The following is a 138395-nucleotide window of genomic DNA, read 5'->3' on the forward strand; positions in this document are numbered from 1 at the left end:
GATGCACGCAGGCGTACCCACACATGTACCCACACGTGTACACGCACGCACGCACAGGTATCCGCATGCACACACGCACACGTACATGCACGCACTCATGCACACGTACCCACATGCACACACGCACACGTGCATGCACATACGTATGCAGTTACCCACGTGCACACACGCACGCACACTTACCCACACGGTACCCATATGTGCACACGTACACACGTACATGTATACATACACATGCACACACACGTGCAGACACCCACCCATGCACATGCACCCCCACACACGTACATACACGCACACGCATGTGCAGGCATACACATGCACGCACATGTACACACACGTGCAGACACCCACCCATGTATGCTCACGTAATGCACTCACATGGACACACGCACACACATGCACACACACGTGTAAGGCACCCACCCATGTACGCACACATACATGCACACACACGTACGCATAGACACACGCATGCATGAACATGTACACACGTGTGCAGGCACCCACCCATGCACACACACATACATGCGTGGATGCACACACATACATATATAATGCACACGTGTGCACGTGGGCATCATACAAATTTGGGGGCCTCGAAGAAAAACGGGAAAATGCTGGTCGCTCACAATGGTTGAAGCTGGGTGAACAGAATATGGGGCCCCATTCTAGAATTCTCTTTCCTTTGAGCACACTTAAAAATATCTGTACAAAAAATGAGGTGTATTGGCAAATGTCACACAAAGACCTTGATTTCTGCCCAGTGTATCACTGAACCCTGGAAACCATGTCCGCTGGAATTGCATGCTATGGAAGAGACCAACGTTCCGACCCGGCTCTCTTTTTGTTTTTCTTTTCCTTCCCATTTCTTAAATCGCGATAAAATGAAACAGGCAACATAACATGTACCACCTGCACTGTGTTTAAGCATGTATCAAGGCATCATTGAGGCCATGGAATTAGCCCGGTGTTTAGTACGCATGCGCTAAAGGTGTCCCCAAACACGGCAGCGCAGCCACAGGACGTTTGCACGGCCCCAGATGCCCGATGCCCTTTGTTCCCCGTCCATCCCTACGGCCAGCTGGATACGCTTTCTGCCTCCGTGGACTTGTTTTTCTGCTATTGCCACATCAGTGGGGTCACGGGGCACGTGGGGGGCTGCAGTGCTGACTTTCTCACCACGGTGTTCTTGGGGGGCTCACGCGCGGGGGACTATCACTACTCTTCCCTCCTCGTTCCATGGACAGGGTGACCACCCCGTGCCCATCACGTGAGTCGTGGCAGATTTTGACCTCAAGCCCCAAGAAAGGTTCAGACTGGCTGTTCGCTGGAAAGCTTGAACGTTTGACCTCGGCTTTTATTTTATTATTATTGTTTTTTTTCTTTTCATGTCTGAGCTGTCTTTGGAAATCTGTGTGATTCCGTAAAGCCAGTGAGATTCATTTTTTCGTTTTTTTTTTTTTTAAGTTTATTTATTTTTGAGAGAGACAGAGAGTGAGCGGAGGAGAGGGAGAGGGAGAGGGAGAGGGAGAAGGAGAGGGAGAGGGAGAGGGAGAGAGAGAGAGAGAGAGACAGAGAGAGAGAGAATCCAAAGCAGGTTCCATGCTGTCAGCCCAGAGCCCAACACAGGGCTCGAACCCACAGCCGCGAGCTCATGACCTGAGCTGAGATCAAGGGTCAGATGCTTAACCGACTGAGCCACCCAGGCGTCCTCACTAAAGGTGGGACTGTTTAGTGCCCTGACCATACCGCCAGTGTGGGCGTAAACACCAGTGAAGACACAGGGAGAGGGGCCCCTGATGACGGTAGGCCGTGTAATGAGCACCCTAGTTTCTGGGGCTCACAGATAAGGCCCAAACAGCCAGGAACGGTCATAGGATAAACCCCACACCAGGGCATCCCCCGTCTGACCCCTGCATGAGTCCCTCATCTGACTACAACAAGGTAGGTGCCGCGCCCATTTTGCAGAGGACGACACTGAGGCCCAGAGACGTGGAGGGACTGGCCCCGGGTCCCAGCGCTGGTGAGTGGGAGACCCTGAGTCTGCAAGTGAACCTGCCCCCGGAGCCCGATCCCGCACTCGCTGGAGCCCAGCCGGGCCTGCGCACTGCGGCCTACAGCCCACGGCCCACCCCCTGACGTCACGTGTGGCCGGGCCCACCCAGCAGCGCACACTTCCGTCCACAGGTGCCTTTGCTGGCACTTGTGCGTAGAAATGACGGCGTGTTGAGCGGAACAGAAAGGTGAACCTATCAGGAGCTGACTTCCAAAGAACGTGACCGGCGGCCTGGGCGGTTCAGTCGGTTAAGCATCCAACTCCCGGCTTTGGCTCAGGTCATGATCTCACGGCTCGTGGGTTCAAGCCCCACGTCGGGCTCTGGGCTGACGGCACGGAGCCTGCTTGGGATTCTGTCTCCCTCTCTCTCTCTCTGCCCCTCCCCTGTGCTCTCTCTCTCTCTCTCTCCTAAAAATAAATCAACATTAAAAAAATTTTAAAAAGTGCTTGGGATGTTTGGGGTCGGCTGTCCCGGGCGAGGCTAGCAGGCAATCAGAATGGCCATCGAGGGTCTGGCTGGTGGGGGCCAGCCCTCTGGTGACCGTAACCAAGAGAGGCTCCGTGGGAGGGTCCGGGGTGGGCCTGGGATGGACAGGCACAGGGGGTCAGGGAGGACGGGACAGGGGGTATTGGCTTGGATGCACCTGGGCATATTCGTCTGGGGACACTTCTGAAGGTCACGACAGTGAGGGGGGCGCTCCTGGCGTGTGCGGGGTGGAGACCAGACACGCTGCTCCACACCCTACCGCGCACAGAACGCCCCACCCCACAGGGTCATCCAGCCCCACGTGTCAGTAGTGCTGAGGCGGAGAACCCCGGACCTCACAGGAGGGACTCTATCTGCCTATCGATCGGTCATCTATCGATCTTCGCCGTGGTCAGGATTCTCAACCAAGGGGCTATTCGGTGCCCGGGGAAACCCCGGCCACGTTCAGGGGAGAATTTGGGTTGTCACAACTCGGGAGGAAGGTCCCGCCATCTAGTGGCGGAAACTGGGGATGCTTCTGAGGATCGTGCAACGAATCACCCAACCCCAGAAGTCAGTACTGCTGCGGTTGGGAAGCCTCACCGCAGGAGAGACCTTGTCTGTCTGTCTGTCTGCCTGCCTGCCTACCTGCTTACCTGTGTATCTGTACGCGGCAGTGGTTCTCAACCGAGGGCTATTCTGCCCCCTCCAGGAGAACCCCTATCCCTGCCCCTCCACCGCCTCCCGGGACCCCGACTCCGCGCCCCTCTGCCACTTCCCAGGAAGCCCCCGTTTCCGCGCCCCAGGGGCGTTCGAGGGAGACCCCCCCATCTCCGCGCCCCTCCATCACCTCCCAGGGACTCCCATCTCCTCCTCCCCGGCCCCCAAATCCCCGGCTCCACAGGGGCCCCACGACTTCGCGCTCCCGGAGCCCGCCCGCCACCACATCCCCGCGGGCGCACCTGCTTGCGTGGGTTGGCGCGCAGGGCACACGCCGCCAGGGGACTGGACTTGGGAGGGAGGGGCGGGGCTCCGGCAGGCCTGGGCGGAAGGGGAGGGATCTGGGGGTGGGGCGGGGCTCCGGCTGGTCTGGGCGGATAGGGCGGGATCTGGGGGGCGGGGCGGGGCTCCGGCGGGTCTGGGCGGATGGGGCGGGATCTGGGTGGAAAGACGGGCTCCGGCGGGCCTGGGCGGACGGGGCGGGATCTGGGTGGAGGGGCGTGGCTCCGGCGGGCCTGGGCGGATGGGGCGGGATCTGGGGGGGGCGGCTCCGGCGGGCCTAGGCGGATGGGGCGGGATCTGGGGGGGCGGGGCGGGGCTCCGGAGGGCCTGGGCGGATAGGGCGGGATCTGGGGGGCGGGGCGGGGCTCCGGCGGGTCTGGGCGGATGGGGCGGGATCTGGGTGGAAAGACGGGCTCCGGCGGGCCTGGGCGGACGGGGCGGGATCTGGGGGGCGGGGCGGGGCTCCGGAGGGCCTGGGCGGATAGGGCGGGATCTGGGTGAAGGGGCGGGGATCCGGCGGGACTGGGCGGGGCCTTGGGGGGCGGGGTTCCATTAGTCCCGGAGCGTGCGGCTCGGGCATCCGGATCCGGATCTGCGCTCGCGGTCTGGGGCCGTGCGCGGGGGTGGCGGGGGTCGCGGTGCCATGGTTCTGAGCCCGGTGATCGGGAAGCTGCTGCACAAGCGCGTGGTGTTGGCCAGCGCCTCCCCGCGCCGCCGGGAGATCCTCAGCCAAGCGGTGAGCGGCCGCGCCGGGCCTGTGGCTGGGGTCTGCGCCGGGCAGGTGACCGGGCCTCCTGGGGCGGGGGGGCCTGGAGCGGGGGGCCTGGGGCCGGGGACCTAGTGACCTAGGGCATGCGGTCGGGGGACCTGGGGCAGGTGGGCCTGCGGCCGGAGGTCTAGAGACCTGGAGGCCTGGTGCCTGGGGTCCTGGTAACGGGGCCTGGCAATGGGGGCTGGGTATTGGGGGGGCCTGATAGGGGCCTGGGGCCGGGGTTCTGGTGACCTGGGGTGCCGGGGCCGGGGAGGGGGGTCTGGTGACCGGGGCTTCTGGTTCTGGTCCTGGGGGCCTGTGTGACCAGGGACCTAGTGACCTCAGGGTCTGGGATGGGGGCGGTCATGGTAGGGAGGGGCCTGGCACTGGGAACCTGGTTTTCCCAGGAGTCTGGTGACCGAGGGCCTGGTGCCAGGTGGTCTGGTGACCAGGGACCTGGTGACCTGAGGGTGTGGTTTGGTGACCCCGGGGGTGTCTGGTGACCAGGGCCTGGTGACCAAGGGCCAGGTAGTGAGGGGCCTGGTGACCCTGGAGCCCTAGTGACAGAGGCCCTGGTGCCCGGGGTGCAGTGACCAGTGACTCTGGGCTGGGAGCTGGGGTCTGCAGACTGGAGGTCTTTGGGCCACGGCGTAATGACTCAGGGTCCTAGTGACTCAGGATAGTGGGGGTCTGTGTGATCTGGGACCAGAGTCTTCAGGCCAGGTCTAGTGGCCTAGTGGCGTGCTGGCCAAGGGGGTACGGAGATAGGGGCAGGTACACAGCCCAGAGGCAGGCAGAGGCCTGGGTCGGGGAAGGTACAGAGTGAGGGGTGCTCACTGTACCTCCCGAGGAGGGTTGTGGGGGGTACAGACCAAAGGAAGGCTCACAGGGCAGTCCAGGGGACATGGGGGTGTAGGAGGTCAGCTGCAGGGGGGCCTTTAGAGAGTTAGGTCAGGATGAGGAGAGCCACTCTGGAGCTGTGCAGGAAGGTGCCTGTGGGGTTGGAAACACCCTCTGTGTTCCAGGCCCACATTCCTGTCCCCACACGACTCTGGGGGGGGTTACTGTCTACCCAAGTGGCTCCCCACTGGGGCCTGCCTTGCCCATGCACACGGGTTTGGGGACAACGGTAAAGCAGCCGTCTTCCCTCACAGGTCCGCCCTTTGTGGCCCTGTGCGCGGGCGGTATGTTTTCAGCTGTTGGTGCACCCGTGGGCGTGATGTCCTGGCCTCCGTGACACTCTGGGAGCCCTTTGACCCCTCAGAGCTGGAGACCCCACCCAACTATCCTGCTGGGTTCTGTGTGGTCGCCGCGGGTACCTGTGCCTTCAGGCCGGTCCGCCGGGGCCCCCGCCAGCCTCCGCTCCGGGCCTTGGCTGAGCTCATCAGCGGTCAGGGACGAGGTGTGAGGGAGACACAGGGCACGTGGGGGGAGGCCGTGTTTCCTGGGAAACCAGCTCATTCTGCTCAGAGGCCTTCCCTCTTCCCGCAAACCCTCCAGACCCCCTCTTCCTCCTGTTCCAGGGTCTCAGGTTCGAGGTGGTTCCGTCCAGGTTCAAAGAGAAGCTCGATAAAGCCGCCTTCGCCACCCCTTATGCTTACGCCATCGAAACAGCGAAGCAGAAGGCCTTGGAGGTGGCCTCCAGGATGCACCAGGCAAGGGGGCCCTGCTACTGCTTTCTTCCCTGTTCTCTTGGGAGGACGGGACTTTCCAGCTTTAAACGTACATGTCACGGATCGGTGCCGTCTACCGTATGCAACCCCAACAGCCTACCCATGGCTCAGGGTTACTGTGTCGCATGCTGTTACAATCACTGTGGCCGTGTCCTTGATATGAGCCTCCATAATTGTCGTTAACAGAGGAGCGTCATTGACGGTAAAGAATCAATACAGGTTGCTTATTACCATATGCTAGCATGTAGCCCAGAATTTCAATTAGTGTGGTGATATCATTTCCAACAAAGAATGAACACACTTTGTCTGTTTCTGTGTATTACTATGTAATATGCTATTTTAATGAATGTAACAGCATTTATGACACACTATTTAACAGAGCTTGTCTATGGAGCGTAGATTCTACGTTATATGCAGATACTGTTGTAATTAAAATAATAGCATCATTAACTCCTATTTTGCAACAGTATCACTTATGATACAGAACTGATGTAGATTATCCATTGCTTGGTATTAAAATAATATACTATTGCAACTAATGTCCTATAGGGAGTGCTTTGTGCCCAGTGCCGTATAACAACCATTGGTATAAATAAAGGAGTATTGACCGATTGATTTTCAGCAGTGGAAAGGTTAATATGTTAACTTTAACCTAAGTTCAACGTTCTATACAGACTTCAGATGTGTGCGTTCAGCCCCAAGCCTGAATTTTCCACCTGGACTTATTTTATTGTCTGGAGAACTTTTTTCTCAAATCACATTGAGCAGTTCGAAAAACCAGTTTTGTCCTTTTTTTTTTTTATATTTTATTTTTTTTAATGTTTATTTATTTTTGAGAAAGAGCACGAGCGGTAAGGGACAGAGAGAGAGGGAGACAAAGGATCCGAACGAGGCTCCAGGCTCTGAGCTGTCAGCACAGAGCCTGATGTGGGGCTTGAACTCACGTACTGTGAGATCATGACCTCAGCTGAAGTCAGATGCTTAACTGACTGAGCCATCCAGGTGCCCCCAAACCAGCTTTGTCTTTAATTCAGCATAGCTTGGGGAGGACTTGGGGCCCTAACCCACCTCTCCTGCAAGGGTCCCTTGCCCTGAGGGAGGCGGAGCCCATGGGACTGGACACTGAGGTTTGCAGTGCTGTCCCTCAGGTGTCAGGGAGGGAGCCGGCAGGTGCTGTCCCCATCATGTGACCACAGAGCACCTCCAGGCTACAGCCCCCCACACGTCCTGAGCCCTGCAGGGCAGGCCTCCTGGGGTCACCGTCGTGTCCTTGCTGGGGACACCGAGGACACCCACATCTTCCTTTCCGAAGTACCACCCGTCTCACCGCCAGCGCATTTGCATAAGACACACGGGTGTGATTTCCGAAGCTGAGTTTGCATTTCTTCCAGAAAGACCTCCGGGCCCCTGACGTCGTCATCGGAGCCGACACCATCGTGGTGAGTCCCCCTCGGGGCCCTTTTCTGGCCTCCAGTTTGGTTGGTGTGCCCTCGGTGACTGAAGTCAAGGTGTGGACATCGCGGCTTCCACAGATCCGGCTTAGGGACAGTGAGCGCCCCCCGCCCTGGTTCTCTTGCAGACGATCGGGGGGCTGATTCTGGAGAAGCCAGCGGACAAGCAAGACGCGTACAGGATGCTCTCCAGGTGGGTCCCGGACTGTCCTCCTCGGAAGCAGCCTTGCCTCAGATACAGCCTGGGGCGGGGTCAGGACCTTGGGCGGGGTCAAGGTCTGAGGTGGGGTCAGCTCCTCTGTTGTGGGTCCCAGGGCAGGGTTAGGGCCCAGGGTGGGGTCTGCCGTCTCCGCCTGGGGCAGGGTTACGTCCCAGCCAGGTACCTGGGTCGCGCCCTGGGTGGGGTCCGTGCTGGGCCTTCCCGGCCACTCTTTTGGGTGAGATCAGAGGACGCAGCCTCGCACTTAATGCGGTGCTCACGCCCCCTAGGGGGACAGGGTCTCGGGGCAGACGGGTAGGCGGACAGGCGCGCAGGGGGACAGGCGAGCAGGTTGATAGTCCGCGCAGGTGCGCAGGTGGGCAGGGGCACAGGCAGGGAGGCGCACAGACTGGAAGGCGGGCAGGCGGGCTGGTTGATAGTCGAGGCAGGTGGACAGGCGTGCGGGCGGGCAGGTGCGCAGGCGCACAGGCGGGGAGGCGGGCAGGTGCGCAGGCGCTCAGGCTGGGAGGCGCGCAGACAGGAAGGCGGGCGGGCGCGCAGGCGCACAGCGGGCCGGCAGGCAGCGTCCCTCCGTGCCGAGCACCGCCCCCCACGCATGTGAGCGTGTCTCCGCGCCTGGGCCCTGCCTTGTCCGTGGGCTGGCATCCCCGTGCCGCAGGGACGCGCACAGACCCTCCGAAGAGCGGGTGGCAGGGAACATGCTGTCCCACAGGCTCCCCGTGGACACACTGCATGTGGGTCGTCCGTTGCAGGCTGAACGGGAAGGAGCACAGCGTGTTCACGGGCGTCGCCATCATCCACTGCTGCAGCCAAGGTACCTGCTGCCTCCCCAGGCCCCGCGCCACCGCGGGAGGAGCCGGGCGTCCTGCCGCCCCCGGGCCCTCTATGTCCCGCCGTGAGGGCCCTCCCCTCCCTCCTGCCTGCCAAAGTCGGGGCTGCTTCAGGCCTCGGTTCGCTTCCCGCTGAGCACCTGTGGGAGGCGGGGCGCCCCGACCAGCACGAGCCACACAGGTGCCACCTTTAGTCCAGAAGGGGGAGGGCCTTGGCTGTGCAACCTGAAATCCTAGGAACACGGGGGCGCCTGGGGGGCTCAGTCGGTTCAGCGTCCGACTCCGGCTCAGGTCATGATCTTGCGGTCCGTGAGTTCGAGCCCCGCGTCGGGCTCTGTGCCGACAGCTCAGGGCCTGGATCCCGCTTCGGATTCTATGTCTCCCTCTCTCTGCCCCTCCCCCTGCTCGTGCTCTGTCTCTCTCTCGCGAATAAATAAACATCAGAACAAATCTGTTTTAAGCACCAAAATGCTGACGACCCGCTTGGCAGAAGGTGCCCGCTGGGCTGTGCCTGGCGCGTTTCTCACCTCCTACCGAGGCACGGAGGCCACCCCGAAGTTCAGTTCCCTACAGGGACACCTGAGCCCCCCACCGGCCTGGGTCTCCTTCCCTGATCTTGTAGCTTTCTTTTCCCCGCTGTTCACCGTTCCCGCCTCTCCACTAGCTGTTCCTGCCCGAGTTGTGTATCCCCAGGCCCGGGGCGGATTTCCCGCAGGCGCCCGGCCGTGTGCCCGCCCCGTGCCCTGACCTGCCCCGCCCTTCTGTGTTGCAGACGGCCAGCTGGACACGGACGTGTGCGAGTTCCACGAGGAGACCACGGTGAAGTTCTCGGAGCTGTCCGAGGACCTTCTGTGGGAGTACATCGACAGCGGGGAGCCCATGTGAGTGCACACGGGGTCTCACGGGACGCTGATCCCGGCACGGTGGCTGCAGCCTCGCGACCGGACCCCCTCCCGGAGGCCCCAGCTCGTCACAGCGTCCCCTTGGGGGTTAGAGCTCACCCTACGAATTCTGGGGGGACACAGACATCCAGTCCACGGTGGTGCGCTTGCCGTCCTGATGTACCGTGGGGGCTGGGCCCAGGAGTGCGAGCAGGGCTGGCTGAGGAGGCGACCTGCCCGGTTCCAGGGCAGTGGATGAGGAAACAACTCACAGTGGGAGAAACAGTCAGGCCCTTCGCCCTGTGCTGCTGCCACGGGACTGGGAGGCCACACAGGTTAACACGCCTGCTCCCCCGACACCCCGGAACGGGGCCGGGCCAGGGACAGGTGCATGCATGCAGGTGGGGGGGGCGGTCTCATCGCTGGGGGCGCCCAGAACCAAAACCTTGTGTCCTTTTGGGAGCCTGGGGTCCGGGAGGCAGAGGAGGGAGGGTCGGATGGAAACCACGACGTGCCAAGTTGGGGTCCAGGAAAGGGTCTTTGAAGGCCCGTCCTCTGTCCCTAAGGAGGGGTCCACAGAGGCTCCTGGGCCAGCGGTGCAGATGTGGACAAGAGCACGGCCGGGGTCGGGATACTCCCTGCGCTCCCCCCACCGGGACTACCGCGCAGCCCTCGCATTCTGACTTCTCCGTGTCTCCCTCCCGCCCCGGTCTGCCTCCTTCCGCCCCTCGCAGGGACAAGGCCGGCGGCTACGGGATCCAGGCCCTGGGCGGCATGCTGGTGGAGTACGTCCGTGGGGACTTCCTCAATGTCGTGGGCTTCCCGCTGAACCACTTCTGCAAGAAGCTGGTGGAGCTGTACTGCCCGCCCCACCGCGAGGACGTGCAGCGGGTCAAGCACGACTCCATTCCCGCCGTGGACACCTTCGAGATCGCGAGCGAGGCTGCTCAGGGGGACGAGGGCTGCGGCCCCAGCAGGGCAGGGGTGCACGGTCACACCGGACAGGCTCCTGCTGGCCCCCAGGGCCCAGACACGAATGGGCTGGTGGAGAACCCGCCCCCCTTCCCGTCCGACCTTCTAGACCTCATAGACGGCTTTAAAGCATCCAAGGTACTGGTCTGAGTGTCCTGGGCAGGCAGTGCTGAAGGACGCCACCCTGACTGCTTAAAACCCAGAGTGTGTCCTCTCCCAGCTCTGGAGACCACAGTCTGAGATCCAGGAGGGGCAGGGCCTCTGAGATCCGGGCAGGGCAGGGCCACTGAGATCCGGGCAGGGCAGGGCCGCTGAGATCCGGGCAGGGCAAGGCCTCTGAGATCCAGGCAGGGTGGGGCTACTGAGATCCAGGCAGGGAAGGGCCACTGAGATGCAGGTGGGACAGGACACTGAAATCCAGGAGGGGCAGGGCCGTTGAGATCCAGGCAGGGCAGGGCCCTTGAGATCCAGGCAGGGCAGGGCCCCTGAGATTGAGGCAGGGCAGGGCTGCTGAGATCCAGGCAGGGCAGGGCCACTGAGATCCAGGAGGGGCAGGGCCCCTGAGATCCAGGAGGGGCAGGGCCCCTGAGATCCAGGAAGGGCAGGACCACTGAGATCCAGGCAGGGCAGGGCCCCTGAGATACAGGCAGGGCAGGACCACTGAGATCCAGGCAGGGCAGGGCCACTGAGATCCAGGAGGGGCAGGGCCCCTGAGATCCAGGAAGGGCAGGACCACTGAGATCCAGGCAGGGTAGGGCCACTGAGACCCAGGCAGGGCAGGACCACTGAGATCCAGGAGGGGCAGGGCCACTGAGATCCAGGAGGGGCAGGGCCACTGAGATCCACAAGGGGCAGAGCCACTGAGATCCAGGAGGGGCAGGGCCACTGAGATCCAGGCAGGGCAGGGCCCCTGAGACCCAGGAGGGGCAGGGCCACTGAGGCCCAGCAGGGGCAGGGCCGCTGAGATCCAGGAAGGGCAGGACCACTGAGATCCAGGAGGGGCAGGGCCACTGAGATCCACGAGGGGCAGGGCCACTGAGGCCCAGCAGGGGCAGGGCCGCTGAGATCCAGGAAGGGCAGGACCACTGAGATCCAGGCAGGGCAGGGCCACTGAGATCCAGGCAGAGGAGGGCCACTGAGATCCAGGAGGGGCAGGGCCACTGAGATCCGGGCAGGGCAAGGCCACTGAGATCCACGAGGGGCAGGGCCACTGAGGCCCAGCAGGGGCAGGGCCGCTGAGATCCAGGAAGGGCAGGACCACTGAGATCCAGGAGGGGCAGGGCCACTGAGATCCAGGCAGGGGAGGGCCACTGAGATCCGGGCAGGGCAAGGCCTCTGAGATCCAGGAAGGGCAGGGCCACTGAGACCCAGGTGGGGCAGGACCGCTGAGATCCAGGAAGGGCAGGGCCGCTGAGATCCAGGAAGGGCAGGACCACTGAGATCCAGGCAGGGGAGGGCCACTGAGATCCAGGAGGGGCAGGGCCACTGAGATCCGGGCAGGGCAAGGCCTCTGAGATCCAGGAAGGGCAGGGCCACTGAGACCCAGGTGGGGCAGGACCGCTGAGATCCAGGCAGGGCAGGACCACTGAGATCCAGGTGGGACAGGACACTGAAATCCAGGAGGGGCAGGGCCGTTGAGATCCAGGCAGGGCAACGGCTCTGAGATCCAGGCAGGGCAGGGCTGCTGAGACTCCGGCAGGGCAAGAGCACTGAGACCCCGTTGGGTGGGACCCCTGAGGTCTAGGCAGGGCTGCTGAGACCCAGGCGGGGCAGTGCTGCCTCCAGAGGCTCCAGGGGACGGTCCTTCCTGACTTGCAGCTTCTGGGCTACTGATGTCCCTGGACCGCTGGTCACGTCCTTCCCGTCTCCGCCTCTGCCTTCCCGTGGCTCCTGTGTGTCTGTGTGTCCTCCTCTGTCTCTTTCCAGGACACCTGCCGTTTTCCTAGGGCCACCCTGATCCAGCATGGGCTCATCCCACATCCTTCACTTACTCACGTTTGCAGAGACCTTGTATCCAAATTAGGTCCCCTTCCCAGGTTCTAGGGTTCAGACTTCAGCATATCTGTTGGGGCCCCTATTCAGCCCATTGCAGTGTCCCCAGCTGGTTTTCTGCCTTCAGTCAATGGCTTGACACAGAGCTGGTGACTTCTGGGTCCAAGAGCCTGTGACCTGACCTGCCGGTCTGCTCGTCCTGCCTGGAATGTGGGACTTGTGCTCGGGGCTGTGAGGGCGGAGGCCTGTGTCCCTCTGGGACGCGGTGTCTGGGGTGTTGGAAGGTGAGCTTCACAGGACCCCACCTGGGGCCGGCGGTGCACCCCTGACCGACCTCCCCCAGCCCGGGAGACGAGCCCAGGTGCTGGGCCACCCCCCCGGCCGGGTGGGAGGTCACCCCCTGCCCGGAGGGATCTGTGGGTTCCTCCCGCTGTGGCCTTGGGATCCGAGGCAGCTGGCCCAGCCGGAGAGTGTCCCAGGCGGGGTGGGAACCCGCGGGCCGGCTGGGTGCGTAGCCGCGGCCTCCGTTTCCTTCCTGCGTGGGCGGTCACACGCCGCCCGAGAAACAGCCGGCTGCCCGTGCCCGCCGGGCCAGCGCAGGGGGCAGAAGCCTGCCCGGCCACCCTGCACCGTATCTGCCGAGGACGGGGCTGGCCACGGCCGTCCCTGCGCTCCCGTGGGCGCCCGCGCACACCCGCCCGGCTGTGCCCTTCGTCTCCGCACCCCCTCGCTGCCCCACGTGGCCGTGGCCGTGGCCGGCCCTTCCAGCGGCTCGGCTCCGAGGACAGCCCTGCATGGGCTGGGCGGGGCTCCACGTCGGCGGCTGGAGGAGAGGTGGGGATGTGGGTGTGGGACTGGGGACCGCCCCTCCCCGCTCCAGCCCCGGCCACGCCCCTGTGACGGCCTCGCCAGGAGAGAAGTTCTGGGGTCAGGAGGGAGAGGTGGTTCTGCTGTGCTGTGCACAAAATACCTAAGTACCCCGGGAATAACCATGCGCACGGTGTCCCCACGTGGTGCAGCTGTGCCGAGGTCCCGGCACCTACCTGTGTCCCTCTGGGGTCTGTCCACCCAGCCACCTACCTCCGCACGTAGCCTCGCAGCGTCGCTCACTGATTACATGTCCACCTGTGTAGCTGTCTTCAGAGTGTCTGCCAACTATTTATGCGTCTGCCTACCTCTCACGTATCTGCCTGATCTAACATCTACCCCTTTGTCCGTCTACCCACCTACCCGTGTTTCCTTCTGCGTACCTGTTCCATTGCTCTCGCGGAAAGGTCTCCCGGCAGTCAGCTGACCCAGCCACGGGGCCATAGGGACTCAGGGAGCACATGTCACGTTGCCAGTGCATCGTGAGGGTTCTAGAAACGAGCCAGCATCGTCGGGCCCTTCATGCGGTGGCATCACTTGTCGAAGAAGGTTTCTGCGTGGCCGGGTGGGGGTACAGGTGACGGGGGGTGAGACCCCTGTCTGTCAACACAAGGCCCCACACGCCTGATGGAGACGAAGAACGGCAGTGTTCTGACTTCTGAGGCAGTGCCTTGGCTTTCACACTTAAATGTTCTGAGTTCTGAGGCCTTTGGAAGAGCAGACACACCCCACACGCGAAGAAGGTTTTGGCGTTACCCACGTGAGCATGGGTCCTGAGCTGCGTAGGCCCTCTGCTCCCGAGGACAGGCATGTTTGTCTCCAAATCCAGCCACGTCCTGAGGTCCTGGGACGTAGGGCTTCAACAGATCGATCTTGGGGGGAACACAGTTCAGCCCCACATACGAACACGTTGGATTTTCTCCCATGGGACAGTTTTTTTCCTTGATATTCACTGATGTGCTTTTGTCTTGTGCGAGCCCTGTACCAGCTGGAGCCTGCATGCACTGTTCTCTGGAGAAGAAGCTTCCATATGCACAAGTTAAACAGTTTTGATAGCTGTGGCCTCCCACTTTTGGGTCTGTGGGAGCGAAGGGCACTGCACAAGTCACGTCGTAAGTCTCGCTGTTGTTGTTTTGAACGGACAGGCTCTGTTCACGGCTTGCAAACTGAAGGTGTTTGACGTCCTGAAAGAGGAAGGCCCCCTGAAGGCGGTGGATGTTGCACGCAAACTTAACGCCTCTGTGTGTGGAACTGGACGGCTCCTGGATGTCTGCGTGGCCCTGGGATTACTGGAGAAGACAGACACAGGTAAGGGGACATGCGAAGTGTCCTGATGAGAATCTTTGCAGCTGGAAGGAAGTCATCCAGTGAAGGTGGCTTCTGGACCAGGGCAGGGAAGGCCCGACCGTCTATCCTTCTGCCCTCAGAACGTGGCTTTTCAGCGACGGTAAGAAGTACAGGATGAGGGAAAGGAAACACACAACTGTGTGTGTGGGTATGTGTCTTTCAGAAGAGTGGTTTTTAAAAAAATCTGTATTTATCTGACAGAGAGAGAGAGAGCAGAAGCAGGGGAGGGACAGAGACAGAGGGAGCGAGAGAATCCCAAACAGGTTCCGCACTGTATCCACAGAGCCAACACAGGGTTCAATGTCATGACCCATGGGATCGTGACCTAAGCTGAAATCAAGAGTCGGGCTCTTGTTTGTGTTTTTTAATGTTTATTTATTTTTGAGACACAGAGAGACAGAGTGAGAGCAAGGCAGGGGCAGAGAGAGGGAGACACAGGATCTGAAGCAGGCTCCAGGCTCTGACCTGTCAGCACAGAGCCTGACACGGGGCTTGAACTCACAAACCCTGAGATCATGACCTGAGCCAAAGTCGGATGCTTAACTGAGTGAGCCACCCAGGCGTCCTCTTTTTTTTTTTTTTTTTTTTTATAATGTTTATTTTGAGGAAGAGAGAGAGTGAGAGCAGGAGAGGGACAGAGACAGAGGGGGACACACAATCAGAAGCAGGCTCCAGACTCTGAGCTGTCCGCACAGAGTCTGATGCGGGGCGCAAACCCACGGACCAAGAGATCATGAGATCGTGACTGAGCTGAAGTCAGACGCTTAAGCGACTGACCCACCCAGGTGCCCATAGGAGAGTGACATTTTCTTGGGCTCTGGTCTCAAAGAAGCTGTATCAGTCAGGGTTCAGCAGAGAAACAGAGCGAGTGGATTATATATGTGTACAGCATGGGTACATGTTTGTTTTTACTTGTTTAGACAAATACGTGGGTACATAGATACAGATTGGTAGTACATGTGATAACTAGCTAGGTAGACAGATGATAGGAGATTTGGATCGACAGACAGATGGATGGATGGATGGAAGGAAAAAAGGAAAAATGGATGGATACGTAAGTGAGTAGATGGATGCAAGACGATATGGAAGGATGGAAGGAAGGGATGGATGGATGCACAGATGGATGGTGGGTGTTGGGTGGATGGATGGGTATGTAGGTGGGTAGATGGAAAGATTGATGGATGGAAGCATAGATGAATGAAAAGGTGGATGGATGGATGGTATGTGGGTAGATGGATGGAAGGATGGATGGAAAGATTGATGGGTGAAGGTTGGATGAATGAAAAGGTGGGTAGGGGGGTGGGTGGATGGATCGATGGATGGATGGATGGATGGACAGATAGATAGGTGGATGGATGGATGGATGGATGGATGGATGGGTAGGTGGATGGATGGGTGGGTGGATGGATAGGTAGGTGGGTGGGTCGGTGGTTAGATGGATGGATGGATGAATATAGGGGAATGATGGATGGAGGGATAGATGATGGATGGATGGGTGGATGGATAGGGAGGTAGATGGATGGATGGATGGGTAGATAGGTGGATGGATGGATGGATGGATGATGGGTGGGTGGGTGGATGGATGGATGGATGGATAAGTAGGTAGGTAGGTGGATGGATGGATGGGTGGATGGATAGGTAGGTAGGTGGATGGATGGGTGGGTGGATGGATAGGTAGGTGGGTGGGTCGGTGGTTGGATGGATGGATGGATGAATATAGGGGAATGATGGATGGAGGGATAGATGATGGATGGATGGGTGGATGGATAGGGAGGTAGATGGATGGAAGGATGGATGGAAAGATTGATGGGTGAAGGTTGGATGAATGAAAAGGTGGGTAGGGGGGTGGGTGGATGGATCGATGGATGGATGGATGGATGGACAGATAGATAGGTGGATGGATGCATGGATGGATGGATGGATGGATGGATGGATGGATGGATGGATGGATAGGTAGGTAGGTGGATGGATGGGTGGGTGGATGGATAGGTAGGTGGGTGGGTCGGTGGTTGGATGGATGGATGGATGAATATAGGGGAATGATGGATGGAGGGATAGATGATGGATGGATGGGTGGATGGATAGGGAGGTAGATGGATGGATGGATGGGTAGATAGGTGGATGGATGGATGGATGGATGGTGGGTGGGTGGATGGATGGATGGATGGATAGGTAGGTAGGGATGGATGGATGGATGGATGGATGGATGGATGGATGGATAAGTAGGTAGGTAGGTGGATGGATGGATGGGTGGATGGATAGGTAGGTGGGTGGGTCGGTGGTTGGATGGATGGATGGATGGGTGGATGGATTGATGGATGGGTACATAGGTGGATGGATGGATGGATGGATGGATGGTAGGTGGGTGGGTGGATGGTTAGATGGATGGATGGATGGATGGATGAATATAGGGGAATGATGGATGGAGGGATGGATGATGGATGGATGGGTGGATGCATAGGGAGGTAGATGGATGGATGGATGGGTAGATGGATGGATGGATGAATGGATGGATGGATGGATGGATGGATGGATGGAGGGTGGGTGGATGGTTGGATGGATGGATGGATGGATGGATGGGTAAGTAGATAGATGGATGGATGATAGATGGATGGATGACAATGTGTTTCCTGAAACAGCGTTGTGGCACTTGGTCTCAGAGCAGAGGGTCCTATGGATGGTCCCTGAGCAGCTTGGGAGTGGCAGGGGGTGAAGGACCCCAGGGCAGGAGAGGCCGCTTTGCTTCTGTGACCAGGAGGAAAGTGGGGTGCTGGCCCAGGCCCCAGAAGCTGCCCTCTGTACAAAAGGCGTAGAAATCTGTGGTTAAGATTTGGAGCCTGGGAAGCAGAAGTCTCCCCCAGCCAGACCACTGTAATGATCTTCTCGTCTGTGATGACCGAGCATCCAGAAAGCTCCAGCATCCAGACTTTTAATCACTTAGGAGCTTCTCCCACGTTTTGGCCCACGCCTCGCACGGTTCTTCGGGAGAACCCCGGGAACAGTTCTCCCGTGTGCGCGTGGGACGTGTGTCCTCTTCCAAAGGCGAAGAACTAAGAACGTTTAAGTGTTAAAGGGTGAGATGTGCCGTTATCTCGGAGGATCCCTGGGGTCTTCCGCTCACAGATGGGGGTCTCACCCACCATCAGCTGCCTGCACCCCCAGCCTGTGTTCTCTAGATGCAGGGTGGGGGGCCACGTCCTGCAGACAGATGGCTCAGGCGAGAGAGGAGGGGCCCCACACCAGTGCCGGCTCTCCAGAGAACTAGAACCCACGGGATCTACAGCTGGTGGTGTATGTCAAGGCAGTGGCTCATTCGGTGGCGGGGCTGTGGCACCTGAAATGTGTAGGGCAGGCCGGCCGGCCGCCTGGGAAATCAGTACATGCTGGTCCTCAAGTCTTGAGGCAGAATTGCTTCTTCCTCAGCGAAATCTCATCATTGCTTTTAACACCGTCCACTGATTAGATGGGGCCCACCCACATTGCTGAAGGTCACCTCCCTTACTTCAAGTCCGCTGCTTCTAGACATCAAACCACACCTTCGAAACCCCATCTCTTTGGGTTACCCGTGAGTCGGTATCGGCACCGGTCTGGGCTGTGTCCCCGCGGGGCCGCCCCCTGAGCGTGAGTCGTGCCCCGCTCAGGTGGGTGAGGTTGGCGCCAGCCCCAGGACGCCAGGCCGTGGCTGCCCATGTGGGAGGTGCGCTGGGGCGTCCGCTGGAGCCTGCATGACGCCCCTCTCGTGTCAGGTTACGGTAACACGCAGCTGGCAAGCCGGCACCTGGCGTCGGAGGGCGCGTGTTCTCTCCACGGCTTCGTCGCGTACAACGATGAGCACGCCTGGACCGTGTTCACAGACCTGGAGTCTGCGGTGCGACAGGGACCCCGCGCGGCTGCGGGGAGGCCGGCGGAGGACCCGTCTCAGGTAGCGAACATCAGGACGCGTGTGTGCACACTGCGCGTGCCCCACAGAAGCACCCACGGGCACGGATCTGCGCTCTGGCCGCCGGGTTGACCGGGCCGTCTTGCAAACCCGCTGACCGTTGGCCGTCGCGACAGCAGGATCACGTGGGGGTGGGGGTGGGGGCACGGGCAGCCGGCGTGGGTGGGAGGCCTGGCGGGGGCGTGGCGCGGGGGCCGGCCAGGTGCCGTGGGCCTGCGGGGTGCGGACGGGAATCTCGCAGGAAGGGCCCAGCAGGTGGCACGGAATGAAGGCACCGCGTTTCCCGTGTGGGGTTCCATCGCACGGACCCTGTCGCTCGAGCTCGGTCTGCAGAGTCTTCCTGCTGTCCCCCCCGTCCTTCCCCTTTCCCTTTGGGGAACCTTTGGGAGTTGACGTTAAAGCTGCGTGTGTCTGCAGGGCAGGGCCCGGTGGGTGCTTTGGGGTGGGCGCGGCCATCCGCCGCCTGCGTCCCTGGCAGCCTTTGCTGAGGGCAGAGCGCAGGTAGGGCTCCGGGTCGGGCTCCCCGCGCGATGCAGGAACGGGTCCGCCAGAGCACGGGGCCTGCATCAGGGCCGGGCGGCAGGGACCCAGACGGGCTGTCGCCGTCGCTTGGGCTCACAAGGCTGGAGGCTTACAAACAGCGCGCAGTTACTTCCCACGGTTGCGGAGGTGAAATCCATCCGAGTCAAGGCACCTGCAGATTCGGGGTCCGGACACCCCTGCTTCCCGCCTCCCATCCGGCTGTCGTCTCGGGGTGGGAGGGGCCGGGGGTCTCTGCAGCCTACTCTAGAAGGACACGAATCCCCCACGGGGGTCCACCGTCATGACCCGGTGACCCGCCCCACCCAGAGCCCCCCCCCCCCCCTCCTGAGACCATCCCCTTGGGGGTTGGGGTTTCACATAGGAAATTGGGGGCCAGTGGGGGGAGGACACAAACGTTGTGTCTCTGAAGAAGACTGAGACACGCAAAGACGGAGACCCAGAGAGACCCGCACTCCTGGAGACAGAGAGAGACTGGGCGGGAGGGACAGAGAAGCCACACGGGGCCCCACGGGGTGGGGGGTGGGGGGGGCTGGGGGAGGGGCCAGTGTCTTTGTAAACAGCCTGTCACCTGCGAGTGCGGCGACGGCTGCAGGGCCCAGCGGGGGACCCGACCCCTTCCCTTCTCCTGCTTCGTGTCCATCCAGACCTTGCGCGGGGCTGGTGGCGGCCTCCGGGGTGACTGTCCCCATTCACTGGCTTCAGACGGGGAGATGCAGGCGTCTGTTAGGTCCCGCACATCCCAGGGGAGCTGACAGCCTGAAGGACCAGCCTCTTCTCTGGGCTGTACTCAGCCCTGCCGCCCCGGGACCGCCCTACTCAGCTCGGCCCCGCCCCTCCCCTGCACCCCCTGCTCAGCTCTGCCCACCGGGCTCCGCCCCACTCTGGTTCTTTCTGCCCCACAAGATCCCCCCCCCCCCCCCCCCCCCCCGCAGCCCGGCCGGGCCTGGCCCCACCAAACCCCGCCCCGCCCTGCACCCCCCCCCCCCCACCAAACACCCTCCACGCCAGGCCCTGCCCATCCCCCCAGGCCCCTTCCTGGGTCAGCTCTGCCCCATGAGATCCCCTCCCCATCACTCCCCTCTGGCTTCGCCCCCAACCCCCTACCTGCCAGGCCCTGCACCCCCCCCCCCCATCAAACCCCCTCCCCGCCGGACTCTGTCCCCCAAACCCCCACCCAGCTGGGCCCTCCATCCCGAATGCCCTCCCCGCCCAGCTCTGCACCCTGAACCCCTGCCAGCCAGGCTCAGACCCCCTGTCCCCCGAAGGCCCTGCCCCCCCAAGCCCCTCCCACACAGGCCTTGTGCCCCAACCCCCCCCCCCCCCCAACAGCCGGGCCCTATACCCCGAATCCCCTCCCCACCCGGCTCTGACCCCCCAGACCCACCTCCTCCACAGGCTCTGACCCCCGAATACCCTCCATTGCAGGCTCTGACCCCTAAACCCCCTCTCCCGCAGGCCCTGCCGCCTGAACCCCCTCCCTTGCAGGTCTGATCCCCCCTCTCCCCCACAGGCCCTGCACCCCCAACCCCCGCCCGACAGGCTCTGACCCTCTCCCCCCTCCCCTGCAGGCCCTGCCCCCCTCCCCCCTCCCGCCCACCCCCCGCAGACTCTGACCCCCTCCCGCCCCCCCCTGCAGGCTCTGACCCCCTCCCCCCTTCCCTGCAGGCCCTCCCCCGCATGTCCTCCCTGCAGGCCCTGCCCCCCAACCCCCTCCCCCACAGGCTCTGACCCCTAAACCCCCTCTCCCGCAGGCCCTGCCGCCTGAACCCCCTCCCTTGCAGGTCTGATCCCCCCTCTCCCCCACAGGCCCTGCACCCCCAACCCCCTGCCCGACAGGCTCTGACCCTCTCCCCCCTCCCCTGCAGGCCCTGCCCCCCTCCCCCCTCCCGCCCACCCCCCGCAGACTCTGACCCCCTCCCGCCCCCCCTGCAGGCTCTGACCCCCTCCCCCCTTCCCTGCAGGCCCTCCCCCGCATGTCCTCCCTGCAGGCCCTGCCCCCCAACCCCCTCCCCCACAGGCTCTGACCCCTAAACCCCTTCTCCTGCAGGCCCTGCCGCCTGAACCCCCTCCCTTGCAGGCTCTGATCCCCCCTCTCCCCCCACAGGCCCTGCACCCCCAACCCCCTGCCCGACAGGCTCTGACCCTCTCCCCTCTCCTGTAGGCCCTGCCCCCCTCCCCCCGCAGGCTCTGACCCCCGGCCCCCTCCCCTGCAGGCCCTGCCCCCACAACCCCCTGCCCTGCAGGCTCTGACCTCCTCCCCCCCCCCCTGCAGCCCTGCAGGCCCTATCCACCCCCCCCCCCCCACGCCCTTCCCTGTGGAGCTCCCTACCCTCAGAACCCCCGGGTGGGACCACAGCCAGTGCGCAGGCTCCCCTGGGCCCCTGTGTGGGTCTCCTCAAACCCCGTTCTGTTTCAGAGCAGGGACCGGAGGCTGCGTTTCATGCGAGCCATGCACGGCCTCACCCAGCTGACAGCTCGCCAGGTGGCCACGGCCTTCGACCTGTCCCGATTCGCCTCTGCCTGTGACCTGGAGGTGAGTACCACGCCCCGCCCCCCGCCAGGCATCGGGCGCATTTCTTGCGTTAGGTCGTGGCCACCTCATCCGCTGAGAAGACGTCCAAAGCGGGTTTACGGCTTTACAAGCATAAGGCCAGGAGTTTGGCTGTGGCGGGTGCCGGGACTTGGATGGACATCCCCACGTCCAAGGAGGCCCTGGGGGTGGGTCCTAGAGGTTATGGGGCCCTTTCTGCTGGCTACCGATTTGGGGGAGAGGATCGCAGAGCCATCTGACCCTGTCTTGTTGGGTCTAACTACGCCCATATACCTGCCACCCTATTCCAACTCGCTCCTTATCCCAGGGCAGCAGACGTGAGCTGATGCCTGCCCAAGGGGTACAGTGGGAGTAGGGGTCCCAGGGGGAGCCCAGAGCTGCTTTCATTTCCCTGCCACCTGCACACCGTTCCTCCTGGTGGCCCACAGTGGCTGCTGTGGTGCCAGCCATGTCGTCCACATTCCGGCGGCGGAAAGGAGATGATAAGAGTGTGGCTTCCTCCTTCCCAGCTGGGCTCTGATGCTCCCTCTGTGCGTCTGTGCCCCCCCCCCACCCTGCCCCCACTGATGTGCGCTGGGCCAGCAAGGTCCCAAGGGCTGCGTGAGACCTCAGTGATCTCTGCCCGCCGCTGGCTTCCGTTCCCAGACCGGGCCTCCAGCCGTGTTCTCAGACCTCATTCTGGTTTTGCCAAGGGGCCATCTTGGAGACCCGCCAGGGGTGTGGTGCGCTGGGCGGGTCAGGTGACCCTGTGTGTGTGTGTGTGTTTGCTTCCCCGCAGGCTGCACAGGTGCCCTGGCCCGAGAGCTGGCCCGGGAGTACCCGCGTCTGAAGGTGACCGTGTTTGACCTCCCGGAGGTCATCGAGCACGTGTCGAGTTTTCACCCCGAGGGCCGGCAGCCAGAGCGCCTCCGCTTCGTGCCAGGTAAACGCAGCTTTCTCTGCGCTCTGGGTCGGCGTTGGGCCAACCGCGTTCGCCTCTGCGCAGCGTGGGTGTGCGTGCGGGCCTGCGCCTGTCTGTGCGTGTGTACCTGCGTTTGCACGTGTGTCTGAGTGTGTCGGGTCTGTGCGCGTGTATCTGTGTTTGCACGTGTATCTGCGTGTGATATCTGTGTGTGCGTGTAGACAGGTCTCTGTGTGCACACACGTGTTTGTCTGCACTCGTGAGAGCAGTGGGGCTGTGGCGCTGGAAGCAGTCAGGGTGCAGGCGCGGGGGCGCGAGGGCGCAAGTGGGGGGCGTGCAAGCGGGTAGGCGGGGGCGCAAGGGGGCAGGCGGGGAGTGCGAGGGGGGTGAGAGGGCACGGGCGGGGGCGTGCGAGGGGGCACGATCGGGGGGGCGTGCAAGGGGGCAGGGTGGCGCGAGGGCGCAAGTGGGGGGGCGTGAAAGGGGGCAGGAGGGGGGTTGCGACGGGGCAGGCGGGGGCGTGCGAGGGCGTAGGCGGGGGGGGGGGCGCGAGGGCGCAAGGGGCAGGAGGGAGTGCGAGGGGGCAGGCGGGGGGCACAAGGTGGGGGGGCGTGCAAGGGTGCAGGAGGGGGGGCGCAAGGGCGCAGGCGGGGTGCGTGCGAGGGTGCAGGTGGGGGGGCGCAGGAGTGTAGGCTGGGGGGCACGAGGGCACAGGCGGGGGCGTGCGAGAGAGCAGGCGCGGGGGGCGCGAGGGCACAGGAGGGGGGGACGCGAGGGCGCAGGCGGGGGCGTGCGAGGGCACGGTCAGGGGGGCTTACAAGGGGGCAGGCGGGGGGCGCAAGTGGGGGGGTGTGCAAGGGGGCAGGCGGGGGCGTGCGAGGGGGCAGGCGGGGGGCGCAAGGGCGCAGGCCGGGGGCGTGCGAGGGTGCAGGTGGGGGGGCGCAGGAGTGTAGGCTGGGGGGTGCGAGGGCACAGGTGGGGGCGTGCGAGGGGGCACGGTCGGGGGGGCGTGCGAGGGCGCAGGTGGGGGGGGTGCGAGGGGGCAGGCGGGGGCGTGCGAGGGGGCACGATGGGGGCGGGCGGGCAGGGGGGCGCGAGGGCGCAAGTAGGGGGGTGCGAGGGGGCAGGTGGGGCCGTGCGAGGGCGCAGGTGGGCGTCCACAGGTTCCACGACCAACCAAGGGCACGAAGGGAAGTCACCCAAGAGTTGGCGCGGAAAAGCCTGGAGTCAGACGTGGTGGAGAACTTCCAAGGGCAGCTGTGAAGGCGGGAGCCCACCCGGCACTCGCGACTGCCGTGGCCCGGCCCGGGGGGCCGACGCGCCATGGGACCCGGGGTTAGGACTGGAACGTGTTGGGGTTGGGGACACGGCATTTCTCGGAGCGGGGCGGGGAGCGGCGCGGCCCCGTGTCCCCGCCGTGGAGCGCCAGCCCTGGTGTCCCCGACTCCCGACGTCTCCCGTTCCAACCAGGTGACTTTTTCAAGGATGACCTCCCGGACGCACAGCTGTACATCCTTTCCAGAATTCTCCACGACTGGGCGGACGACAGAGTGCACGAGCTACTGAGCCGGGTGTCCTGCAGCTGCAAGCCAGGTGAGACCCCTCCCGCTGCGCGTCCTCCCTCCGCTTGCAGAGAGGGAAAGGGAGGGTTTTACCGACAGCCAGGAGCCCCTGCGCCCCCGCGCGCACTCTGCCGGCCCCCTGCGGACGTGCAGGAGGCGCCAGGAGGGCGGCCGCAGCTTTGGGACCTCCTCACCCGAGTCTCCCCGTCCTGGCCCCAGGAAGTGACGACATCTGTGTTCTCGGGCCGGAGGTTTGCCGGACGCCCCAGCCTGTGTCCCAGGGGGCCTGGAGCAGGGCATACCCACCCCCCCCCCCCCCGGGGGCCCTTCCCAGGCCTCCGAGGTCCCAGTGGCGCAAAGCGCAGCTCGTATTCCCGTGCCCCGAGTGCCTGGTGACTTGCGAGACACTTCTGTTACCTCCCGTGCGGTTAGGGAACACGAAACAGCAGTTCACTTTCCAGTTTGCCGGAAACAACCGTCATTTTCGGTCTCGTATTTTGCACAAAGGGTGAAGCAAGGGTCAAGTGTAATCGTGTAGGTTGGGACTCCCCAAATCTGCAGGCAGCCGGAGACCTGGGACTAGTCCCAACACTGGTTGGAGGTAGAATTCCCTCCTCCGGGGGGACGGCGGTGTGTTTTCTCTTGAGGCCTTCAACTGATTAGACGAGGCCCACCCACGCCGCGGAGGGCCAGGTGTTTTGCCCAGGTCGCACATTTAGATGATAATCTCATCCAAAAGGCAGCTTCACAGGACCACGCGGAATGATGCCCAACGATGATCTGGGCCCTGCAGCCCCGCCCCAACGACTTGTAACATGAGCCATGGCCCCACTGCTCCATACCCAGCCCCTCCCCTGGAGGGCGCTGATGCCCTGCACACCTGGGAAGCCCGTCTCTGCTTATGCTGGGGACCCAGGGACGAGCGTGTGTGGAGATGCAGTCACACGCCAGGAACTGGCACCAGAAGCACCCAGGGTCCCTCAAGAGCAGCGTGGCCGTGTGATAAATTCGCGGGAAACCTATTTGCACAGACGCCCACATTCCTGGGTCACATCTGTGCACGCGGAAAATCCCACAGACGTTTGTGGACTCGATGCGCCTGCCGCCCACCCCTGCCATTCCGAGGAGGCTCCTGGAGACGATCTGGGGGGAAGGAGAGACAGACGGCCCGGAATCGGTTACCAGAGCTGCTTGGGCGCGGGAGAAGGTGGGGGCCCCAGGTGACGGCCCGGGCGGGGACGGGGGAGGGGTGGGGACAGGCCCCGGGGGGCCGCACACTGAGAGACGGGGCCCCAGATGGGTTATGTCACGCGTCCCAGGGTTTGGAAACAGTATCGCAACGTGTTGGCGAATCTACCCGAGCGTTTGGGAACACATTAGGAGAGCTGCAGAGAAATGAAGCAACTTCTTATGAAATGAGGAAATGTCTGTGCCGAAGAAGACGACAGAGCGAAGGCATCCTTGTCAGTCCCTGTAGCAGCAGGATCGGAGTCCCTTCCCACCCCCCGAATTCACATCCACTGGAAACACGCGAACAGGAAGTCATTCGGAAACAGGGTGTCTGCAGATGGGAGTAAGGGAAGGATCTGGGATGAGCCCATCCTGGATGAGGGGGGCCCTGAATCCAATGGCAGGTGTCCTTGTAAGAGACGGAAGGGGACACACGGACACAGAGGAGAAGCCACGTGAAGGCAGAGGCAGAGACGGGAGGGACGCGGCCACGAGCCAGGGACGCCTGGAGCCCCAGAAGCTGGAAGGGACAGGAAGGACCCTCCCTGGAGCCTCTGGAGGGAGCACAGCCCTGCCTGGATTAAGGGGCCCTGCCCTGCCTGGATCTCAACAGCCCTGCCCTGCCTTGCCTGAACCTCAGTGGCCCTGCCCCCCCCCCCCCCCCCCCCCCCCGGGTCTCAGTGGCCCTGCCCTGTCTGGATCTAAGTGGTCCTGTCCCTCCTGGATCTCAGTGGTCCTGTCCCACCTGGGTTTCAGTGGTCCTGCCTGGATCTCCGCGGTCCTGCCTAGGTCTCAGTGGCCCTGCCCCCCTGGATGTCAGTGGCCCTTCCCTGCATGGATTTCAGCGGTCCTGACCTGCCTGGATTTCAGTGGTCCTGTGCCTCCTGGATCTCAGTGGTCCTGCCCGTCCTGGATGTCAGTGGCCCTGCCCTGCCTGGATCTCAGTGGTCCTGCCCCTCCTGGGTCTCAGAGTTGTGACTTGCATGGCTGAGGAGAGAGTAAATGACTGGTCTGTGGTCATTTACCGCAGCCTCAGGACAGGCTCACTGGCATGGAGAGGCAGAAATTTACAGGTCACACGGACAGTCAGGCTGCTTAGCAGGAGGATGTGTCCCTGGAGGGCGCGTCTGTGCCTGTTTAGTCCCCGCTGCATTCCCAGGGCCTGGAACAGAGCCCGCAGGGAATAAGCGCTCACAAAGCAGCAACACTGTATCATCCGCTGGAGAGGAGGCGGGGTTGGGGAATGAGCGCTGAGTCCTCAGCTCCCTCAGGAGACAGCGTGGAGGCAGTTAAGCTGCTCCTCGGTTTATTCTGTGCAGGGTTGGCGGGAGGGGGAGGTGGGGAGGGTGCAGGGTTCCTCCGACCCTCTCCCCTGCTGGCTGGAGGTGCTCCGTAAATATTCAGGTCCTTGCAACATAGGAGCTGCAGGAAAGAGCTCAAAGTGCCCGGTTGTGTGTGTGTGTGTGTGTGTGTGTGTGTGTGTTTTAATGTTTATTTACTTTTGAGACAGAGACAGAATGCGAGTGGGTTGGGGCAGCGAGAGAGGGGAGACGCAGAATCCAAAGCAGGCTCCGGGCTCCCAGCCTCAGCACAGAGCCCCACGCGGGGCTCAAACTCACGAGCCCGCGAGATCGTGACCTGAGCCCTCGAGATCGTGACCTGAGCCGAAGTGGGACGCTACACGGAGCCACCCAGGCGCCCCTCCCAGCGCCCAGTGCTAACATTCAGTCTTTCGGAGCCGGGCCATTGAACCGCATGCATATGTTACTTTGAAAAACCCAGATTGTTACGATACCGAGGGAGCAAACGCCCGGATCCCACGTCCGCCAAGTGCGTACAAACCAACAGCAGAAGACGCAGCGGAAGCCAGCCACGTGTGTCACTGCTGTGTCCCTGTCTCCTGTGTCCCTTTTCTGCAGATCCCCCTTTGACAAAATCGGCAGGGGCCTCTGGTGGCTCGGGCAGCTTAGCGTCCGACTCCTGGTTTCGGCTCAGGTTCATGAGATCGAGCCCCGGGTGGGGCCCTGTGCTGACTCTGAGGGGCCTGCTTGGGATTCCTCATCTCCCTCCGCCTCTGCCCCTCCCCCTAAAATAAATACACTTTTTAAAATTAAAAAAAAAACACACACACACACAGAGGAGGAGCAAACATGTACAAGTTTCCTCTCGGCCTCTTTTGATCGAGGGTGCTGTTTGCTTGGCCTGGTTTCTACGTCATGAACGCTTTTGAAAACAAGTAGACGCCCAGACAGACGCGTCCACGGGCGTGCACATGCGCGTACACACGCACCCACTTTGTGCTTGAAGCCCCGCTCTCGTGCGGCCATCACCCAAAGTTCCCGGAGCCAGGCAGCCCGCTTGGGGCATTCCCAGAGTGAATGCACGCTGCCTGATGGCATCCTGCGTGCTGCACCCCCAGCCCCGGACTGGGTTTCCCCCACGCGCTGAATCCGTGTCCCTGTGCACCGGGCACCCTCCCCCACACCCCCAGGCTGGGCCCTGAGACTGCCGGCTGCTCCCCTGTCCGTCTGCCTGTGTTCCCCTCTCTCCCTCCGTGTCTCTGTCTCTCTCTGCCCTTCTCTGCTTCCACGGTGCGCGCCGGCCTCGGCCTCCCCACGGGCCTGGCGCGCGCGCGCGCGCGGTCGCCTCGCCCTCCCCGCGGCCTGGCGCGCGCCGTCCTTGGCCTCCGCTGCCCTCGGCCTCCCCGAAAGTAGTTCCGAGCGCCCATCGTCGCTGAATCTTGCCCACGACTCCCTCTGGCTCTGTTGTCCGCAGGCGGTGGCCTCCTGGTGGTTGAAACGGCCCTGGACGAGCGGCGAGCGGCCCGGGCCAGCCTGCCGGCGGCCTTGAACGCGCTGGTGCGGGCCCAGGGCAGGGAGCGCAGCCTGGCCGAGTACCGCAGCCTGCTGGGGCAGCATGGGTTCCGGGACGTGCAGGTGGCGCAGGCAGGGGACAGGCTGGACGTGGTTCTGGGCACCAGAGCGTCGTCGGCGCCCTGAGGCTGCCAGCGCGTGACGCTCTCCCGGGAGGCTGATGGGGGGGGGGAGGGGGGGAGGCTGGAATTTGGGCGTCAGGTGCAACATTTACTCGGATCAGCTTGTGTAACCAGACGGATTAAACCAGCAAAACGCACTTGCTCTGAGCTCCTTTGTGGGTTCCGACCTGGGGCAGGTCACGTGGGCAGGAGGGCCGTGCCCTCAGGCGCTCATCTGAGGCCCGGCCACTTGGCTGGAGACTCCCTCCCCCCCCGCCCCCCCACTTCCTGGCCTCTGGAAAGGCCTGGAGTCCCCCAGGGGCGCGGTGGAAGGGCCCCTCCGGCTCCCGCTCCGGGACTGCGCGTGTTCCTCGTTCACGCCTGTTCTCCATGTGTTTCTGCGCGTGACTTACAGCAGGTCGACCCTGGGGCACCCCGTGTCCCACGCTCTCTGCCTGGATGTTGGTGGGGGGGAATCCTGGGGCGTCCTCTCTCCTACCCTCTCTGCCCGGATGCTGGGGGGATCCTGGGGCGCCCCGTGTCCCGCGCTCTCTGCTGGGATGCTGGGGGGGGGGGGGATCCTGGGGAGCCCCGTGTCCCACGCTCTCTGCGCCGATGCTGGGGGGGATCCTGGGGAGCCCCGTGTCCCGCGCTCTCTGTCGGGATGCGGGGGGGGGGGGGGGAATCCTGGGGCGTCCTGTCTCCTACCCTCTCTGCCCGGATGCTGGGGAGGATCCTGGGGCACCCCGTGTCCCGCGCTCTCTGCCCAGATGCTGGGCGGGGGAGGGGATCCTGGGGCGCCTCGTGTCCCACGCTCTCTGCCCGGATGCTGGGGGGATCCTGGGGCGCCCCGTGTCCCACGCTCTCTGCCGGGATGCTGGGGGGGATCTTGGGGCGTCCTCTCTCCTACCCTCTCTGCCCGGATGTTGGGGGGATCCTGGGGCGCCCCGTGTCCCGCGCTCTCTGCCCGGATGCTGGGGGGGATCCTGGGGAGCCCCGTGTCCCTCGCTCTCTGCCGGGATGCTGGGTGGGGGGGGGATCCTGGGGCGTCCTCTCTCCTACCCTCTCTGCCCAGATGCTGAGCCGCAGGGCCGCTTCCGTCCACAAAAAGCATCAGAAGTCGTGTCTAGGGAGCTGGTGGTTCACGCGGCGGTTTAACAGGTCGAGAGGCCTGCTGGCCACCTGTGTCCCCAAGCGACCTATTTCCCGCTCGAGTCTGCTGGGTATTTCGCTAATTTCTCTCGTCGTCAGGCCATCGTATGATGATTATAAAAACATACACGGACACCTTCATTGATTTATTTACTTATCTTGAATGTTTATTTTTGGGGGAGAGAGAGAGAGAGAGAGAGAGAGAGAGAGCGCGCGCCAGCCAGCAGGGGAGGGGCAGAGATAGAGAGCATCCCAAGCAGGCCCCGCAGTGAGCCCCACGCGGGACTCGAACTCACCAGCCTGAGACCATGACCTGAACCCAAGTCCGAGGCTGAAAGGACTGAGCCCCCCAGGCGCTGATGGGAGTCATTTCGCTCACACTTTCCGCCTACAAGCCACTGTATGTAACTCATAAAAATGCACAATTACACGCAAATTAGTTTCCCCTGTGTACAAATGTGTTTTATATAAATAAGATACATTTTGTGTGTTTTATAGAATTCTGTAGCTACGCATACTTATTATGTATATACTACATGTTGTGGATTATAATTCTAGATTTCCACACAGACATTAATTGTTTTTTCTCTAATTTTCTTAAATTTTGTATTTATTTTTGAGAGAGACACACACACACACAGAGTGTGATTGAGGGAGGAGGAGACACAGAATCTGAAGCGGGCTCCAGACTCTGAGCTGTCAGCGCGGAGCCTGATGCAAGGGTTGAACTCAGGAACCATGAGATCTTGACTTGAGCCGAAGTCGGATGCTGAACTGAGCCCCCCAGACTATCCCAATGTTTTTTTTTTTTTTTTTTTTAATCAGAAGTCGTGTGTCTGTGGGAGGCTGGGATGGAAAAAGGAATGAAAGGCTGATCCGAGGGGAGGGGCGGTGCCGTCCGGTGGGTCCCCCGTCTCCTGCCTCCTCCCCACCCTCCTCCATGTAAGAACACAGGTGAAGGGCTCCAGCCTCCTTCATGCCCCAGTGCCGCTGTCTGTGGGACGACCTGACCCGCAGTAAAACAGCACTGCTCCTGCCCTGGGTCCCTTCCCCCACCCCCCACCCCTGGCTGGTGCTCAGCAGCCTGGAGGGACACACCCGCCTCGTGCCAGCCCCAGCCGGGCAGAGCCGCGTGACGCTGACCCGGTCACCTTGGTCCGCCCGTCTGCCTCCCCGCCCCCCCCCCCCCATCCTGGAGGGGCCAGGCCCTGCGGGGGCGCGTTTTATGTGTCAGCCTGGCCGCACAGCCCTGGCAAGGACACCGCGTTTGTTCCCAGCGACCTCGACCAGCCACGTGCCTGGGCCGCCGCGCAGAGCTCAGCCCGCCCGGAGTTTGCACACCCACAAGTGTGCCCGTAAACCAAGGACCCGGGCGGAAAGCAACCGCTCACCCTCCCGCGTCTGCGGGAACTTCTTGAGGCAAAACATCCCCAAAATAGGAAGAGAACGTGTGACCTCCGTACTATACGTCCTGAGCTTTCTTTTACTAGGAATATTGTGACAAAACGGGCTGCCTGGGTGGTCCGGCAGTCACGCGTGTGACTCTTGACTTTGGCTCAGGTCACAATCTCACGGTCCGTGGGTTGGAGCCCCACACGGGGCTCTGAGCTGACATCATGGGGCCTGCTTGGGATGCTCTCTCTCCGTCTGTGTCTCTGCCCCTCCCCTGCTTGCACTCTGTCTCTCTCAAAACAAAATACATAACTTTAAAACGAGGAATTTTGGGCAAAAGGTATGTTTAGAGGAGTCAGACAAAGAACGGATAGTGTGTGGGCACAGAGTGCAAAGGAGTTTCAAGGATCTGTGGTCTTGACGAATGGAGGAGGTTGGAGTTCTGTGGCTGACCTGAGCCCCACCCTCCAGGTGAGATTCATTGACTCATTTTTGAGAGACAGACAGAGCACGAGCAGGGGAGGGGCAGACAGAGAGAGAGGGAGACAGAGAATCCGAAGCAGCCTCCAGGCTCCGAGCTGTCCACACAGAGCCGGACGTGGGGCTCGAACCCACGAACCGTGAGATCGTGACCTCAGCCAAAGTCAGACACATACTCCGTTGAGCCACCCAGGCACTCCACGCATGGTCTCTTAAAATGCATTTTCATTAAAATCTTTTTTTTTAATCAATAGGCCCATTTCTCAGATGCTCTGGGGAAGCAGATTTAAGCATCGACTACCCAGCAAAGGCTGGCCTCCAGCTCCTTCCAACCGCTGGCTTAATTCTTAGCCATGGGGACCTTTCTGAGCCTGCCCACAGGAGGCGGGAAACGTGAGCCTCTGCGGGACCCGGCCCACCCTGCGTCCCCCCACCAGCGCCTTTCGGGCATCCTCTCCCCCTTGCCCGTCTCAGGGGGGCAGTCTCCCCAGACCGGCTGTCCCCAGGTACACGGGGTTCTGGGCTTCTGGTGTTGGAGACGCCGCTGCCCTCTTGCGTGGCACCCACGCACACCCCCCCCCGCCCCCCCAACCACAGAGACACAAAGGGCACACAGTGGAGTGCCTGAGTCGACCCGCCGCGGAAAAACGTGTTCTGGACAGCGATTAGCGATGAGGGAAAGAGACTGTGTGTCTTCCTTCGTCCCAGAAGCATTCTCCAGGGACCATGGGGCTCCAGGGACCATGGGGCTCAGTGCGGCCCGCTGGGGTGGTCACTGGGAATCCAAGCGCAGCGCAGGAGCGGGGGGGGAAGGGGAGCGGACCGGAGGGTAACCGCCCCCACCTGCTTAGGACGCTGGCTGCACAGAAGCACTTCATGCCAGGTCCTGGGCCTGGAGTCCCAGTGTCATCCGGGGTGAGCAGCTGAGAGGCCCTGGAGGTCCCTCCCCCCACCCTCCCCTGCCGGGCGGTGATCATCACTGCCAGGGTCCCTTCCAGCCCAGACGGGCTGATGCTGTTCTCACCTGGGAGCGCCCAGCTCCAGCCCCCTGAGCTAACTGCCTGGTCCCCGGCGAGCATCCCCACCACCTCCCGCTGCAGAGCCCCTTGGCTGCTCCTGGTGGCCGTGGGGCCGTCCGGGGACATTCTCCACTTCCTGTCCCTGCGAAGCCTCGAGAATGTGCCAGAACCTCCAAGCCCCCCCCCCCTCCCCCCACAGCCATGCTCAGGGGCCCAGACCCTGTCACCGTTTAAGCTACTTCTGAGTGCCCCCCCCCACGCCCTCCCCTCCCCTCCCCCCCCCCCCCCCCCCCCCCCCGCAACAGGGTCAGCGTCTGCATTGCCGGCCAGCCTCAGGCGCCCTGAGCAGGACCGGCCTGTCCTGGAGGTCAGCACAGAGCAGAGGCGGGCGTTGGCAAGGACACGGCGCACTGGTGCCCGGGGCTTTCCCGGGCGCTTTGCGGGCACTGATCCATCCGGTGCCAGAGGTTTTCACCTGCTACTGGGGACACGGGAAACCACAGTGTGGCAAGCACAGAGAAAAGGGGAAGGAAGCAGAGGGCAGAAAGGAAAACAAACAGGAAGACAGTCCTGGGGTGAGGATTGCTCCCAGGATCTGTTCTCGAGCTTCCAGTTTACAGCACGTAAAACTGAGCCAATGTTGCGTTTCCTAGTCGGGACGTTTGCTTGCGAGTCAGTAAAAAGCTCACCACGTCTTAAGCCGTCTGGGCTGGTGAGCCTCCCCGCAGGGATGTGCTGCTGGGGGCGCAGGGGGGTGGCGGGTCACGCGGGCGCGTGTGTGCCACGTGTGCGGCTGGGGGAGCAAGGGCCCCCTGCGGGGAGGGCCACCAAGGGCACGGACGGGTCCTCCAGGGGGACTGGGCGCCCGCAGAGGCTGGACGGTCTGGGGTCTCGGGCAGGGGGGCGCGCCAGCCTGGGGGGTGTTCCGGTTAAGGACGGGCGGGGGCAGCCAGCGGTGCAGCCCGAAGAGCCTCAGGGTGAGCGTGGGGGTGGTGACCGGACCTCGGGCGTCGGCAGCGAGGGGTCGCGGCTCAGACAGGGCTTTGGGGGGGCAGCCTAAGGGCCGCGGCGGAGCACCGGTCAGCGGGACGAGGCAGGAGGTCGGGGTCAGGGCCCGAGGTCTTCGGGGCGAGCGCTGGGGTCGAGACCTGACCTCGGAGGTCAGCAGGGAGAGCCCAGGGTCGCGGCTGGCGCTCGGGCGTCTTCGGCACGAGCGTGCAGGTCACAGCCGGGCATCGGAGGTCGCCGGGACGAGCGCCTCGCAGCGTCTGGGAGGAGCCCGAGCGCGGGAACCCAGCGCCCCCCAGCCGTCTCCCTCCGCCGCGCGCTGCTGCCCCCGCGTGACCTTGACAAGGTCACGGGGCCGGCCGAGCCAACCCCCCGCCTCCACCCGGCCCGTACGGCGCATGGGCGGGGCCCGGCTCCCGCCAGGCCCCGGGGCGAGGCGCGCGGCCGGCAGCAGCGGCGCGACCAATGGGCGCGGCGCTCGGGGCCGCGGGGCGGGGCGCAGAGCGGCTCCCGGCAGGCCGCGGGGGCGCGGCGCGCGGGGAGGGGCGGGGCGCCGGCGCGCGGCGCAGCCAATGGTGGCGGCGGGCGGGGGCGCGGGGCGGGGCGTCGTCCCCTTAGCGGCTGCGCGCTGGCCGCCCCGTCTTTTCGGTCCCGGCGGCGGCAGGGCTGAGCCAGCGGCGCCCACCCTCCGGCTCTCCGCGCCCGCAGCCCGCACTCCTCCCGCCGTGCCGCCCGCCCCGCCACCATGACGGAACAGGCCATCTCTTTCGCCAAGGACTTCCTGGCCGGAGGCATCGCCGCCGCCATCTCCAAGACGGCGGTGGCCCCGATCGAGCGGGTTAAGCTGCTGCTGCAGGTGTGTGTGTGTGTGTGTGTGTGTGTGTGTGTGTGTGTGTGCGCGCGCGCGCGCGCGCGCGCGGGGACGGAGGCGGGCGGGGGGGGGGGGGGTCGGCGTGCGCCCGGTGGCGGGCCCGGGGTCCGGGAGCGGGGAGGCGGCATCAGGCCCGGCGGGCCGCGTGCAGCGGAGCCTGCAGTCGGGCGGGCGCCGGAAGTGCGAGGCCGCGCCGCTTTGTCCGCGCGCCGCCGGGTTCCGGGGCCGGGCCGGGCGCGCGGGGTCACGTGGGCGCTGCTGCAGGCGTGGGGGCGGGTCCGCGGGCGCGCAGGCGCGGTCCGCGCCGGGAGGGCAGTGGCGCGCGTGCGCCCGGGGGCTGGGGGTTGGGGGTTGGGGGCGGGTGACGGAAGAGTCGTTCCCGTGGAGCGGCTTCTGCCGCCGGGAGCGGGAGTGGGGGCGGCCCGGCGCCGCTCGGGGGCGCGCCTGTCCTGGGGCCCTGTTGCCAGCGCGCGCCCGCCCGCCCGCCCTGCAGGTGCAGCACGCCAGCAAGCAGATCGCCGCCGACAAGCAGTACAAGGGCATCGTGGACTGCATCGTGCGCATCCCCAAGGAGCAGGGCGTCCTGTCCTTCTGGAGGGGCAACCTGGCCAACGTCATCCGCTACTTCCCCACGCAAGCGCTCAACTTCGCCTTCAAGGATAAGTACAAGCAGATCTTCCTGGGGGGCGTGGACAAGCACACGCAGTTCTGGAGGTACTTCGCCGGCAACCTGGCGTCGGGCGGGGCGGCCGGAGCCACGTCGCTGTGCTTCGTGTACCCGCTGGATTTCGCCAGGACCCGTCTGGCCGCCGACGTGGGCAAGTCGGGCACCGAGCGGGAGTTCAAGGGCCTGGGAGACTGCCTGGTCAAGATCACCAAGTCTGACGGCATCCGCGGCCTGTACCAGGGCTTCAACGTGTCGGTGCAGGGCATCATCATCTACCGGGCGGCCTACTTCGGCGTGTATGACACGGCCAAGGGTAAGCGCGTGGGCCCGGCCGGCGAGGGATCGGGGTGGTTCAGACGCAGAGGTCCGCTGAGTGCCCAGTGTGCTTCAGATGGGGGGGGGGGGGGCGGGGGGAGGGGCGAGGGACCAGGGGGGTTTCACAGTTGTTGATGTTCCGCTGGCTTCTTGGGTGTGTAGAGGGTGGTTCTGCCCGTGTGTTCTTATGTGACCTTTCTGTGCGTTGAGATTTCACGTTTTTAAAAATTTTTTAAAGTTTACTTACTTATTTGGGGAGGGACAGACAGGATGTCAGGCAGGTTCCGCGCTGTGAGCACAGAGCCCAGCACCCTGGGTTCGAACCCCCAGACCCTGAGATCATGATCTGAGCCGAATTCAAGACACGTAATTGACTGAGCCAGCAAGGTCGTCCCTCACTTTTTTCTTACAAGGATGTCCGTCCTGCTGCTTAGGGCCCAGCCGGCTTTGATGGCCTTACTTTCACTTTTTAACTTTTTTTTTTTTTTTTTTTTTTTTTTTTTTTTTAAGACGCTCTGCCTCAGTACAGCTCGATTTCTACCTGCTAGGTATTGGGGCTCCTCTGTGAGTTTCAGGGGCTCACAGATCACACCCTGAAAGCAAGCTGAGAGCAGCTGTCATCAAGGTTTGGGGGTCTTTGCAACAGAGCAGCCTCGCGTTGGGGCGCCTGGAGGGCTCAGTCGGTTGAGCGTCTGACTTCAGCTCAGGTCGTGATGTCACGGTTTGTGGGTTCAGGGCCTGCGTCCCCACTCGGGTTGTCTCAAAAATAAAGGTCCAAAAAAAGGATAGCCTCGTGCTGTCTGGCATGATCACTTCCAAGGTTCGTCCGGCCCTTGCTGTAGAGGGAAGTCACTCTCAGGCACTAATCATGGGTCTCTGGCACACTGTACCGTGGCCTGCACGTGGCTTCAGCACGCCCACCCCCCTCCCCGTCCAGGCTCTGTGGCCGAGCCCGTCTGATACCTGGTCTCCGTGACCCGTTGCTGGGAACCCCTCGAGGGGGCAGGGTGGGCAGCACTAGGCCTAACGTCGGCTGCTGACCCCGCAGGCATGCTCCCGGACCCCAAGAACACCCACATCGTGGTGAGCTGGATGATCGCGCAGACGGTGACGGCCGTGGCGGGCGTGGTCTCCTACCCCTTCGACACCGTGCGGAGGCGCATGATGATGCAGTCGGGGCGCAAAGGAGGTATCGTGTGTCCGTTCTGGTGGCCGGACCACAAAGTCCGAGAAACCCTTCCTGGCGGGAAGGGCGTCCTGGTCGCAGCCTTTAAGGGGCTCGCGTTCCTCACGTGAGCCGCTTCCCGCACCGCTTGGGGCAGCGTCCGGTTCCAAAGTGTGCCGGCTTCGCGGGCACGGGAGGCCGTGCTGAAGGGCGCTACTCTTGTCCCGCCAGCCCTTGACCCCCCGGGTACCTGCTCGCTCCCTGGTCTCCCGAGTGGCCAAGGGCCTCGCATGGTTCCCGAGGTGGGGGTGGGGCCTGAGTTCCGCATTCCTCCTCGACCACGACAGTGGGCCGGCAGGGCTGTGAGCTGGGGCCACGGGTGTGCGCTGCCTCCCTTTTCTCCCTGACGAGGAACCACGTCTCCCGGGTCGCGGCAGCTGGTTTCGCTGCCTGCCACGTGCCTTTCGTGGTTCCCGTAACGTCGTCTTCACAGTAACCTCCCAGTAAGTGTCGTCTCTCTCTTACAGCCGACATCATGTACAAGGGGACCCTCGACTGCTGGCGGAAGATCTTCAAAGACGAAGGGGGCAAAGCCTTCTTCAAGGGTGCGTGGTCCAACGTCCTGCGGGGCATGGGGGGCGCCTTTGTGCTCGTGCTGTACGACGAGCTGAAGAAAGTCCTCTAGGCTCCCCTCCCCCGGACGCAGGCACCGAGGGAATTCTGTAGAATACTTGTAACTGTTACGGACCAGTGATCTTCGAGAAATTCCAGGGTCCCGGCCCCGGCCAGATCGCCTCTAGAGGCCTGGGGCAGGTTCTAAAGGGGCTCATTGTGATCGACCATTGGCACCAGATTCCATGTATTGGTTGGGGGGGAGGGGAAGGAGGACGTCTGTCTTCACGAGTCCGCAGGCAGGCAGGCAGGCAGGCAGCTCGGCCACAGACCTTAGAGTCCAGGTGCTTGTGGGACCTTAGTTGTGTTTAAGTATTTATTTAAAAAAGAATCATGTCTCCATTTGTACTTAAGCACTATTCTCTTTTGCACAGCCGAATATTTGCAATTATGTTTCGTGTCGGGCATTCTGCAAAACCATAAAAAACGGGACAGAGAGAGAGACTCTGGTGGTTTGTTTTCAGCTGAGCGTGCCGGGAGAGGGGGGGTTCCTCCGGCAGCCCAGGCAGCGGCAGGGGTTGAAAACAGTATCCCCCCTCCTCGCTCCCCCTCAAGTGCTGTGCTGTAGCAACTTGTGCTAAGAAAACCCCAGCCCAGAAAGGGCCTCCAGGAACCGCGTCCCATGGCCCACGTTAGCCCTGGCTCCTGCGGGGACCCACATGTCTCGGCACCAGACCTCGGGGGCAGGTCCTGTGCGCCTGTTGCCCCAGTGCACCGGTCAGTGTGGGAGACGCCCTGCAGGCTGAATGTTCGGTCCTGGCGTTGCGTCCGCCTGTCACGAGGGCCACCCGGGGTACGCAGGCCAACCTGATGTGAAGCACCGCTCCTGGGCTGTGGGGTCCTGGCCGTGGGAGGCGGGGCTCCTCAATTTGAAGACGTTGGTAAATGCAACCGTCCTTTCTGCCGCAATTACGGGTCCCGTTAGACACGAGGGAATTTGGGTCGCGAGGCAAGTTAAAAAGAGGCCGGGATCTGTGCGGCCTCCTTGGGGACCTCGCGCTCCTGACCTACTTGACCCGTGGTGCTCTGGCCGGGGGGACCTGGGTCTTGGGTGCGGGCTCCCGTCTGGATCCGTGTTCGGGATTCGGAACTGCCTGTTCGCTCTTTCGCTGAGACCAACCCTCCCTCTTGGCCGCGACACCTTTTTATGTTTAAGTGACACGTCGCCAAGTAGCCACCTGACAGGCCGGTGGCCTCGGGGCGTTCGGGAAACCGTGCTTTGGCTACGGGGTGGGGGTGTGGCGCTCCCGAGGGGCCCCTGACGCCGCCCTGCCCTGCGCGTCTCGGCGTGCGTGGCCACGCCCTCCATCCCTGCGTCTCCCCCACGCACCGGCCACACGGTAGTGACCCCCTTGTGCCCGGATGCCCTGTGCCTTGACTGGGGTGGTCGTGGAGCCTGGTTACAGAGAACCAGGAGCGTGGAGCCTGGTTACAGAGAAGCCGGCATGGCCGCTGAGCGGGGGCGGGGGTGTGGGCGAGGCCCGCTTCAGGAGGCCGGAGCGACCCGGAGCCACGGGGCTGGATCCCACTCCGGAGTCCAGGGGGTGGCCGGAAAAGGGCTTTATTTAGGAAACGACCCCCCACACCGCCTTTCTTCCCTCCTGGTGGCAGCTCCGTGAAGTTGCGCCAGGTGGTCGTGCCCTGGTCCCCCGGTCCAACACCAAGCAGGCCGTCCAGGCCCCCGCCGTGCCTAGGACGAGGTCTGCGCCCCAGCGTCACATTTCTCCCAGAACCTGCACCTCCGCCACCTGGCAGTCCTCCTGGCTTGCTCTGCTGGCCTCCCAGGCCACCTGCGCGGGTAATGGGGGTGGGGGGGGTCGTCAGGGTGAAACACAGAGCTGCGGACTCTGGGGTCCCTGCGGCTTCGGGGCCCGCACCTGGGGCAGCGCCCAGCTCCTCCCCTGAGCGTCACCCGGCAGCCTTCGGCAGTCTACAGCCCGGGCCCACGGACCAGCATCGCGTGCCCGTGCGCCGGGCTATGAGCACCTGTGCGCAGCACCCCCCCGCCCCACCCGCGCAGGAAGCGGGATGTACCAACTTGCTGCTGTGCAGGGTGTCACTGATGGGGTCCTTCAGGTGCGGGATCGGGGGGAAGAGTTTCTGCAGCACCGAGTACCTTGGAGGAGGGAGACAGACAGACAGAATCACGTCCTCTGAATCCGGAACGGAGGGGGCAGTGTGGGCCACAGGACGCCAGCCCGAGGGTGAGGGCCCAGGGCCAGTGGTGGGTGGGGGGCGGGGGCAGGGCTGTGATCTCTACGGGAGCGGGGGGCGGGGACCTGGGGTGCGTGGTCTCTACTTTCGGGCTGAGGAGGGGAGGCACTGGGGTCTAGACCACTGGGCTGGGGTGGGGGAGGGGGGTCTCTACCTGGGGGAGGGGTATGGTCTGCGGGGGTGGGGGGGCAGACGGTGCTCTTTCCCGCGGGGCGGCGACTAGGGGGTGTGGTGTCTACTGAGGGGTGGGAGGTGAGGGAGAAGGGAGGGGGAGGAGGGAGAAGAGAAGGAGGAGGGAGAGGAAGAGGGGAAGGAGGAGGACTACGAAGGGGGAGGGGAGGAGAAAAAGGAGGGAGGATGGAGAGGAGGGGAAGGGAGGGGGAAAAGGGAGATGAGAAGGAGGGAGAGGAGGAGGGGAGGAGGGAGATGAGAAGGAGGAGGGAGAGGACAAGGGGTCAGGGAGGAGGAGGGGAAGGGGGGAGGGGGAGGGGGAAGAGGGAGATGAGAAGGAGGACAGAGAGGAGGAAAAGGGGAGGGGGAGGAGGAGAAGGAGGACGGGTAAGAGGAGTGGGGGAGGAGGAGGAAGGGGAGGGGGGGAGGAGGAGGAAGGGGAGGGGGGAGGAGGGGGAGGACAGAGAGGCAGAGTGGAGGGGGAGGAGGGGGAGGAGTGAGATGAGAAGGAGGAGGGAGGGGAGGAGGAGGAGAGGGATGGGAAGGGCAAGGGGGCAGAGGGAGATGAGGTGGAGGGGGAGGAGGGGGAAGGGGAGGGGGGGAGGAGGAGGAAGGGGAGGAGGGGGAGGACAGAGAGGCAGAGTGGAGGGGGAGGAGGAGGGGGAGGAGTGAGATGAGAAGGAGGAGGGAGAGGAGAAGGAGAGGAAGGGGGAGGGGAGGAGGAGGAGGGATGGGGAGGGCGAGGGGGCGGAGGGAGATGAGAAGGAGGGGAAGTGGAGGGGGAGGAGGGGGAAGGGGGAGGGGAAGAAGGAGGAGGGGGAGGCAGAGCGGAGGGGGGAGAAGGAGGAGGCTTTCCGGACCCTCCCTCCCCCCCCCCCCCCCCCCGTCGTGCAAGGACATTGGGGGACCGGGAATGTGGGCCAGCGATGAGAGTCCCCCAGCGGGGACACGTGGGGACACGCAGGCCAGCCTGGTTTGCGCCTGCGGACTGGTAGTGACGGTCTGGGGACACAGGGGGGTCCTAAGGGCATCGCACCGGGACCGGCGTCGGCAGGGACCCCGGATGCACCACGGGGTCCAGGCTCACACAGGGCCGGACCAGGCGGCGGGGTCGCGCCGCCCAGCAGCCAGGACCCGCCTGCGGCGGGGGGGGGGGGGGGGTGCGGCTCAGGGGGCGGCGCGCTCACCTTTGGCACAGCGCGACCCCCAGCCCCAGGGCCAGCAGCGCGCCCAGCGGGATCAGAGCGGAGGTCAGCCAGTCTCGGAAGTGCGTGTCCTTCCCGAGGTCGCACTCTAGGGGAGGGGGAGGGGCGCGTCGGCGTGTGCCCGGGGTCGTGGTTCCCCCAGGAGCCAATGCTTCCCGCCTGCCGCCCCCCTCCCCCATGCGGCAGGCTCTCGGTGTGCTCAGGAGGGGACAACGTCCACCTGCCCCTGCGGGGGTCCCTCCCACGGGGCCGGCTGCACCAGCCCCAGCGCGAGCCCCAGCCCCCAACCCCAGGCCCCAGGTGCCAGCCGGACAGGCTCACACCCCAGCCCCCAGCCCTCTGCCCCTCTGCCCCCTGCCCCCCAGGGCCCAGCTGCAGCCCAGCCCAGTCCTTAGACGGCGAGCTTTCCCTGCAGCCTGGCCAGCACAGGGCCCACCGGGTACACTGTCTTCTAAGCCCTCGGGCTCCCCGTGACAGTGGGGGGGGTCCCTGTGGGGAGTGCCACCACCTAGTCCCACAGGCTGGGTGGCCTAGCAGCAGATATGTGTGCCTTGCAGAGCCCTGGAGGCCGGGGCTTTGAGAGCCAGGCGGGGCGAGGCTGGTTCGTCCCGACGCCCTTCTCCTTGGCTGGTAGAGGCCGTGCTGTCCCTGTGTCCGCACCTGGCCGTCCGTCCCTCTGTGCGTGTCTGTGTCCTCAACTTCTCTTCTTGAAAGGACCCCAGTCCTGTGGGGTCAGGGCCCACCCCACTGACCTCGTTTTACCTTAATCCTCTCCTCAAAGACCCCACCTCCACATACAACCACATTCTCAGGTCCTGGGGTGGGGTGGGGGTGAGGACTTCAACATATAAATTCGCGGGGACACATTTGAGTCCACAACAGAGAGTCTGCGGAAATGATCACGTCCAGATGAGGCCCCAGTGGAATACGATGGACCCTGATCCCATGACTACTGTCCTTATAGAGACAGGAAATTGGGACAGAGAGACACAGAGAAGCCACATGGAGACAGAGGCTGAGACACGAAGCACGTGGCCACAGGTCCAGGGACACCTGGAGCCCTAGAAGCTGGAAGAGGCAGGAGGGACCCTGCCCTGGAGCCTCTGGAGGGGAGCACAGCTCTGTCCCATCTGGACCTCAGTGGCCCGGCCCTGCCTGGATCTCAGTGGTCCTATCCCCCTCCCCCCCCTCCCCCGGGATCTCAGTAATCCTGCCCTACCTGGATCTCAGCAGCCCTGCCCTGCCTGGATCTGAGGGGTCCTGCCCCTCCGGGAACTCAGTGGCCCTCCCCTGCCTGGATCTCAGCGGCCCTGCCCTGCCTGGATCTCAGGGGTCCTGCCCTGCCTGGATCTCAGTGGCCCTGCCCTGCCTGGATCTCAGTGGCCCTGCCCCATCCCCCCGGATCTCAGTAGTCCTGCCCCTCCTGGATCTCAGCAGCCCTGCCTGGATCTCAGAGACCCTGCCCTGCCTGGATCTCAGGGGTCCTGCCCTGCCTGGATCTCAGGGGTCCTGCCCTGCCTGGATCTCAGTGGCCCTGCCCTGCCTGGATCTCAGAGACCCTGCCCTGCCTGGATCTCAGTGGTCCTATCCCCCTCCCCCCCACCCACCCCCCCCCCACCCCCACGCCCTGGGATCTCAGTAATCCTGCCCTGCCTGGATCTCAGTGGTCCTGCCCTGCCTGGATCTCAGTGGTCCTGCCCCTCCTGGATCTCAGGGGTCCTGCCCTGCCTGGATGTCAGTGGCCCTTCCCCTCCTGGATCTCAGTGGCCCTGACCTGCTTGGATCTCAGAGACCCTGCCCTGCCTGGATCTCAGAGGTCCTGCCCCTCCTGGGATCTCAGCAGCCATGTCCTGCCTGGATCTCAGCAGCCGTGTCCCTCCAGGATCTCAGTGGCCCTGCCCCTCCTGGATCTCAACGGCCCTGCCCCACCTGGGTCTCAGAGGCCCTGTCCCTCCTGGATCTCAGCAGCCCTGCTCTCCCTGGATCTCAGTGGCCCTGCCCTTCCTGGATATCAGTGGTCCTGCCCCTCCTGGATCTCAGTGGCCCTGCCCTGCCTGGATCTCAGTGGTCCTATCCCCCTCCCCCCACCCCCACCCCCCCCCCCCCCCACGCCCTGGGATCTCAGTAATCCTGCCCTGCCTGGATCTCAGCAGCCCTGCCCCTCCTGGATCTCAGTGGCCCTGCCCCGCCTGGATCTCAGCGGCCCTGCCCTGCCTGGATTTCAGTGGCTCTGCCTTTCCTGGATCTCAGTGGCCCCGCCCCTCCTGGATCTCAGTGGTCCTGCCCCTCCTGGATCTCAGTGGCCCTGCCCTGCCTGGATCTCAGAGGTCCTGCCCCTCCTGGATTTCAGTGGCCCCTGCCCTCCTGGATCTCAGCGGCCCTTCCCTGCCTGGATCTCAGGGGTCCTGTCCTGCCTGGATCTCAGTGGCCCTGTCCTGCCTGGATCTCAGTGGTCGTGCCCCTCCTGGATCTCAGGGGTCCTGCCCTGCCTGGATCTCAGTGGTCCTGCCCCTCCTGGATCTCAGGGGTCCTGCTCCTCCTGGATTTCAGTGACCCTGCCCTGCTTGGATCTCAGAGGCCCTGCCCTGCTTGGATCTCAGTGGCCCTGCCCTGCCTGCACCTCAGTGGTTCTGCCCCGCCTGAATCTCAGTGGTCCTGCCCCTCCTGGATCTCAGCGGCCCTGCCCTGCCTGGGTCTCAGTGGCCCTGCCCTGCCTGGATCTCAGCAGCCTTGCCCTGCCTGGATCTCAGAGGTCCTGCCCCTCCTGGATTTCAGTGGCCCTGCCCCTCCTGGATCTCAGCGGCCCTTCCCTGCCTGGATCTCAGTGGCCCTGCCTGGATCTCAGTGGTCCTGCCCTGCCTGGATCTCAGTGGTCGTGCCCCTCCTGGATCTCAGGGGTCCTGCCCTGCCTGGATGTCAGTGGCCCTTCCCCTCCTGGATCTCAGTGGCCCTGACCTGCTTGGATCTCAGAGACCCTGCCCTGCCTGGATCTCAGAGGTCCTGCCCCTCCTGGATCTCAGCAGCCATGTCCTGCCTGGATGTCAGCAGCCCTGCCCTGCCTGGATCTCAGACTTCCTCCCGTCTCCAGAGGTGGGAAAGCACAGATTTCTGTTGTTTCCAGCCCCTGCCACGCCACGTGCGGTCATTTATAGCAGGGAGCCCAGGACCCTAGTGACCGCGGTTCCCTACGTGTTACCACTGAAATGGGATGTTTTGGGGGCAGCCGGAGGGGAGGGTCTGTTTTCAAACGTGCTCAGGGAGAGGTGGCCGCTCTTACTGTGAGGACAGCCTTCTGCTCAGGCCCTGAGCCCTGCCCTGACGTGTGCGATAAAAGGGAAGGACCCCCCTGCCCTGCACGCCCCGCTCTCACCAGCCCCGGGGTGGGGGTGGGGGTCCGCCCGCCCTCCGCTTCCTCCCACCCTCCGCCTTCCCAGGCCGCCTCTTCAGGTCCCGCCAGCGTCGGTGCTTCCGTGACCCGGGGCGGCGCGCCCCGCGTCGAGCGCCCGCCAGGGAGTCGTGAGAGGGCGCCCCACTCACCAAAGCGCCGCACGGCGCTCCACTCGCTCCAGGTTTTGCGGAAGCGCGCGTGCGCCCTCAGCCTCACCGCGTAGTTTCCGGGGTTGGGGAGCACGAAGTAGCTGTCGGGCGCCTGCGGTTTCCGAGAAGGGAAGGCCAAGCCCGGTGGGCGGGGCGCTCCCCACGTTCGCGCGCCAGGACTCTCGCCCGAGCCGGCCGTCGTGGGGGGCGGGCGCGCGCAGGCGCGGCGGGGGGCGGGGGCCACGTGGATACCGGGGGGGGGGGGGGAGGGCCGCGGCCGCGCGCCAAGGAGCCCCCGGGAGCTGGGACAGAGGCCTGGGACGCGGTCCCTGCGGCCTCCGGAGGGAACGCAGCCCCGCCCCGCACGCCTCTCAGGCGACAGGTGTCCAGGACCCCGGGACCACAGCCCCCAGCTGTGGTACCTGTTGTAGCCCCCGCCCCCCAGAGAGAGAGAGAGGGTCCGGCCGCAAGGTACGGCCCCCCAGAACCCGTGGACGGGAGCTGAGTCGGAAACGACGTGTGTGCAGGTGTGAGTGAGGGGTGGGAGGGGGGTCAAGCTGCATGAGGGGGGCCCTGAAGCCAATGACAGGTGTCCTTGTGAGAGACAGAAGGGGGGACACAGGCACAGAGGAGAAGCCCCGGGAAGGCGGACTCCCAGCTCCGTGCGGTCCGCCCCCAGCACTGCGCAGGGGTGAGTGGGGCCCACACGCACAGCCCCCGCGCAGGGGAGCGGAGGGAGCGCACTAACACACGGCCTGCCCTTCGTGATGCCGAGTTGGGGGGTGGGGGGCTGGGGGACACTCACCTTCTCGGTGTAGGCGGCATCTGAGCCCTGCAAAACAAAACCAGAAGGCGGTGGGTGCCCGCTGCTGTCCCCTGAGAGGGACCCTTGTTCTGTGAGCCCTGTGGTTGGGTGGGAATCGCCAATATAATGTGCGAATCTATTGACCGTAAAGGAGAGATTGACTGAAAGCTATGTGGCCTTGGAGTCCCGGGGGTGGGGGGTGGGGGGTCAGTTGCTTAAGCGTCCGGCTTTGGATTTCGGCTCAGGCCATGATCTCACAGTTCGTGGGTTTGGGTCCTGTTTCAGACCCTTTTTTGGTTTTTGGTTTTTGGTTTTTTGAGAGAGAGAGAAAACGCACGGGAGCAGCAGAGAGGGAGGGAGAGAGCGAGAATCCCAAGCAGGTTCCCCACCGTCAGCACAGAGCCCCCTCGGGCCTCGAACCCACAAACGGTGACACCATGACCTGAGCCAAAATCCAGAGTCGGATGCTTGGCCGACTGAGCCACCCAGGCGCCCCTGTACCTGGTCTTATAAAACAAAAACAAAAAAACAAAAAAAGCGTAGAATTAATAACGTTTGTGTTTTTGACCACTTGTACGTTTGCAGAAACATGACGTATCATCACTAGTGAACTATAAACAATACATAGAATATACAAAAAAGTAAAGAAAAGTGATACCTTTAAGTCAATAATTGAGTATGAAATACTAAGTAGCTCCAAACGTTTGCTCATTGTCCTTCAATTTGCAGACTTAACATTTTTTACATTTATTGATTGATCATCTCTGTGCCCAACGTGGGGCGCGAACTCACGATCCCTCAGATCGAGAGTCACATGCTCCACGGACGGAACCAGCCAGGTGCGTCACTCACTAGCATCACTCTGCATTTTCCACGCCTCTGTGTATACACGGGATGCCCCAGGGTGGCCCTTGTGTCCGGCTGTCATTCGTGGGGGGTCGGATTCCACATCGCGGATATATTTTGTTCGTCCCTTCTCTTGGGTCATTCCCAAACACAGCTGCTGTGACCACTCAGGGCCCCACTCTGCTGGGATTATGTTTACACTTCTCTGGGAGCCACACCTCGCAGGGGATCTGCTGCCTTGGCAAGCTGGAACCGAAGGCTCTTCCAAAGCGACTGCGCCATTTTTTACGTAAAGGATACGGTTTTATCCTGGCTCTTGCAATGCAGAGAATGTTCACCCATGAGGAACATCTCATAGAAGAAGGAGCCACCTGCGGGTTTCCTGAAACGGGCCATACCGTTCGAAATGGCCACGAGTTAGTGGCACAAAAGTGTTCCAGTCAAGTGGGTGACAACCTGGCTGACACTGGGTTGGGCCAGACTTTGTCATTATCGCAGATCTAATGGGTGTGGACCGGCCTCTCCCTGCGGTTTCCATTTTCTCTGCTATCTTTTCATGTATTTACGGGTCATGAACACATCTTCTTTGGGGAAGTGGCTGTTTCAACTTTTTGCCCTTTGGGTTTTTTTATACAGTTGTTTATCTTCTTGGTATTGACTTGAAAGAATTCCTTATCTACCCTAGACGTGCGTCCTTTGACAGACAAATGCGGAACTGGTTTCTTCCACGTGTGACCTGCATTTTCAATTTTACCTCTGTCTTTTCAATAGCCAACACTGTTACTTTTGCTAAAGCTAAAAAAAAATTTTTATGCTTCATATATTTTTTTGATGATTTTTTAGACACACACACACAAAAACTTAAATGATCTTTACTTTTTTCCATTTTTGTTAGCTTTTTTCATTTTATGTAGAGTTTAGCTTCTATTTATTTTTAAATTTATTTTTGCTTATTTTTTATTTAATGTTTAGTTTTAAAAGATTAAACACAATTTTTTTTTGGTTCATATCTGTGTGTGTGTGTGTGTGTGTGTGTGTGTGTGTGTGTCTTTATCTGCTTCCAAACCCTCGGGGTATAGATTCCGGAGAATCTAGAATTTCCAGTGGGGGCAAGCATTTACCTTTTGTATTTCAAGTTCGTATGTAAATCTGTGATTAAAGTGGCTTGACATTTTCCACTCCATGACTGAATAGGATTTATTACACATTCCGGTGATGTTGGGCAGACTTAATCTCTCTAGGGAAGAAAAAAAAAATTTATGAGCAAAATCAATATTTTTCATCCCCTAGAAGATACTTAAATTTTTTAAAAAATATTTATTTATTTTTGAGAGAGAGAAAGGGAGAGAGAGACAGGGCATGAGCAGGGGAGGGGCAGAGAGAGAGGGAGACAAAGAATCTGAAGAGGGCTCCAGGCTGTGAGCCGTCAGCACAGAGCCGGACGTGGGGCTCGAACCCACAAACCATGAGGTCATGACCTGAGCCAAAGTCGGACCTTTAACCAACTGAGCCCTCCAGGCGCCCCTAGAAGATGCCTTTAAAACAGGCTTCTTACAAATTCGGATGCAGGGGAGGCAGAGAGAAGGTCATTTCAAGGTTGAAGACAGGGCAAAACACCAAGACAGATGCCTGACAGGATATCTGGTTGAATGAGGGTGCTCAGACACCAGCCTGCGAGAGACCCCCGCCCATCCCGAGATCCTTCTGGAATGCGCTCCTAGGTCTGGACTACACCTCACGTTTTCCCCTTGGCCACACGTCCACTGCTCTCCGGTCCGCCCTTGGGGCTGCTGGGACCCTCCCGTCCGTCTGTTCCCCCTTCGGGGTGCCGTTCCGGGGCTCTGCCCCCAGCTCTCCCTCCAGAGGGTCGGCCTCTCTGTCCCCAAGGCGTCAGTAGCTTCCTGTGTGACCGCGTCTGAGACGACACCACGGGTCCGACCTCCACGAGGAGCCCAGCCCTGCGTCCTTGCCCGACTGCCCTGCGGTCCGCCTGGACCCCTGGCAGAGAGCTCCCCGCAGGGTGGTCTCCAGCTCGGGGTCTCCTCGTCTTTTTCTCGCTCCTGCTCTCCCTCCTCGCCTTCGCCCTCCTCCTCTCCCTCCCCCCTCCTCCCCTCCTCTTGCTCTCCCCCTCCTCTCCCTTCTCTCCTCCTGCTCTCCATCCTCCTGCTTTCCCTCTCCCTCCTCCTCCTCCTCTCCCCCCACCTATGATGTCACCCTGCACCCAGCCTCCTTCGGTCCCTCTTTCTACCCCAGCAGCATCCACAGAACCCACTGCAATTCCGTCCTGGGAAACAGTCCCAAAAGCGGCTCCCCCCGCCCCTCCCTGCAGCCATCCAGGCTGTGCCCGTCTCCTGCTGCCTTGCACTGGGACCTTCGGGAATGGCCTTCCCCCCTCAGGACCAGGACGCCTGCGGCCAGCAGCCTGCTTGGGAGGACGCGCCCATGGCAGGGCCGGGAGGGAGGCCCGGGCGGCAGGGACTTCCCAAAGAGCGGCCGCTCAGTCCTGCTGGGGAACCACCCTGCGGACGAAGGAACGCACCTGGTAGGAGCCCCCCAGCCCAGGGCGAGGGAGCCGGGTTACTCACCAGCCCCTACAGCTTCCGGCCAAGCACTCGTGTGGCACCTGCTCAGGGGCTGAAAGGCTCGGTCAACACATAGCACCCACGTGCAAGGTCACGTGCAGGCCCGGGGCCCCGCGGGGCAGGAAGGGCCAGGGCGAAATGCCACTTAACTTCTAAGGAGCTCTGCAGGGGCGCCTGGGTGGCTCAGTGGGTTAAACATCCGACTTTGGCTCAGGTCATCATCTCCCGGTTCGGGGGTTCGAGCCCCGCGTCGGGCCGTGTGCTGACAGCTTGGAGCCTGGAGCCTGGTTCGGATTCTGTGTCTCCCTCTCTCTCTGTCCCTCCCCTGTTTGCTCTCTCTCTCTCTCTCTCTCTCTCCCAAATAAATAGTGTCTTTGCAGGTACAGTAAGTGAAGGTTCTGGGACGACCTCCTTCTGCATCAAGGTGGCCCTAAATCCGATGACGACTGTCCCTATAAAAGTCAGAACAGGAGACACAGACACAGAGGGGAAGCCCCAGGAAGACGGACGCAGACACGGGAGGGACGCGGCCACGAGCCCAGGGACGCCTGGAGCCCCAGAGGCTGGAAGAGGCAGGAAGGACCCTCCCCTGGAGCCTCAGGAGGGGGCACAGCCCTGTCCTGCCTGGATCTCAGACTCCGATGCTCCAAGCCTCGTGCTTTGGGATCGTTTGTTAAGGCAGCAGCTGGGAACCAACAGTCCCCCCGGACCCGATTCTCCGTGTCAGTGGGCGATGTCTCTGATACTCTGAGACAGCCGCACCTGCGGGCCCGGACCTGGCCAGTCCACGCCCAGAGACGTCGCTGTCCGTGGCCCCAGGCTTGGGTTCTTGGTCTCCTGGTGCCATCTGGAAATCGCTCATAATGGTATGGCACGAATTCCCCACGGCTGCCACAGCAAAGTCCCACAAACTGGTGGCTGGGGCCATAGAAATGTGTCCTCTCCCAGGTCTGGAGGCCAGAAATCTGAAGTCCACGTGTCCCCGGGGCTGGTTCCTGGTGGAGGCTCACAGGGAGACTCTGTTCGAGGCCCCTTTCCCACTGCGGGCGGCTGCTGGGGAGGCTGGGCGTCCCTGGGCTGGACACACGTCACCTGTCGCTGTGCCTTCCTCCTCGCCTGGCCTTCTCCTCCGTCCCGGCGTCGGCCTCCGCGTCTCCTCCCCTTTGTACGGGCAGCACCGAATTGGATTGGGTGGGGGCTGCCTTACTGCACGTGCAAAGACCCTGTTTCCACGTGAGGCGCCTTCGCAGGCGCCCGGGGGCGGCCAGATGTTTGCGCAGCACAACCGGCATCTTCGAAGTCGTGCAAGTGAGGTCCTGGTGCGCCCGCGGAGGCTGAGGCCAGGCGCGTTCCCAGCTGCGCGCGTCCCCGCCGGGCGCTCACACACGCCCGGAGCAGCCCAGCTCGCTCCCTGCCCGCCGGTGCCGGGAGCCGCGGGGTGGACACGGGGGGCGGGGGCAGCGTGCGCGGCGTCGCACGAGGCCTTGGACGCGGTCCGCAGGCACCCGCGAGGGAGCAGCGGACGCAACACAGCGTCTCGGCCCCAGGGGAGGGAGTCCGCGGGCGCAGGAAAAGCCCCCCCCCCCCCCCCCCGCTTTTCCAGTAGGAGGCCTGCCTTGTCCCCTCTGAACCCCCGTCTCAGCTCAAGCGGCGGCTCACTGCCCCCCGCCCCCACGTGACCCCGCGCTGCGCGGTGCGGGGCCCCGGCTTCTCGGGGCTGGCAGGGGCCACCGTGCGGAGAGGGGTCCGCTTTAAGGGAACGAGCCAGAGAGAGCTCTGCTAAGGTGGGGTCCGCGCGCCCCGAACCCGAAGGAGGGTGAACACAGGGCCTCGGCGGGCGCCGCGAGCACGATACTGAGCCCCCCAGACTCGTGGCGGGAACACGTGCCATCGCCTGCCCTGACCCCCCCCCCCCCAGAAGGTGACCCCCTGGGGAGGCGATTAGGCTTAGGTGACGTCATGAAGGTGGGGCCCCCCCGGGATGCTTTCCTGGCTTCCCACGAAGACCACACGGCTCCCTTTGTCTGTGCCCCGTGCGAGGTCCCGGCGAGGAGGGGTCCCCAAGCCAGGAGGACGGTGCCCCCCGGGACCCACATGCGCCCCCAGAACCGTGAGAACCCCCCCCCCCCCCAGGACTCACCGATTCTTGCTAGTTCCACAGTGAGGTCCGAGCACGGGATCCTCGCGCCCTTGCTGGTGCCCTTCACCAGGAACCGGACGTGTTCCCTGAGCCGGGACACGTCGTCGAAATGACACCGGATGTGTGTCCCCCGATCGTCCACCCCGTACCGGGGACACTCCTCCTCCTCGTAGGTCCTGCGGCCACCGGCGGGCACTCAGCAATGACCCAGCACCGCCCCCCCCCCCCCCCCCCCCCGCCCAGCACAGCAGGGGCCGCCAGCCGTGACCCAGCGCCCCCTCCCAAGCCTGGCGCGGCCGGGGACACCGCTGTCCCCCCAGGGGCCCCGGCGCCCGGTCGACCCAGCCTGCCGCGCCTGCGGCCGCGCCTACTTGAGGTCCTGCCAGTACAGGCGATACTGGACGTCCCCGGGGGCCGCGCGGCCCGCCTCCCAGCTGCACGTCAGGAAGTCGACGTCGTGCACCCAGCAGCCCAGACGCTGCGCCGCCGCCTCAGGGTGGCCCTCTGTGCTTGCAACGGGCGGGAGACAAAAGCACGTCCCCGTGAGCACGGGCGCCAGCGTGTCCAGGCCCCGGGCGAAACCACACACACTTGCAGCAACAAAAGCGGACGCGTCCTGCGCCGGCTGGCCTCAGTTTCCCCCCGCGGCTTGACTCGGTGTCCCCCGGGGCTTGCCTCAGTTTCCCCCGTGGCTTGCCTCAGTTTCCCCCCTGTGGCTTGACTCAGTTTCCCCCGTGGCTTGCCTCAGTTTCCCCCGTGGCTTGACTCAGTTTCCCCCGTGGCTTGCCTCACTTTCCCCCGTGGCATGCCTCACTTTCCCCCCTGTGGCTTGCCTCAGTTTCCCCCCGTGGCTTGACTCGGTGTCCCCCGGGGCTTGCCTCAGTTTACCCCCCGTGGCTTGCCTCAGTTTCCCCCCGTGGCTTGACTCACTTTCCCCCCCCGTGGCTTGCCTCAGTTTCCCCCGTGGCTTGACTCAGTTTCCCCCCTGTGGCTTGACTCAGTTTCCCCCGTGGCTTGACTCGGTTTCCCCCGGGGCTTGCCTCAGTTTACCCCCCGTGGCTTGAGTCAGTTTCCCCCCGTGGCTTGACTCACTTTCCCCCATGGCTTGCCTCAATTTCCCCCGTGGCTTGACTCAGTTTCCCCCCTGTGGCTTGACTCAGTTTCCCCCCGTGGCTTTCCTCAGTTTCCCCCATGACTTGGCTCACTTACCCCTATGGCTTGCCTCAGTTTCCCCCCGTGGCTTGCCTCAGTTTCCCCCATGACTTGGCTCACTTACCCCTATGGCTTGCCTCAGTTTCCCCCCGTGGCTTGCCTCAGTTTCCCCCTATGGCTTGAATCAGTTTCCCCCCATGGCTTGCCTCAGTTTCCCCTTACGATTGACTCAGTTTGCCCCTTGGCTTGCCTCAGTTTCCCCCCATGGCTTGACTCAGTTTCCCCCGTGGCTTGCCTCAGTTTCCCCCCGTGGCTTGACTCAGTTTCCCTCGTAGCTTGACTCAGTTTCCTCCGGGGCTTGCCTCAGTTTCCCCCGGGGCTTGCCTCAGTTTCCCCCCTGTGGCTTGACTCAGTTTACCCCCCTGTGGCTTGACTCAGTTTCCCCCCCGTGGCTTGACTCAGTTTCCCCCCCGTGGCTTGACTCAGTTTACCCCCCGTGGCTTGACTCAGTTTACCCCCTGTGGCTTGACTCAGTTTCCCCCCGTGGCTTGACTCACTTTCCCCTCGTGGCTTGACTCAGTTTCCCCCCCGTGGCTTGACTCAGTTTCCCCCCCGTGGCTTGACTCAGTTTCCCCCGTGGCTTGACTCAGTTCGCCCCGTGGCTTGACTCAGTTTACCCCCCGTGGTTTGACTCAGTTTTCCCTTGCTTGACTCAGTTTCCCCCCGTGGCTTGACTCACTTTCCCCTCGTGGCTTGACTCAGTTTACCCCCCGGGGCTTGACTCAGTTTCCCTCGTGGCTTGACTCAGTTTCCTCCGGGGCTTGCCTCAGTTTCCCCCGGGGCTTGCCTCAGTTTACCCCCTGTGGCTTGACTCAGTTTACCCCCCCGTGGATTGACTCAGTTTCCCCCCCGTGGCTTGACTCAGTTGCCCCCGTGGCTTGACTCAGTTTACCCCTGTGGCTTGACTCAGTTTCCCCCCGTGGCTTGACTCACTTTCCCCTCGTGGCTTGACTCAGTTTCCCCCCCGTGGCTTGACTCAGTTTCCCCCCCGTGGCTTGACTCAGTTTCCCCCGTGGCTTGACTCAGTTCGCCCCGTGGCTTGACTCAGTTTACCCCCCGTGGTTTGACTCAGTTTCCCCTTGCTTGACTCGGTTTCCCCCCGTGGCTTGACTCACTTTCCCCTCGTGGCTTGACTCAGTTTACCCCCCGGGGCTTGACTCAGTTTCTCCCCGTGGCTTGCCTCAGTTTCCCCCGGGGCTTGCCTCAGTTTACCCCCCGTGGCTTGACTCAGTTTACCCCCTGTGGCTTGACTCAGTTTACCCCTTGTGGCTTGACTCGGTTTCCCCCGTGGCTTGCCTCAGTTTCCCCCGTGGCTTGACTCAGTTTACCCCCTGTGGCTTGACTCAGTTTCCCCCGTGGCTTGACTCAGTTCTCCCCGTGGCTTGACTCAGTTTCTCCCGTGGCTTGACTCAGTTCCCCCCGTGGCTTGACTCAGTTTACCCCCTGTGGCTTGACTCAGTTTCCCCCCTGTGACTTGTCTGAGTTTCCCGCCGTGGCTTGGCTCAGTTTCCCCCCGCGGCTTGCCTCAGTTTCCCCCCATGGCTGGACTCCGTTTCCCCCCATCAAGCGCCTCTTAAAAACAGCCGAGCTCTCTCTGAAACGCAGGTCACCACGCATGCGCTCAGGACACGGGACCCTCGTCCCCGAGGCCCCGGGCCCACCTGGTCCCCCGATCGCCTCGTGCCCCTCCCCTCCCGGCCTCAGCCCTGCCCACCATCCCCGTGTCCTCATTTGCCCAGTTCGCTTCCAGAAGCCCCCGTGGACGACCTCCTTCCGCGTGCGTGGACCGTCCCCCCCACCCCCCACCCCCGCCCCGGGGTCGCGTCCTTTTGTCGCCACTCCCCGCGGAGACCCCGCGGCAGAAGTGGTGACGCCTGCGTCCGTGGCGCCAGCTGGCGAGGGGCGGCCCACGCCCTTCCGTGCCGAACCCCGCTGCCCTCACCTGGCCTGGGGTACAGGATCCCCGCGGAGAACGGCCGGTCTCCGGTGGAGGCGACCGTGAAATTCGTCACCTGACACGAGGAAAGTACGCGGAACTCGCAGTAACGCTTGTCGGTGGCCTACAGGGAGCGTGTCACGTTGGGCCCTGTCGCCCAGGGCGTCAGAACCCCGGACGCTTCCCGCCCTGAGCCATGCGCCCTCGGGCTCCCGCGCAACCTTCTCAGAAATCCCGGCCACGTGCACGGGCTTCTGCACGAGGCGGGACGGGACGGGCGGTGCCTGTCGTGGGGTCTCAGCACGGCCGAGTCGCAGACCCCCAGACGCGGGCCCCGGGGCCACGGTACCTGGCGGGGACCCCCCCCCACCCCATCCCCCAGCCCAGCCCGCAGGAGAACCCCCACGTCTGCGACACCAGGGCCGGACGGTGGCTCTCGGGTCCCCGGAGGACCCCCGGTGCCGAGGTCGGGGGACGAGCCTACCTTAGTGATGAACCTCGAGTTGATGAAACAGCCGATCTCAGACACGTTTCCGCTGAGGTCCCAGGTCAACCTTCTCGTCTCCGGCTGCATTCGCAGGTTCTTAATCGGCGACTCGGGATCTGAAACGAGGACACAGGGTCGCCTGAGGTCACAAGACGTCCCACCGCTGAGGACTCATGGTCCGTGGCTTCGAGCCCCGTGTGGGGCCCTGGGCTGACAGCTCGGAGCCTGGAGCCTGCTTCCGAGTCTGTGTCCCCGTCTCTCTCTGCCGCTGAGACCCAGACGCCCATCAGATACTTGGTGAGGTTTTCTCTGGGGTCCCTTTGAAGGTCCCACAGGTCCCACAGGACATGACTTTCATAAACGTCCACCTCGTTTACGGCCTGTGAGTATGATGATTGCTGATCAAGATCAACGACCTTCGTTTCATCAGCAAAACCAACCCACGCAAACACCTAGCTTTCCGCCTGGGGGTTCTCACGACACATAAGGATAATTTACCCCTTAACAATTAAAAACAAAAAACATAAAACCCCGAAGGGCGCCCGGGTGGCTCAGTCACTTCAGCGTCTGACTCTTGAACTCGGCTCAGGTCATGATCGCACCGTTCCTGACTTCGAGCCCCGTATCAGGTCTGTGCTTACAACGCGCAACCTGCTTGGGAATTTTCTCTCCTTCTCTCTGTCTCTCTCTCATCTCAGAAATAAATAAACAGTAAAAAAAATAATAAGAAAATGTACCAAGGGAAATTTTTTCTAAGTTGAAAATGTAATTTTTAAAAACTTTTTTAGGTTTATTTGTTTTCGGGACAGACACACGGGAAGAGCAGGGGAGGGGCAGACAGGGAGGGAGACACAGAATCCGAAGCGGCTCCAGGCTCCGAGCTGTCGGCACAGAGCCCGACGCGGGGCTCGAACCCACGAACCGTGAGATCATGACCTGAGCCGAAGTCGGACGCTGAACCGACCGAGCCACCCACGTGCCCCGGAAAACGTTAATTTTTAACAGATTCTTATGCCTCCAAATTTACGCTGAGTTCTGCCAGCTCAACATCGAACGTCATTAAAACGGGTATGAAAAATGAAGTAATGAATCTTAATTTTAGCAGATCTTTATCATATTTTACGTGCTGTTTATGAATAAAATCAATAGCTATAAAGGATCCGATATTTAAGGAAGAACTAGTATCCTGTGCACAGACTTTCAAAAAAGAAAGGAAAGGATGGGAAGTATTTTGCGACTTCGTGTTCGGAAGTCATCGTCATCCCAACATCAAAATCGGAGATATGAAGAGGAAACGCGAGGGGCGCCTGGGTGGCTCAGTCCGTGATGCGTCCTGTTTTCGGCTCGGGTCGTGATCTCGGGGTTCCCAAGTTCGAGCGCTGCGTCTGGCTCTGTGCCGAGCGTCGGAAGGCTGCTTGGGATTCTCTTTCTTCCCCTCCCCTGCTCGTCCTATCCCTCTCTCTCTAAATAAAGAAATAAACTTAAAAATTAAGAAATATAAGAAAATAATAAAAGCAAACTCAAGGCCAGCACCCTTTATAAATATAGAAATCCCTTAGTCAATAAAATCCAAAAATACATAAACCCGGTAATACTACACGACCCAAGAGACTTACTCCGGGAATACAAGGTTCTTTTAACCATGAATAGAATTCACCCCATTCACAGAAAACTAATAATCTCCATAAAAGCAGGAAACAAAAAAAAATGACTGAATTTAAAACCCATTTGGGATTAAGATATCTAAGCAAACCAGGAATGGAAGAAAATTTCCTTACCCTGATAAATCTATGAAAATGTTTCAGCTAATTCAGACTCACTGGTGAAAGACTAACCACTTCTACTTAAGGCTAGAACGGGGCAAGGCATGTGATTTCGACACTTCCTCAGTGGTGCTGCCTGGATCTTGGGGGTCCTGCCCCTCGTGGGTCTCAGGGGTCCTTCCCCTCCTGGGTCTCAGGGGTCGTGACCTGCCTGGATTCCAGTGATCCTGCCCTGCCTGGATCTCAGCGGCCCTGCCCCTCCTGGATCTGAGCCTCTGGTCCCCAGAACTCTTCAGAAATAGGTGCCTGTATTTAACGTCCCCAGGCCCTGGAATTTTGTCCTGGCCTCCGTCGCAGACCCTGACAGCCGCCTTCAGGGGACAAAGACCTTCGTCTCCGTCCCCACAAAGCATGTGAATCTCACTCGCGCTAGAGGAAGGAGTGAACGTCTAACGGGTTATGAAATCTTGTGGCTGTCCCCCCCCCCCACCCCCTGCTGCTCACAGCGCCCCGACTGATAAAACGGCCGAGGTGAGGCGGGGACACTGAGGTGCTCCTGCAGAAGTAAGACGCTTGGTGGCCCGGAGCCCCGCCCACCTCTGCGAGCGCTGGGAAAGGGGCGCCTGGGCCCTCTCTCGCGCCCCCTGCGTCCTGGGAACCTTCCAGATGGCGCCCGGTCTGCAGGCAGACGGCCCTGCGTTCCCTTGGGTCACTATTGAGTCTGCCTGTCCTTTCCTGAACCCTGGACCCCCCTCCTCCAACCCCCTCTCCCCTCCTGCCCCCTCTCCTCACCCCAGTCCCTCTCCTCCTCCTCCCCCTCCGACCCCCTCTCCCCGCCTCCTTCCCCCAGTCCCTCCTCCCCCCAGTCCCTCATCCCGTTCTGCCCCTCCCACCCCCTCTCCCCCCGTCTTGCCCCCTCCCCCCATCTCCCCCCCCTCCCCGCAAAGCCACGGAGCCGCAAACACCTGGACAGACGCGCACAGCGCTCGTGGGTTTCCTCCTCACCTTCGTCCTTGTGCAGCAGACAGCACGCGGGCGTGAGACACAAGGCCAGCCACAGGAAGGCCATGGCGCTCGGCTCCCGCGTCCCCGACGGCGCGCACTGGAAGAGAAGGGACCCTCAGCGCGCGCCGTGCGGGGCGGCGAGCCCGGGCCACCGCGGGCGCAGGGCGCACGGAGGGAGGGAAGGCTCCGGCGGGACTGCGTGGGCGCACCCCTGCGCGCGTCTCCTGCGTGTGCACGCGTGGGGCCAGCCCTGGGGGGCGGGGTGTGTGTGCGCGTCCGCCGGCCGGCAGAGACACCCCCCCCCCCCCCCCCCCCCCCGCCCCGAGCCCGGAGCCCGCTCCTGGCTCCCGCCTGGCCCCCCCGGGCCGGGAAACGCCGCGGGGCAGAGCGGGGGAAGGAAGTGCAATTAAGATACGAAGTCAACACAGACCCGGGGTCCTGGGCCGACAGGGTTACGGGAACTGGAGGCTGCCCGCCCCCGACGCCCCAGCCGGGACTGCTGGCCACGGTCGCCAGGGTCGCCGCAAAGCCCGCACGCCCACCTGGCCCTCCTGGGCCCGCACCTGCGTGGCCGGGGCCTCCCGCTCTCCCTACCAACCCCGCGCGCGCGCGCCCCACCTCGTCACGCGCGCCCTGGCGGCCGGCGCTCTGTGCCCCGCAGAGAGTCGCCCGCGAAACGTGCCACCCGGTCAACCCCGTCCGGAAAATCTCTGCCGGGATGGAAGAGCTGGGGCCGCCGACCCCGACACCTGTGCTGGGCATTCACAGCCCCCGTCACAGGACCCAACATGGACCCCACCCAGGGGTTTCAGCTCGTCTCCCGAGCCTCTCTCTCGCAGTTCTCCCGTCTCAACGCCCGAGAGACCCCCTCCCAGGAGAGGGGGATGGTAGGAGCCACGATTGCCTCTGGGTTAGTAATAGAGGGATTGTAGTGGGTTTGTAATACAGGGATTGTAGCAGGTTAGTGATACGGGGATTGTAGTGGGTCTTTAATACGGGGGATTACAGTTGGTTTGTAATACAGGGATTGTACCGGGTCTGTAATACAGGGATTGTAGCGGGTCTGTAATACAGGGATTGTAACGGGTTTGTAATACAGGGATTGTAGTGGATCTGTAATACAGGGATTATAGTTGGTCTGTAATGCAGGGATTGTAGCGGGTGTGTAATAGAGGGATTGTAGTGGGTTTGTAATACAGGGACTGTAGTGGGTCTGTAATACAGGGATTGTAGCGGGTCTGTAATACAGGGATTGTAGCGGGTGTGTAATAGAGGGATTGTAGTGGGTCTGTAATACAGGGATTGTAGTGGGTCTGTAATACAGGGATTGTAGCGGGTCTGTAATACAGGGATTGTAGCGGGTGTGTAATAGAGGGATTGTAGTGGGTCTGTAATACAGGGATTGTAGTGGGTCTGTAATACAGGGATTGTAGCAGGTGTGTAATAGAGGGATTGTAGCGGGTGTGTAATAGAGGGATTGTAGCAGGTTTGTAATACAAGGATTGTAATGGGTTTGTAATACAGGGATTGTAGCGGGTCTGTAATACAGGGATTGTAGCGGGTCTGTAATACAGGGATTGTAGCGGGTGTGTAATAGAGGGATTGTAGCGGGTGTGTAATACAGGGATTGTAGTGGGTCTGTAATACAGGGATTGTAGCGGGTGTGTAATAGAGGGATTGTAGCGGGTTTGTAATACAAGGATTGTAATGGGTTTGTAATACAGGGATTGTAGCGGGTCTGTAATACAGGGATTGTAGCGGGTCTGTAATACAGGGATTGTAACGGGTTTGTAATACAGGGATGGTAGTGGGTCTGTAATACAGGGATTGTAGCGGGTCTGTAATACAGGGATTGTAACGGGTTTGTAATACAGGGATTGTAGCGAGTTTGTAATACAGGGATTATAGTTGGTTTGTAATACAGGGATCGCAGTGGCTCTGTAATACAGGGATGTAGCCCGTTAGTGACACAGGGATTAGGGGGAGGAGAGGAAGGCATCAGGCTCCGTGTGTAGCAGGGGACCCCCAACCCCATTCACCGTGAGCCAGACTTCAACGCGACGTTCACAAAACGTCGGTGCGGAAACGCAGAGGACGAACCATGGCGCTTTCGAACCCGTGGGCGCAAGGGCGGCCTGGGGCTGAGGTTCCCGCGGACGCGGGGCGCTCCGGGCTGCGCCCAGCGGGACAGGCGGTGCCCGCGGGGACGTGACTGCGCGGGGGTCGCGGATGGCGCCCACGGGCCCCCCACAGGAGGGGCCAGCGCTGAGCGCCCCAGGGCGGGACCGGGGCCTCCCCAGACACAGCCCGGCGTCCCCATGTCGTGGCTCCGTGGCCCGCAGGACCTCAGTCACCACACGGGACCCGCGGGCGTCCGTGGTCTTTCAAGCGGATCCATTCATGAATAGTTTTCTGCAGGCGAATCCCCATCAAAATGCAAGCAGGGGGCCAAATGGCACAGTCACCACGTCTATGTGGCTCCGGAATGTTCCAGGCCCCCCCAAAGGAGACCCCGCCCCACGAGCTCTCACTCGGCTGCCCGTCCCCAGAACTGAGAGAGAGAGAGAGAGAGAGAGAGAGAGAGAGAGCAGGGGAGGCGCAGAGAGAGAGGGAGACACAGAATGGGAAGCAGGCTCCAGGCTCCGAGCTGTCCGAGCAGAGCCTGATGCAGGGGTTGAACCCACGAACTGGGAGATCATGACCTGAGCCCAAGTCGGACGCTCAACCGACTGAGCCCCCGGGGCGCCCCTGTTGTGCACAATTTTTATAAACGGGATTGCACACCGTAGGGTCTCGTGGGCCTGCTTCCGTCCCTGAGGATGGACTGCTCAGGTCTATGCAGCGGTCACAGCTTTGCTGCTTTTCGTGGACCAGTGGTGTTCCCCTGTGTGGACGGACCACACTCTGCACGCGTTGCCCCTCCGGGAGGGATTCGTGCGTAACAACCCCTCCAGGGCGCGTGGAGTCCTCCTCCCCGGGGGGCGGGGGGACGCCCAGGAACCTGGGATCCGAGCCCCCAGGCCCTCCCGGCTGGGCTGGGCTGCACGCGGGGACCAAGCCACCCCCAGGGGCGCAAGTGAATTCTAGCACATTCCCCAGTGGACGCGACAGCCGCTCGCGCCGTCTCCAGCACCCTTACCTGCGCTCGCAGACCCGCCGCCTGCCTGGGGTCCCTCGTGCAGCCTGCGCTCGGGATGTTCCCCGGGACGCGGAGAAGGTCCGCGTGCGTCGCAGCCTGCGCGCCGGTTGTTCCCCGGGACGCGGAGAAAGTGCGCGAGCGGGAGGCGGCAGCCGGCCTGGGGGGCCCCCCCCCCCCGGGACCGCGGGCTCCTCACTCGTCACTCCTTCCTCGCCTCGGAGGAAGTGTCCCCAAATAGAAACCAAAGCCCAAAGCTGGCTGTCGCTTGCCTCTCGGGGACTTTATAGTCCCCGCCAGGGGCCCCACCCCAGAGGCCTGACCCGGGCACGGTGGGCGTGGTCGGGGCCTGCCCGAGGACCCCCTCCCTCCGACGGCGCGTCCCTCTCCGTGCCTGTGTCTCTGCCTGAAAACCCGGGACAGCCGCTGTGTCAGGAATGTGTCAGCCGCTTTCCCAGGAATGACCCTCTTTCTTACAAAACTGCTGTTTTCCTGTTCTCCTTCCTCTTTGTGACAATCCTAATTGCTCCTAAGCGCCCAGGCCGGCGGGGGCAGCTTCCTGTCCGGCCTCTGGATGGCCGGGCGAGTGGCTTCTGGCCGGCTTCCCTGCAGGTCCCGCTGGAAACTCCCTCGTGCCCTCTGACACCGTCCCTGTTCGCGCGCCGGGTCCCCTGGTCAGGTCGCTGCCCGGGGCCTATGGGGTCAACTGCGCCCTCCAGACGGAAAACGGACCCCAGCTGCCTGTGCAGCTGAGATCGTGATGGCCCCGGGCCCAGCGGCGCCTGCACTGAGCCCGTCCAGCCCCTTCCCTTCACCCCGCTCACCGCCATGACTACATGCGGCCTTCCCCAGGCTCAGGACCCTGTGACACGGGAGGGGTCGCCAGAAGTCAGTCTGACCCACCTGCAGGGACCGTGCGTTGAAAAGGGGTCTTTTCAAAGCAAGTGAAGGATCTGGGAGGAGCCCATCTTGGATGAGGGTGAATCCAACGACAGGTATCTTTACAAGAGACAAAAGAGGGGACACAGAGACGCAGAGGAGAAGCCCCGCGAAGACAGAGGCAGAGACGGGAGGGAAGCAGCCACAGGCCCAGGGACGCCTGGAGCCCCGGAGGCTGGAAGAGGCAGGAAGGGCCCTCCCCCGGAGCCTCTGGAGGGAGCACGACCCTCCCCTGCCTGGACCTCAGCGGCCCTGCCCCTCCTGGATCTCAGGGGTCCTGCCCTGCCTGGGTCTCAGTGGCCCTGCCCTGCCTGGATCTCAGCAGCCCTGCCCCTCCTGGGTCTCAGTGGTCCTGCCCCTCCTGGATCTCAGTGGCCCTTCCCTGCCTGGATCTCAGTGGCCCTACCCTGCCTGGGTCTCAGTGGCCCTGCCCTCCTGGGTCTCAGCGGCCCTGCCCCTCCTGGATCTCAGTGGCCCTGCCCCTCCTGGGTCTCAGCGGTCCTGTCCCTCCTGAATGTCAGTGGCCCTGCCCTGCCTGGATCTCAGGGGCCCTGCCCCTCCTGGATCTCAGTGGCCCTGGGCTGCCTGGATCTCAGTGGTCCTGCCCCTCCTGGATCTCAGTGGCCCTGCCCTGCCTGGATTTCAGGGGTCCTGCCCCACCCAGGATCTCAGTGGCCCTGCCCCGCCTGGATCTCTGTGGTCCTGTCCCTCCTGGGTCTCAGCATCTCGGACCTGCCTGGATCTCAGCAGCCCCCTCCCCACTCCTGCATCTCAGTGGTCCCGCCTGGATCTTAGACTTCAGTCTCCAGAGCTGGGGGTGAATAGATCCCTGTGGTTTAACCCCCAGTTTGGGGTCTTTGGTTACAGCCGCCCCTGGAGACTCATAGACCATCCACCTGCCATGGACCAGCGTCCAGGGAGCGGAGCAGCCCCACTTGGAGATGAAGCCTGTTCTCCCAGGAAGGCAAGGACCCGAATTCCCTCCCTCATCCATCCTCTGGGACGGGGCGGGGGGCGGGGGTGGGGCACCTGTTGAGAATGCAGGTGGGTCCCACATGTATACGGCAGGAGTGTGATGCACTCAGCGAACAGGGCTCTGGGACCCACGGCAGACGGTGGGGGTGGGGCCCCGACTGGGTCAGGGTTCTCAGTGACTCCGGACCAGGCTTCCCCCACAGAACGGGCCCTGTCGTCCCGCTGAGCCCCGGGCTGGACCCCTTCCGGGGGCATCGTGCCCCGGGATGCTGTGGGCACAGAGGGCACAGAGCGTGGGTAGGGGACGGCCCAGGGCCGGGGGACAGAGAGTGGCCGGGGAAGGCCAGGGTGGGGACAGGGGAGCAGAGCGGTCCGAGGAAAGAGGGAGTGCCTGGGAGGAGGCAGGCTCCGTGGGCAGAAGTGGACGTGTGGAGGGCTCCGGGGGCAGGGCGGGTTCGGCAGGTCGTCCCCCTGCGACAATGCACAGCTCCTGGGGGCTCTGTGACGAGGAGGGTGTGGCCAGAACCAGGAAAGTGACTCACAACCACCTGCGGGGTGGCTCCCCTCCTGGAGATGAGCTTTCCGCCCGCTTCTCTCTTTTCTCCGGCACCCTCCCCCCTGCGCACGTGTCCCCTGTCACCCGGGAGAAAACCGGAGGGTCCGAGGACCGGGCACCGAGGCTGGGAGCGGCGGCCCCTCCAGAACACGGCCAGGAAGACATCTTTCCGTGCAAATGCCAGACCCTTTCGTGGCCGGTTCCAGAACGCCTGGACCTTCCCGCTGGAGCCCCGGCTGCTGACCCCGGCTGCTGGCTCACCTGTCCTGTCCCCCGGGGCTGGCACGTGCCCAGACAACCGGATTTCAGAAAGTGGAATGTCAAGGCAAGGCAAGCCCTGGGGAGGGGGGAGGGTCTCCAGTGGGAGGGCTTTTGTCCTGAGGGTGACGGGGGGCAGCCCCACCAGGACAGGGTGTGCACGTCTCGATGGTGGAGGAAAAGAGGACAGAAACGGGGAAGAGAAAGTGGGGAGACGGTGGGTGAGGCAGGAGGCACAGCTGGCAGTCGGGAGACCCACATAGACCTTCTCCGCCCAGCCGGGTCCCCTTGTGCACACGGCCCCTGAAACTCCAGCCCCAGAATAGACCTTCTCCATGAGCCCAGCCTGGTCCCCTGTGCACACGGCCCGTGCACACCTTGGCCCCAGAATAGACCTTCTCCATGAGCCCAGCTGGGTCCCTCTGTGCACATGGCCCGTGCACACCTTGGCCCCAGAATAGACCTTCTCCATGAGCCCAGCTGGGTCCCTCTGTGCACACGGCCCGTGCACACCTTGTCCCCAGAATAGACCTTCTCTGTGAGCCCAGCCTGGTCCCCTGTGCACACGGCCCCTGAACACCTTGGCCCCAGAATAGACCTTCTCCATGACCCCAGCCGGGTCCCCTGTGCTGTTTACTTAAGACTAACGTATCCGATGTATATCGATACTTTCGCTGTGCTTAGGTGACCAGCCTTTGTCTTTCCGTCTGGTGGTGCCATAACCGGGAATGTGTTAGTCCTTCGGATTCAGGTGTGCTGAGCGGTGAACCGGGGGCCTGCGTCCGGACCATCCTGCGAGTACCTGTTCCGTGCAGGGGGCGGAGGGGAGGTCCCCCCGGGGCGGCCCCAGGCCCTGTTGGCACGGACCCAGCCTCAGATGCGACAGTGGGCCTTGGTACAGAGGAGCATTTCTGGAGCCTGCTTCTTGGGGGCCCCGGAGAATTCTCTCCATTCTTCGCTGCCGATTCCTTGCCCACGGTGTCCCTGCGACCCCAGCCTCCAAAGTGAGAAGGCCCAATTCTGCGGGGGCGGAGCTCTGGTCTGAGCAGGACCATCGGGAAGGCGGGTCCAGGTTCGAGGGGGCACCGTGAGGGTCTCTTAGGGACGGAGGGCTCGCCCCGCCCCCCGTTGGACTCGTGACTGCCCCAGCCTTGCCCGGGATGCGGGGTGATGGGTGCAGCTCACGGAGAAGCGGGGGGGGGGGGGCTGCGGGTGCTGGTCCCTGAGCTCCTGCCCGGGGTCCCCGAGCCTCAGCAGAGGTGGGGGCCAGCGTGCAGCCGTCCTTCCTGTGCTTGGCACAGGGTGTGGGGAACAACCCGCTCCTCCCAGAGCCCAGGGCAAGAGCACAGGTGACGTGCGTCCCAGGTACCTGAGCTCAGTGCTGAGGTCGCCGCTGCGCCCCTGGGGGCCTTCGGGGTCTGGTGAGAGGCTGGCCTCGCGCTCCCATCACATGGGCCCGATGGCACGACCCCAACCCCTGTCGGTCGGATTCCCCCGAGACGAGGGGATTCCCTGCTGAACTTTCCCAGCTGAAAATACAGCCGCCCAACGCTCGCCCCCTGACCCCGAAGGGGAGGGCGCTCCCAGCTGGAACACGCCCAGCCGGCTGCCTGGGGACGACCGTGCCCCCATCCCTGGGGCTGGCGCCCGGTCTGTGCAGAAACTGGACCAGGGACACATTCTCCCGGAGACGCCTCGGGATGCTGCTTCCAGGGAAGCGGGCGTTCCCTCTGGGCCAGCACGCGGGGTCGCGGACGCCCACAGCCTTTCCGACGTGGGTCCCTCCCGGGGGGTTGAATGCTGCTGCCCAAAATTTATGTCCCTGGGAGCACGTGAAGGGGACCTTACTGGGAAACGGTCTTTGTAGATGTGAATCAGTGAAGGCTCTGAGATGAGCCCATCCTGGGTCGGGCGGCCCGGATTGCAATGACTAGTGTCCTTTTAAGAGACAGGAGGGGACACACAGGCACAGAGGAGAAGCCACGTGAAGACAGAGGCAGGGACGGAAGGGACCCAGACACAAGCCCAGGGGCGCCTGGAGCCCCGGAGGCTGGAAGAGGCAGGAGGGACCGTCCTCTGGAGCCTCTGGAGGGAGCACAGCTCTGCCCACTTGGACCTCAGTGGCCCTGCCTGGGTCTCAGCGGCCCTGCCCCTCCTGGGTCTCAGGGGTCTTGCCCTGCCTGGATCTCAGGGGCCCTGCCCCTCCTGGATCTCAGCGGCCCTTCCCTGCCTGGATCTCAGCGGCCCTTCCCTGCCTGGGTCTCAGTGGCCCTTCCCTGCCTGCATCTCAGCAGCCCTGCCCTGCCTCGATCTCAGCGGCCCTGCCCTGCCTGGATCTCAGTGGTCCTGCCCCTCCTGGATTTCAGCGGTCCTGACCTGCCTGGATCTCAGTGGTCCTGCCCCTGCTGGATCTCAGAGACCCTGCCCCTCCTGGATCTCAGTGGCCCTGCCCTGCCTGGTTCTCAGGGGCCCTGCCCTGCCTGGATCTCAGTGGCCCTGCCCTGCCTGGATCTCAGCGGCCCTGCCCCTCTTGGATCTCAGTGGCCCTGCCCTACCTGGATCTCAGTGATCCTGCCTCTCCTGGGTCTCAGCGGCCCTGCCCTGCCTCCATCTCAGGGGTCCTGCCCCTCCTGGATCTCAGTCGCCCTGCCCCTCGTGGATCTCAGTGGCCCTGCCCCTCCTGTATCTCCGCGGCCCTGCCCTGCCTCAACCTCTGTGACCCTGTTCCCCATGGTTCTCAGATGTCTGGTGTGCACAGCTGGGGGGAGGATGAACCTGTGGTTTGAGGCCCCCAGTGTGGTCGTTTGTCCCGGCCACCCCAGGATGCCCCTAAAATAACAACACTCTTCCTTATATCGTCCCTCCGACGGTTGTCCGTCACCCCTCCCTCACTCTGACCCGCGATCCCCGCCCCCAGTCGCAGCAAGCAGGGCCTGGCCATCCCGTGGGGCCCCAACCCACGGAGGCACGCGGGTGACCGTGCCTTCTGCAAGCTGCTGGCCAGGGGCCCAAGCTGGGGCTGGATTCCCAGGCTCCCGTTCTTCGGCCCAAGCCGCGTCCATGGAGCAGAGTCTCCCCCGCAAGAGAGTCTGCCTCCAGACTCCGCAGAGCGAGAACACGCGTTCCCAGCAGGGAGCTCTGTCTTGGGCTGCGAGGTCCTCCCCGCGGTCCTTGCAGGGTCCGTCCTGCAACCTCGCGGCCGTGGGTGCTTATCGGCCACGGCCCCTTGACCGGGCGGCTCCTGGGCGGTGCCGGACGGGGTCTGGGGGCCGCGGTGCCAGCTGCCCGCGGAGATAATGGGCGCGCACTTCCTGTGCGGGGAGCCCAAGTTCTCTCTCTCTGGGGCGTTTGGAAACCTTTCGAAAGAGGCTCACGCTTGCTTCCGTGCATCTTACCCGGGCCCGATCAAACCAGGGACGTTTTTCAAGAAAACCCTTGCTTATCAGGCCCGCGGCTCTTGTGAAACGCGGACTGACGCTGACGCGTCTGTGGCGTCGGTCTGCGTGGGTGCGGCCGGGACCCTGCTCACCTCGCCCTGAGCCCGGAGCCCTGGGCTGACGCGTGTGGGCGCACGTCCGCGTCCGGAGACCCGGGGGCCTGGCGTGGGCGACCCCGGGCCCGGCTGCTGGCGCGCATCCACGGCCCCCAATGACGCCCCCGCAGCTTCGCCGCGCACCGCGTGTGGACGGCAGGCCGGGCGCGTCTCGAAGGACGCGTGAGCAACCCCGGTTCGCCAGCACGAGGACCCGCGTTCAGGCCGGCACTTTGCAAAACCCGAGAAGCCGGGAGGCTCGTTTGCCATTGGACGCTCGGCGTTTCCCCACCTGCTATTCTCTTATTCTTACCTTTTGTCTTGTCATTTCATTTCTTTTTTTGCCCTGTATGATTTTATTTCACCCTATTACGTTTTCTCTTGTTATTTTCCTTCTCTTATGTTGTCTCGTTAGTTTATTTATCTGCTAGTTTGCGAACACCACACGGTGCCAGAAGTGGTCGCAAGAGGAACGCACCACCTCCCCTCGTCCCCGTGCCCGTCAGCACGTTGCCTCCAGCGTGACCACGTCCTCGGGGTCCTGGGGGCCCGGCGGGGGGTGGCCCTCGTCCCAGGCGACCTGAGAGAGAGAGAGAGAGAAGGCAAGGGTCGAGACCCCCGAACCCTCCCACGCCCCGAGGCCGGCAGGTGCAAACAGGACGGGGGGGGGGGGGGGGGACTATTGCTCGGCTGCGAAAAGGACACGATGCTCAGGGACAGAAGCGGGACACACAGGACCTCGGGGCGAGACCCCAAGGGAACAAAACCCCCGAAACAGGGAAATCCGGCCACACGAGGTGGACGTGAGCGCCCACAGGGTCGGGGGGACCTGGAATCCGATGGAGGTGATGCTTAATGCGGACAAGCTCTCCTTTGGGGGTCATGAGAATGCTCTGGAACCAGACGCAGCTGGTGGGGGGCACAACGCCCCTGCCTTGGGCCTTTGGAATAGGTGACAGGGGCGGTGGGGGGGGGGGGGGCGTGTGACTTAGGTTTCCACAAACCTGTCATAAATGGAAATAATGCGTCCCTGTGACGCTCACCCCAGCGGACACCCAGGAAGCCCTCCCTTTTGCCCGGCGACACCACGGGAGGCCCCCTAAAGTCCCCCCCTGCCTGCCCCGGGCGCCCCTCGGGGACCCCGCAGGCTGCCATGGCCCCGGCTGCCACCAGGTGACACAGTCCCCCTGTGAGATCAGGCTCCGTCCAGCCTGGACGCTGGGGGCCGCCGGGGGCCTCAGGGAGCCCCCCCCCCCCCCAATTTAAGGGACAGGGAGTGACCCTGCCCTGGAGCCTCTGGAGGGAGCACGCTGGAAACCTGAGCTGGAAACTTGAGCGCACTGCAAGCCCCGTAGCCTCGCCCCAAGTTTCTCCGTGGACCCTAAGCACCCCGCGAGGGCAGCCTGGGTCGTGGAAGCCGCGGGGTGGGGCGCCCCGGCAGGGCGTTGTGGGGGTGTCCGACCGCCTCCTCAGGGGGAGCGCTTGGGCTGACGCATGAGGACGCGAAGGCGGCTGGATCAGGAAGTAGGGTCTTTGCTCCTGTGACGGGAGGTGTGGTAATGGGGGGGGGGGGGCGGTTGCCGGCGCCCACAAGCTCCCCCCGAGGAGGGGAACCACCAGCACCGAAGGACCAGCCCCGGATCTGCGGCAGGGAAACGGGCCACACGCCTGCTCCCGGGGACTGGGGTGGCGGACGGCCGTGCGTCTCCAATGCCCAGCATTTCGGCTTTCGTGGTGAGCGCCCACGCGCACGGCCTCGGGTGCTGGAGGGTCGTGGCCCCTCCGCTGACCCCCCGCCCACCGACAGCGCACCCCCGGACTGCCCCCACCGCCAGAGACACCCCCGCCCCCACTCCCGGGACCTCACACGGCGCTGGCAGCCGGGAGGGGACGCGCCCACCTCCTGGGTGTAGACGGAGGGGTCACTCACCCCCGGTGTGGGCATGAGGGCCTTGGCGATTTCCTTCTTCACCTGCGGGATGGGAGGGAACATCTTGCGCCTCACGGAGAACCTGGCGGGGAGACGTACACCGTGAAGGGCCCCACGGCCTCTGCGCGTCCCTTCCTGGAGAAACGCAGCGCCCACGGACACCCGCCAGGCCTGGTGTGCACCTGCCGGACCAGCGAAGACGCGCGCAGGACTCCTCAGATCCTCTCCAAGTGCCCCCCCCCCCTCCTCCCCGGGTCTTCTAAAGCACCACAAAGTGTACAAGGACACCCGGAGTCTCCAGGTCCCCAAGAGGCCCCAGGGCTTTGATTTTGGTCCTTGAGTATCAGAGGGTCCTGGGGAGCACGCAGGGAGGCAGAACGACCCGCCCCCATCGACCCGCCCATAGCCCCGGGGTCTCCTGGAGACTCCCCTGCTCCTGGGCTTGTCCAGAGCTGCGCACGCGTCGTTACCCGCCTGCGGCACCCCCCCCCCCCCCCCCCCCCCCCGCCCCGGAGGCTCACTGCCCCTCCCCGCCGCGAGAGGACCGTCCTAATTGAGGCCCCAGGAAGGGTTCCCTAACCGGGGACCCTGTGAGCAAGTCCCCAGCCGTGGACACGGGGACGGGACGTCCCGAATGGTGCTTTGTCCCCTTGGCGACCGCGGAGCGCAGCGTCTGGACCCGGAGGACTCTGGCTGGGACCCCCTGGAAGCGCGCAGTCTAGCGGTTCGTGGGACGGGAGGGTCCTTCCGACATCCCAGTGTGGCTGTGGGGCCGCTGACAGCGGCGGAGAGAGCAGGAGACCCCCGCCCCTCCCCAGCCTTAAGCGACTTCGACTCCACTCCAGTATCTGGATTCGCGGTCTCTGGATTCGCGGTCTCTGGATTCGCGGTCCCTGGCCACTCCCCAGGCTCCCGGGCCAGCGCCGCGTGGCCTTCTGCAAAGTCCGGGGTGGGGGGGGGGGGCGCTTACCGTTTGCAGAGGAACATGAGGACGAGCGCGGACAAAGCCGCCGTCCCCACCACGGGCCCCACCAGGGCGCCGCTGAAATCCTGCTCCGGGAGGCCTGGCGGGGAAGAGAAGCAGGTGGTCAGCTTTGCACACAGCAGGCGCTTCCGGGGGGGGTGGGGGGGTGGCTGCCAGCCTGCAGAGCGCATGGGCATCCAGCTGGTGCATACTTTGGGCTCACGCCCCCAGAACAGTCCTGTGGGACCCCTGGAGGGGGCCATTTAGGCAGACCCTGGCCTCGTGGGGTTCCCCATGTCCCTCTGGGCAGGTTGGTTCGCTCAGGTGGCTGAGTCTAGGGGGACGGCCTCCTAGGGGGCCCCTAGGGACCCGGGAGAGGGTGCTGCGGGGTGTCCGGACCCCCAAAGAGGCCCACGTGGTGCCCCGGAGACCTGTGAACGGGACCTGATGGGAAGAGGGTCACAGGTGAGAGGGCAGTGACGGCTCGAGATGCGCTCAGGGGGGCCTGGGTCCCACGGCAGCGGTGCCGAGACGAGACGGCAGAGGACGCCAAGCCGGGGCCCCAACGAAGGGTCCCTGCGCGGCGCGGGGGGCCTGGGCCACTCACCGAACCGCCGCGTGGGGCTCCACTCGCTCCACAGGTGGTTGTACATGTAACGCACCCTCACCCGGAAGGCGCTCTTGGCTCTGGTGGCGGAACTGGGCATCAGGTACACGTTCGGGTCCTGTCCCCTCTGGAAAACCTTGGAGACGGGAGGGGACTGTGCGTGAGGGGCGTTGTTGAAGGGTCGTTGGGGAGCAGGCCGGGGGCGGGGGGGGGGGTCCCCTGGGCTCTGAGGTCTGGGGTCCGTGCAGGGACCAGGCCGCACACCCCGCGCGGGGACACCCGTGCGTCCGGGCGCAACTCCGCACGTCCGTCTGGTCAGTCTCGCTCCGCCAAAGCCGGGGAGGTAAGGCCCCGCCTCCTCCTGCCGGGGAGGTTGACTCCGCTTCACGCCTGGTGCCCACAGCTCTCTGAGCTGCACCCACACCTCGGGCAGAGACCTCGCGCCCTCGGGACGCGGCCCGCGGTGATTCCGCACCGACCTCGTGGAGCCCCGTCGGCCCGTTCGCTTTCTGGAGGCACAGCCGGGCTCTGAATCGGAGCCGCTGGCCGGGAGGCGTCCGCTGTCCCCACCTGCCTTTCCCTGGCGCCACAGGGACCTGAGAGTGCACAACCCTGAGCCCCAGGGCACCATCTGGACGGTCCTCTGCGCGGGGAACGCACTTGATCTCCCAGGCACGCGGCTGAAACACCCCGCTGTTCTTTCTGGGCTCTGCAGGCGCCCTGCTCCCGGCCGCCCACCCGCACGGCCCTGGGGCAGGAACGGGGGGCGGGGCAGACGAGGACCCAGGGAGCTGCCGGGCCAGCTCCTGCAGACGGACGCTGAGGGGGGCAGCAGGGATCTCCCCTCCCCCAAGGAGAGCCCCCCCCAGGCAGCGGGAGCCACACACACCGCCTGGCCAATGCCTGTGGTGCCCTGGATCTCAGCTGGCGTCTGAGCGGCGAGGGGTCCCAGACTGGACACCTGGCGCCGGAGGCTGGCCCCCAGGGGCGCCTTGAGACTGCACGGGACCCTCAGCCTGGTCCCGGGCACTGCAGGTGTGGTCCGTGGGGCAGCATCTGGCTAGCAGGGTGGGTGTCACCCGGGAGCCCGTGAGGCCCACGGGAAGCCAGGTGATGGATGGGAGACCATCTGCGGGATGGGGGTCGCTGCTGCCCTTGAGAGGATGGGGGGGGGGTGCTCACGTCAGCATCTGAGGGCAACACTGACCAATGACCACACACCCCGTGGCTGAAGACCACAGACGGCATCCTTCCCCAGCTCTGGACACCAGAAGTCTGACATCCCGGAGGGGCAGAGCCGCTGATTTCCAGAGATCCACGCAGGGAAGGGTCGCTGAGATCCAGGCAGGGCAGGGCCCCTGAGATCGAGGCAGGGAAGGGTCGGTGAGATCCAGGCAGGGGAGGGCCGCTGAGATCCAGGAGGGGCAGGACAACTGAGATCCAGGAGGGGCAGGGCCGCTGAGATCCAGGCAGGGAAGGGTCGCTGAGATCCAGGCAGGGCACGACCGCTGAGACCCAGGAGGGGAAGGGCCACTGAGATCCAAGCAGGGCAGGGACGTTGAGATCCAGGCAGGAAAGGACCTCTGAGATCCAGACAGGGCAGGGCCACTGAGATCCAGGCAGGGCAGGACCGCTGACATCCAGGGGGGGCAAGACCCCTGAGATCCAGGAGGGTCAGGGCCGCTGAGATCCAGGAGGGGCAGGGCCACTGAGATCCAGGAGGGTCAGGGCCGCTGAGATCCAGGCAGGGCAGGGCCGCTGAGATCCAGGGGGGCAGGGCCGCTGAGATCCAGGCAGGGCAGGGCTGCTGAGATCCAGGAGGGGCAGGACCACTGAGATCCAGGCAGGGCAGGGCCGCTGAGATCCAGGCAGGGCTGCTGAGATCCAGGGGGGCAGGGCCGCTGAGATCCAGGCAGGGCAGGGCCGCTGAGATCCGGGCAGGGCAGGGCCGCTGAGATCCGGGCAGGGCTGCTGAGATCCAGGGGGGCAGGACCACTGAGATCCAGGCAGGGCAGGGCCGCTGAGATCCAGGCAGGGCAGGACCACTGAGGTGCAGGCAGAGCAGGGCTGCTGAGATCCAGGAGGGGCAGGACCACTGAGATCCAGGCAGGGCAGGGCCGCTGAGATCCAGGCAGGGCTGCTGAGATCCAGGGGGGCAGGGCCGCTGAGATCCAGGCAGGGCAGGGCCGCTGAGATCCGGGCAGGGCAGGGCCGCTGAGATCCGGGCAGGGCTGCTGAGATCCAGGGGGGCAGGACCACTGAGATCCAGGCAGGGCAGGGCCGCTGAGATCCGGGCAGGGCAGGGCCGCTGAGATCCGGGCAGGGCTGCTGAGATCCAGGGGGGCAGGGCCACTGAGATCCAGGCAGGGCAGGACCACTGAGATCCATGTGGGGTATGAACATTGAGACCCAGGAGGGGCAGGACCCCTGAGATCCAGGCAGGGCTGCTGAGATCCAGGCAGGGAAGGGCCACTGAGATCCAGGAGGGGAGGGACCCCTGAGATCCAGGCAAAGGAGGGCCCCTGAGATCCAGGCAGGGCAGGGCCACTAAGACCCAGGCAGGGCAGGGATACTGAGATCCAGGAGAAGCAGGGCCACTGAGATCCAGGCAGGAAAGGGCTGCTGAGATCCAGGAAGGGCAGAGCCCCTGAGATCCAGGGGGAGCAGGACCACTGGGATCTAGGCACGGCTGGGCCAATGAGATCAAGGAGGGGCAGGACCACTGAGATCCAGGAGGGACAGGATCGCTGAGATCCAGGCAGGGCAGGGCCGCTGAGATTCAGGAGGGGCAGGACCCCTGAGATGCAGGCAAGGCAGGGCTGCTGAGATCCAGGCAGGGCTGTGCTCTCTCCTGAGGCTCCAAGGGAGGGTCCTTCTTGCCTCTTCCAGCTTCTGGGGCTCCAGGCGCCCCTGGGCTCGTGGCCGCGTCCCTCCTGTCTCTGCCTCCGGCTTCACGCAGCTTCTCCTCTGTGTATATGTCTCCTCTTTGTGTCGTAAGGACAGTGTCATTGCATTTCAGGCCCCCCTGACCCAGGATGGGCTCATCTCCGATCCTTCAGTTACTGACATCTGCAAAGACCCTGTTTCCAAATATGACCCCAGTGCAGGGTTCTGGGGGGACACAAGCTTTTCCGGCCGCTGTTACACTCACTACAACGTGTGAACTGCATCGGCCCCAAGGAGATCGTCTGGAAGGACGTTTCCCCGTCCGCGGGTGACCTGAGCTGAGTCAGGGGCAGTGGAGAAATACAGCGTCCCAACGCGAGAGTGAAACCGTGAGGGCCGCTACGGGGCTGGTTGGGACCCCACGGCCCAGGTGGTCAGTGAACATGGAACCAGGTCTCCCCCCGCTCCCCCCGCTTTCCGGGCCCGCGCACGTAAGTCACAGAGAAAGGACGAGATACTTACACGGTTTGTTTCTGGGGAGCTCGCCTGTAAGAAAGGAAAAATGGTCAGTGTCTGCGTTTTCTGCACCGTGTGCAAGTGTGGGAACCTGCCTGGACCTCCTGGACCGGGATGAGGCAGCCTTGTCAGAGCTTCCTTACCTGCTAAAGAGAAAAGACCGGGAATGAGGGTCCGTACGACCCCTCTGTGGGGACACCTCAGTTCCAGGAAGGACAGCGAACGTATCAGAAATTCCTTCTCCAGGAAAGCGAGGTGGGACGCTCAACCAACTGAGCCACCCGGACGCCCCTGCCTTTTGTTTAATTTGCAGGCCTCAGGGACAGCACTTAAGAGGGTAGAGAAACTTGAACACCGAGTTCCGTCACTGTGACTCTACCGCTGGCTGGTGAATTTGTCCTGGGGACGGTGTGAGGGACGAGAAGGCGGCTCCGACGGTCGCATCTTGTCCGAACGTTCAGATGTCCGGCGTGGACTAACCACGTCAGAGGCCCGCGGCCCACTCTGGGTGAGGTCCCCTGTCTACAGTCACCTGTGTTATCACCTGCCTGAGGTTACCCGTGAGGAACCAGTGCGAGGTCACCCGTGTGAGGTCACGCACAGGAGCCCTGGGGACCAGGATGCCAGCGGGCAGGGCGGAAGCTGCACACTCTTGGCGGCCACGTCCAGGGTACGAACCCGAATCCAAGACCCAAACCTGGCCTCTTGGGAGGGTTTTCAGGACAGAAGGGACACCGCCTAACTTCCGTTTGGAAAGGTGCCGACAGGTGAGGGGTCCACACCCGGCTGGGCCTGGGGACCCCTCCACGCCTTTGAGGAGAGCGCCGGACCGTGCCGTAAAGGGCGCTGCGGGCTGTGGGACGGGGCCAGCGGCTGGCGCCGGCCTCGGGAACGTGGACACGTGGACACCCGGGGACAGATCGCGGACAGCAGATCACACCTTGTGGCGGGTCCCGTGGGCAGGAGAGGCGCTCTTGTGGCTTGTGGGGGCCGTGCACGGATATTCCCAACATTCATTCATTCATTCATTCATTCAGTGTGGAGGCAGAGAAGGACCTCACGCTTGGGGACAGAGGCAGAGCCTGTGGGCACAGGCAGCGGTCTGTGCAAAGGTCCTGGGGTCTGGGGTGCTCAGGACCAAATCCTATGTTGTGCGTGGAGATTACTCGAAAAAAAAATTTCATAAACAATTTTCTTAAGTATGTCTGTTTTGAGAGAGAGACAGAGAGAGAGACAGCAGGGGAGGGGCAGAGACAGACGGAGAGAGAGCCCCCGGCAGGCTCCGTGCTGTCAGCGCAGAGCCTGATGCAGGGCTCGGACTCACAAACTATGAGATCCTCACCTGAGCCGAACGCAAGAGCCGAGGCTTAACCCGCTGAGCCACCCAGGTGCCTCCATAGAGGTTCCTTTTTAAGACCAAAAATGAACCTGCGCGCTTCACGCCCCAGGGGCAAACGGGACAGCACGCGCTGTGTGGGTCGTTCACGGACGCGTGGGTTCTTACCGGCGTTTGGATGGCCAGCTCGTAATACAGCATGTGACTCGAAAGGTCGAATCGGATCTCGGGATGTTCCCACCGGATGATGTGGTGCGACCGGTTGTAGGTGATGGTGATGTTCCTGGGTGGATCGTACTTCTCTACGGCAGCGAAACACGACAAAGTGTTTCGTGTTTAGCCCATTTGTTGTCTTTTGTTTTAAGTTTATTTATTTGGAGACAGAGGCAGACAGCAAGTGTGGGGGCTGGGGGTGCAGAGACAGATGGAGACAGAAGCCCAAGCAGGCTCTGCACTGTCAGCACAGAGCCTGACCCGGGGTTCGAACCCACGAACCGTGAGATCACGATCTGAGCCAAAACCAAGAGTCGGACACTTAACTCGCTGAGCCACCCAGGCGCCCTCGACCATTTCTTTTCTATGAAGGCCCCCCTCCAGGCATGTAAGAATTAAAATTAAATTAGTATGCTTTTCTCCCGCTAATAGAGTGCTTGTCAGTTTAATTTGCAATCCTCGCTACAGAACGTAAGAGTGTAGAGGAGAAGTTTTTTTTCTTGTTTTGTATTCCCACGCGCAAGAAGGCTGTGATGCGCCTCTTGGAAGAAATACACGTATTAGAGAAGCATCCCCCCCACCCCCGGGGGCAGCCAGACACCGGTCACCTTGGACGGCGAGCCGAACGCAGGGCGAGGGAGGCCGCGACTTACCGATTTGAACGGCCTTAAATGGAGTGAAATCCAAAAACGGGATCGCCGTTTCCCTGCTGGTTCCGTTCACCAAGAAGAAGTAATTGTCCGTCCTCTGGGGTTCGCCCAGTTGGTCGAAATGGCAGCCCACGCGGGTCCCCGTGGGGCCGAGGATGTAATGGACGCATTCCGCCTCGGCCTCATGCCTGTCACGAGCAAGGGGGGCGAGGGCAGGCCCGCCTGTGAGTCCTCGTGGGCAGCCATTGCCAGCCACCCCCCCCCTGCAACCCAGAGAACCCACTGATGACAGGGGACAGTCCCGTCCCCCGAATGAGCGTAAAACCAGAACGCGATGTGCGTCCCAGGCGACCGGCCGGCACGCGGCAGGCACGGGCAGGGGCCCGCCCTTTGCAGAGCGAGGGGGTTACAACCCCTTCCGCGAAGCATTCAGTGTCCAAATGGGGGATGTCCCCGTCCCCAGGTCGGGAAGGGGGGCTGCACGCTGGGGCCAGGAGGTGGCAAAGTTGCCCGGTTCTCCCCCCCTCCCCCCAGGGGCCTGGCCGATGGGCGCTTTGCTGGGTGACTTTGGGACCTTTTGGGGAGACGCCCCCCTCCACCCTGGGGCCCTGAACCAAAGGCTGAGCACTTGACGTGAGGACCGCCGCGCGGGTCCCCGGGCGCAGCGAGGGCTCCCGGTCACCTGGACGCCCAGGAGAACAGTCGATACTGGACGTCGGCCGGGGCGGCCGGGCCGGGCGCCCAGCTACAGTTCATGAAGCGCACGTTGTAAATGAGGCAGGAGAAGTTCACGGCTCCGGAACCTTCCCTGCCTGGGGAGACACGGCCCGAAATCCGTCGGTGCCCCGCGGGTGGGCCGGGAACCACGCGACCGCAGCTGACGGGGACCTCACCTGGGTTAGCAAAAGTCAGGAATTGGAGGAACACGTCCCCGTCGCAAGTGACCTTCACGGTCAGGTTGGCCCCCCTGTGCAGCACCGAGTTGGGGAAGGTGCAGACGTAGGTGTGGTCCTCCGTCACCTGCAAAGGCCGCATTGCCTTGTCTGCAGGCACCCCTGCCCCGGGGCTCCCGGCGGGAAGGGCCCAGGGCACCTGAACGCCGAGAGCACTCCCGACGCCCCGCCAGCGCCCGGATGACATCGAACCTACAGCACAGATGTCACGGGAACGACACCCAGCCTGCATTTCTCTCCCCAAAGAATTACCGTCAGCAGGGACAGAGCACACCCTGACCCACGACCTCCGGGAAACCCCGCCCTCGCCTATAAGAACCAGCTCAGAGGTCCCGCGAAATCAGTCGCATGGGGACACTGCCCTCTCTGCCATAATCCAAAGAGCTCACATCTGGCCCATAACGGCCAGGACCTGATTAACGCCAACGACGTCCCTACTTCCGTGCGTACTTTGCTTCAAACACGTATCTTCCCCCAGTGTGCTGCCCTTGGCCGCCTCAAACCTCTTTTCCCGTCTCTTGTCACATCTGCACGATTTACTGCTGTGTGTGAAGAAAATAGTATACAAACTCCCAAGTCTAACTGCTGCATTGGGTCCGTTTTCTTCTTTCTATGAAGCCCTCCCCACCTCATGGCACTGAGAATTTTAACACCATGTAAAACCTGCCTCGCTTAATCTGTCTTTTGTCAGTCTAATTTGCACAGCCCCGTGGACATCACTTAAGAGTGTAGAGGAAAAGTGTTTCTGCACATCGGCACCAATAGAAAGTGTTCCCACTTCTCAGCCTGACTTTGAGGCTCTGCACCCTCTGTCTGTCTGTAGACTTAGCATTTCCCAGACGCCTGATTTTGGGCCTGTTTGCTTTTCCTTAAATGAGGGGAGTCCCCCCACCCCCCACGCCAGGCCTGGGTGCAACTGGGATGAGGCACAATGTAGCCTTTTGTGTCCGGCGGCTTCCGTCACCCGGCAACATTTTTGCCAAGTTCATGCACATTGTTGCAGGTACCCCGCTGTGTTCTGCTTCATGGGCGAATGGCACTGTTCATTTCTCATCATCGTCTTTCCCCCCGGGACCGTGGCGTCTCTCCCGACGGCTCCTACGTGGACCGGGATGAAACGCGGAACTGGAAAAAGGGGCCAGGGCGGCGCGGGCCCGCGGGGAGGCCGACAGCAGCCAGCCCAAGGCGGCCTCAAGTGCCAAACACGGAGCGCACTGAGGACACGAGATTAAAAAAAGCTCGAGAGGAAAACCAGACCACGTGCGACGAGAAAAGTCAGCACGGGCCGCATCCTGTTTGTCAAACCCCGGATTCCAGGGGTGCAGGGCCGCCCAGCGGGTGGACTCTGCCCACGTGGCTGTGATCCGGTGGAGTGTGGCCAGGAGGGAAATCATTACACGCACGCACATTTCCTCCTCAAGTTCAAAACCTAGGAAACGCGGACCACCGTTAGCTCCCGCGTGTGCCGAACCGGGTGCAGGAAGTTCTCCTCTCCCGGGGGGAGCGGCTGGAGATCCCCAGGCTGCAGAGAACCCCAATCCGCCCTCCCATCCGGCTTGCAGGAGGGGGGCTGCCAAGGAAGGAATAAAACACACCCAAGTTCAGGAATGCCCTCCGATCGCTGCCTGCTGGGCCTCACGGAAAACCCCAAATCCCAGGGAGAAATTGTGCAATTCTGCGGCCGCGTTTTCTGAGTCTGCAGAAAAGCCCCCAGCTCCCAACTAAAAACAAAACATGACTATTAAAAAAAAAAACCAAAAAACGGAATGAGCTGTTTCCTACTAAAGCCTTGGGAGAGGACAGAACTGACACATGAGGCGGTTTAAGATAAAGGTGGCCCCAGGAGGCGGCTCAGCGAAGGTCTCCTTCTAGAACATTCCCTTTCAAACCAGCGGGAAGGAGGAAGCTGCCAGCTACTTGAAAGCATTGCAACCTCTTTCTGCAAAAGAACGAGGTGGTTTTTTTTTTTTTCTTTTTCCTGCAGGAGAAAACCCTCAGATTTGTGCAGACCACACGGAAGGCAATGAACCACAAAATACAGACTCGCACAAACGGGGGCTTTTAAGAAAACACAGCCAGACTCGACTTTCCGTTGCTGGCACAGCTCGGATCCAAGACCACCCACAGGATATTCCGAAAGGAACCAACTTCATCGAAAGAATTTTAAAAATGTGGGACGTCTGGCAGGCCCAGTCCGAAGAGGGTGCGACTCTTGATCTCAGGGTTGTGAGTTCAAGCCCCGCGTTGGGTGTAGAGATTTCCTTAAAAATAAAACCTTAAAAACTATAAAAAAGGATAAAACTCCAAACGCCAGGCTCATATACTGAATTCAACGTGGTGTCTTTTTTTTTTTTTTTTTTTTTTTACATTTATTTATTTTTGAGAGACAGAGAGAGCATGAGCAGGGGAGGGGCAGAGAGAGAGGGAGACACAGAATCCGAAGCAGCTCCAGGCTCCGAGCTGTCAGCACAGAACCCGATGTGGGGCTCGAACCCATGAACCATGAGATGGTGACCTGAGCCGAAGTCGGACGCTTAACCGACTGAGCCGCCCAGGTGCCCCGGAATTCAACTTTAAAAAAAAAAAAAAATTGTACTAAGCTCGGAGGCGCCTGGGTGGCAAAGTCAGTTTTCTCCCTCTCTCTGACCCTCCGCTGCTTGTACTCTCTCTCTCAAAATAAATAAATAAACTTAAAAAAAATTTAAAAATTGTACTAAGCTTGTGCACGGTGTGTATTAGTGAGGCCGACCAGGGGGATGGGGAGGGGAAAACCTGATCATCTCAGCTAAGGTCCCAAAACAAGTTTTCAAGAAGGTGCAAATTCTGTGGGTGAAAAAAGCTTACATCAGCAAGAATTTAAGGGAATCTCTTTGACCTGACAAGAGACCTTTGTCTCTTTTCTTGTTTCTTTTCTTTTTTCTCTTCTTTTCTCTTCTCTTTTCTTTTCTTTTCTTTTCTCTTTTCTTTCTTTTCATTTCTTTTCCTTTCCTTTCTTTTCTTCTTTTCTCTTTTCTTTCTTCTCATTTCTTTTCTTCTTTTCTCTTTTCTTTCTTTTCTTCTCATTTCTTTTCTTTTCTCTTTTCTTTCTTTTCATTTCTTTTCTTTTCTTCTTTTCTTTTTTCTTTTCTTTTCTTTCCTTTTCTTTTTTGCCCTTTTCTTTTCTTTTTTACATCAACGGCCACTACTGTAAGTACAGAAACACTGAATTTTTGAACTGTTTTCTTGAATTCACAACGAAAATTGAAACGGAAACAGAAAGTCCACACGGTTCTAGAGGAAAGAGCCACATTAGCATTCTTTCTAAACAGGACAAAATTCGGAGAACCGGATGCTTTCCCGAACACACTGAATTTATAAAAGAGGGTAAGGACCTGTGGACACAGAGCCCATAACCTCAGTGGCTTTTCTGCACCACAGCAAACAGTTAAAATTAAAAAAAAATTTTTTTCAAGCCATCAGAAGAATACTATGAAATGCACAGAAATGACCAACACAGTTTTTTATTTATCTATATTTTTCATAATCATGAATTTTTATATTTATTTAATAACCTTGACATTTATTTTATTACTTTTTTTCCAAGTTCATAACTTTTTAAAAAATGTTTATTTTTGAGAGAGAGAGAGAGCGTGCGTGCGGGCGAGTGGGGGAGGGGCAGAGAGAGAGATCATGACCTGAGCTGAAGTCTGATGCTTGACCGACTGAGCCCCACAGGCGCCCTTCTCTTCCCTTTTCCCTACCAGTTAGGTATACAAGGCCCTAACTTTACCTATTCATTGGGCTACTCTTTTTGTAAACTCCATATGCACAGAAATACATTTCCTCTCGCCTCTTCACCTCTTCACCTCTTCATCGTAATCCTTCAGCAGGTTAATTCACAGCCCTCAGAGACAGAACCTAAGAGTGTAATGGCTAATTTTCCTTGCCCAACCTCCTAAGAATGAAACTGAGGAAGCATGTCAAGTATACGATGAGTGAACGAACAGAGACCAAAGACAGGGACGGAATCCAGACGGGACTGTTCTAACGTGAAGGGGCTGGGAGGCACGTAAGGGACAAATCCCTGTCTTTTCCCCTCCCCCTCACGGAAGGGGAGAAATCAAAGCAAAGGCAGGTGCAGAAAAGACCACTATTATATTCTCCCTCATACGCGGGATTTAGTGTGTAAGTTTTATGTCCACTATACGAAGGCAGGGTGCAAATGTCCCCAAAGGTGTCAAAGGTGGCATGACCCGCCCCCACCTTCTCCTGGGCCAAGACGAGGGCAGTGACCCTTCCCGCCTGATGTGGAGAGCCAGCACCGAGAAGACACTGTATACACAGACCTCACTAAAATAACCCATATCTGCCATTAGGCTTGTGGCTTATTGCCCACTCCCGTCCCCACAACTTATTGGCCCCAGAAGCCAAAGTGCCCATTTCTCTGACAACCCACGTCTCACTCAGAATTCCTCACCCTCCTAAAAAACTGGTACCAAACCTCCCTGCTCCTTGGGGTTTCCCTTCTTTCCTCTGAACCTTCATGGATGTAAAAAGTTACCATAGGAACAAATCTGTACCTCTTTTCTCCCAAAAAATCTGGCGTGTGTCACTTTAATTTGCACATCCCTATGCCAGAGCCTAAGAGGATACAGGAAATGTTTTTTTTCTTCCCGGACAAAAGCAACAGGGGTGGAAATCGAGGCAGGCCAGGGGCACGAGAGTCGTCTCACAGGAAAATTCCGGATTCACAGGGCGCAAAGCCACAAGGCGTGAGCCCCGGACACTCACCTGTGGGCCCACCGTGGCGGAATAGGCAGTCGGCGTATCTATTGTGCATTCCTGGTTGCTCACGTTTCTTGTGTACGTCCAGGTTAACGTTTTTTTCCTTGAATCCAGCTGCATGTTTATAATAGGGGATATTTTGTCTTGCGCTGTGATTAAAAAAGCAAAAATGAAAACACAAACCCTTAGGAGGAGCCGGAACCCCCACCGGCCCCCCCCCCCCCCGCCCCCGGTCATGTTCTAGGAACAGGGGAGACGGTTTGCAAACGTCGGGCGCGGCAAATTCACACAACGTAACATTGACCATTTCAAAGTGAAAAACTCAGGGACCTGTACAAGGCCACAAAAAGACGCTCAGAATCCGTAGTCGTTGGGGCGGGGGGAGGGGGGAGGTTGCGAATCAAACCCACAAGGTCAGAGCGCGTGGGGGGCTCAGCGGGTTGAGCGTCTGGCTCTCGACTTCCGCAGTTTGTGAGTTCGACCCCTGCATCAGGCTCTGCGCTGACAGCACGGAGCCTGCTCGGGATTCTCTCTCTCTCCCTCTCTCTCCGCCCCTCCCCCACTCGCGCTCTGTCTCTCTCTCAGAAATAAACGCATAAACTTTTTCTTAAAGGAATGAGCTGAAAAAAAAAAAAAACTAAGAAAACGAACAAACCACAAGGATGTCACTTCTTGCCCGTGAACTTAGCTATACTAATAAAAATTCGGGAAATACAGAAAATAATCAGAAAAACAGACAAATTGGGCAGAGCAATAATTTGAAGACTACGGAAAATAATTTGAGAGACACGAGTTGGCTACAGTCATAATTTGAAAAATACGGAAAAATACAGAGGCACCCGGCTGGCTCCGTGGGTGGAGGGTACGACTATTGATCTCCGGGTTGTGAGTTCGAGCCCCGTGCAGGGGGTAGAGATTACTGAAAAATAAAATCCTTTAAAAAAATAAAAAGAAAAGAAAAACATAGAAAATAGTTTGAAAACTACAGCAGATCATTGGAAACATACAGACAAGTTAGCGATCGTGACGATAATTTGAAAATTTCAGAAAAATACAGAAAATAATTTATTATTAGCCACAGTGACAATAATTTGAAAAATGCACAAAATCATGTGAAAACTACAGAGAAGGGGCGCCCGGGGGGCTCAGTCGGTTGGGCGTCCGACTTTGACTCAGGTCCTGATCTTGCAGTTCGTGAGTTCGAGCCCCATGTCGGGCTCTGTGCGAACATCAACTCCAACCCAATCCCAGGATCTGCAGCATCTGTGAAATGGGATCAGGGGGGACCCGAGCTGAACTCCAGAGTCACACGCTTGATCGGCTGAGCCCCCCAGACGCCCCTGGGCACCCCGTTTTCCTGGGCCACCTGCGGGAACATGTCTACATGCTCTCTGGCACCTTCCGGTGGACGTGTTGTGGGATCGAATCTTCACCCTTGGGTCCCTGATTCTGCCCGCGAATAAATACCTGTAGTTCGATTTGCAAAAGGACCCCTCCCCCTAGCAGGGCGGTCTCGGGGCCGGGGGACGCTTTAGGTCTTGGGGGAGGGACTTCTGTCCCCTTTGGCATCACGGGGGTGGGGGGGAGTGACCATCCCACCCCGTCCCGGGGCGCCTGCCTCTACCTACCCGGCCGTGGTTGTGCACAGCATGCCGACTTCAGGACGACCAGGAAGGTCAGAAGATCCAGCACGGCCGCCATATCCCAGCCCCAAAGCTGCACCTTCACAGGAGACACCAGGTCAGAGGTCAGATCCCCAGCTGCCTCCCCCCCAGGGGTGTCACCGCTAATGAGCTCCTGGCCGCATCCCTGGCCCTTGCTGGTCACATCCACATTCCTGCTGCTGAGACGAAAAAAAATCTTTTCCCGGTAACCTCTTAGGTTCTGGACCCGACGCCCGCAAATTAAACAGATGAAAGTTTAGAAGACACACCAGTTTTAACTACATATATACACACGGGGTCTCAGAAAGAAACATGCGGCTCAGGGAGACGGACAGATGACCAGGGCTTAGAAGCCGTGTCAGATTCAGCCTGGGAAAAGGGATTCCGGACTTTCCGATGGGGACGTACAGCTCTGGGGAAACGCAAAACAGGAAACGCAGGAAATTCATGGCCATTAAGGTCTGTCTTGTTAATAAGAGTCTCTCATATGATGAGACGTCTCTGGGTGTAGTTCTCCCCGTACGGAAACATCTCCACCATTAGAACATCCATTTACGGGGTGCCTGGGTGGCTCAGTGGGTTAGGCGTCCGACTTCCTGCTTCTGCTGGTTCTCAGTGGCCTGTCCCTCCAAATCACCCCTGTGCCCAAGAGGGAAACTTTGGGGTGACGCGTTCTGGTGCCCTTCAAGGCACACCTGTCCTGGGTCAGCCCGAGGGGGGAGGGGGGCCTGTCTGTGCCTCATCCTGGGCCTCGCCTGCCTCTCGGTTCACGTCGTCCCACCTTCCGTTTGGGGGGTGGCCCTCCCATGCCACCGACGCCACTCGGGGCCTCCGGGGTCCTTTTAGGGTTCTGGGGGGTCAGGACCCAGAGGGCGTGCTGTCATCGTGGAAACGTTTACCAGCACGGAAGGAAGCGCAGTCACGCGTCCGGGCCACGAGGCGAAGTGAGCCCTCGGGGCGGGGCCTGTGCGGAGTCGGGCTCGCCATCAACACAGAACCCCAGGGGCGGCCCTTCGAGAAACCCAGAGCCGACAGAGACGGGAAGCCGGGCCCAGCGATAAAGTCCCAAAGCGCCGTTTGAGGCCCAAGGACGAGAAAAGGCTTTGAGGGGGAAGAGGTCATTTTCAGCCTCAGGGGGTCTGACAACACTGGGGTTGGACGTGTCCCTTCTCCAAGAAAGGGGGTTCGGGGGCTGGATAGCGTCCCCTAAAATTCACGAGTTCAAACCCTCAGCCCCAGGACCTCAGTGGGGCTGTATTGGGCGTTGGGCCTTAAAGAGGAGACGAAGGGAACATGAGGTCACTGGGTGGCCCTGGTCCCTCAGGACTGGGGTCCTTAGAGAAGAAGAGGTCAGCACACAGACAGACAGAGGGACGGCCACGTGAGGACTCAGGCACATGGTGTCTACGTGGTGAGGAGAGACGCCTCAGGAGGAACCAGCTTCAGCCCTGCCTGGACCTAAGACCCCCCCAGCCTCGGCCCTGCCTGGAGCTCAGACTCCCAGCCTCAGCCCTGCCTGGATCTCAGACCCCCAGCCTCAGCCCTGCCTGGATCTCAGCCTCCCAGCCCCAGCCCCTCCTGGATCTCAGATTCCCAACCTCATCCCTGCCTGGATTTAAGCCTCCCAGTTTCAGCACTGCCGGGGCCTCAGAATCCCAGTCTTTGCCTTGCCTGGAAGTCAGACCCTCAGTCTCAGCCCTGCCTGGATCTCAGACCCCCAGCCTCGGCCCTGCCTGGATCTCATACTCACAGCCTTAGCCCTGCCTGGATCTCAGACCTCCAGCCTTGGCCCTGTGTTGACCTCAGACACCCAGCCTGAGCCTTGCCTGGATCTCAGACCTCAACCTCGGCCCAGCCTGGATCTCAGACTCCCAGTCTCGGCCCTGCCTCGATCTCAGACACCCAGCCTCGGCCCTGCCTGGACCTCAGACTCCCAGCCTCAGACTCCCAGCCTCGGCCCTGCCTGGGTCTCATACCCCCAGCCTCAGCCCTGCCTGGATCTCAGACTCCCAGCCTCGGCCCTGCCTGGATCTCAGACACCCAGCCTCAGCCCTGTCTGAACCTCAAACCCCCAGACTCGGTCCTGCCTGGATCTCAGACTCCCAGCCTTGGACCTGCCTGGATCTCAGACCCCCAGCCTCGGCCCTGCCTGGAGCTCAGACTCAAGCCTCAGCCTCCCAGCCTCGGTCCTGCCTGGATCTCATACCCCCAGCCTCAGCCCTGCCTGGATCTCAGACTCACAGCCTCGGCCCTGCCTGGAGCTCAGACTCATAGCCTCGGCCCTGCCTGGACCTCAGACTCCCAGCCTCAGCCCTGCCTGGATCTCATACTCACAGCCTCAGCCCTGCCTGGATCTCAGCCGCCCAGCCTCAGCCCTGCCTGGATCTCAGACTCCCAGCCCCAGCCCCTCCTGCATCTCAGACTCCCAGCCTCAGCCCTGCCTGGATCTCAGCTTCCCAGCCTTAGCCTTGCCTGGATCAGTCTCCCAGCCCCAGCTCTGCCTGGATCTCAGCCCCTCAGCCTCAGCCCTGCCTGGATCTCAGACCCCCAGCCTCAGCCCTGCCTTGACCTCAGATGCCCAGCCTCAGCCCTGCCCGGAGCTCAGCCTCCCAGCTTCGGCCCTGCCTGGATCTCAGCCGCCCAGCCCCCAGGACCAGGAAGGAATAAATGTCTGTTCTGGATCCTGCTCCCTGAGGAGTATTTGTTCCGGCTGCCCGATCTGAGTCGTACAGCAGAGTCACCAGGAAAGCAAAGGGGGCCGATGGGGGGCCATGTGCGTGTTCACGGGCCTCCTCAGCATCACCTGGGTCTGCACTGTGAGTCCGAGGGTGGGGGCTCCTGTCAGGACCCTGGAGGGGGAGCCTGGTGGGCTTCCTGGTGCGTCCAGAGGTGGGTTCAGCAGGCAGAGGTGTGGCTCTGTGGGCCCCCACCTCGAGACGGACCAGCCTGCAGACGGACCCCGGGGATGGTCGGATGCACCCTGTGACCCCAGGGCATCCCACAGAGCAGACAGAATCTGAACTCGGCACCCGGGGGCCTCCTGGGAACACGGCTGAGCCGCGTGCCAACTCCTGATTTGTCCTTAAATGGCCGCGTTCACGTGCAGGCCGTGTCCCTGAGTCACGGAAGCTGGATGTGTTGCTGCCCCCTTTGCATGGCTTTGCCCCAAGGTCGTGCCCATCAACGCTCCCGGACACCCCGTTTCTTACACACGTCTCAGTGCAACAAACAGGATCCCCTTTCTTTCCGTTTGCACGCCCGCGCCTCGCGTCTGCAAGAAACCTCCCCCGCCCTCCCCGCCCGAATCTGATGCAGCTCCTGGGTATTTGCAGCTATGTTTTTCTTGTCCACCGTCGGGGGCTGTCTGGGGAGGTGAGACCGTGTCTTGCCCCCGACAAGCGAAAGGACACCCCCAGTCGGCTCCCTGCACATCCCTGCGCCCCTGTCCTCCCTCCCGTGTGATTTTGAGACAAAACCTCAGCTCGACTTTCCATGAAAAATCTCCGTGTGTGTACGTGAACTAACTTGGATGTAAACTTAAAAAATAACGATATAAAAAGGGCGCCTGGGGGGCCCCGCTGGTTGAGCGTCCGACTTCTGCTCAGGTCGTGATCTCACGGTTCGTGAGTTCAACCCCTGCATCAGGCTCTGCACTGACAGCTCGGTGCCTGGAGCTGCTTCGGAGTCTGTGTCTCCCTCTCTCTCTGCCCCTCCCCCACTTGCCCTGTGTCTCTCTGTCTGTCCAAAATACACATTAAAATATACAAAAACATATAACAATAAAAAATAAGAAAGGAAGAAAACAAGAGAAACGTCTGTGCATTTTTCAGCGACCAGGTGCTTCACCACGTGACCCCAGGACCCCAGGGTCGTTCTCACTCTGAGAGGATTAACCCGTCACGAAGGGGGGTTCCCTCTATCGACGCCTACATTTGCTACTGGCTTCCTGTCTTTCCTGTGGGCTCCAAGGACCCGTCCCCAGGCTTCGGCAAGGTAAGCCCGCTCTCCGGCCACCGGCCACTGATGACACCTGGCCCCTTCCCAGGCGATCGGCCCGTCTTCTGCGATGGGAACCAGGGTTGGCCTCAGGCCTCAGCCACCCTGTCTGCCCCTTGATCCAGAGCCTCCAGCCCCGAGGCAGGACGATCGCAGAGGTCACCGTGCACCTCGGGGACGACCCGAGGGCTCGCCCACAGCCGGTGGCTGTGAGTCACGGCCTGGGTGCACCTGCTCCGGACGTGGCCTCGGTGGTTGGCTTCCCCAGTCGCACCCTTCCCGGGTGTCACCTCGCCAACCCCCGCAGCCTGGGTCCCCACCTGCACCACGGTCTCAGACCCGTCTGTATCAGAGACCAGCGCTCGGTCAGGGATGCTCCCAGCCGTCTCCGCCCTTCCCTCCGGTCCTGAGCACCCCCTGCCCTGGAACAGCAGCCCCCCGCCCCCACCGACGGGACGACGTCCACTTACTGGCCCCTCAGCTCTCGGCTCCTCTCTTGGGCCGTCTCAGCACTTTTGGGGGACGCTGTCCTGCCTGGGGGACAGGCAGTGACGATGACAGCAGACGAGCAGGGTCCCCGAGGACAGACTCTGGGCACGGACAAAGAGACACGGCCTGGTCAGGAGCCTGTGCTGCCCGGAGACCCTCGCATGATTCATCTGGACGCACGTCAGCCGTGTCCTGCCCGTCAAGGAGCAGCAGCCTTGTTATCTCGGGACAGGAAGCGTCCCCGACGTGTCCAGTGTGAAGCCGGCCCTGTGCCGTTTATCAGCCACTCAGGGTTCCTGTTTCTACAGCCCCGGGTCTCTGGACACTTGCCCAACGGGGTCCGTCTGGGGAGCGCAGGGGAACCAGGGTCTCCGTGCTGGGCTTCCTGTTCTGGAACCTTCTGTGCCCCACCCCCCCCATGTCTGCTCCTCTCATTCAGGGGGAGGCGAGCCCATTGTCAGGATTCACGATCTCGTAGACGTTGGGGCGTGTGGGGTCTGTCTCGTCTACACCACAGGACAAAGTGGTGTTCGACACGAGCAAAGAAGGCCATCACTGGGTGTCATGGGAAGGGTTGTCCCCAGGCGGACGTGGTTGTAAATACGGGTCTTGGCACGTGCATGCCATTGAGTGGCTTACGTCATCCCCAGCCATCTGCACTGCTAAGGCTCCTGCTGTCTACTTCAGGAGCGGGGCTGGGGGGCGGTGATCTCTCCCTCCCAACCCCACAGCTAAGTGGGACGTTTCCAGAGGACCGTGAGTCCCGAGACGGTCGGCGGTCTCTGTCTGATTTGGAATCTGCTGAATCGGCAGGCGGGACCTACGTCGGGGTCAGGGCTCCTCAGCCGGCCCTCGGATCGACAAACGCCAAGGATATCGCCGTGTCTGGGGTCGTCCGAGGCACGGCACGTGGACGACACGAGGGACCGGAGTGCGAAAGGCCTTGCGACCATGGGGTTGACCCTCTAGGCCAACGGTGGGAGCGAGGAGGTCCTACGGAACAGTAGAGGCAGCTGTGCAATATTCGGGGACGCAGGAGGCACCTGGCGTAGGAGCCTTGGGGCAGGGATGCCCTCGGTGGGCAGTGCGGGTCTAGAAGGTTCTAGAACACAGAAACGGTCCACAGTGCCGAGCATTTTCTCTGCCAAGAGTCGACGCGGGGGATTTGGTGGTCGAGTCTCGGTGTGTTTGAAAGGGTGTTGGTGAAGGGATCCGTTCCCGTGTCAGAAGGGGAATCCCATCGTGAGGGAGAGAATCCTGGCTTCCTGTCCGCGTCTCGTTTACGTTCTAGAGGCGCTTGGATGGTCATCGGTAAAGCGTCCGACTTTGGCTCAGGCCAACATCTCACGGTTCGTGACTTCAACCCCTGCATCAGGCTCTGTGCTGACGGCTCGGAGCCTGGAACCTGCTTCGGATTCCGTGTCTCCCTCTCTCTCTGCCCCTCCCCCGTCACACTCTGTGTGTCCCAAAAATAAACATAAAAAAATTCTTTTGATAAAAAAAAAAAATCTGCCTCTGCCCCTAGACACGTATCACAGAATTCGAAAAGATCACCGTTGTGGGTTGAACGTGCATTGGGGTTTCCACAGCTCACACCCTGGCCGGAGGTCGCGAGGGGCCTCGGGAGATGCACCTGCCTGTGCGCTCGTGAACGCCCAGGAGACGCTGAATTAGGAGGCAGCTGTGTGCCTCTGGAACCACCTCCGCTGCTGGCACTTTGCTGACGGCTCTGGGACGCCCCGGGGCTCGCCAAGACGGTGACCGTCCCTTTCGGTTAGCGGCCTCCGCGTTGAGGAGTGCTGGGGGCCGTGCAGGGAGGGGGCCTGGGAGAGCGTGGCTCATTCTGGGTTATAACACGCGTTGTGCGAAGGGCGGGGCCCCGAGGCTGCGGGTGGGGACGGCCCGGCCGTCTTGGGCGTGACGGTGGGTCCTGTCCCAGAGAAGCATCGCGGGGGACCCTGGGGTCCTACAGGTCCCGCAGCACGTGGGGGCTCGGGCCAGCAGCCAGCCGTGTGCGGGAGCCTAGAACCTTCCACGCCTGCTGCTGACTCCACGGAGACGGAGACGAGTTACAAGCGTCAGAGGTCGACGAGGCTACAATGTTTCTAACTGAAGGCTGCAGACCCGGCAGAACGTTCCAAGCTGGGATGCAGTGCGGACGAATGCAGGAAACCGCGCACCCCCTCCCCCGCACAGCCCCTGACGGCCTCACAGACAAACGTTTCCCTGTCCACACCCGCTGGCGGTTAAACCAGTGGGTCCGACCTTGGAAAATATTTCATCCCAAGTCCCAGCGGATGAATCGGAAGGGATAGGACTCGTCCCCACGCCCCCCCCCCCCCACCACCCCCGCCCTGCTTCTCTGGCCTCCGATCTCCCCACCTTGGCGTCTATGAAAACGCTGAAGACGATGTGAAAATGACAGTTTCACCAAAACCAGGTGGGCTTTATACGAAGACATGGATGGCCAGGGGGTCCACGGGTGGCTGGAGACAGGCTGGGGCTTTGGGGACTCACCCACGGGGGAGGGAGTCCTCACGAGAAGGCTGGAGTTTGTGTCCCCAGAATATATGTCCCTGTTCTAGCTCCCAGTACCCGGGACGGGGACCTGATTTGGAAACAGGGTCTTTGCAGATGTGATGAGGGATGTAAACAGAGCCCATCCTGGATCAGGGTGGCCTTAAATCCAGTGACAGGGGACCTTACAAGAGAAGAGACACAGACACAGACAGAAGCCACGTTAAAACCAAGGCAGAGGGGCGCCTGGGTGGCGCAGTCGGTTAAGCGTCCGACTTCAGCCAGGTCACGATCTCGCGGTCCGTGAGTTCGAGCCCCGCGTCGGGCTCTGGGCTGATGGCTCGGAGCCTGGAGCCTGTTTCCGATTCTGTCTCCCTCTCTCTCTGCCCCTCCCCTGTTCATGCTCTGTCTCTCTCTGTCCCAAAAATAAATAAAAAAAAACGTTGAAAAAAAATTAAAAAAAAAAAAAAAAAAAAAAAAAAAAAAAAAAAAAACCAAGGCAGACACGGAAGGGACGTGGCCACAAGCCCAGGGATGCCGGGAGCCCCAGAAGCTGGAAGAGGCAGGAAGGACCCTTCCCTGGAGCCTCTGGAGGGACCACGGTCCTGCCCTGCCTGGATCTCAGTGGCGCTGCCCTGCTTGGATCTCAGGGGCCCTGCCCCCTCTGGATCTCAGTGGCCCTGTCCCTCCTGGATCTCAAGACAGCCTCCCACGAGTGCCACTGTGTCCCCAGGTCTCATTTCCTGGGGGTGAACTCCCCATGGGCTCAGATCCCTCCCCTGCCAGCCGCTCAGCCCCCCCGGGTGCCTTCGCCTGACGCTCTTAACCATGGGCGACCCTGGGGGCCGAGGTGGGCCCCAGACCATTATCTCAGGAGCACAGGCACAAGGGAGCCTTCCTCCCCACAAGTGGTGTGGCCCCACCTGTAAGAACAACGGGGCTGTGAGAACCACGGCTCCAAGGAAAACCCCAAGGTCTGGGCCTGGCCCCTGCCACCACTCTGGTCCTTCTGACCCCCAGCCTGCGGCTGGCCGGTCCCCACAGCCTATGGCCTTTGCAAGGTGTGGAGCATGAAAGTATTCCTCTGGGACTCGTCCTAGGGTTTTCTTCTCCGGGAAACCTCAGGATGTGCCCTTGAGGTCGTCACCTGATTAGACGAGGCCCACCCCCCCATGTGACGTCACCTCTCTTTAGTTAAAGTGAGCTGCTTGCGGATTTTTGGTCCCACCTACAAAACACCCCTCAGTGTTTGATTGAATAATGGAGTGGGGTAGAGGGCTGTCGCCCAGAACTCTTAGCTGGTTGGGGAATGGAAGAATCATGGCCAGCGACTTCTCCTGAGTTTAGATTCCCCACAACACCATCCACGCTTCCAGATGAGAACGAAATGCAGGGAGTCTGGGCCCGTGCTTCCAAATTCATACTAGCAGGATAATGACTGATATCACATCTGCTTGCGAATCCAGGAAGTGACTCTAAAACATGCTCAGGGTCAGAGGAGAGGGAGGCTTGGGAGGCAGAATGGAGAAGCACCTGTGGGAACCCGTGAGGTGGGGTGAGTCGGAGACTCGGCCATGAACTCCTCCAAGAGTGTTGGGAGCTGCTGTGGAACAAAGAGCCGGGACTAGGAGGTCTGCACCAGCCCCTCCCCCCGGGGCCGGCCCGCCTGAGCCCAGAGGAGCCCGTGGGAAGGCACAGGTTGGGCGTGGGGACTACCGTCGGGAGCGTGTGCCCACTGCCCTGGCGGGATCACCTAGGACTGGCACAGGGGACCCACTGGACGGCACATCATGATGAGTTCACCCTTTAAATAGTTCCGTGACGGTCATTTCATGTGGATGGGCATCACATGGATGGGCAACAGTGCCCCCCTCCGTCCCTGGTATTCAGTCAAATACTCACTCGGGGTGTTTTGTAGGTGGGACAAAAAATCCACAAGCAGCTGACTTGAAGAGATGCTAGTTCACATGGGGGGTGGGCCTCGTCTAATCAGGCAAAGACCTCAAGGGCACACCCTGAGGTTTCCCAGAGAAGGAATTCTGCCTCAAGTCTGGAGTGTCCCCTGCTACATGCCCACCTGCCCCGCAGGTTTCACCCTCAGCAGCCCCGCCATCGACATCACATGAGCCAATTCCTGGATAACCATCTGTGTATCGTCTTCGTGTGTATCTTTTTGTATATATGTGCGGGTGTGTTTCTGCAAACATGTATCTCTTCGTGCATACATATCCACACGTATTTCTGCAGACATGTATCTCTTTGTGCATACGTATCCACACGTATTTCTGCAAATATATATCTTCGTGCATACATATACACACATATTTCTGCCAACATGTATCTCTTCGTGCATATGTATCCACACATATTTCTGCAAATATGTATCTCTTTGTGCATACGTATCCACATGTATTTCTGCAAACATCTATCTCTTCATGCATACGTATCCACAGGTATTCCTGCAAATATGTATCTCTTCGTGCATACGTATCCACAGGTATTCCTGCAAATATGTATCTCTTCGTGCATACGTATCCACACATATTTCTGCAAATAGATATCTCTTTGTGCACGCGTATCCACACGTATTTCTGCAAATATATATCTTTGTGCACACGTATCAACACGTATTTCTGCAAATATGTATCTCTTTGTGCATATGTATCCACGTATATATTTTCCTGTCTCTTCTGGGTATATATTCCGATATGGATCTACCTGTATCTGTGTCTGTATCTGTATCTCTCTGTATATACATTTTCCACATACATCTTGCTCTCCCGTTAGCTTTGTCCTCATGAACAAATCCAGCCCGGAGGTAAGCCGTGGTTTCCACGGGACACTCCTGCTGGCTTTGGAGACCTTCTGCGGGCACCCCGGGTACGTGCAGCTGACATCCTTCCCAGCCACGTTCACTTCCGGTCCTGGATGTGCCCTGTCGTCTCACGAAGGCCCGCATTAGACGCTCTCCTGGCGCATACCCTCACGTGCGCAGGGCGGCCTGCAGGTCGTAGGATTTGCCCTCTCAGAAGTCACGATGCAGAGGTGCGGCCAGGATCTTTGAGGGAAGTCCCCCCCCTCCCTCCCAAGCCCGCACACGAAGGTGTCCAAGTCCTGACCCCCATGTTGTGGACTAATGTCCCCAAGGACGTCCACGACCCGATTCCCAAAGCCTGTGAACATGTGACCTTCTGTGACCAACGGGCCCTTACAGGTGATTACGCTCGGGACCCTGAGATGGTAACTGTACAGGGAGGCCACTGTTCGCACGGGACAAGTGTGTCAGAGGCCATGCCCCAGCCCCACCGGCTGCTGGCAGGTGGACACCTGAGCCACGGGAGGGAAAGGCTCATTGCTCCCCGGGGGTCAAGGAAGGTGCGTCATGGGGTCAGGACCCAACGGCATTCAACTCCGACTACAGGCATCCTTGCAAAAGACCACGTTGTTTTAAAGTAAAAAAATAGAGCGCCGTATAAATAAGTGTTCAAACAATGAAAAGACAAAACGGCTTCCAGAACCTTCCGGGGCTGGAAGCAACTTTGTGGTTCACACGCTCTCCGGGGCGACGGTGACTTCCTCCACGGTTAGGATCTCTTCATGGTCGATCTTTCCTGTATCCGGGGTGGATTTCTCCCAGATGATCTGGGGGGCACAGGGAGGACGGGGGTGTCGGGTTTTCGGGAACCCAGCGAGCAGGGCTCGGGTGGCCGAGGGCTGTGGATGGGAACTGGGGGCCCGGTGGGCGGGGCCGCCCTGTGACTGAGGCATAAAAGGACCGCCTGATGGGACGGCTTGGGACAGGGGCCTCCAGGCATACGGTCCGGCACGTGCAAAGGTCCTGGGGCAGGACCGAGCCTGGGGACCAAGGGAGGGGAAGGAGGCTCACTGCCCACCCCCCGTGCTGGTTCGCTGCCCCCCCCCCCCCCCCACCTACCTGGTGGTCAGTGTGAACGTTCTCACTCCATTTATCCTTGATGTGCGGAATCCGTGGGAATAAGGTCTCTGACGCAAACAACCTGGGGACACAAGGAGCGTGTGAACGACAGACCGGCATGTAACCTCACCCGTCTGTGACGTGGGACACGTCCTCCTGCCGTGTGAGAAGCCACAGCCACGTTCCGGGGAACGATTTCACTGAAGGCTCGAATCTCAGAGAAATGAGCAAACACGAGACTGAGTCCCTGGGGTACGGGGATGGACTGGAGGATGTGGCCCATCGCGGGCATCCTGGGGTAGCCCGGGGTCCCCGGACATGTCCCCCTGTCCCTCCAACCTTGGAGAGCACGCTTTCCGAGCCGGCAGGTTCCTGTCCACGAGCTGGGTTTATGGTCGGCACTATTTCCAGCGGCCTGACCTCATTTGTGCATCTGAGCCTGAACAGCTGAGTGCTGTCCCCCCAAAATATATACTCAGGTCCTGAGTCCAGGCACCTGGAAACAGGACCTTGTTGGGAATTTTATCTTTGCAGATGTAATCAAGTTAATGTGAGCTCATCCTGCGTGAGGGAACCTAAATCCAATGACGGGTGTCCCTGCCCTGCCTGGATCTGAGTGGTCCTGTCCCCCCTAGATCTCAGGGGCCCTGCCCTGCCTGGATCTCAGTGTTTCTGCCTTTCCTGGATCTCAGTGGTCCTGTGCCTCCTGGATCTCAGTGGCCCTGCCCCTCTTGGATTCAATGGTCTTGCCCCTCCTGAATCTCAGTGGTCCTGCCCCTCCTGGATCCCAGGGGTCCTGCCCTGCCTGGATCTCAGCGGCCCTGCCCTGCCTGGATCTCAGCGGCCCTGCCCTGCCTGGATCTCAGTGGTCATGCCCTGCCTGGATCTCAGTGGCCCTGCCCTGCCTAGATCTCCGTGGTCCTGCCCCTCCTGGGTCTCAGCAGTCCTGCCCCTCCTGGATCCCAGGGGCCCTGCCCCTCCTGGATCTCAGGGGCCCTGCCCCTCCTGGATCTCAGTGGCCCTGCCCTACCTGGATCTCAGTGGTCCTGCCCTGCCTGGATCTCAGTGGCCCTGCCCTGCCTGGATCTCAGTGGCCCTGCCCCTCCTGGATCTCAGCAGCCCTGCCCTTCCTGGATCTCAGTGTTTCTGCCTCTCCTGGATCTCAGTGGCCCTGCCCTACCTGGATCTCAGCAGCCCTCCCCTGCCTGGATCTCAGTGGCCCTGCCCCACCTGGATCTCAGGGGCCCTGCCCCACCTGGATCTCAGGGGTCCTGCCCCTCCTGGATCTCAGTGGCCCTGCCCCACCTGGATCTCAGGGGCCCTGCCCCACCTGGATCTCAGGGGTCCTGCCCCTCCTGGATCTCAGTGGCCCTGCCCCGCCTGGATCTCAGGGGCCCTGCCCTGCCTGGATCTCAGGGGTCCTGCCCCTCCTGGATCTCAGTGGCCCTGCCCCCCCTGGATCTCAGTGGCCCTGCCCTGCCTGGATCTCAGTGGCCCTTCCCTGCCTGGATCTCAGTGGCCCTTCCCTGCCTGGATCTCAGTGGCCCTGTCCTGCCTGGATCTCAGGGGTCCTGCCCCTCCTGGATCTCAGTGGTCCTTCCCTGTCTGGGTCTCAGACTCTCGTCTCCAATGCTGGGAGATGATTCATTTCTGTTGTTTCAAGACATCTGGTTTGTGGTCATTTTTTCCTGTTTCCACAGGAAACACAAGCAGCTTTTCACAAAGATAAGTGCCTTGGGTAAAGCACGCGCTCTGTGACCATTCCGGTGGCTGTGGCCCCTGTTCCCATCTGTTCCCAGGTGCAGGGTCTCTGGGCAACGGGGGTGCCGTGCGGCCCCCGTATTCAGCCGGCCGGGACAGCCCCCCCTTGTCCTGTGCCGTTGGCCACGCGCCTCAGTCCTGAGGGGAACGGCCACCGGATGCCCAGCCAGGACGCGGGGGCCATCGAGGGCTGGGCACAGGAGGCCACCCAGAGGGTCCCCCCATCGTGCAGGAGGGCCACCCTCTGCGAAGATGCCCCAGGTTCACAAACCGTGCCCTGCACCGGCCTGTAGGTGAGAATTAACTTTTCTGCGTGTGCCTTTCATCCCGAGGCGCGTGTGAGGGGCCCTGAGACCCTGTTGGAGCCGAGGGCACACGTCTGCTGCCCACACAGGAGCCCCCGTTCCCCACGTGCAAAGGTGGGCGGACTGGACACTGCCGGCTGGGCCCCAAGGCCTCGGTGAGACTCGCACGGGGACAGGAAGCTTTGGCAGAAAGAGAAGCTGAGGGCGGGGGCCCCCAGCGCCCATCCGGCTGAAGGGTGGGGGCGCACGGGTGGGCTCGGTAGGGCCCCTGGGGGGCTCTGGGGCTGCCCCTCGGGGGTCCCGACGAGGCCCCCGTTGGCCGCGTCTACACCGCCCCCTGCTGAGGGCACACCACCGGCTCTGTGAGCTCCATCCAAACCACCACTGGAATTACCTTTTCACAAAGCAGCTGAGAATCAGGGCACAGACGAAGGTCCCCAGGACCACGAGCACATAGACGTGCACAAAGCTGGCTGTGGCTTGTGTGGAGCCTGGGGAGACAGGGGGACGCACCTCGTACCCCTCAGGGCAGACTGGGGACACACGGCAGTCATTCCCTCGCCGGCTGGCCGCGGAGGAGAAAGGCTCAGAGCGGCGGAGGACCCGCCAAGTGTCCACCCCGAAGCCTTCCCGCAAAGCTGTCCGTGAGCCAAAGGGGCCTCTGCACCGTCCACACCAGAACGTGCTCTGACGGTGCGATAAACCGATTTCAAAGGGGACCAAAAAGGCACGCCTGGGAGGCTCTGTCGGTTAAGCGTCCGACTTCGGCTCTGGTCATGATCTCAGGGTTCATGACTGCAACCCCTGCATCAGGCTCTGCGCTCACAGCTCGCAGCCTGGAGCCCGCTTTGGATTCTGTGTCTCCCTCTCTCTCTGCCCGTCCCCTGCTCATGCTCTGTCTCTCTCTGTCTCAAAAATAAATAAAAACGTTAAAAAAACTTTTTTAAATAAAAAAATAAACATTTAAAAAAAAAGACCAAAAAAATTAATTAATTTCTAAAAAAACAAACCAAATGACTAAGTAAATACATTTCAAATCCCCAAATAAAATAAAAATGGACCAAATAAATAAATTTTAACCTCCAAATAAAATAGAAATGGACCAAATAAATAAATTTTAACCTCCAAATAAAATAGAAATGGACCAAATAAATAAATTTTAACCTCCCAAATAAAATAAAAATGGACCAAATAAACTTTAACCTCCAAATAAAATAGAAATGGACCAAATAAATAAATTTTAACCTCCCAAATAAAATAAAAATGGACCAAATAAACTTTAACCTCCAAATAAAATAGAAATGGACCAAATAGATAAGTAAATTTAAAAAATAAAAAAATAAATACAAATGGACCCCCCCAACCAACCATACGCATTTCCAGGCATATGGTTTTTTTTTTTTTTTTTTTTTCTCTGCAGGCATATGGCTTCAACAAAGTCGCCCTACAAGTGTCAGACCAGGAGACCCCTTCCGGCTGGGGTGGCCGGTTCAGGAGGCTGCGGGGCGTTTGTCCTTCCTCTGAAGGAGCACAGACAAGCGCACGGGAACCCCTGGGTCGTGAGCCTCCAGGGAGACGGGACGGGCTAACAGATGGATCCGGAGGCGCTCCCGGGTCACGTACCGAATTCCACGGGCTGGCTCCAGGCGCTCCAATGCTGTCCCCGTGCGTCTGAGACCCGTATCGTCACAGTGTGCTTGGGTCTGGGCTCTGGACTCGGGAAGTTGTATTTATTTTCCGATTTGCCGGTCACATCGATCTTTGGACAGAAGAGAAAAGTTTCAAGGCAGGGTCTCCTGTGTTCAGCAAAGAAGGGCTGGGGCGGGAGGTGGGGGGGAGCGGGCGGGGGGGGGATGCCTTTCCAACGGCCCCACCGAGGCAGCTGACAGGTTCAGAAGCACGCTCCCTCCGGGGCCGAGCATCAGAACTGTCTAGAAACACGTGGTCTCGGGGGCTCCCCCAAGTAGAAATCACTCAGCAGGTACAAGGGCCAGGAGCAGAGACGGGGACCGAGCTAAGCCCCATTGGACAGAAGACGATACGGAAGGTCAGAGTGTCCCTAGGACTTAGGAAACGTCCCCATAAAGGACGTTGACGTCCACCCACTACTGGTGTTTGGCAGGAAGAAATCTGGGTCACGCTCACAGGAATCTTCTGGGTCAGGGTTTCAACTCACCAGTTGATTTCCGGCGTGTTCCCTGTTGTCCTAGAAAAAAACAAACAGAACTAGATGTACTTTTCTGCATTGGGCACATTTTTACAGTTTTCACACGTTGTCCCCTGGGAGTGTGGTCAAGGGTCACACCCCGGGGCCCAGGGGACGGCTGAGGCCCTGTGAGCTGCCTTCACCCGAGTGACGTGGGGACTGAGGGTGGGACTCGTCCACGGAGGGAAACGGGGCCTGATCACGCCTGGGGTTCAAGCCAGTGGCGGATGGGGCCAAGCAAGGGCTGGAGGTCGAGTTTGTCTACACTGGGCACAGGCGGATGTGGAGAGAGGGCTCCCCCTTGTCTACACTGGGCGCAGCTGGAAGTGGAGAGAGGGCTCCCCCTGTCTACACTGGGCGCACGTCCATACGGAGCCTAGCGTCCCCGTGTCTACACTGCGCGCACGTCCATATGGGGCCTAGCGTCCCCCTGTCTACACTGGGCGCACGTCCATACGGAGCCTAGCGTCCCCGTGTCTACACTGCGCGCACGTCCATATGGGGCCTAGCGTCCCCCCGTCTACACTGCACGCAGGTCCATATGGAGCCTAGTGTCCCCCCGTCTACACTGCACGCAGGTCCATATGGAGCCTAGCGTCCCCCCGTCTACACTGCACGCACGTCCATATGGAGCCTAGCGTCCCCCGTCTACACTGCGCGCACGTCCATACGGAGCCTAGCGTCCCCCGTCTACAATGCGCGCACGTCCATACGGAGCCTAGCGTCCCCCCTGTCTACACTGCGCGCACGTCCATATGGAGCCTAGCGTCCCCCGTCTACACTGCGCGCACGTCCATACGGAGCCTAGCGTCCCCCGTCTACAATGCGCGCACGTCCATACGGAGCCTAGCGTCCCCCCTGTCTACACTGCACGCACGTCCATATGGAGCCTAGCGTCCCCCGTCTACACTGCGCGCACGTCCATACGGAGCCTAGCGTCCCCCGTCTACAATGCGCGCACGTCCATACGGAGCCTAGCGTCCCCCCTGTCTACACTGCGCGCACGTCCATATGGAGCCTAGCGTCCCCTTGTCTACACTGCGCGCACGTCTATATGGAGCCTAGCGTCCCCCTGTCTACACTGGGCGCACGTCCATACGGAGCCTAGTGTCCCCCTGTCTATACCGAGTCTCCGTTGATGGGGAAGAGAGAGTCCGCCTTGCCCCCCCTGGCCTCCCGTGGTCGTGGCGGAGCGAACCTGCCTTGTCTACACTGGGTCCCGGCGGTCCTGGAGGAAAGAACCCCCTTCTCCAGGCGGGTGCCGGCGGCGTGGACGGCCAGGGCCTGTGCGTCCCGCCTCGGCCTGCTCACCTCCAAGCCCCGACGGCGCTCGGGGAGCAGCCGGGGGTGTCCCCTCGCCCTGGGACCGGCCGCGGGGTGACCGTCCCGCGGGGGGCACCGTGTCCTCCTCTGCCTCGCCCTCCCGCCTCACCCATCCCTGCCGGGCCGCGTGCACCGGGCCCTCGCGGCGGGGGGCGGGGCGCTGGTCTGCCCTCTGGGTCGACGCCGTCCCGTCCGGGGCCGAGCGCACTGACCTGTTTCTGGATGCGCAGCTGGTAGTTGAAGTCCCAGGCGGACGAGGGGTGTCGGGTCCTGGGCGGGTCCCAGAGGATCTGGCAGTGGGACGGGTTGCAGTCGACGCTGACGTTGTTGGGCGGGCTGTATATTTCTGCGAGGGGGACCGAGGTCACGGCCCTGAGCCCCGGGGGCTCCGGCCCAGGTCCGCCCGCCGGGCGTCAAGGGGCAGCCGGTAGCACCAAAGGGGACCGCGGGCGGGCGCGTGGGCAGGGCTGGCGGTGCGCACGCGCGACCGCGTGGCCGGCTGCGGGGAGGGACCCGGGAACCCCGGGGGAGGGAAGGAGGGACGTAGGGGGGGCTGAGCGGACACGGGGCCACTATGGGGACAGCCGGGCGGAGAGGACGCACGTCCTGACCCGGCGAGCGGCGAAGGGATACCCCGCGGGGTGGGTCGCGCCAAGGCTGGGGACGTGCGGTCTGTGTCTCCTCCCGGCGGCCACATTCGGTCCTCAACCCCGGAGGTGGGAGGGGGCGCGTTCCGTCACGGAAAACCCGCACAGACTGCTACGACTGTCCCCGTCCTTTCGGGACGGCACGCAGCCTTCCTTACGCAGACACGACTCCTTAAACCGTTGCCCCTTGGGGCCCCCAGCCCCTCTCCCATTCCCCCCCCCCCCCCGCCCCTGGCCGAAGTCAGAGGAGGGAACTGAAAATTCAAAGCCACCGATCCTGCGGTTGGTAACCCTGGCAACCGGCCCCCACCCCGAGCGCTTTTCCGCGGTCACCTCGTTAACATAACAAAAGACACATTCACGGCTCTGGACCCCGGGAAATTCAAAGGGTCTGGTCAGCCCTGGGCCACAGAGCCGGGAGGGAGACCCAGAGCGGCTGATCGGAAGTCACAGTATCACAGGGCTGAAGTTTGCAATAATCTTGGGGCCTCCTGGGTCACATAAAAGTCTTAGAAACATGGGGAAGAAGAGAGAAAAGTCGGGATTCCCTCGGAAGGAAGGTGGCCACGTCTGGGCCAGGGGACGTTTGTCCTGCTGTGACAGTCCCAGGGGCCCCAGCGGCCACCTAGAGCTCCCCCAACAGGTGGCTCTGCAAGAGGGGGCTGGGGGAGACGTGAGCTGGCATCCGTTTGTCAACGGGGTCCCCCCAAAAGGCAAGAGAAGGCTGTGCCCGCTACCACATGGGGAGGCCCACAAGCGAGCCCGAATTCCCCTCCCGCCACCTCCCGGTCCGAATGTCCCCCTCTGTCCTGCTGGGACTTCGCTGTGGGGGCCTCGGGGGGGGGGGCTCTGGCTTCCTCCGGTGGACGGTGGGGGGCAGGGGCACCACACCTTTTCACCACGCCGAGTTCAGAGTAGAAGGGGTGCTGGCCCCCTTACTCGGCCACCTTCCAGAAGGAAGGAACCGTATGGACACCTCGACTCGGGGTCTCTGGCCTCCAGAGCTGCGAGAGAATACATTTCTGTTCTTCCAACCCCCCCAGTTTGTGGCCAGGTGCTAACAGCAGCCCCAGGAAACGCGGGCTGGTGTCCCGGCAAATCCTGTCCCAAGCTCCCCTGCCAAGCATGGGTTCACCCCACAGGACGCCGTTCTCACCTATGTTTTTCAAGGACAAAATTGTGTCAAAAAACTGGACCGCCGTCTCTCGGCTGGTGCCGTTCACCAGGAAGTAATTGCGGAACGTTAATCCCGACAGATCGTGCAGGTGACATCCGACGTGGGTTCCTGAGTCCGTCACGTAATGAGGACACTCTCTTTCCCTTTTTTCCCTACAAGATTCCAAGGTGTTCGGAGACCGGTCAGGGCGTCCCCCCCTCCCGCCCTGTGCTTTTCAAGGCCGCCTACGTAAGGTCGACACTTACTTAAAGTCTAGTATGTACAAGAAATATTGGACGTCATCAGGCACAGCCCGACCTTTCGCCCAAGTGCAGTTCATGAAGTTCACGTTGTAGATAAAACAGGAGAAGTTTTGGGCAGCGGTGCCCTCGCCACCTGAGAAGACACAAGAAGGAAACAATCTGGGCAAGGGGACCACAGGCTTTATGCTTGGAGCCTCTACCGAGCATTCAAAGAATAGTTCGTTCCAGTCCTTCTTAAACACGTCCAAAAAATAGAAGAAGAGGAAACACTTCCAAATTCATTTTGTTTTATTTACTTTTTATTTCGAGAGAGAGAGGGAGAGGTGGGAAGGGGCAGAGAGAGAGAGGAAGAGAGAGAATCCCAAGCAGGCTCAGTGCTGTCAGCGGGAAGCCTGATGCAAGGCTCAAACTCATGACCTGAGCCGAAATCAAGAGTCGCACGCTTAACAGACCCACCCTGAGCTTTCAGCACAGAGCCTGACGTGGGGCTCGAACTCACAGACTGTGAGATCATGACCTGAGCTGAAGTTGGTTGCTTAACCGACTGGGCCACCCAGGTGCCCCATCACCACCTCAATTTAAACATAGCATGGGAAATCCTAGCCAGAGCAATTAGACAAGAAAAAGAAATAAAGGTATCGAAATTAAAAAAAAAAATCAAGATTATGTGTTTGCTGATAATATAATCATATGTGTACAAAAAACCCCTAAAAACTAAACAAGCAAAAACACTTTAATTTTTTTTTAATTTTTTAAAATATTTATTTATTTTTCAGAAAGAGAGAGACACAGAGTGCAAGCAGGGGAGGAGCAGAGAGAGAGGGAGACACAGAATCCAAAGCAAGCCCCAGGCTCTGAACTGTCAGCCCAGAGCCCGACATGGGGCTGGAACTCACGAACCGTGAGATCATGACCTGAGCCAAAGTCTGCCGCTCAACCAACCGAGCCACCCAGGTGCCCCCAAAAACACTTTTATTATAGCTAATAAATAAATGTAATAAAGTTGCAGGATACAAAATCAGCATGCAAAAATCAGTATTTGTATACTCTAATGGCAACCCGTTTAGGAAGAGAATTAAGAAAATAATTCCAGGGTGCCTGACTGGCTCAGCTGGTAGAGCATGTGACTCTTGATGTTGGGACTGTGGGTTTGAGCCCCACATTGGGTGTAGAGATTACTTAAAAATAAGAAAAATTTAAAAAAGGACATAATCCCTTTGTTCTGATAACAACAAAAGGAATACAATACTTAGGAATAAACTGAACCAAGAAAGTGAAAGATGTGTATACTGAATATTATCCGACATCGATGAAGAAAATTTAAGAACACACAAATAAGGGGCGCCTGGGTGGCTCAGTCGGTTGGGTGTCCGACTTCGGCTCAGGTCACGATCTCGCAGTCCGTGAGTTCGAGCCCCGCGTTGGGCTCTGGGCTGATGGCTCAGAGCCTGGAGCCTGCTTCCGATTCTGTGTCTCCCTCTCTCTCTGCCCCTCCCCCGTTCATGCTCTGTCTCTCTCTGTCTCAAAAATAAATAAAACGTTAAAAAAATTAAAAAAAAAATAAGAAAAATTTAAAAAAGGAAATAATCCCTTTGTTCTGATAGCAACAAAAGGAATACAATACTTAGGAATAAACTGAACCAAGAAGGTGAAAGATGTCTATACTGAATATTATCCGACATTGATGAAGAAAATTTAAGAACACACAGATAAGAGGCGCCTGGGTGGCTCAGTCCATTAAGCATTTGACTCTGGGTTTGGGAGGAGAAGGAGAAGAAGGAGGAGGAGGAGGAGAAGTGGGAGGAGGAGGAGAAGGAGAAAACAACAAAAGAAAACAAACAAACACAACAAAAGACCCCCCAAAACTGAAACAACCTGAATAGGGCAAAGGACCTGAATAGACATTTTTCAGAAGAAGATACACAGATGGCCAATGGCTACGTTGGAAGATACTCCACATCACTCATCATCAAAGAAATGCGAATCAAAGCCACAAGGAGCTGTCGTCTCACACCTGCTAAATGGCTATTATGAAAAAGAGGAGAGATCAATACCGGGGAGGGTGTGGGCAACAGGGAACCCTGTGCACTGCTGGTGGGAATGTGCGTGAGTGCAGCCACTGTGGAAAAATTAGGAAGTTTCTCTAAATATTCACCGCAGAACTCTCATATGGCCCAGCAATCCCTACTTTTGGGTCTATACCGAAAGGAAACGAAATCTGGATCCCCAAAAGGTATACACACCCCCATGTTCATTATGGCACACATTCACAATGTGAATCATCATTCATTATGATTCGCAATAGCCAACGTGTGGACACAGCCTAAACGGTGTTGCTGAATGGATGGATACAGAAGATGTGGTGTATACACACGATGGAGTAGTATTCCGTTACAAAAAGAAGGTGTTATGTGTGCTAAGTGAGCAAAGTCAGACAAGAAAGACAAAATTGGGCATGCCTTGAGGGTAATGATGTCCAGAAGGATCACTGTGATGTTTTCCCTACCTGGGTTAGCGTAGACCAGTTTTTCTGGAATCGGTCCTTGGGTGCTATTTACTTTAACCACGAACGTGATTCCCCCATGGAGAGAATCATGGGAAAAGTTGCAGTGACAGTCTTTGTTCTTGGGCTAAAAAGATGCAACCAGTCAGCGCATTAGGAAATTTTTTCTTCTCATCTGGATGTCGTTTGTTCATCCACTGACCCCGTGAAGTCACCACCACCCATGCACATTCTCTGGGTGGGTGTTGGCGTGCCAACATGTAGGTGGGACCTCAACCCTGCAGTGTATAGTGTTGTTTAGAAGGCGGGAACAGAGGCCTTCTTTCACTGGGGCCCTCAGTCACCAGACATCCGGTTAAAATGTAGATTCTGGCTCAGTGGGGTCCAGGTGGGGGAGTTTTCTTGTCCTGTCTCAAACCCCTCATACAGTCACAGGCTTCATGTTACCATTGTATCTGGTGAGCCTTGTGACCTTGTTTTCATCGAACACTCGGGACTAATGCTATGTCTTTCTTGGGATTAAGTCCGCCGTGTGGATGAGTTTGGATGGATCCACCGGGCAAAAGGCTGCAGTTTCTGCTGGGAGGACAGCGGTTCCCCTAAGCAACACCCTCTGACGGGACACCAAAGCCTGAAAATCACAGAATAAGCCACATGTCTTCCCCCGATCACTGTTGTTGGACATTCCGTCTCCCGGAAAGTGCCCCCTGGAAATTCTGGGCACATTCGGGTTCCCGATCGGAATCTGCCCTTGTGGCCCTGGGTCCCGCATCCCACCAGATTGTCTCATTTCGCCCTCTTTGGGTGGGTGATCATCCCCAAGGGTCCCACCCTACAGCCTGTGACAGGTCTAACCTCATAGGAGCTTTGAGCTGGGCATCCTTTCTGGGGAGCCCCGCCCTCCCTTTCCTTTTGGGATAAGACATTTTCCAAGGAGTTGCTAAGTCCCCCAGGGAATCGGGCCCCCAGGCACCTTTTGGACACGGGCCAGTCCTTATCTCCCTGGTACATCTAGAACCATGATGTGTCCCAACGTCATACCCATGCGGTCCATTCCCACCTGTTGTAGCCTTATTCCTAACGTGAAGAGAGCCTCGTGAAGGATACCAGATGACTTTATCAAATCATCTTACCTTTTTTCTGATCTCTCCTTTCTCCTTGTGGATCATCACACATTCGAGGTAGGTAGTGTTTTCTTTGCAGTCCCAACTCAGTTCCATTGTCCTTCGGTCAAACTTCATATTTAGACTGGGGACCCATTCCGTGGTTGGAACATCTGAAAGACGTAGCCACCGGATTCAGAAGTTGCCCTTTTCCCATTGTCACTCCCCACCCGCTGACCCATCCCGTATCTTGTAAGCAAAGATCAAGGCTGGGACATGCTGTGCCCTTCCCCTGTCCCACCCCAGGTGGCCCCAGGGCATTGGCGCATCCTCAGAATCTGCCCCGCTCCCATCTCCCCTTCCTGCCTGGATCTCTGTGCCTTTTCTCCATGTGAGGACGCCTACCATGTACGTGAGCCAAGACCAACCAAGTGAGAACCAGCAGAGACTATTTTTACTGCGAGCTCAGCACTGTGAGGGAGTCGGCCACCATCGGCGGCACTTGTCAGAGACTCAAGGGCGGACAGAGGGGAGGGCAGGTTTCACAGTGGACAAGCGGGGCCATTCGGTTGTGCCTGAGCAGAGGCTGTGGGTGTGGGGGAGATCACATGACTCCCTAGAAGCGGGGTGCCCCTGTGATACATTAGGACAGCGCATCGGGCTTCCTCCGGTTGGTCCTAAGGCAGAACTTGTGTCAGAAAGCAGGGAAGCTGTCAGTTAGTGACCAAATCCCTGACATAACGCAGCCGAGAAAGTCTTTGACGGTCAACAGAACTCTGACAACACGTCCAGCCAGCTTGTGCACAGCCCTGGACCCAGGGCACTCCGGAGTGAGCAGACCTCACCAGCATCACGTGCAACGCACACGGCAGGGGCCAGGCTGGACAGCACACACTTTGTGCAGGCGTGTAAGGTGCGGAAGGACCCAGAGACCTCACGTGTCAGGACGTGTCCCCAGGGACACAGGACGCGGAATGAGGCGGGCAGAAAAGGGTCAGACAGCTTCACGCCCTTACCCTGGTGCTCCTGAGTCAGGGGTAACGCTGGGTCCAGCAGCATGCAGAACAGGATGGTCGTGGCCCAGGGTCCCAGGGGGCGGCTGGGAGGACGAGGAAGCCCTGGAAGGAGGGACAGTCACACTGTGAGGAAATCAGCTCTCACGAGGGGTCTCGGCAGGAGGACCCAGACAGGATTCCCCAGGGGGATGCTCCGGGGGAAAACCACAGGACCATCCCCAGGCTGATGGCCAGCCCGCTGGTCTGCCTGGGGTCACTGCAGGTTACAACCGGTCTCAGGGGGTCCCCAGAACCGAGGGCCTGGCCTGCAGCCCGGACACGGGCTCCAGCCCACCCTGTGTCCTCTGTATCCCTGCGGTGAGTTGACCACATGCTCTGGCATCATTCCCGTCTGTAATCTATTGGAGGAGATAGACGTCCGCGGGGCCCTTATGACGACGTCCACCATGCTGACATCAAGATGGACACGTCTCTGGGCATGTTATTGTGTCCAGCACAGGAACCAAGATCCACTCACTCCCTAGGGCTCAGGGCTGAGTCCAGGATGGGCACCAACTTGATGGCCATGTTGCGCACAAAACAACAGTGGAGACAGAGAGTCAGGGTCGTTCCCAGGCTGCTGGACTGTGAGTGACGTCCTGGCTCCACATACTCTGCCTCCCGGACACGTCTGGACCGTCTCTGACCGGGGTCCGGGTGGAACGTAGGCTCCCCAAGCCCTTCCCCAGGCTACGCCTTCATTTGTCAAAGAAATGGATGCCAGTTCCACCTGCAGAGAATGGCCCGGGCTGTCCACCTACTCGAGAGCCCGCATGACCAAGAAACCAGGAACCCACTCACGGACTTCTCTCTTCTCCAGAATGAGCTTCCTGTGACAGGCAGGTTACAAAATGATCTCCCCGCAGAGCGTGGATGGAGATTTACCAGTGCCCCGCGGATCTACCCTGCAAATTCACACGTCCGCCATGTTGATCAGGCTTGACTCATGGTCCAGATGAGTCTTGAAGCCACACCCGATATGTCACAGTTCTTGGGAGAAAATTACACACACTCCTATTACTTTCTCATTGTGCTGACTCTTGTTTGGTTCATACAATTTTAATCTTCTAATTTGTATTAAAAAATTTTTAACTAAAAAAATTTTTTTTGCTGTTTATTTATTTTTGAGAGGCAGAGACAGACACAGACACAGAGCACGAGCAAGGGAGGGACAGAGAGAGAGGGAGACACAGAATCCAAAGCAGGCTCCAGGCTCTGAGCTGTCAACACAGAGCCCGACGCGGGACTCGAACTCACAGACTGTGAGATCGTGAACTGAGCTAAAGTCAGATGCTTAACCGACTGATCCACCAGGCACCTCCAAAATGTTTTTAATAGGAGTATAGTTGACACACACTCTGATTCTGTCTTAATAATCAGAATGGATTTGGGGCGAGTAGAAAAAGAAATGATAGGTCAGGTTTCCATTGTGGTAATAAAAATATTTTGAGGTTTGTCTTTTTTTTTTAACTTCTTTTTTTAAAAACTTGAGTTTTGCAACTATCGAAAGGGGTGTGTAAACATAAAAGAGGAAAATAAAAAGGGTAAGTGCACAGAGAGATATGGAGGAGCCTAAATGATTTACTAAGTGAAAGAAGGCAGCTTGAAAATGATACGTCCTGTATGATTCCAACTCTATGACATTCTGGAAAAGGAAAAAGTATGGAGACAGAAAAAAGTGAGCTGTCTTCAGGGTTGGGGGAGGGACAGATGGGCAGGTGGAGCACAGAGGATTTTTGGGGCAGTGAAACTACTCTGTTATCATCCTATAACGGTGGATCCATGTTGTTGCACATCTGTCCAAACTCAAAGAATGTCCAACACCAAGAGTTACTCTAACGTAAACCGTGGACTTTAATCAATAATCACGTATCAATATTGGTCCATCAATTATAACAGCTGTGCCGCACTGATGGCAAATATTAATAATGGGGGAGACTAGGTCCAAGGGGAAGCACATATATAGGAATCCCTTAATTTTGACTTAAATGTTTCTGTAAACCTAAAACTGCTCTTAAGAAAAAAACAAAGTCTATTAAAAACTTTTTCAACACGTAAGGACAAAAGCAAAGGGATCTGGTCACATAAAGCTGCACTCAACAGAGAACACCTGATGCTATGCTTGGGTTTGGGGTGGGGTCTTGTGGTCTGCCCACCATCTCCCTGGTGGTATTTTTGCTGGGGTTGGTTCCTTGGTGATTGTTGTTGTCACTTGTGAGTTGTAACGAGGGTCTTAGGTCTCTAAGTATTTCTCTCCCTCTCAGCCACTAACTGCCTCTGCTGTTTCTTCCTGCCTTTGTGTTCCCTATGACCTCATCCTTTTAATTCCTTATCTTTTCTTGGAGGTTCCTCTCTCTCTCTTACCACACATGATGGTGTTTTCTGTAATTTCCTTGTGTTAATGGTCTATGTTTTCTATCTTTTCTAAACACTCCCTCTTTACTCTTGGTGTATTAGCTCCCTGGGTGCTGACAGAACAGATAGCCACAAATTTCCTTTCTCCCTTCCCATTTCTCTTCCCTCCCTCCTTGCATCCTTTCTACTTTCTTTCCTTCCTTCCTTCTTTCCCTTCTTCCTCCTGCCTTCTTCCTTCCTTCCTTCCTTCCTTCCTTCCTTCCTTCCTTCCTTCCTTCCATCCCTCCCCCCCTCCCTTCTTTCCTTCCTTCCTTCCCTTCCTCCCTCCCTCCTTCCCTCCCTCCCTCCCTCCTTCCCTCCCTCCCTTCCTACCTTCCTTCCTTCTTTCCTTCCTTCCTTCCCCCCCTCCCTTCTTTCCTTCCTTCCTTCCCTTCCCCCCTCCCTCCTTCCCTCCCTCCCTTCCTACCTTCCTTCCTTCCTTCCTTCCTTCCTTCTTCTTTCCTTCCTTCCTCCCTTCCTCCCTCCTTTCCTTCCTCCCTCCCTCCCTCCTTCTGTCCTTCATTCCTTCCTTCCTTCATTTTGTCCCTTCTTTCTTCCCTCCTTTTTCCCCCCTCCCTCCCTCTCTCTCACCCAGTCCTTTCCCCATTTCGTCCAGTGTCTGCTTTCTGGCTGCCTCCATCCAGCTGGTCCCTCTCTTCATGGGCTCTCTTCCTCTCCCCCTGGGCCCCCCTTAAGCTCCCTCTCCTGTCTCCCTCCCATGCATGGCCAGTTCAGCACATCTGGGCTCCTCTCTCCCCCACGTCCAGCCCCATCCAGGGGATCCTTCCTCTGTAGGAGCTACAGGCCCCCGCCTCACTGCTCCCTGCCCCACAGACCTCTGAGCTGTGGGGGATCATTCCTCACCGCCTGCCTCCTTCCCCACTCACTCTGTGCAGTGACAGGCGGCCTGCCTACTGAGGACTCTTCTAGGTGCCCCAGCCCCTTCTCCCCTGCTGTGCACCACTTTCTCCGGCTGGAGCCCAACGGTGCAGAATCCAGCCAGCTCCCCACACGTCAGGGGTGCACACCTGAGCCACCGTGCACCTGGGGAGCCGCCCCCAGCCTCCAATTCCTGCCTCCCAACCTCCCAGAGCCCACCCTGCCCGCAGGGCACCACACTTGCTATAAAAGAGGAAATGAAAGCGGGGAGCAGACCTGTCCCAACTTCCCGGCCTCCCCCGCACCTAGCAGTCCAGAGCTATGGCGACCTTCCGGCTTCCTCCGTCTGCAAGCTGAACCCTGCTCCACCCAGGCCTTCCCAGGCTTGTTTTCCCTTCACCCCCATAAACGTCTCGAACCCGCGTTTCTCCTCCTTTTTCCAGCCTCCCATACCAGCTGCTTGGGGGCTGCACACGCAGCAGGTGCCTGTGGATGGACGCCCGCCCCACCGCCCCGGTTCACCCGCCGCCCTGAATTTCTGCACCGAAATTTGCCCACGCCTGGACCTGTTCCCCATTCTGCTTCCTCTGCACTGACCCCTGCCTGTTTCTTCTTGCTCATGGTGATGGAGCAAAACCATCAACTTCTGTAAAACTGGATGAAGGAAAAAAAAGAAAAACCCAAAAGCAAACAACTGGGTTCTTTCATACCCAAGGGTGGCGGGCAGGGGGCCCACGGGAGGGTTGCTCTTTTTGACTAGATGGTTAGTGATGCTGTGCGGCTCTTGGCCGACGATGCCAACAGTCCCCGTGGAGGACATTGCGGTGAAGCGTGAAGTCATCGGTGCCGTGATGTCTCAGGCGCCTGGTGTGGTGAGCGTAGGCACCTCCCACAGGGTTCCTGGTTTCCCCGCTCACGCCCGTCCTGGGGGGCAGCTCCTGCCGGCCTCACTCCACCGGATGGGAAAACGCCATCCAGCGGGGCAGGGGGGTAGGATCTCGTGCTTCCTTGAGTTTATCTTTGCCTTGATTTTTAAAAACAGGCAAAACGCAGACGGTGTAAAATCTACCCTTTCAACGCCTACGGTTCCACAGCATTTCGCGCATCGGCAACGTTCAGGCATCCTCCCCACCTGAGCCGGGGCGTCCTCGACCCCCCAAAAGGGGGACCCCGTGCCCACTGCTCGACACTACTCACGTCCCTCCTGCCAACCGGGATCCGCCCGGGCTGCGTGTCTCCAATGAATGGTGACCACATAGCACTGCCCTCCTTTGCGTCCACTGCCTACCCAACTTTCCCGTCTTCTCTCGGTTGTCACCAGACGCGGACGCGCTCCGTCACCACGTCGTCGTCCCCAGAGACACCTGCTACCCAGGCCGGCCGGCAGATCTGCACTTGCTTGCCGGGGGCTTTGACGTGAGCGACCGTCAGGAACGTGTATCCCCAGGATCCGGGAAGCACCGTTGCCCGTATGGAAGACCGTCTGTACATGGCACCTCTGAGCGCATCCAAGCCTCGGGAGTAAGTCCAGAGTGGTTTCCAGGATCCCCACACACAGCCTTGCCCGGGGGGCTCAGCCTGGTCCCGGTGCAAGCGGGCTCATCCATCCCTGAGGCTAATTCAGACCCTCCGACACCGCGCCCACGTGCTGTTGGAAATTCCCCCCCTCTGCACGGGGGCCCCCCATCCGGATTTTCCCATTCCTCCCCCTCAGGTGCTCCCTGACGGCCAGTGTCAGCGGCCAGCGGCAGGAACAGGTACCACGGTGACAAGGCGCGTCGGAGACTCAGACAGGGAAGCAACCCGCCTTACCCCAGGGCTCCAGCCTCCGCGCTGGCCACCTGCTTTCTCTCTCTGTTTCCCGGCGCTCTGCCATCTGGCCGCTGTCTCAGGCGGCTCTGGGCCGTGTCAGAAAGTGAGGACCGTGATTGCACTGCAGGGGCACGGCAGCCGACACTTCCCTTTTCTGCTCAGCGCCCGCCCCCTTCCTGTGATGCGGGCTCATTCCATACAGTCGGGACCCCTGGCCGCGGTCAGTGGAAGCCTCGGCTTGTCCGCGCTCTTGGAGAGCTGACCTGGGGCGTGACCCCCTCCCGGCCAGCATCCGTGTGCACAAGCACGTGTCCCCAAGGGCAGGCTGACGGCTCGGGGCGCGTTTTGTGATCCTTCGCGCGCGTGGCCGCATGAGGCTGCTGGGACACCTGCCCACCCTCCGCACGTCCATGGAGACAGGGCAGCTGTAAGCCCACGCGTCCCCTGTCTCGGGCTCTGCCAAGCCCCTCTACGTGGGGCCGATTTTCCCCTCTGGCTTCTGTTGTATGAAGTCAGGGCCACGGGGCAACAGCTTTGCAGACTTCTGCGAGTCCTGCTGAATCTCCCAACCCAAGGGCGGCAACGGGACTTTCTCTAAGAATAACCACATGCACTCCGTGTTCCCTTTTCTTCTTTCCCTCTTTGGGCCTCGGGGTTTTACCTGACACAACAGGTTTTCAGCTTTGCTGAAGGTGACGTGTAACCTTGGCTCTAAGGTCACCTTCTGAAAATCGAATGTGGTGCCAATCGGAGGCCACGATCTTGCAGAAACTCACAGCGAGGAAACGGTCAACTCGTCCCTATAGCTCCAGCCCTCGTCCCCACCGTCGCTCCAGCCACATGGATGTGCTGGGCTGGTCGTCCCTCGGGGCCCGGGGGCATCGCGGGAAAGCTGGTGCCTGTCGCTCACTCTGGGGAGCTCATCACCAGGCCCTGCCTGGATGTCAGTGGCCCTTTCCTGCCTGGAACTCACACTGGCCTGCATTGCTGGGGAAGGATGAATTCCTACTGTTTCAAGCCTCCCGGATGGAATCCTTTGGGGGGAAACTGACACGTGCCCTTTCTTGTTTCTCCTTGTTTCTGTCAGATGAGGGGCTCAGGCAGGTTCCCATGACCCGGTCCTGACAGGCAGCGGAGGTTTCTGGTTACGTCCTCTGGAAGCAGGTCGCAGGTCCCCACACCGGGGGGCCCTGCCTCTCATCCTTTCTTCCCCTCACTCCCCAGTGCCCCAGATGTGGAGTATTTACTCCGTTATTCTTCTCTCCTTTCTGGAAACAAGGTCGCGTGTTCCTGAGCCTCCAGAACAGGCCCAGAACGGCAGACGGAGTGACTTGCTCCAAGAACTAAGCTCTACGATGAACCCCCAAACCTGTGGTCTGCTCCCAGTCCCGGAGGTGTGCGCCCTGGCCTGTGGACGTGGGGAGAGTGGCACGTTTTCTTGGGCTCCCACGGGGTCGGGGAGTCAGCAACGGTGTGAAGGGTACGAACCCTCCCTGCCTCGTCTCCCGACGCTGGCCGGGACGCCCAGCCTCCTCCTTCATAGTGAGGGACGTCCGTGTGCAAGGGGCTTTCCGTCGTCCTGACCGATAGTTCCCTCTGACCTGATGGCAGCTGTGGTCCCCGAGTCCCTTCTGTTCCTTTTCTTAGAGGCAGAAACAGCCGTCAGCAGTTGGGCGGGAAGGGACCCAAAGCTCGGTGACAGAAGTGAGAAAGACAGGCCCGCACCCATAGCCCATCTTGAGGAGAAGCCATGGGATGCCCTACGTGACACCGGGAGGCACAAGACCACCGAGGGAGAGGCTCCGAGAGGGGGAATCGGGACAATCGCTTCGAACACAGGAGGTCTCGCACGGCACACGGAGCCCCCGACGCTGTGCCTTTGGATCCACCGCGAACAAGAAACACGGCTGGAAAACACGGCGGACCTGGGACCCAGCCTTGAGCAGACAGGACACTCCGGCAACTTAAGCTATTCCTACAACTTGCGGGTGGTCTGAGGGGAGAGTGTTTTACCAACACCGTCGGTATGAATTACCTTGGGGTGCACTTGTTCCAGAAGCTGTAGGATGGACGAGGCTTCAGGAAATATTAATAAAAAAGGGGAGCCCGGGTGGCTCAGTCGGTTGAGTGCCCGACTTCGGCTCAGGTCATGATCTCAGAGTTCGTGCGTTCAACCCCTGCATCAGGCTCTGTGCTGACAGCTCGGAGCCTGGAGCCTGCTTCGGATTCTGTGTCTCCTTCTCTCTGACTCTCCCCTGTTCATGCTCTGTGTTTCTCTGTCTCAAAACTAAATAAAAATGTAAAAAAAAAATTAAAAAAATAAAGTCTGAATACTCAAGATTTTTTTAGAGTTCCATGGCATAGATTATTTTTCCTTAGAAAGTCAACAGATTGAAAAGGGGAAATAAAGAGGGACACCTGGGTAGGACAGTTGGTTAAGCATCTGAATCTTGATCTTGGCTCAGGTCATGGTCTCACGATTTGTGAGATCGAGGTCCATGTCAGGCTCTGTGCTGAGTGACCAACCTGCTTGGGATTCTCTCTCTGTGTGTCTCTCTCTCTCTGTCTCTCTCTCTGTCTCTGCCTCTCTCCTACTTGTGTTCTCTGTCTCCAAAACAAAATTAATTTATTAAATACAATTTTTAAAAAGCTGAACTAAATAACAGATATGGTATAGAGAAAGCAGGATTTTGAATAAAAACCAATAGCCATAGAAATCATGACGTGGACGAGAGGGCTGGTAAGCTATCACTCAGACGTGCTATTCAGCATTGTGTCTGAGGTCTTGGCCAGCAGAGAAAATAAGATAATTAACAAAGAAAAGGATGGAAAGCCCTTTGATCCACCGGCGGTATGATTCGTGGCTTGTGTAGAAAAATCCCAGAGAGGGGACACCCTCTGTCTCAGTCGGTAGAGCATGAGACTGTTGGTCTCAGGGTAGTGAGTTCAAGTCCCACGTTGGGTACGGAGCCTGCTTCAAATAAAATATTTTAAAATTATTTTTTTAGTGTTTATTTATTTTTGAGGGCGGGGAAGGGGAGGTGCAGAGAGAGAGGGAGACACAGAATCGGAAGCAGGCTCTAGGCTCCGAGCTGTCGGCACAGAGCCCCACGCGGGGCTCGAACCCACGAACCGTGAGATCATGACCTGAGCTGAGGTCGGACGCTCAACCGACTGAGCCACCCAGGCCCCCTGAGCATCTTTTACTTTTAATTAAATTTTAATTTAAATTCCGGTATACTTAGCAAACAGTGTAATATTCGTTTCAGCTGTACAACATAGTGATGGAACCCTTCCCTACGTCACCCTGTGCTCATCACGACAGGGGCATCGTCAATCCCCGTCATGTAGTTAACCCGTCGCCACCGACCTCCACTGACTTTTCGCTTCTGTTTCCCCGGAGAGAGACAGTGTGTGTGCCTCTGTGCGTGTCCCATATGGGCGGGCCGGGCGTCCCAACATACGCCAGATGGAAGGACGTTGAAGAAACCAGCAGGAACGTTTAGGAAACATCGGGACCCGTAGGGGAAACGTGAACACGCTTCAGCGCGCCTTGAATGCTTTTGCAAAAGCATCTACCTGTCCTTACGCGGGTCCTGGGCAGCCACCGTGAAAGGCGGGGCATTCGTGCAAATAGGCGAGAGGCGGGTCTGGCCGGGAGGCACCGAGCTATCTGGAGAGGCATGACGCACGGTGCGTTCTCGTGAGCAGACTCCGCTGCGCGGGGGTTCGCGTGCGAATGTGCACACACACCCTTTCCGCCCATCGCAATGGGGATGCAGCTGCCTGTGTTCGTCTCCACCTTGGACCCGCCTTCCCGCGGGATTCATGTCTGCTTTGTGCGGTTTCACACCAGGCCCTCACAGAGCCTCCCTGTGGCCTCCAGTCCCCATGGAACGCTCTTAGACACTGTTTGTCAACAGGCCCGAGTTCAGACGGTCTCTACTGGGGGAGATTTCGCTCTTATTGTCTCCATCCCCCCCCTCCCCCCCGCCCAGGGGACACCTGACAGTGTCTGGGGACAGTTGGTGTCATGCTAGTGTGGGGACTGCTACTGGGATCTACGGGGTAGCGACCAGAGACACTGCACAGCAGTCTACACTGCACAGGATGTACCGTGTCATGGTCTTCAGCCCCGGACGTCAGTGGTGGTGAGGCCATGAGAGTCTGTCTGTCCACCTACATGTCCATCATCTATCCATCCATCCCCCACCCCCCATCCATCCATCCATCCATGCCTCATATCTTGTTATCTATCTATCTATCTATCTATCTATCTATCTATCTATCTTGTCCATCCATCCATCCATCCATCCATCCATCCATCATATCTATCTATCTATCACCCAACATATATTCTATCTATCCATCCATCCATCCATCCATCCATCCATCTTTCCATCCATCCATCCATCCATCTTTCCATCCATCCCCTATCTATCCATTCTTTTATCTATTTATCTATCTATCCATCATCCATCCATCCATTCATCCATCCATCCATCCATCCCCTATCTATCCATTCTTTTATTATCTATCTATCAATCTATCATCTATCCATTCACCAATCCATCCATCCATCATCTATCAGTGTATCAAGCCATCTTTCTCTCTGTGTGTCTATGGCAATGCTTTAAAAGTAGGGTGATTTTGCCCCTTAGGGGACGTTGGACAATGTCTGGGACATTTCAGTGGGAAGAGGATGCGACTCGCATCTGGGTGTGGAGACCAAGGATGCCTCTGAAAGCCCAGGACACCCGCATCCGAGAACTGTCCAGCCCCAGATGCCCCTGGTGTGGAGTTGGACACCTGCACGGGGGGCTTGGGGATACTCGTTTGCCCTTCCTGTCCCTGCAGGCTCCCTTCCCCTCCCTCACGGCCCCGGGGACCCTCCCGCCCAGTGTGTCCTTCCAGAGAAGAAGGAAGGGGGCTGTCCTCGTCACTCTTCCAGAGTAGGGCAGGGGTGAGGTGGGCGACTACTCAGAAGCAGGACCTCAGCAAGCTTTCTGGGGTGGGTGTAGTTCTGGCCACTTGTCACATCTCTTCCCAGAAATAGAAGCAGATACAGTGAGGCGCATTTCCGAACAGCCTCAGGCAGGATTTCTCAACTTCCTGCCTGCCAGTGAGCAAGACCGAGCACTTCCTGGGGAGATGTGCTGTGGCCCCATCTCCTCGGGGTCGGGAGGCCCTGGTTCACAGTTATCTTCAGGGGCACAGGGTTGGTGGCTGGGTTGCTGACCGCTGCTCCTGTGCCCGGTGGGTGCCTCATCCCTCACGTCAACATGGTGCTCCCCACCCGGGGGACCCGGACCTGGGGACAGACTTTCAGTCCCTGAGAAAGCGTACAGGGCAGAGCCTGAACCCCGCTGGCCGGCTCGGTATTTCCAGGGTGGACCATGGGCGTTGCAGACTGAAGGTGTCCCCCAGAGTCACCTGACCCCCAAGGGGGTCAGTAGGGGGGAGATTAGGTTTAGATGAAGTCAGGGTGGGTTTGTGTCCTGGTGAGTAGGGGTGTCAGTTAATATCAGAACCACACTGTGTAGTGACCTCATTACACACACACACACACACACACACACACACACACACTGCCAGATACACTTGTATGTCTTATAGACTGGCCTAGGATAAGTGATGAATCTCACATATCCATGCACTATATATAACATAGGCTGTATTGCAGTGCATATTACATATTTTATGGTTCATTATATACCAAATATTTTGTCATACATAACATATACTTTTAGGTAATGCATATATTACATTTCACATACACTGGGTACATTTATATTAGATAATGTATACTTTAATGCAATAGATGTGTTCACTTTATATATTACACACATCTCTATACGTCTATATAATTTAGTGTATATTTTATGTAATAGATGTGTTCACATTACGTATAACATACTTGTATATATTTATATTATATAGTGTATACTTTTATGTAATACATGTGTTCACTTCATATATTACATAACCTGTATATATTTATATTATGTAGTGTATATTTTATGTAACAGATGCGTTTACTTTATGTATTATATATACTTCTATATATTATGTAGTGTATGTTTCATGTAATAGATGTGTTCACTTTATGTATTACATATACTTGTATATATTTATATTACATAGCGCATGCTTTTATGTAATAGATGTGTTCACTTTAAATTTTTTTTAAAGTTCATTCATTTTTTTTTAATAGACAGAGACAAAGCGTGAACGGGGGAGGGTCAGAGAGAGAGGGAGACACAGAGTCTGAAACAGGCTCCAGGCTCTGAGCCGTCAGCACAGAGCCCGACGCGGGGCTCGAACTCACAGACCGTGAGATCATGACCTGAGCCGAAGTCGGACGCTTAACCGACTGAGCCACCCAGGCGCCCCAGACGTGTTCACTTTATATATTACATACACGTATATATATTTATATTATGTAGTGTATATTTTATGTAATAGATGTGTTCACGTTACACATAACATATACTTGTATATATTTATATTACATAGTGTATACTTTTATGTAATAGATGTATTCACTTTATATATTACATATATTTATATTACATAACGTATACTTTTATTTAATAGACAATTATACTTTATATATTGCATGTATTTATATATTATGTAATACCTGTATTATATTTTATGTATACTACATGTATTTATAGATCTATATTACATAATATATACTTAAAAATGTTTATTTATTTATTTTGAGAGAGAGAGAGAGAGAGAGAGAGTGCACTCGCAAGCAGGAGAGGGGCAGAGAGAGAGGGAGAGGAGAATCCCAAGCAGGCTCTATGTGGTCAGCACAGTGCCCGATGTGGAGCCCGATCCTACAAACCCGAAATCAAGAGTCGGATGCTTAGCTGACTGAGCTTCCAAGGTGCCCCTACATAATGTATACTTTTATGAGGCAGATGTATCACACGTTATGTACAATATATACTTTTGTGTGATATATATTACATTTTATACATTACATACACATATATGTTTAGATATAATGTGCATATTAGAAAATGTAGATTTTTATGTTATATCTGTTATATAATATGTATAATATTTTATACGTAACATATATTATGTATTATTATTATTTTTTAAGTGTTTTATGTATTTTTGAGAGAGCGCAGGTGGGGAGGGGGTGGAGACAGGATCGAAAGTGGGCTCTGTGCTGACAACAGTGAGCCCAATGTGGGGCTTGAATTCATGAACTGTGAGATCATGACCTGAGCTAAAGTCACATGCTCAACCAACTGAGCCACCCAGGCGCCCCTAAGATTTTGTTTTAATGTGTATTTGTTTTTGAGGGAAACAGAGACCGAGCACGAGCAGGCGAGGGGCAGAGAGAGAGGGAGAGCGAGACACAGAATGCGAAACAGGCTCCAGGCTCCCAGCCGTCAGCCCAGAGCCCCCACGCGGGGCTGGAACTCTCGCGAGATCACGCGAGATCACGCGAGATCGGGACCGGAGCCGCAGTCAGATTGAGCCGCCCGAGCCCCCAGGCGCCCCAGACGTGCGTGGAAGGTCTGATCGTTCCGCCATAATGGTAGTACCAAAAAAGCGTTACAAAAACGTTCCGATCAGCGGATCTTTCTGCGGAAATCACTCCCTTGTGTCGCGGGTTCGGCCCTGTTTTAGAGAAGGACTGAGCACTGAGCACCAAGGAGGACAGCAAGGAAGGGAATCCGGAAACACGGGAACCGCGGGAAGGCGACGCTGGACGGGGATGGGGAAGAAGGGTGGGGGCCACGGCAGACCCTCCCAGCAGCAGGTCAAGTGTCTGAGTCCTGGAACATGGAAAAGCTATCTCAGCCCGTCCGTCCCCCGGACCCTCGTGTGGCCCTCCAGGGGGTATCGTCCCGGGACCCCAGCTCAGCCTGTCCCCTGTCCCTAGACCCTCCGTGTGGCCATCCAGGGGGTATCGTCCCGGGACCCAGCTCAGCCCGTCCGTCCCCTGGACCCTCTCCCACCTCAGCCCGTCTGTCCCCTGGACCCTCGTGTGGCCCTCCAGGGGGGACGGTCCCGGGGACCCAGCTCAGCCTGTCCCCTGTCCCCTAGACCCTCCGTGTGGCCCTCCAGGGGGTATCGTCCCGGGACCCCAGCTCAGCCTGTCTGTCCCCTGGACCCTCGTGTGGCCCTCCAGGGGGGATGGTCCCGGGACCCAGCTCAGCCTGTCCCCTGTCCCTAGACCCTCCGTGTGGCCATCCAGGGGGTATCGTCCCGGGACCCCAGCTCAGCCTGTCTGTCCCCTGGACCCTCGTGTGGCCCTCCAGGGGGGACGGTCCCGGGACCCAGCTCAGCCTGTCCCCTGTCCCTAGACCCTCCGTGTGGCCATCCAGGGGGTATCGTCCCGGGACCCAGCTCAGCCCGTCCGTCCCCTGGACCCTCTCCCACCTCAGCCCGTCTGTCCCCTGGACCCTCGTGTGGCCCTCCAGGGGGGACGGTCCCGGGGACCCAGCTCAGCCTGTCCCCTGTCCCCTAGACCCTCCGTGTGGCCATCCAGGGGGTATCGTCCCGGGACCCCAGCTCAGCCTGTCTGTCCCCTGGACCCTCGTGTGGCCCTCCAGGGGGGACGGTCCCGGGACCCAGCTCAGCCTGTCCCCTGTCCCTAGACCCTCCGTGTGGCCATCCAGGGGGTATCGTCCCGGGACCCAGCTCAGCCCGTCCGTCCCCTGGACCCTCTCCTACCTCAGCCCGTCTGTCCCCTGGACCCTCGTGTGGCCCTCCAGGGTGGACCATCCCAGTGACCCAGCTCAGCCCGTCCCCTGTCCCCTAGACCCTCCGTGTGGCTGTCCAGGGGGTATCGTCCCGGGACCCAGCTCAGCCCGTCCGTCCCCTGGACCCTCGTGTGGCCCTTCAGGGGGACGGTCCCGGGACCCAGCTCAGCCTGTCCCCTGTCCCCTAGACCCTCCGTGTGGCCATCCAGGGGGTATCGTCCCAGGACCCCAGCTCAGCCTGTCTGTCCCCTGGACCCTCGTGTGGCCCTCCAGGGGGGACGGTCCCGGGACCCAGCTCAGCCTGTCCCCTGTCCCTAGACCCTCCGTGTGGCCATCCAGGGGGTATCGTCCCGGGACCCAGCTCAGCCCGTCCGTCCCCTGGACCCTCTCCTACCTCAGCCCGTCTGTCCCCTGGACCCTCGTGTGGCCCTCCAGGGGGGACGGTCCCGGGGACCCAGCTCAGCCTGTCCCCTGTCCCCTAGACCCTCCGTGTGGCCCTCCAGGGGGTATCGTCCCGGGACCCCAGCTCAGCCTGTCTGTCCCCTGGACCCTCGTGTGGCCCTCCAGGGGGGATGGTCCCGGGACCCAGCTCAGCCTGTCCCCTGTCCCTAGACCCTCCGTGTGGCCATCCAGGGGGTATCGTCCCGGGACCCCAGCTCAGCCTGTCTGTCCCCTGGACCCTCGTGTGGCCCTCCAGGGGGGACGGTCCCGGGACCCAGCTCAGCCTGTCCCCTGTCCCTAGACCCTCCGTGTGGCCATCCAGGGGGTATCGTCCCGGGACCCAGCTCAGCCCGTCCGTCCCCTGGACCCTCTCCCACCTCAGCCCGTCTGTCCCCTGGACCCTCGTGTGGCCCTCCAGGGGGGACGGTCCCGGGGACCCAGCTCAGCCTGTCCCCTGTCCCCTAGACCCTCCGTGTGGCTCTCCAGGGAGGACAGTCACAGGGACCCAGCTCAGCCAGTCCCCTGTCCCCTGGACCCTCCCTGTGACCTTGCTGGGGACAGCTGAGACAATGCGTCCCCCTCTGGCCTGTCACCATAGGCTCCCCTGTCCCCTCCCCTGCCTTCTGTGGGGTCCCTGGGATCAAGGGACCGGCTTCCACCCTCACTCTTTCTCCCCCCCCCCCCCCCCCCCCCCCAGTGTCCGAGTTAGGCTTTCAGGGTTTGGAGCCTGGCTGACCTGCCCCAGGTTTCCAGAGGGTGCTACTGACCCCTAGTGACCAAAACTTCTCCTCGGAGGCAAACACAGGATGGCCGGCCCTGCAGGTTGGCGTTTCCAGAGCTCAGGGCACAGGAGGGCTGGGGGCTCGGGAGGCACAGGCAGCAGGTGGGGGGCGCTCCAGGACCCTCGAGGGACACACGGGGTCACAGCCGCTCCGGCCTGTTCTCTGTTGTGGGTTTAATGGTAACCCACCCCCACCCCACCCCCACATATCCATATTGGAATCCTAAGTGCCTGGGACCGGGAGGCTCTGTGGAAACAGGGTTCTTGCAGATGTAATTACTGGCCCCTGCAAGAACACAGACGTGCGGGCACAGTCCCCCTCCGTCAGGCCGTGTGTTCAGAGTTCCACGGGGATCCCACACACCTCCTGACCCACCACATAAGCCCGGGGTCCCCTCTGTACCCCTCAACTCAAAAAGGCAGACAGCTCAGACCCCTGGGCCACCTCCCTGGTCTTGCCCTTCGAAGCCCTCTTTCCGCGGCCCCCCACAATCGCAAAGCTTTCCCCTCGGGTGGAGGAACGGCGGTTTCCACCTTCGGGACATTTCTGTCTCAGCGTTCAGAGCCTTACTCCCTATTCTGGGTTTCCCACCCCCACCCCCCTGCCCCGAGAGGCAGGAAACCCTGGAAAGCGAAACACAGTTGGGAAAATTGCCATGTGGGGACCGCGGGTCCCTCAGTTTGTGGGGAGAAAGCAGAGACACCCCCACCCCTCCCCAAAACTTCTCTGGGTCCCGGTTGCGGAGGATGAGAACCCTAAGATTTTAGTTAGAAAATCTTCCCGAGACTCTTAGTTTGAGGTGCAGGCAGGTGCGGGATAAGCTGGCCTGTGTCCCTTTCCTTATTTCCCCAAACAGCGGGATCTTCAGGGACCCTGTCCTCGGCTTTCCTGGGGACAATACTGCCACCTGATGGCCTTATTTTGCGTTCACGGCCGAGGGGCTGCGGGAAGCTGACAGGTTGACTTGTCAGTTTGGGGGTTTCAGTGCTTTTCGGGTAATAATAAACGGCCACATTCGGGGGCTTAAAGAAGGAGGAGTTTGTCCATCATTCATCTGAGGTCCAAGGGTGGCAGGACCACTGAGATCCAGGGGGGGCAGGACCACTGAGACCCAGGAGGAGCAGGACCACGGAGATCCAGGCAGGGCTGTGCTCCCTCCAGAGGCTCCGGGGGAGGCTCCTTCCTGCCTCTTCCAGCTTCTGGGGCTCCAGGCGCCCCTGGGCTCGTGGCCGCGTCCCTCCCGTCTCTGCCTCCCCCTTCACGCGGCGTCTCCTCTGTGTCTGTGTCTCCTCTTCTGTCTCCTACAAGGACCCTGCGATTGGATTCAGGGCCACTCCAATGACCTCACGCTTGATTACATCTGCATATGAGAGCCTATTCCCGGGAATCAACCCATAACTTTGGGGGACACAATTCCACCCACTGGGGGACACTGCCTAGAACAGCCATAGGCATCAGCTTGGGCCACGAAACCATCCAGGTCCTTTTTCCTCCGGGTGCCCGGGCGGGTCCTGAGTTCAGAGCCTTGGCCCTCAAGTCCTGTGTCCCCTGGTCTTCTGGGCCGTGGCTTGACTTGGAACTTTCGGTCACTAGGGGTCAGCAGCTCTCTCTCTCTGTCTCCGAACACCCGGTCGGCCCAGGCGGGTGGAGAGGGCGTCCGGTCTGTAAAGGTAGGGCCATCACGGGACTCGGGGACCCGTCCTTGGCTGAGGGCAGCGCACGAGTCCCTTCTCGGAGGCCAGGACGGGCGCCCCCACTCTGGGCTTGGGGAAGCTGGGATGCCTCCCGTCACCGTGCCAGAGCCGACCCTGGGACACGGGGCTGCTCCCGGAAGGTTTCTCTGCACACTCAGCCTGGTGCCTCCGACGGACGAAGCCTCCCCCCCACCCCTCGCGGGGCGTCCTGTGGGGCCCGCGGGAGGGAAAGGGTGTGGTCCTGCTGCCCTCGGGGTCCAAACTTCAGCCCGAGCCCTCCCGGAAGAGGCTGGTGCCCGAGCCCAGGGCAGAAAGGCACAGAAAGTCGTTCTGTAACTTTTTTTTACCTTTTAAACTGGAGATTAGCTTCCCCCCTCCGGGTTTCGGGTTTTCTCAGCCACGGTTTCCCCAGGGGCCACCTTGCGGGGATGGTCGCTGCACTTTGATGGGGTGCGAGCTCTTTTTCCACCTTTTATTGTTTTGCAAACTTGTCCCAGGAGAGCCTTAAACGTAGGATTTTTGGAAAGTCAACCTTTGCACGGAGGTTTCGTGTCCCCCCCCCCCCCTTTCTGGCACATTCCTGCGAAACCCCCACCTCACCTGCCCTGGTGTCTCTCCAAAGGTGCGGGTCAGTTACCCGACTTCTGAAGATTCCCAGACTCAGCCCAGATTTCCATCACTCACCCCAGAACCCCCCACTCACCCTGCATTTGCACCATTCATCTGAGACCCCTCAGAATCACCCCAAATTTCCATCACTATGTTGAGACCCCCAGAATCACCCCAGGTTTCCATCGCTTACCCTAGAGACCCATGGATCACCCCAGATTTCCATAACCTACTCCACAGAGTTTAGACTCACCCCAAATTTCCATCACTCACCCCAGAAACCCCTTTTACCCCAAATTTCTGCTGGGGAGGAAACATGGTTCTCTATCCAAAGCTTTACTGTCTGGTCCAAAAATCAGACGGATTAGGAGGAGAAAATCAAACCGGCCCCAGGAGCCCCGGGAAAGCAAAACGCTTCTGGGAGGCCTTGGGGGGAAGGGCAGTGCTGTGGGGGGCGGTCCTCCAGCAGATTTCAGTCCCGGCGGCCTTCCTGGAGGGGGTGAGGGAGTTTCCTGGATTCTGAGCCCCTCCCCCACATCCTGGTCCCCTGAGGGAGACCCCCTCACACCCGCAGATTTCCTTACAAATGTAAATGTCTCCTGGGTCACAGCACCTCCCACCAGGCAGGCCCCCCGTCGGCAGTGTCGTCAAAACAACCGGCTCTGGAAAATCAGTACATCAGAGGTGGCATCTTGGGCTGGGAAATTCGCTCCCCACTCACCGAGACCTTCAGCTCCCTTCGGAAATCCCCAGGCTCACCCCAGATCCCCATCCCTCACCCCAGACTCCTCCAGATCTCCATCCCTCACCCGTGACACCCCCAGACTCACCCCAAATCTCCATCCCTCACCCCAGAGGCCCCCTGACTCACCCAAAATCTCCATCCCTCACCCCAGAGACCCCCAGACTCACCCCAAATCATTATCCCTCACCCATGACACCCCCAGACTCACCCCAAATCTCCATCCCTCACCCCAGAGGCCCCCTGACTCACCCAAAATCTCCATCCCTCACCCCAGAGACCCCAGACTCACCCCAAATCTCCTTCCCTCACCCATGACACCCCCAGACTCACCCCAAATCTCCACCCCTCACCCCAGAGGCCCCCTGACTCACCCAAAATCTCCATCCCTCACCCCAGAGACCCCAGACTCACCCCAAATCACTATCCCTCACCCCAGAGACCCCAGACTCACCCCAATCTCCATCCCTCATCCTGGAGACCGCCACTGACCCTCAATTCCACCACTGACCCCAGAGACCCTCAATTTAACCCCCAAATTTCCATCCCTCATGCACAGTCCCGTTATATGCAAAGTTCTCATAAAGACCCCTTGTATCCGGGAAGAAGGGGGCTTGGGCTCCGTGGCCGTCCAGTCCCTCCCAGAACCCTGTAGGCCACGACTTTTCAAAGCTGGGGGGGGGGGGGGTTGTTCTTTGCACCAGGAACATCAGCATCGCCTGGGGGCTGGTGAAATGCTGAGCCCCAGGTCCCACCTGGATCCCCGTCCTGGAACCTGCATTTTGCCCAGACCCTCCCGGCCTCAGTGACTCACCTGCACCCCAGAGTCAGGCTGCTTGTTCCGGGTCCTCCCAAGTCGGGTCCCACGTCCAAATTCTGTTCTGTCCACGTCCTTCTCGAATCCCTTCAGAACGTGTTTCTGGACTGCTGTCTTTGCCACTGGAGCACAGAGCACATTCCCGGGGCGCAGATAGGGGTTTGGTGCCCTGTTACAAAAGTTTACGATGCGGACCCTTCGGGGCTTCAGGCCGGTAGGGGTCCCAGTCTTGGTTTCGGCTCAGGTCGTGATCTCGAGGTTTGTGAGTTCGAGTCGCGTCGGGCTCTGTCCACGCCCCGGGGGACTGGGGGTTAAATTGAGGGTCTCTGGGGTCAGTGGTGGAATTGAGGGTGAGTGGGGGTCTCTGGGATGGGGGATGGAGATTGGGGTGAGTCTGGGGTCTCTGGGGTGAAGGATGGGGATTTGGGGTGAGTCTGGGGGTCTCTGGAGTGAAGGATGGAGATTTGGAGTGACAGCAGGGAGCCTGCTTGGGATGCTTTGTCTGTCTCTGTCTCTGTCCGTGTCTCTGTCTGCCCCTCCCCTGCTCAGGCTCTCTCTGTCGCTCAGACATGAATAAACATAAAAATGAAGAAATAACAGCAGACAAACCCAAGAAAATCCGCGAGTCCCTTTCCCAGACGCGCTCGTACAGGGTCCCCTGATGCACACACCTCAACGGCCTCCAGAAACGTGATGCTGTTTCCCACCCGGAGTCAGGACCCTGAGCAGCGGGGACATTCCTACAGGACAGTCACGCCATCCACCTGGCCGGCGACCGCCGGGCTCCACGGGGGTGGACATGTCCCTCAAACACCCTACCCAACGCATCCCCAGCCCAGAGCCCCCGCAGCCCATCCCACAGGGCTTTGGCCGCACCCAATGCACAAGGAGAACTCGGGCAGAGGGCACGTGGCAGGGAAAGTAGCTCGTGGCCAAACGGGCTTCAGCGTCTCACTGTGACCCAACTTTACGAAAAGCGGGACTGCGAGGTCACTGCCGGGGGCCCTCCCCAGCGGCCAGGATACATGCAACCCGGAGCTTGAGTGACTTTTCCAAGCCGTGCCTTCCCTGCTTCCAGTACGTGGTCCTCCCGCTGAAAGCGAATTCTCTTCTTATTTCAGGGGGTGCAAATATTCTTTGCAAATTCCTTCGTGCGTCGTGGTGACAAAAGACGCAACGTGAAATTTACCCTGTTCGCTGCGTCTTAAGCGCATGGCTCGGGGGCATGTGAACATACACACTGTTGGGCACCTACCCCCACCATCATGTCCAGAACGTGCCATCGTCCCAAAGTGAAGCTCGGTCCCCGTGAAACCCTGACTCCCCGTACCCCCGTCCCCAGCCCCTGTCTCCACCATCTCCTGTCTGTCTCTGTGGATGTGACTTGTTTAGAGACGCCATATACGGGGGGTCACACAGGATCTGCCCTTCTGTGTGGCTTATGTCGCTGAGCGTCATGTCCCCAAGGTCTGTCCACGTAGTGGCAGGTGCAGAACGTCCCTGCTTTTCAAGGCTGAGTCACATCCCACCGTGTGCACGGACCAGAGTTTGGTCCTTCCTCCATCCATGGGTGAACCTGTAACTTGTTTCTACCGCTTGGCCATTGTCAACAGTGTTTCCGTGAACACGGGGTGCAGATATCTCTTGGAGTCTCTACTTCCAATTTTTTTTTGAGGGGGGCATCTGTACCTACAAGTGCGATGGTTGGATCCTGTCCTGAAAGAAAACGTGCTTTTAACTCAATGGGCTATTTTACACCTCAACGGACGTCAATTCAATCAGCTGTCTGTGTATATACATTTATACACACGTATATATTTATTTTAAGGAATTGGCTCATGCAATTGTGGTTCTGGGAACTTGGACATCTGTAGGGGAAGCCAGCAGGCTGGAAACTCAGGCAGGGTTTCTATTTTGCAGCCTTGAGGCAGAATTAATGTCTTTATCTGGAAGCTTTTATTTTCGCAGTGAAGAACTTCAGGTGATTGGGTGAGGCCCACCCAATATGGACGGTGGTCCACTTTACTCAAACTCAATTGCCAGTAGATGGCAACCATACCTATGATCAATACGCTTCTGCAGGCAACTCTGATGCCACTGTGTCTGCGTGCCCTGTGCCCATGTACGTCAGCGCTCTGGGGACACTCTTGGTTGTCACAACTGTGTGGGGCTATTGGCATGTGGTGGGTGGAGACCAAGGATGCTTCTCAACATCCTACAGTGCACAGGGTGCCCCACATCTGAGTCATGCACCCCAATATGAGCTGTGTTGAATTGAGAAGTCTACCTATCTATCCACATACCGATCACCAATCATCTATGAATTATCTATCATCTATCTATGTATCTATCTATGTATCTATCTATCTATCATCTATCCATCCATCATTTATATCTATTACCTTTATGCCTCTATATCTATCTATCTATCTATCTATCTATCTATCTTTCTATCTATCATCTATCCATCCATCATTTATATCTATTATGTCTATATCTATCTATCGATTGATCTATCTATCATCTATCCATCCATCATTTATATCTATTATCTTTATACCTCTATATCTATCTATCTATCTATCTATCTATCTATCTATCATCTATCCATCCATCATTTATATCTATTATCTTTATACCTCTATATCTGTCTATCAATCTATCAATCTATCATCTATCCATCCATCATTTATATCTATCTATTATCTCTGTATCTATCTGTCTATCTATAAATCATCTATGAGTCCATCTATGTATCTACCTACCTACCTATCAATTGTCTATGAGTCTATCTCTCTATATCTATCTTTCTATCTCTATATCTATCTATCCATCGATCCATCCATCCATCATTCATATGTATCTATTATATCTATGTATCTATGTGTCTACACATGTATGTATGTATGTATGTATGTATGTATCTATCTATCTATCTATGAATCATCTATGAATCTTCTATGAGTGCATCTGTCTACCTACCTATCTCTCTAGTATCTATCTACCTACCTATTTACAGACGTTTACAGCAGCTTTCCTCATAATTTCCCACACTTGGAAGCAACCAAGGTGTCCTTCAGCAGACGGATGGATAAATAAACTGTGGTCCATGCAGACAACGGAATGTTATTCAGCACTAAAAACAAATGAGATTTCAAGCATGAAAAGGCGTCGAGAAACATTAAACGCACACATTACTAAGTGAAAGAAACCAGTATGAAAAGACTCCATAGAATCTGATCCCACCTCTGGGACATTCCGGAAGACGGAAAATCATGCACACAGAGACAGATTGGTGATGGCCAGGGATCCGAAAGGGAGGGATGAGCAGGTGAGGCACAGAGGGTTTTTAGGGCAGTGAAGACACCCTGTATGATCATGTAAAGATGGCTTCATGTCATTGTATGTTTCCCCAAACCCACAGAATGGGCATCACCAAGAAAGAACCTCAACATAGACTCTTATTAACTAGTTAATAAGAATGTCTCCGTGTAATAATAACATCACATTTAAAAGACATCGATGAACGTCGATGCACTAATGATAATGTATCAGTATTGGCTCATCCGTTATATCAAATATACCAGATAGATACAAGACTGTGACAACAGGGAAACTATCTGTGTGAGCATATGGAAACTCCCGGTACTTTCCGCTCACTTTTGCCATAAACGTAAAACCGCTCTAGAAATAATCTCATCAAAAGACATTGAGCAGGTTCCCTCCCCTCTCCTTCCTCTTGTGTTCATGCACCTTCTGGAGTGCTGGCCGTGGGGTCTACCAGTTACCCGTAATAGTCTGTCTTGGGACTCGCAACATCAGGAGAGGATTCTATCTGAAGAGCACGAGAGCATGGGGGCAGAGGACACAGAGCAACATCGAGGCAAGTATTTCCTTAGTATGATTCTGAACCACGCTTATGGGCAGCTGGGTCTTTGTCTGGGTCTCAGCTTTTCAAAAAGATCATGGGGTCACCGGCCGGCCAGTTGGGTGTTGGGATAAAATACCGGAGGGGGCTGAGCACTGGGGGAACTGGCCAGAGTGTGGTTCTTGACCTGGGTTCTTGACTGACCATATTCCCTCTGCAAAAGTCCATCCAGAAGTTCCCTTTGGATATGGGCACTTTTCTGTAGGCATGGGATGCTTGAGTACAATGTTGTCTTTTTTTTTTTTAATGATGGATGTGAATCTCTCATCACAACAAATGTGCCCTTTCATTTTGTTTGTGTATTTAATTTTTCTAATATTTATTTTAAAACATTTTTAGATGTTTTTATTTATTTTTGAGAGACACAGCACAAACAGGAGAAGGGTAGAGAGAGAGAGAGAGAGAGACACAGAATCTGAAGCAGGCTCCAGGCTTTGAGCTGTCAGCACAGAGCCCGACATGGGGCTCAACTCACGAACCATGAGATCATGACCTGAGCTGAAGTTGGACGCTTAACCGACTGAGCCATCCAGGTGCACCAAGAACACGCCATTGTAAGGTGCATGACCCAATGGACATGACTGTATTCATGATGTCCAGCCATCACTTGCCCCCAAACATTTTCATCTTCCCAAGAGGTGACCCTGTCCGCATCAGCTGTCACTTCCCATCCCCGTTGGTAACCTCTGGTTACCAACTCCCCCCTCCCCCCCAACTCATCCACTTTCTGTCTCTGTGATTTTCCTGTTTTGGACATCACGCACATGTGGCCTTTTGTGACTGGTTTCTCTTACTGAGCCCCATGCTTTTAAGATCCATCCATGTGGTACCTGGGGTGAGTGTTTCTTTTCTTTCTATGACAGAGTTATCATTTTTCAAAGAATGCCGTGCTTGAGAAATTAGGGATCTCTTTCCAAGAACCCAACCTGGGTCAATGTCTCCTCAGACCATCTCATTCCTCCTATATCCCACAATAAGCAACCCATTCCTTTGGGAATACACAAAGAGTCCTACAAAGACAGAGTGCGGGACTGCTGATGCCTGGGATGTTAGACAATGGTTTTGCTCTGCTGTTGGCATGGTTCCATCCACACAGGAGTATTTGGTACCCTGAGAAGAGCTCCGACCAATCGGGTACCCTCAAGGCCCCTTGAGACCAGGCATGGACCTGATGACCCCCTTTCTTATATGACTGTTCAGCCATGTGAATGAAGTCTGCAGAGGAAGGGCCGCCATCTTGAATCAGGGCACATTGTTAAGAGGGAGACCAGGCTGCTGGGGGATCTGAGAATTCATGAAGGAATGCGCCTCATTTAACCTGGAAACCAGCATTGTATCTCCATGTCTGAAAAGGGGGTGGGGGGCACAGGGGGATTTTCTGTTCATTGCAGCCATTCAGCAGTGGAATGAGCCACTCTGTCCATAACAAGCTTGTTGACCCATTGAAGGTTAGCATGATGCCTTTCTGAGTTTCTCAGGGATGCGTTAACAAAGTACGTGCACGGGTAGCTTCACGAGTACAGAAATTTACCGCCTCACCATTCTGGAGGCCAGAAGTCCCACGTCAAAGTGTTGGCAGTGTGGGTTCTTTCTGAGGGTTGTGAGGACAAATCCCTTTCCCTCTTAGTTCTGGGACCCCCAGGTGTTCCTCAGCTTGCAGACGACCGTCTTCTCCCTCTGTCTTCATATGGTCTTCCCTCTGTACATGTCTGTCTGCATATCCAAGTTCTCCTTTTTATGAGGACATAAGTCATATTGGATTAGAGCCCACTCAAAGTCTCTCGCCTAATGCAATCATCTGAAAAGACCTTATTTCCAATTAAGGGATACTCATAACTTCTTGTAGGTAGGACTTCAACATCTTTTTTGAGGGACAAAGTCAACCCATTTTAACATCTATAAGGGATCTTTCAAACCAAGAGTGGATGATTCTTTCATGTTTTCACCCACCCACCCAACCATGCACCCATCAATTCATTCATTCATTCATTCACCTATCTATCATCTATCTATCTATCTATCTATCTATCTATCTATCCGTCCTTCCATCCATCCATCCATCCATCCATCCGTCTGTCCATCCGTCCATCTGTCCATCCACCTATCCATCCATTAATCCTTCCATCCATCTATCCGTCCTTGTGTCTGTCCATCCATCCGTCCATCCATCCATCCATCCGTCCATCTGTCCATCCATCCATCCATCCATCCATTAATCCTTCCATCCATCTATCCGTCCTTGTGTCTGTCCATCCATCCATCCATCCATCCATCCATCTGTCCATCCATCCATCCATCCATCCATCCATTAATCCTTCCATCCATCTATATATTTATTCATGCATGCATTTATTCACTCCATCAGCTTTCAGAATTATACTCTTTCTGTGTGTTGGACACAGGGTGGACCCCACGCTCCTGGGGAGCTGTATACCCAGACTGACAGAGCCCTATCATATCAACAATCGACACCCATTGTTCATGTATGTATTTATTTAGGCCTCCACTTAGCTAGTGTTTCACGTAATTTTGTTTATGAGACTTTATCACGTCACGAATGAGAAAGGTTTGCTTACTACAGTCGCACTTCCTTTGTTGAGGAAAGGTCTGGAGAACTGGTTTACTTCTCCCGCATTTGCCCAGGACGTTGGTCAGCAGTGACTGCTTCCTGGTATCTTCTGTGAGAAGCAAGGCCGGGTTGGGGGAGGGGGAGGCAGAGCAAGGGAAGGCAGGATACTGGGATAGCGATGACCAGGGACTCCTGTTCATGTGTCGCTGCTAGGACTCGGTTGTTTCCTTAGGGAATGTTATTCAGCTGACTCAGCCCTGCATGCTAGACGTTGTAATTATGTGGCCCAGAAAAAGCCATGCAGTTGAGGAGTCTGGTTTTCTTTGGCCCGTGATGTCCACTGATGGGTGCTCCATGCTGCTTGTCTCTGTCGGCTCAGAGAAGTGATGGGAACAGACACAAACGTAACATAAGTGCATGCAGACCAGGCTCTCTTCTCTCCGGTCCGGACATGTGCAGCCCTGTGTCCATTCGTGCACCCTCTGAAGCCAACCCCCCCTCCACTCTAGGAGGTTCTGGATCGGACCCTGTGTATCTTCCCATCTTCCCATCTCTACCGAAACAAATGAAATAACAGCTTTTCACGTGGTCCTGTAGCACACAAGCCCCACTGTCCTGTATCCCTCCCTTCTAGTGCAGTCTTCTCTGCTGGGGTGGGGAAACACTTCTGTTAGATAATGGTCCCTACAGCAGAGTAAACTGGGACCCATTTTCGCTCAGAGATGAATCTGATAGCAAACCGCGTTGCTCACGACTTTCAGCTGCACCGACGCCTTTTTTCACGATTACATCTAGCGTGTGGGGCAGATTCAGAAATAAAGCCGGCGAGACTCAAGATAAGAGATCATCTCTCCATGCACATTCTGACACAATTAATTACAGAAGGAGCTTGACATGAAAGGCTGGTGGAGGCTTAGCCATTTCTAGAGGCAACTGTCGTTGGGATGAACACATCTTACCTTGAGTCGATGTAAGAATTAAGTGTCTCTTCTGGAAACAACACAAATCTCATTCAAAAGAGATCGCTACTGGAGAGCCATCAAAATGAGTGTGAATTCTTTACAGCAACCCCCAAGGAGAGGCGGACCCCTGTTTCTCTCCTCTTGAGTCTGGGGTGGCCCCTCACTTGGCTTTGGGCAATTGAAGGTGGGGGAAATGAGGGTGTGCCAACTGGAACATTCTATCCTGTCGAGTCTTCCAGTTGGTGAAGGCCCTACCAAAACTCTTGGATGATAGTCAGCTCAGCTGCCAGGAGTATGAAGGGGCCATCTAGAACATTCTATCCTTTGAAGTCTTGCAATTGCCTACGGCACAAGCCAAGGCCAAGTAGAGCCGCTGAGTCCTGTCCACTCGCAGAATCAGGAGACGTAACAGCAGCTTGGGGTTCCTTTGTGCTACGACATTTTGGGGTGATTTGTTCCATACAGATAACCAAAAATAGATAACCAAGTAACCCCTACATGCCAGACATGTAGAAACTAACGTATGAAAGACATAAGGGAAGCATTCTTCCTAGAGAAGGGCTGACATTTTTAGTGACATTCGAACTCGTTCTACAACCCCGTCCATTTTTTTCTTGGTTCGTGATTCATCGCACATGTCTGGCATTGTGAAATACAAACAACACAATATCGGTTTGTGGTTTTGAGTGGAGATGATGAAGAAAGGAGGTAGGAGGCGTGCTTATGTCTCATCTCCATGAGACACGATGCTAGCCTTCAGAGCTACGTCCAAAAGGGACGGGAGTGTTGGCTGCTCATTTTCTCCTGATTTCCCCCCAATTATTTTCTTCCCCCGTTAAAGGGGGGAGGGCCAGAGAATATCAGAAAGATGGCCTGGGTCTACTGAAATGCTTTCCCCACCCGTCAGCCTTCTTGGAGGCATGAGTTTCAGTGTGTCCAGCAGTAAAACATGTGGGACCCTCTCTAGTGGCTTACAAGGAGGTGCGGAGAACATCGTGTATTCCAAATTTCTCCTCGGGCTTCTTCGGCCCTCCCAAGGGACAAACACTCTTTTTCATGTGGTTGACCTGATTAGCTGTGACAGTCCATTTTGGGGGGAAACTACACATGGGTCTCTTTCCATAAAATTCAAATCTCACCAAATCACCATTCCTAAGTCACAGGAGAGCCAGAGCAACCCTTGACCATCTTCTCACGTTGGCCTCTCCTGCCATTTCTTTCTGGCTTGTCCACCGGCATTTCTCCCTTTTGTATGTAAACATCCTGAGGTGAACTTTCCGCAGGACAAGCCCCCCACCCCCCGGAAAAGAGCTAGAAACTCCAGGTTCTCTAGGACAGCAGGGAGGATGGTGGGTGGAGGAGAGTTAAGGGGATGACACCCCCCCCATGGGGACATTTGGTGATGTCTGGAGACGTTTGGGTGTCATGACTTGGTGACGCTGCTGTTAGCACCTGGTGGGTAGAGATCAAGGGCACTACTCAACACCGTACAGTACAAAGGACGCCCCACAACATAGAGTGGTCCAGCCCCACATGTCCTCAGTGACAAGGTGGAGAAGCCTGTCCTTAGCATGAGATTGTCCATCTATTTATGTCTATCCATCCATCCATCCATTCTATCTATCTATCTATCTATCTATCTATCTATCATCTATCCATCCATCCATCCATCCATCCATCCATCCATCCAACCATTGTATCTATCTATCTATCCATCCATCATATCTATGTATCTATCATCTATCTATCTATGTATCTATGTATCTATTATCTATCCATCCATCCATCCATCCATCCATCCATCCATCCACCTGCCCATACATCATATCTATCTATCTATCTATCTATCTATCTATCTATCTATCTATTTATCTATCCATCCATCCATCAGATCTATCTATCTATCTATCTATCTATCTATCTATCTATCATCCATCCATCCATCCATCCATCCATCCATCCAACCATTGTATCTATCTATCTATCCATCCATCCATCATATCTATGTATCTATCATCTATCTATCTATGTATCTATGTATCTATTATCTATCCATCCATCCATCCATCCATCCATCCATCCATCCATCCATCCACCTGCCCATACATCATATCTATCTATCTATCTATCTATCTATCTATCTATCTATCTATCCATCCATCCATCAGATCTATCTATCTATGTATCTATCTATCTATCTATCTATCTATCTATCTATCTATGTATCTATCTATCTATCTGTCTATCTATCAATCAGCTATGACACTATGATATCCACCTCCTAATCCCTGGAATCTATGAATATGTCACCTTACATGACAAAAGTGCTTTTGCAGATGTGATTTTGCAGATGTGCAGATGGGAACAATTAATCTGGATTATCCACTTGGGCTCAGGGTCCGTATTTGTACGAGGGAGGCAGAAAGGTGAGAGTCAGAGAAGGAGGTGTGCCCATGGCAGCAGAGGTTGGAGGGAGGTAGGAGTGACTAAGAGTCAAGGAATCCAGGGAGCTTCTAGCAGGTGGGAGGGCAAGAAATCAGCCTCTCCCCCCGAAATTCCAGTGGGAATGCCAGCCTGCCAACATCTTGATGTTAGCCCAGGGTGACCAGTGTTGGACTTAGGATGTGCAGAATGTTCTGGGTAGACAGATCCCTGGTCTCAGGCCAGGAGGACTTGAGTCAACCTGCACTTAACACGTGATTGGAAGACAGCTCACTGTTAGCTTCTCAGAAACACAGGTTTTTTTCAAAAGTTTATTTATTTTTGAGAGAGAGAGAGAGAGAGAGAGCAGGGGAGGGGGAGAGAGAGAGAGAGAGAGAGGGAGAGAGAGAAAATCCCAAGCAGGTTCCAGGCTGTCAGTACAGAGCCTGATGCAAGGCTCAAACCCACAAACTGAAAAATCGTGACCTGAGCTGAAACCGAGAGTCAGATGCTCAACCGACTGAGCCACCCGGGCGCCCCTAAACACACAGTTTTTAACTCTAGAATAAACTTATTCCTGCTTTATTTTGTTTTGTTTGTTTTGTTTTTGCCTATGTCGTTCTGGTCACAAATTCTGTGAGTGTGAAAATGCTTGGTAACTGGGGCTGTTTTTGCAAATACAGACATCGCTGTTCTTAGTAGTTGAATTGAAGAAAAACATTTTTGAAGGTCATCTCGATCCCCAGTGGGGGGCTTGAACTCATAACTCTGAGACCAAAAAAAAAAAAAAAAAAAGAGAGATTTTTCATTCGAATTCTGAAAGTCCCCCGAGTGTGACCGTAGGGATGCCAGGCTCACGCCCACACGGCTGGAGACAGATGGGGAGGGGGCACCAAATGTCTGTGCCTCTGGGTGACCTTGAAGCCTGCTGTCCAGCAGCCCTGAGCACAAAGTGGCTGCAGGAGCCCACTCCGCTCAGGATGGTCCTGACCAGCCGGGAAGGCTTGGAGCCCAGCTCGTCAGCGTGGATGCAAGACTGATGTTGCTTTTTGGTCGTGATGTTGTTTTTTTTTTGTTTTTTTTTTTTTTTTTTTCTCAAAAGTCGTCTTTTTAAGATCCACCCTGCTTCCCGTTGTCATTTCCTTGTTTCTGTTCCACTCTTTAAAAACAGGGTGACCTCTGTGCCTTAGGCGTCAGGGCCCAGATCCTGCTCACTGCCTCCTCTCTGTCCCAGCATGAGGACAGTCTTCCTGCCCTGTGCAGCGGCCGCCCTGTTTCTGCTGGGACGTGCGACGGCTTCGGGGGACGCGGGCCAGGGTGAGCCACTGTGCAGATGCGGTGACATGTGCAGAGTGTCCTTGAGTTGAGCCTACCCTTCCCTGCCCTTCCCCTTCCTTCCTTCTTTTCTTTCTTTCCTTCTTTCTCTCTCCCTTTCTTTCTTTCTTTCTTTCCTTCCTTCACTCCTTCCTTCTTTTTCTTGTTTCTTGCTTCTTTCTTTCTTTCTTTCTTTCTTTCTTTCTTTCTCTTTCCTTCCTTCTCTTTCTTTCTTTCTTTCTTTCCTTACTTCACTCCTTCCTTTTCTTGTGTCTTCTTTCTTTCTTTCTTTCTTTCTTTCTTTCTCTTTCCTTCCTTCTTTCTCTCTCCCTCTTTCTTTCCTTTTCTTTCTTTCTTTCTTTCTTTCTTTCTTTCTTTCTTTCTTCCTTTCTTTCCTTCCTTACTTCACTCCCTCCTTCCTTTTCTTGTTTCTTTCTTCTCTTTCTTTCTCTTTCTTTCTTTCTTTCCTTCTTTCTCTCTCCATCTTTCTTTCTTTCTTTCTTTCTTTCTTTCTTTCTTTCTTCCCTCCTTCATTCCTTCCTTCCTTCTTTTTCTCTCTCTCTTTCTTTCTTTCTTTCTTTCCTTCTTTCTCTCTGCTTCTTTCTTTCTTTCTCTCTCCATCTTTCTTTCTTTCTCTCCTTTCCTTTCTTTTTTCTCTCTCTCTTTCTTTCTCTTACCTTCCTTCACTCCTTCCTTCCTTTTTTCTTCTTTCTTTTCTTTCTTTCTTTCTTTCTTTCTTTCTTTCTTTCTTTCTCTTACCTTCCTTCACTCCTTCCTTCCTTTTCTTGTTCTTTCTTTCTTTCTCTTCCTTCCTTCCTTGTCTCTTTTTTTCTTTTTTTCTTTCTTTCTCTTACCTTCCTTCACTCCTTCCTTCCTTTTCTTCTTCTTTCTTTCTTTCTTTCTTTCTTTCTTTCTCTTCCTTCCTTCCTTCTCTCTCTTTCTCTTTCTTTCTTTCTCTCTTTCTTTCTCTTACCTTCCTTCACTCCTTCCTTCCTTTTCTTATTCTTTCTTTCTTTCTCTTCCTTCCTACCTTCCTTCCTTCTCTCTCTTTCTCTTTCTTTCTTATCTTTTTTTTCCTCTTTTGCGACTACAGTGTCTTTTTGTTTGTTTTTTGTTTGTAAAAGTAACAAGGAGCTTGGACAGTTCTGTGAGTCTCTGAAAATCTGAGTTTCTCTGATGTGAAAGGTCACTGTTGTTTTTTCATGTTTTTTTATTTATTTCAAGAAAGAGAGCAAGAGAGCAGGGGAGGGGCAGAAAGAGGGATAGAGAGAGAGAGAGAGAGAGAAAATGAGCAGGAGAGGGGCACAGTCAGAGAGGGAGAATCCCAAGCAGGCTCCGAGCTGTCAGCACAGAGCCCGAGTCAGGGCTCAAACTCACAAACCCCGAGATCATGACCTGAGCTGAAATCCAGAGGTGATGCATAAGCCCCCCGGGCGCCCCACAGAGGGCTCATTGTTCATGGCGTTTGAATGGATCAGGCGTGAATGGAAAAGTAAATACATAAAAGAGCCCCTGGGTGCCCCACCGAGATTCTGGGTGGTTTCACGGTTCTTGCTGCCTTCCTTGCAAGAGACCCAAGGGTTTGCTTTCAATTAACGTGTATCTGCTGGTGACGAGAGCAAGTCACCAGAGATCCTCAGACGAACATGAGGGTGTCCCCGCCGTGTCAGGCCGTCACAGGTGTGTGTTGTCTGAACCTGGGCCTGCTTGTTTCCAGAACCTTCTTTCCCTGTCCATGCTGATATGTTAAAAGCTTTGATAGAAGGGGCCAGGGAGAGAGGGCGGAGAGCCTGGGGGCAGGTGTCCTTCCTTCCCGAACAGGTTGGACTTGATTTTCTAGCCTGGCGCGTGGTGGAGATGGGAGCCCCCGAGGGCACATCAGGGACTTTTCGGTTCTGAACTGTCACACTGCCTGCCTGGTTTGCAAGGGTCCGTGGGCACCTGTTTGCTATGGTCTGCTGGTGACACATGGGGTTTCCAGCCGGCCCAGGAAGGGGTCCGAGGGAGCCTGGATGGGGGGGTCCCTGGGCTGGCCTGGTGATTCCCAGACTGTGTGCGGTCAGAGACGGAGTGCGAGTGGGGGAGGGGCAGAGAGAGAGGGAGACGCGGAATCCGAACCGGGTTCCAGGCCCTGAGCCATCAGCACAGACCCCGAGGCGGGGCTCGAACCCACGAACCGTGAGATCAGGACCCGAGCCCAAATCAAGAGTCGGACGCTTAAGGGACGGAGGCCCCCAGACACCCTGGGTTTAGACGAGTTGTGGATCCTGACCCGCTTGAAACACATCCATCAGCGGGTGCCT

At 58.8% G+C, this 138395-nt stretch overlaps 6 protein-coding genes across 8 annotated transcripts in view; 3 read left to right on the plus strand and 3 right to left on the minus strand.

The window, feature by feature from the left end:
• The first annotated feature begins 4073 nt into the window (after positions 1–4073).
• On the plus strand, positions 4074–28296 carry ASMTL (acetylserotonin O-methyltransferase like). The gene is made up of 13 exons (XM_081794527.1): positions 4074–4263; positions 5802–5933; positions 7343–7390; positions 7531–7595; positions 8375–8436; positions 9225–9333; positions 10068–10443; positions 14310–14472; positions 18258–18433; positions 21411–21531; positions 22324–22467; positions 23917–24039; positions 28014–28296. Exons 1-13 carry the CDS (start codon positions 4171–4173, stop codon positions 28235–28237), a joined length of 1836 nt encoding a protein of 611 aa, XP_081650653.1. The 5' UTR covers positions 4074–4170; the 3' UTR covers positions 28238–28296.
• Positions 28297–33887: 5591 nt separating this feature from the next.
• On the plus strand, positions 33888–37391 carry SLC25A6 (solute carrier family 25 member 6). The gene is made up of 4 exons (XM_081794554.1): positions 33888–34119; positions 34628–35114; positions 36165–36305; positions 36809–37391. The coding sequence occupies exons 1-4, from the start codon at positions 34009–34011 to the stop codon at positions 36964–36966; spliced, it is 897 nt and encodes a 298-aa protein (XP_081650680.1). The 5' UTR covers positions 33888–34008; the 3' UTR covers positions 36967–37391.
• Positions 37392–38496: 1105 nt separating this feature from the next.
• On the minus strand, positions 38497–60422 carry IL3RA (interleukin 3 receptor subunit alpha). Of its 3 annotated transcripts, XM_081794568.1 has the most exons (12): positions 59996–60414; positions 56857–56953; positions 54086–54204; positions 53608–53725; positions 50825–50957; positions 50454–50629; positions 46853–46968; positions 44886–44912; positions 44081–44192; positions 40526–40631; positions 38988–39069; positions 38497–38743 (listed from the first exon to the last, which is right to left on the minus strand). In XM_081794568.1, exons 2-12 carry the CDS (start codon positions 56918–56920, stop codon positions 38669–38671), a joined length of 1128 nt encoding a protein of 375 aa, XP_081650694.1. In that variant the 5' UTR covers positions 56921–56953; positions 59996–60414; the 3' UTR covers positions 38497–38668. The 3 variants fall into 3 exon arrangements, with proteins under 3 accessions (XP_081650694.1, XP_081650696.1, XP_081650695.1); XM_081794570.1 differs by lacking the exon at positions 40526–40631 and having other exon boundaries at positions 59996–60422; XM_081794569.1 differs by lacking the exon at positions 56857–56953 and having other exon boundaries at positions 59996–60072.
• Positions 60423–66503: 6081 nt separating this feature from the next.
• LOC145714868 (granulocyte-macrophage colony-stimulating factor receptor subunit alpha-like) lies at positions 66504–88204 on the minus strand. Its single transcript, XM_081794406.1, has 12 exons — positions 87202–88204; positions 82700–82793; positions 81078–81220; positions 76248–76374; positions 76037–76166; positions 75358–75542; positions 74660–74793; positions 73162–73185; positions 69754–69889; positions 69153–69246; positions 68153–68264; positions 66504–66832 (listed from the first exon to the last, which is right to left on the minus strand). The coding sequence occupies exons 2-12, from the start codon at positions 82770–82772 to the stop codon at positions 66755–66757; spliced, it is 1236 nt and encodes a 411-aa protein (XP_081650532.1). The 5' UTR covers positions 82773–82793; positions 87202–88204; the 3' UTR covers positions 66504–66754.
• Positions 88205–93161: 4957 nt separating this feature from the next.
• LOC145714935 (granulocyte-macrophage colony-stimulating factor receptor subunit alpha-like) lies at positions 93162–111188 on the minus strand. The gene is given in 13 exon segments (XM_081794476.1): positions 93162–93379; positions 93672–93753; positions 96132–96228; positions 97361–97496; positions 97914–97943; positions 99479–99612; positions 101070–101242; positions 101336–101465; positions 103839–103962; positions 104969–105111; positions 105955–106056; positions 109977–110019; positions 110021–111188. Coding segments are annotated over 13 exon segments (1377 nt in total). The 5' UTR covers positions 110108–111188; the 3' UTR covers positions 93162–93283.
• A 24794-nt stretch (positions 111189–135982) lies between these two features.
• Positions 135983–138395, plus strand: part of LOC145714879 (cytokine receptor-like factor 2) — a 20881-nt gene continuing 18468 nt past the window's right edge. Inside the window, exon 1 of the mRNA XM_081794410.1 lies at positions 135983–136095. Coding sequence (XP_081650536.1) covers positions 136014–136095 — 82 coding nt within the window. The 5' untranslated portion in view covers positions 135983–136013. The remainder of the gene's footprint in view (positions 136096–138395) is intronic.

The sequence above is a fragment of the Panthera onca genome, chromosome Y (genome assembly GCF_046562875.1).
Source record: "Panthera onca isolate mPanOnc1 chromosome Y, mPanOnc1 haplotype 2, whole genome shotgun sequence".
In the NCBI taxonomy this organism is placed as follows: domain Eukaryota; kingdom Metazoa; phylum Chordata; class Mammalia; order Carnivora; family Felidae; genus Panthera; species Panthera onca.

Excerpts from the sequence above, each read along its gene's own strand:
- LOC145714868 (XM_081794406.1), bottom strand. The coding sequence starts at position 82,772 with ATGGCGGCCGTGCTGGATCTTCTGACCTTCCTGGTCGTCCTGAAGTCG. Across the intron at positions 76,375-81,077 it reads CCGCCACGGTGGGCCCACAG|GTGACGGAGGACCACACCTA; the intron begins GTGAGTGTCCGG and ends CGGCCTTTGCAG. Across the intron at positions 74,794-75,357 it reads ATTTAAGGCCGTTCAAATCG|AGAAGTACGATCCACCCAGG; the intron begins GTAAGTCGCGGC and ends TCGCTGCCGTAG.
- ASMTL (XM_081794527.1), top strand. The coding sequence starts at position 4,171 with ATGGTTCTGAGCCCGGTGATCGGGAAGCTGCTGCACAAGCGCGTGGTG. Across the intron at positions 21,532-22,323 it reads TGCCTGTGACCTGGAGGTGA|GCTGCACAGGTGCCCTGGCC; the intron begins GTACCACGCCCC and ends GCTTCCCCGCAG. Across the intron at positions 22,468-23,916 it reads GCGCCTCCGCTTCGTGCCAG|GTGACTTTTTCAAGGATGAC; the intron begins GTAAACGCAGCT and ends CGTTCCAACCAG.
- IL3RA (XM_081794568.1), bottom strand. The coding sequence starts at position 56,920 with ATGGCCTTCCTGTGGCTGGCCTTGTGTCTCACGCCCGCGTGCTGTCTG. Across the intron at positions 44,913-46,852 it reads ACGAACTTGAAATACAAAAG|GGCTCAGATGCCGCCTACAC; the intron begins GTAAATGCTTGC and ends TTTGTTTTGCAG. Across the intron at positions 44,193-44,885 it reads ATGCCGCCTACACCGAGAAG|GCGCCCGACAGCTACTTCGT; the intron begins GTGAGTGTCCCC and ends CGGAAACCGCAG.
- SLC25A6 (XM_081794554.1), top strand. The coding sequence starts at position 34,009 with ATGACGGAACAGGCCATCTCTTTCGCCAAGGACTTCCTGGCCGGAGGC. Across the intron at positions 34,120-34,627 it reads GGGTTAAGCTGCTGCTGCAG|GTGCAGCACGCCAGCAAGCA; the intron begins GTGTGTGTGTGT and ends CCCGCCCTGCAG. Across the intron at positions 36,306-36,808 it reads GCAGTCGGGGCGCAAAGGAG|CCGACATCATGTACAAGGGG; the intron begins GTATCGTGTGTC and ends TCTCTCTTACAG.